Here is a 144,179-nt window from a genome sequence, read left to right as displayed (position 1 = left end):
AGTGGGAGAAATTAAGGCCAGCGGAGGGAACGCATAAAGCAGAGCATGTAGCCAGTTGTGAGCTAATGCGTCTACCCCTAGCGGAGCCTCCTGTCCCTCAGGGAGAAATACAGTGGACACTGAGCGTTCTCCCTCGAGGCAAACAGATCGACCTGTGGCTGGCCAAAGCAGGTCCAGATTTGGGTCACCACATGTGGGTGCAGGGTCCAGTCCCCGTACTGTGGGTTTCCCCTGGACATTAAGTCTGCTCCCAAGTTCAGAGCTCCTGGAATGTGAGTAGCTCTCAGTGACAACAGATTGATGCTGCTCCACATGATCTGCGAGCCAGCATGTGCAAAGGACGGGAATGTAACCCGCCCTATCTGTTGATGTATGCCACAACAGTGGTGTTGTCTGTTCTGATCAGAACATGGTGGTTTCTCAACAGGGGAAGGAAGTGTCTCAGTGCTAGAAATGTTGCTAGCAATTCTAGCCAATTTATGTGAGCACCCCTCTGTTGTGAGTCCCAGCTGCCACTCACTGCTCTGCCCTCGTGAGTGGCACCCCAGCCCGTGAGACTCGCATCCGTGGTCACCACCTTTCTGGCTGTGACAGCCCCCAGTGACACCCTCTGAGTGAGAAATGTGGGATTTCTCCAACAGTGGAGTGCTGCAGCGCAGTCTGCTGTCACTCTGATATAGCGGTGGGTATGGCGCTTTCGATTCAGTCTCAGTGATGCAACCCATCGCTGAAATTCCCTCATATGCAGTCTGCCTAGTGGAATGACTGCCAGTGAAGATGCCATTAATCCCAGCATCTGCAGGCATTTTCTGAATGGAAGATATCTTCCCAACTGAAAAATGCCGGCATTTGATAGCATTTTTTTTACTCTGTCCACAGAGAGACACGCTCTGTATGAGGCGGAGTTTAGAGCTATTCCTATGAAAGAGATGGCCTGAGCTGGCTGCAGGACACTCTTTTGGTAGTTTATGATGAAACCCAGAGCCATCAGATGATCCACTGTCAACCTGGTGTGCTCTCTTCCCATTATTTCGGACTCTGATAGCAGCAGCCAATCGTCTGTGTATGTTGCTATGCGGATGCCCCGCCTCTTCAGTGGGGCTATGGCTGCCTCTGTGCATTTCACAAATACCCGAGGGCTGAGTGAGAGACCAAACGGCAGGACCTGGTACTCGTACATTCTGCCCTGAAACGCAAAACGCAGGAATTTTCTGTGAGGCGGGTAAATAGGGATGTGAAAATATGCGTCCTTCAGGTCTATTGATGTAAACCAATCGCCTGGGCGCACTACATGCAGCAGAGTGGTGGTCGTCAACATCCTGAATTTGTATGACCTCAGATGCTGATTCAGAGCCCGTAGGTCCAGTATCGGACGCAGTCCCCCTCCCTTCTTGGGCACGAGAAAATACTTTGATTGGCCATACCATTGGCTCTGCTCCTGGGGTATTTCTCGTACTGCTCCCTTTGATAGCAAGGTAGTTATTTCTACCTGCAGGATCCTGGCTGATTCGCCTTTTGCAAGAGAGAAAATCACTTTGTGAAATCTGGGAGGGGTGGTTCGAATTGCAAACGATAGCCTCGCTCTAATGTCCTCACAACCCATTCTGGCACAGCGAGAGCTCGCCATCTCTCTATTCTTGCTGACAGCGGCCCCAAAGACAGGCGCTCCACAGTAGACGGAGCTCTGGCTCCCTCTTGTGGCAGAAACTGGTCCTTCGGGCCAGACCCGACTGCGCATGCGCGGGCGCTTGACCAGCGCTTATGGGGCCGGACACCACTGAGGGAATCAACCCCGGTGGTGTCTGGGTGCGTGGGGGCATTATGTTTTTCAACATACTTTCTGTGTTTTTCACACATTTTTCCCGTGCCCTTGGCAACATGCCTGGATGCAACGGGTGAGTTTTTAATAAACAGTGTGTTTTGTGAGACAGACATGCTTGATTCAGCTGAACAGTGTCTCGTCGTCTCTTTGTTGAAATGCGCTCTGTGGGATCCAACTCGAGACCCAGGCGCTGAAAGGTGGAGGCAGAACACACTTCTCCGAACAAGGTCCGGAACTGAGCCCTGGAGTGAACTCGGAGCCCGGGCTGGTCCAGCTCCGATCTCCCCGTGGGGGATGTTAGGCAGTCCGCTTCTTCTTGCGGTCCGACTGCTTGGCTGGTGGTGGGGCACCCTGAGCGGCAGCAGGCGGGACGTGTTTCCTGGGCCAGTGGGTCTTAGGGTTCTGCGATCTTAGGGGACCCTGGGCCGCGACCTGCGGGGCTGGGCGGCGAGGGATTTTAAACGTCAGCATGCCGGCTGGTGACCTGAGTGAACGTGCGGCGACTGGGTGGAGGCGCAGCCTTGGTCTTCCTAAGGAGACACAGCTGCAGGGCCTCTCCCTCTTTCTTTTTCTCCTCGCACCGTCTTTGCTTGGTGGCAACGGCGGTCCCGAAAAGCCCAGCAGGGTCGATGCTTTCGTCCAGAATGTCACGTTATTTTCTGTCCGAATGCCCCGACAAGTTCAGCCATCTTGCCCTCTCCTGTAGGACGATGATGCTGAGGGCTCTGCCCGCTGCTTGTACTGCTGCTCTAGTGAGGTGGAGACACTGGTCCGTAACTACGCCCAGCTCTTCCCACAGCTCGCTAGCATCCGGGTTCGCAGCAGCCTGGTCCTGGAGCTCCGCGGAGTAGGCTAGCAGGAGCGATGAGGCGTTCAATGCCCTCGCGGTGGTGGCAACCAATTTATACGCCTTGTCAGCCAGGGAGGACTGCAGGCGTTCGGCCTTGGAGGGCAGGGATGGACCAGATGACATGGAAAGTTTCTGGTTTGGGTGGAGATGAGAAGCCACCAGATTCTCCACTGTGGGAATTTGGTAGATGCCCTTCTCTTTCATTCCAGCGCAGTCAAACGCCGCCGCTCCCAGCACGGGGTTGGGTGACGAAAATGGCTTTGCCCAGCAGCGTGTGACCTCGTCCACACATTCGGGGAAAAGCGGCAGTACCTGCTTAGTAGTGCGCTTTGCTTTGGGGAGCCTTTCACCCTCGTATCGTGAGGTGGAGGTCTCCGTTGTCACTGCGGGCCATGGGATTGCCAGCTTTTCAGCTGCCCGTTTTGCAACGTCAAATAGCTCCATGCCGCGGGACTGTGTGCCGGGGTTATCACAATCGGCCCCGTGTGTCGCAGAATTCCGACCAGAGGGGGCAAAGAAAACGTCGTCATCCTCGTCCGAGACGAGATGTTCCGACGCTCCCTCAGAGGATTCGCTGAGTAGCTCGTCATTAGCCTCGAGGGAATCAAACAACATAGCTTCGCAGCTGACCTCGGCATCATCCACCAGCGGGAGGACAATATCCATCTCGTCGCCCCAGCTGGTGCCTGGTGTGGCGGACTCAGTGTGCTCCATCGGTGGGCCGATTGGAGACAGCATTGGGTCCTTCTTCGACAGGCTAGCCTGGCGGGCTAGCCTTCGGCGAAGGCTTTTTAGGGTGAAGCGAGCGCAGTGTTCGCATATACCCGGTGTGGAAATAGCCACTTGGGCGTGTTGCAGCCCGAGGCACATCACACGCGCGTCATGTGTATCTGAACCTGAGATTTTGCAACTGCAGGGGCAAATTCTGGGCAGCGGTTTGCAGTCTGCCATATTAAGGAAGCTTGGTGTAGCTAGCTTGGAATGGCTGGACGGCTAACGCTGATCTTTTTTCTTTTCTTCTCTCGGTCGGGTAGCTATGGTGAGCTAGTATGACCTAGCTAGTGTAGTGGCAAGCGCTTGTGCTACTTGGCTTGGTGACCGTGTGTAGCAAAGACAGTTAGCTTGGTCAGCTAACTGTTGTGCTAGATGCGTGGTGGCAGCTAACACACTCTCCGACCTGGCTCTGTGGTGAAGAGCAGGCGACTCGAAACGCGAGCCGTGCTAGCGCCCGGTGACCAAGGTGTTAGGTTGCTCATGTGGACAGTTAAGCTAGTACTCACGTTCACAGTCAGGAGAGATGAGGTTTCTAAGAAGCGAGAAGAGGAAATTGAATGACAGGTGACGCTGCGGTACACCCTTTTATAGGGAGGAGGGTGGCCCCTCCCTGACGCAAGCGTCACGACTGCCAGCCAATACTGGCTGGAGTAATGATATAGAGGCTTCTGAGGACAATGCTGAGAGAGCGTTCCCCATAGTGAGACACCGAAACGAATGTTTGAAAGAGAACTGCAGTTAATTTTGGTCAACATTTTGCAGGTTTAGTTTAGTTAACTTAAGTATAAAAAATATACTGTAACAGAGACTTTAGGAAGGATGAGATTACAAATTGTATTATATCAAATAGCGATTTCCGATGTAGGCACAATTTTGCATGCCTTTTACATCTTGTCAGAGCTGTCATGGTCTGTGGTGGGTGCTTCATTGCTCTGTGACTCCACACCATGACCATCCATTTGGTGTGGAGTCTTGTTATGTCGCGTGTTTCACCACCAGGCGTCCCCATTGCCTAAGTTTCACTGTGTGTCATTCACGTTATCACTTTTTATCCTTTTCTGAGTTATTCAAAGCAAACATCAGCAGTGTTAAATGACTGGACCGTTTTTAACAGTGTCACCAAGCTCAGTACACTAAACTACTATTCTGAGAATCTGGAAACATGAAAAATAATTTCCCAGGTGACCAACATTTCTTCGAGGTTGGCCCTTTCCCTATAATAGCTTCCCTAAAATGATTTATATATATATATATATATATATATATATATATATATATATATATGTACACATGTTTGCTTAAAAAACATCAACAACACATTAGATGTGTTGTTTGCTTTCGTTTATGCATTCATACCAATTTGCTACTATGTATTAAAAAGAAAATTTCTAGGTCTTCACATACACCAATTTACAAGTATCTCATCCTGCATCCTTTCTAATAGTCAACAGGGTGAATGTTCTCTGGCTGAAAAACTAAGCTGAATAGAAATCTGTGGGAAAATAGCCCTTTCTTCCTTGATTCATGCTCTGTATATGGTCTCCGTTGCTAGATTAAATCTCACTGAATACAGCATGGTGTTCAGGTTGTAAATCATGATACCCATTATAGTTAAAAATGAGCTGGGTGTGGTTTAGGGCTGGCCTGCAGTCAGTTGTCAAGTATCTATTGTATAACCATTCAGTGTCTAACAGTTTGTCAGCGAGATCCGTGTGCTTGTAACATCTTGTTTTAAAAAGCTACTATAGTCACAGCTAAGATGCTCGACTTAAGGTTTCAAATTGGAAGTCCTCAAACAAATAAGTGCCATCATGGAGGCCACATCCATCTTTTATATCCAGGTGTGGTCTCAGGTTTACATACACTCATCAGGGGCATTAATGTAGTGGTAATTTGGGGCTTTTAATGATTTCATTTAACTCTTTTCTTTTCAGAGTGGAATGATTTTACAGCTTGCATCTTTAATGACTTTATAAAACAAGAATTGGGCACAAAAGTTTGAAGCCATCAGCAAGCCTCTCGCACAATCCTGGCACAGTTAAACACATTTTTTTGGTAGATTGGTAGATTTAACGCTATGGTTTCCTGCCATGCTTACAGTTTTGGGAAGGCCATTCTAGGGACTTAATGTTAGCCTTCTTTATCCATTCCAAACCCAGTTTTGATGTGTATTTGGGACCATTAATCTGTTGAAACATTTAACTGTATCCAAGTTTCAAACATTTTGCTGATTTCAGGTGAAGTAAAAAAAGAAAAAAAAAAATTGGAGGCAGTCCAGCATCATTATTCCATCCACGTTGTGCAATGTACCTGTAGCAAAACAGCCCCAGAGTATGATGCTACCATCACCATGCTGGACAGTTGGTATAGCGTTTATAGATTTGAAAGACCTACCTTTACTCCCCCAAACATACGTTTTGTCATTGTGGCCAAATATCTCAGTCTTTGTCTCATCTGACCAAAAAACCTTTCTCCAGAACACATTTAGCTTGTCCACGTGGAATGCTGAAAATTTCAGTCGAGCTTGAAGGTGTTGGAGCTGCACTTCTTTATCAGCACCCTTTCAGTCCACGGTGATGTGAAACCCAATTCACTGTGCACAGTGATGCTGGCATTCCAGCACTTTCCAGTCCATGGCAGTCTTGAGAACTGGTGGCTACTTGGTTGTTCTTTCACATCCTAACCAATTCCCACTCATCTGACGGTGACAGTTCATTCCATAGTGGTGACACATATGAACAACTTGTACCTATGTACGGTTGTTTGAACTGATGATCTTGGAATCTACAATTGTTTAAAAAATGGCTCTAAGAGACCTTCCAAACTTGTAAACATGTAAATCTAGAGTCTTAGATCTTTAGATCTTCACTAAGTTATTTTTCAAGGAATCGGAAGCTGTGATCTTTTTTTTTTTTGTGGACTGCAACAGGTTACACTCGAGTATAGGTGCTTATGGCATCGACCATAACAGGGGCTTAGAACTCTTTATGCAGGTCTTTCTTTTAATTTATCCTTCAGCAGGGAGTTATTGCAGGTTATGTAAGAAGTGCTGGTAATGGAGATGAGCAGATGTTCCAAGAACCTATTCAAGTTCTCCTTTTATTCACTGTTTTTTTCCTATTCTTTGACTTTGATGGAAGACCAGGCTCTGATCCAAGTATGTCCATATTTACCAGCTAATTAAGCAGAGAAACGTGACATTCTGAATCACATCTCCATGGTAACAATTTGCGGTGGTAAAAAGTTTAATCATGAACTCAGTCAGCACATGCATGATCACACACACACAAACACACACACACACACACACACACACACACACACACACACACACACACACACACTCTTTCACTTGAGCACATGCACATAAACCACTATGTCAAGCACAGTTCAAGCTCGCTCCAAAAGTCTCTGTATTTTTATTCCCTAGCTCACGTTGCACCTCACACGTTTACAGAGACATGTGGTATCCATGACAACGTAGATGCTGAGACTAAGATTTGAGGAAAAACTAAAGTCAAGCCCAGTAAAAAAGTTAAATGTGTTAGATATTTGTGAAAGGAAGCAGCCTGAGCTCCTCTCCTTAAAAAATTTACTTTGTCAGTTGCACTAAAACACTCTAAAAATGTATTGTTTTTCTATACTGTTTGTTTTTGTAAAAAAAAAAAAAAAAAAAAATTCAGGTATGCTTATACTGCATTCACACTGTGTTTGGGATGATTACCATGTTGGAAATTGATACTGTTAATCAGATGCTTTCCAGGAGGTATCTCATGGTGTGTGATGGCATCAGCCACACAGGGGTAAATCAGTCCATTTGTTCACTTTATTAGTTTGTTTGCAGCTTTCTTTTCATTAATATAATTCATTAATCATTTGGTTAAACCTAACACTGATATTATGAGGCGCGCACATAGTAGCATTGTGTGGTTTTTCTAAAATGTTTTGTTATATTAATTATGTTTATCTTTCTTTGAGTTACCTGGGTTTGGGTGGTGCTTGTTTCCTGTCTGGGCAAAAGGCGTGGCTGTGGACTGAACAAAATGCCTGCTCAGCAGGACCAACCATGGGCTTACCAGGAGCAGGGGTGTTTTAGGTTTAGTTAGGTTATTCTGTGCTTAGTTAATATTAGTGTGTGTTTTTGTTTCCCCCCTATTGTGTGTAAATGGTTTGGCCAAATCATTATAAAAGCTACCCTCATGTGGTTTTTTTTTTTTTTGCCTGTCCCGTTTGGCTCTTTTGCCATCAGAATTATTGTCTAAAGGCGAAGAAAGATGCCCAACGGATTTTCTTTACCAAATTGACCATCCCAGCTTTGCCGTAATGGTCCATTTGATTCACCTTTTATTATTTATTTTATTTTCACTTGTTGAATACGGGACAGACTTGACTGGGGGAAAGAAAAGGGAGAAAGAAAGAGGGAAAGAAAAACAGTTGAGAAGAGGGACGGGGGAGAAGGGCAAAAAACAAAAACCAACAGAATAAGCAGGGAAAAAAAATGGATCACCTGTTGAGAAAGAAAAAAGAAAACAAGCAGAAGAAAACGAGAGTAATAGAATAAACATCACGATGATATATGGGAATATGACAGTAAATACTAAATATTAAACATTATTGTGCAGCAGGTAAGATCGACAGCACAGTGTGCTTTGAGGTAGGAGCCAAAAAGGGTGTAGTTTGTGTGTGTGATCACCAGTGTTGGGACTAACGCGTTAATAAGTAACGCGTTACAGTAACTACGTTATTATTGTGGTAACGAGCACGGTAACTAGTTATTATGCCAAAATCAGGAACGCGTTAGTCTTTACTGGGATTTAGATAGGGTCGTTACTCGTTACTTCGTGTGGTGGCTATCGCGGAGTTTCCACAGATTCAGTAACGTTAGCAAGTGGTGGAGGCCAGCAGGTGGATGAGGGAAAGAGGACGCAGAAGGAAAAGAGACCCAAGGCGGCCGCCGGTCCAAGTGTGAACTTCAGGTAAGAAGTTATGACCTGCAGTCGATCTGGGTCAGATATAAACCAAGTTTAGGTGGAGTTTATTTTCGTTATTCTGACTTTTTCCGTACTGCGTACTAGCTAGCATGACAGAGTTTCTATACAGCTGGGTGGGTGCTATGAAGCAGGCACGTGCAGAGGGGGGGGGCTAGAGGGGCTTGAGCACCCGCCCCTTTCCTGATGGGTGCCCAAAGTGCCCTTTTGTTGAGGCAACTTTTAAAAAAAAAAAAAAAAGTATTTATTTTTTTTAATGTATGTGTGCGTGCGGAGTCCTGTCTGTGCCCCTCAACAATAATATTTAACTATTAATCACAGTTTTGCTAAATAAAAGGATCTGGCTTGCATCAGTCACATGATCACATTTAACCAATGATCGCCCTTGATGGCAGAACGCGCTGGTTACGAGCCGGGAACGAGCTCACAAAGAGCACGCGCATTTTTAGCGGTCCGGAGCTGTAGGAGAAACAAGTTAACTCAGAGACACTAGTGATGGGATTTCCGGCTCTTTTTAGAGATCCGACTCATTCGGTTCGACTCACTAAAAAGAGCCAGCTATTTCGGCTCCGAACCGGCTCTTCAGGTTGTTTTGTTGCTTTAATTAATTTATTATTAACAATAATATAAAATTATGCACAAACGGAATTACTAACGTAAAAAAAGTGGTTTTATTTATATATGTTTATATATAAATATATGTGGTGGCCCCTAGAGACAAAACACGTACAAACTCCAAAACACATTTCTAGCATGAACTGAACTTCCAAAGCAGAGCTACTAGATCACTTAAATTACACAATTGAAAGCATGTGTGTATTGTTTGTGTATTTATACACAGGCACTCATATATATTCAAATAATTTAAAAACAATGTTCATTTACCTGTTACTACCACACACCAAATCCGGTTGTTGGTACTTGCTGGCTTGTGTAGCCACTAGGTAACAAAAGCTCAACACTGTGCCCTAACATCCTGGAGCACTTCTGTTGTCTTTTGTACGTGTTTTGAGTTTTTACGTGCTTCGGAGTTTGTACGTGTTTTTACGTGTTTTGGAGTTTTTACGTGTTTTGGAGTTTGTACGTGTTTTGGAGTTTGTATGTGCTTCAGGGTTTGTACGCGCTTCAGAGTTCGTACGTGATTTGAAGTTTGTATGTGCTTTGTCTCTAGGGGCCACCGTAAATATACTTTTATTTATTCACTCCACATAAAATGTAATAAATAAATCATATAATACAAAAATCAACTATTCACATTTCAACTTTTAACTATTTAAATTTTCAGCTTTTTCCTTTTACAAATTTAAAGTGAAACAACACAAAACACTGCAAACCAGAATACAATTAAATATAAATTAAAATATGAAAACAAAAGGAACATGCATATTCTCTGTCATATGGGCCTGCATGAATAAACTTTCTGAATCCTTTATCATCTGCAATTGAAAATAGTTGTGGATGATTACTATACCTTTCTAATGTGAAGTTGTTGTCCCTGGCTCTCTTTTTCTCTCTCTCCCTCTGGCTCTGTTCCTGTGCTACTGAGTGTACCTACCGCCCCTCCCCCCTCTTCCCAGTAAAGCACAAGGCTTGCGTGCTGAGTGAAGCAGAAAAAAAGTGCGAGAGAGAGGCTGAGAGAAAGAAAAAAAAAAAAAAACACGTGACGGCTCGCGATAAGGAGCCGGCTCGCGTCGTTCACTTTAAAGAGTCGGCTCTAAGAGCCATTTCGTTCGCGAACGACCCATCACTAAGAGACACAGACTGATGCGACAAAACCAGTAAGTCGGTGTACAGCGTACACTGTAGTGTATAGCACACAGGAGTATTAGCTTATTATGTACACGTTGGTATGTTGAAACAAACGAGCGTGCTGCGTGTGCAACAGCGCGACAAACATTACCTGTCCTTTTATTAACTGCACAAGTAGTGCTGGTCATAGCTGCTGGCTACCTGTGTATGGCTGTCATGGGTCTGTAGCTCTGTCCACCGTTTTAGGGAACATATTTAGTTTTAAAGTAAGTTTCCGGGCTTTTCCTGCCTTTCTGGAGGGATTATATTTCACTAAAAAACGATCTAATATGCATGTCCACATAATTATGCATTATTATAATTATAATATATTAAAAAACACACGCTGTATTTTAAAGAACATACATTAAGAAGCAGATTATATTAGATTTATATTTTAAATAAGACAAAATTTGGTTTTTACAGCAGTAAAATTATTGTATCTCTACAGTTTAAAAATGTAATAAGCTTTGCCCCTGCACAGAGTGGATAGTGAAACAAATGGAATCATCATAAATACATTACTTCATATTTATTACTTCTCCCTCTATGGAATCAGAACGATGCCACCTTGAAACGAAACCGAAAAAAATATTGAAACCGAAAAAAAATATTGTCATTGAAATAAATGTACTCAAAAATCTTGTATTGAAACCGAAAAAAAAAAATTGATAGTGAAAAACAATTAATTGAAACTGTAATTCTTTTGTTTTCGCTTACAATTTTTTTTTTTCGGTTTCAATCCATTTTTCGGTTTCAATCCATTTTTTTTCGGTTTCAAACCATTTTTCAGTTTCAATCTGCTGGCACTGTTTTGGCATCCGGGTGCGCGCTGGGAGGGGGGCGGGGATTCCGGCCCGCATATATTTGCAGACATTATAGGGCTTTGGAGCGTGATGTCACGGGGGTGGGCGTGGAAAGGATTTTGGCCCGATCCGCCATTTTGGGGGTCTAGCGCAAGTGAAAAGGGAGCGAAGGCACACACAACAGCCACGGTTCGTATTTGCTGTGTGGGCGGCTGCAATGTTCGATCGCACGACCGGCAAGAGAATAAGCTTGAAAATGGTTTATCTTTTCATTCTTTCCCAACCTGGAAGCAACATGAGGCAGATCATGTATCGGATGTTACCAAACGAAGGCGTCTAGCCTGGATAGCAGCTGTGAGACGAGCTGATATCCAGTTCTCTTCCATCTCCAAATATCTGTTGGTGCTCCAGACATTTTCATTCCGGTAAGTTCTAAATATGTTCATATCTCTCTTTATAGCCTATTAGTTTTATTTTCGATGCGCTCTGAGCTCATAGCAAATTAGAACAAACATCCTACTGAGTGATTTTGCAGAACTACCTTCTATTTATAGAGTTGCTAATTATTTGGCATTATTGCAGCAAACCAGCCTATGAAATGGATGAAACATCATGACTGAGTTCCAGCGCTACACAAGGGACCTGCTTCAAACAAACCACCCTGCCAATCAGATTACTTCTTCCATGTGAGGGCGAAGAGGTGACCCTTCTGGATAAGATGGTGAAGGTTTGCTGCGTTTGGTGAACAGTGTGATAATAAAACCAGGGAAAAATGAAACCTGCTCCTGTTAAACATTTCTAAGTCTTTTGCTGTATAAATAGCGGTATTTTTTCAAAAGATACAGTAAATAAAGTAATGTTAGTAGTGGGTGATATCATGTAAACACTGTCATGATTTTATGTAAACATTTTGTCACTTGTAAATTATAAATGACTGGATTCTACACTGTAACTGATGTGATGTTCTATAAAGTGGTTTTAATAATAATAAAAAAAGAGGAAAAAATTAGTAAATTTCTTTATTCAATTTTTGAACAGTGGGACTCAGTCAGTACATATTCAGTAAATGCAAATCATTTACACGGCAGTGCACTTCAGGCATAAATCTAGACCCCTAGATAAAACATTATGGCATTATAGCAGTGACAACTCCTCCACAGTAGCAGGTGGGATTTTTCTTTTTTGAGGACGGCTCCTTTTACCTTTCAATATAGATGGTCTGTTTATGTTTTGATCAAGAGCCACTAGTGCTGACCAAGCTGCCATCTTTCTCTCTTCCCGTCTTTCAATGGCTGCTTCAATTTCAGCTTAACCCTCCAAACCGCAAGTAAGTAATCATTTTTTGTCATCTTTCCTTGCTGTCCCACTGGACTGGACATTAGTTTAGTTTTTTTTAGCTACATCTGGTGAAGTTGTGGTAAAGTGCTGGTATTAGCCTATTTGTCGTAGCAAGCTAGCCTGAAGCTAATATTTGCTAAATTTAGGTACACCCGTGTCTCTTTAGGAGTTGGAGGCCGGTGTTTTAGGAATGGCACAAGATCTCATCAACAGGCAGTGTTGGGCAGTAACGTAATACATGCACCGGCGTTACGTATTTAAAATACAAAATATGAGTAAATGTATCCGTTACTGTTCAATAGGTGATATTGAGAACACAGTTAGTTTGTTGAAATAAATGGATTACATGGCGGTATTTTCCTTTTTCATATGTTAGGCTATGGTCTCTCTATTTTTGGTAATTCCACGCCGGTGGAAACCCAAACAAAACACGCAATAAGAGCCTCTAAAAATTATTATACAAAAATGATTTAATATGAAGGCAATAGCAGAGTGTTACAGGCATCGCCCTAAACAATGTAGCCTCATGGGCAGTGTAGTCCGTGCTGCAGGGAGAACGGACTGCCATACCCGTTATGTGTCTGTGAGCGAGGGAGGGAGAAAAAGGAAAAGTACGAGCTGTCACCGAGCAGAAACGGGAGCTGGAAGCATGTAAATATAATAATAACCACTGCAGCCAAAAAGAGTGCCTGATGAGCCCAGCTGTAAGAAAGCTATTAAGACTGGACTGTACACTGTGTTCCTGTTTTCCTCCGAAACAATAAGCAGCCTGTCAACGCCTCTCTCTGTCTCTCGCTAGCAAAGTTGACCCAGACAACAAAGTAAAGCTAGTTTTCAGCTACGAGCCCGACATGATGTATTAGCCAGAGGTCCCTTTACTACGGTTCGGAGCCGCTGACCTGTTTTATATATGCGCTGAATAGTTTTCTACACGAGATCGTTGCAAAAAGTGCAGCCTTACCTAATGTCCACCTACTGTTACTCATTTATATTAAGATTTTAACATCTAGTTGGTATTGGTATGGCGAGTAGCCTTCAGTAAGAGTAATAAATCACACAGCAATAGTACATTCATGTAGTTGTAAAGTATTCAGAATACATTACTTCTATAATCTTTGGTGGAATACATTTTAAAATTAACCTTCCCAACACTGTCAACAGGTTAGCACCTCATACCACAGTGCACCAAAAGCAGTCTCATGAGCGCTGGGAAGGACAAGCCCAGAGCCCAAAACAGACAGTGCAGGAGATGACAAGGTTAGTAATTGTATGGTGAAAATTATACTTCTAGTTATCTTGATTGGCAAAAGAAAAGTAAATACAAAATCTGCTTCTCACATATAGGGCATTTCCAAGATTTTCTTTTTCAAAACTAATTCAATTTCTTTCATTACAGCTGTCCTGTGCCAGATATTCTGTTGCCCCACAGTGAGAGGCATCATTTCAGAAACACCAGGAAGACTGAAACTCATCGCCGGGATCAAGCAGGGCTCGTGATCTTCACCAGCAGCTCCCTCACAAGAAGGATAAACCCAGCATTTCATGAACACTGATGGAGACCTTTGCTTTGTGTAATGTTAGAAGTACTCAGATAATCCTCAGAGGCTCTGGACTTTTACATAATATCATAGCTTTAAGTCCTGTAGAAAGTTAAATATATGTTGTGCTCTCTGGTTACTCTGGTATGAATGACTCTGAACTACTTTATGATAAATAACACACTATTGTCAAAAAACAGTGAAAGAATTCCAGATCAAGTTTTTAGTTCAAATACAAGTAACAACCTTTGACTTTAATCAGGTTTTATTTAATTGTGTCAGAGAAAACATCATGTGCCCTTCATGTAGCTGAGTACATTCAGTGTTTAAAAGAGAAGTTGTGCAGGTCTGAGATCAGCAGTTTTCTGAAACACCAAACTGAGGTCCTGTTAATGCTGATGTATAGTGACACAGTTACATGAGTGATTAATCCTTTTGACTTTTTGTCTTTAAATTTATCAATAAAACAGCTGCAGCTTTCACTGACAGCACATGTGGTACTTTAACCTTTGTACTGTTTTCTTCAGTTAATTTTGGAGTTACTACAAAGATTGAAGATATAAGATGATCTGTCTGCTGTCACTGGGTGGTGCTGAGGTCTGAATCTGAGGACGGCTCCTGTAATCACAAACAGAACAGAATCATCACAAACTGAAATATAAAGATTATCTCTCAAATCTGAAATAGAGCTGATCCTTCTGTCCTCACACACTCGGGATCTGAAGTTGTTCAGTCCTACAGTTCTGCCAACAGCTGTTTATTTTTTATTTGTTTTAAAGGCCTTATATACTAACACATTTTCTAATATCATGTTTACCTTTGAGTTGTTGATGCTTTATAAATGGACATCTGCAAAGATGAGACGATGGAGCAGGTTTCAGTCAAGGTTCAGTCTGCTGCTGCATCCTGGTCACAACATACAGAGGTGTTATCAGCTCAGTATTGAACAAGAAATATTAATGTTTCAAATTATTTGTCCTAAAGGATGCAAGCTGTACAGAGTACTGCACATGTGACTTTGTGAACATAATTCATTAAAAATAATTAGGACAGTTTTTTAACCTGAATATTTGTAACAAGCTGAGTAAAAAAAAAAATGCTAAAAAAATAATCAGAGGAAAAATGTAACATTTTAACTTAAGCTGACAAGCGGAAGTAGTTGGTTTCAGTACATAAGTATCGGGCTTTGCTATTTAATTCGTAGCTATTGACTAATGAGGGGTTACTGAAGTTCCAGGTTTTTAAAAGTTGGCATTAATGTCGTTCCACATGTGGAAAGCGACAGAAAACATGCTGCTGTTTGCACATATTTAATAATCAGCTCTGCACAGGAGCAGAAGCAGAGTCCAGCCTGTTGCTCTTACAGTATAATACTCATATAAAAGTACAGTAACCGTGGTTAGTCACTAAGCAGCCTGGTGCGTTTCTCTTGATTTCTTTAGTCAGGGTAAATTCATTCACCTGCACGGGTTAGCTAAACGAACTTTACAAAACAAGTTTCCCCAACAGCCGAGTGCTCATCTTAGCTAGCTAGGTCCTTAGCTAGCTAGCTAGGTAGCTAGCTAAGGACCTAAATTACGGATTAGTTTACAAACACATTTAACTTACCAAAAATAGTGCGGTGGGGTCTCAGGTCGTCCTGTACGGTAGTCCAATTTACTGAAGAAGAATTTACCTCAGGCTGTCACTTTAAAATAGTCGGTAATGTAAACGCTGGACCTCTCAGCATCTGCCATTCCCGAACAGACACGTGCAAGTTTGTCCGTGACCGCAGCCGCGTCGTCAGTGTTTTCTCCAGTCATTGGTCAGCATTATAATATATGCAAATACATGCGGGTCGGAATCCCCGCCCCCCCAGCGCGCCCCCGGACGCCAAAACAGTGCCAGCAGAGTGAAACTGAAAAATGGATTGAAACCGAAAAATGGTTTGAAACCGAAAAAAATGGATTGAAACCGAAAAAAAATGGATTGAAACCGAAAAATGGTTTGAAACCGAAAAAAAATGGATTGAAACTGAAAAAAAAAATTGTAAGCGAAAACAAAAAAATTACAGTTTCAATTAATTGGTTTTCACTATCAAATTTTTTTTTCGGTTTCAATACAAGATTTTTCAGTACATTTATTTCAGTTACAATATTTTTTTTCGGTTTCAATATTTTTTTCGGTTTCGTTTCAAGGTGGCATCGTTCTGATCCCATATCCCTCCTCATTGCTTTATTATTGTAGCTCTAGTAATAAATAATAATGTAAGGATTCTGGATCAGCACCATGATGCCCATAGTATATACAGTATTCTAAAGAAGGTCTAAAATGTCACTGTGTGTGCGTGCATGTGTGTGTTTTATTTAGATGGATTTTAAAAAAATATTACTCATGATATAACATTGTCCAGACATGCCTGGTAAGGACATGAGGAGGAAACAGTAGGAGCTGTGTGAGGCTACTAAAGGCAGTGCTATAACATTTTTCTGTCATCATTAAGTGCAAGAGTTGTTAGGTGTGGATAATTAAATTATAGTTTATTGCAATAGCAAGTTGTGCCTTGTTCTCAGATAGACAGCAAGTGGAGAGTGATATATGAAATGATGGGATGGAAGGAAGAAGAGAAGCAAAGAGTGATTCACAGGCAGAGCCTAAATTATTTCTCACAGTTTTTTGTTGCCTTATGGTTCCAAGCGCTGTCACCAATCTTTGCATTTTGTTATTATCTCATGACACTTGTTTAATCAGCTACCATCTCTCCTATGGACTTTTGAATGTCTACAGTCTAAGATCAGCACAGCCCTGCCCTCCAGCACTATCCACAGCAACCCCTCTACAGCAACATTGTACCCATCAGTTAAAACATCGGCTACGTTTGCTTTGCCTTGTTGCCCATATTAGATTCTTGATGAATGTGTGTTGTTGTTATTCAGCCTGGTTCAATGTGCCCCTTTTTAACTTTGAGCACCCGCCCCTTTAAACCTCTCTGCACGGCCCTGCTATGAAGTTAATGATGTTGAACTTTATTTTGTTCATAAGTTATTAGAGTTGCCAACCGTCCCGTCTGGTATTCAGAGAAAATATTATGCGTTTCTTATTGAGGTGAAAAGGAACAGTTTGTCCCGTAATTCAGCTACAATGAAAAAGGCACAAAGCTGGATTTATTCTGTGTTTGCTGCACAGCTGCCTCTTCTTCTTTCATTCTCCCCCCTCCCTCTCCTGTTTCTACTTCAATCATGAAAACTGATCAATGATCAGCTGATCGGCTCTCTTGTTTGTTTATCGCCCACTTCACGCCAGAAAGAGGAAACCAGCCGATGTCGCGTTATACAACAGCAGCACGTTTAACCTTGATCAGCTGTTGTTAGAATTTATTTAATATTAATTTCTAGTATCAGCTGATGTTTGCTGGAGCCACAGCTGCAAAAAAGCTGCTGGTCATGATGTCGGTTTGGTTATCTGGTGAGAGGGAAACATGAAGATGAAACCAGGAGATGTCCTTACTGAATCATCAGACCTGAACAGGTGATGGAGAAACAGGTTTACCTTTTAGTAAACTGTAAACTGTTTCTGAGAGACAAATAACACCAGGATCCTTTTCTAAGTAGCTGACAGCTGGTAACTGTGCAGGTGCGGATCTAGCAAAGTTTTGCCAGGAGGGCCAGGTAGGGCATTAACAGGGAGAGGTGGGCACAAGGAAATGCTTTTCTTTCGATCGTAGCTCAAGAGTTGGGAGTTCGCCTTGTAATCGGAAGGTTGCCGGTTCGAGCCCCGGCTCGGACAGTCTCAGTCGTTGTGTCCTTGGGCAAGACACTTCACCTACCGCCTACTGGTGTTGGCCAGAAGGGCCGATGGCGCGATATGGCAGCCTCGCTTCTGTCAGTCTGCCCCAGGGTAGCTGTGGCTACAACTGTAGCTTGCCTCCACCAGTGTGTGAATGTGTGTGTCAATGGGTGGATGACTGGGTGTGTAAAGCGCTTTGGGGTCCCTAGGGGGGACTAGTAAAAGCGCTATACAAATACAGGCCATTTACCATTTACTTTCTTATTCTCATTTAAAATGTCTGGCTTTTAAAAAATAATTATCTGAATCTTACAACAAACGATTGATAGATTGATGCATATATACCATCAAGACAGTGAACATCACTGTCACAACAGCGTTTGTTTTCATTCAAAGGCTTTATGAGTTTTCCTATAATGGTGGCCTGAGTCAAAATGCTCAGGCCAATTTTTTGTCCCAGTCCAGCCCTGTATGCAGCTCATCTGCAGTCTGGTGTTGCCTACATCTTCCTACTCAGAAGGCAGAATTTCAGAGCTCTGAGTACAATCGAAAGCATCATGACTGCAGTTTTTGTGTTGGATGTAAAAGGCGCACATGACGCTGTGATGTAGGCTAGAATCATGGCAGCAGTCAATGACGGTCCAGGCGTGGGATTTCTCTCGTGGAAATATGCACATTATTTTTTTTTCTATTGGTAGGTGGCACAGTGCACTTGTGGCAAGTAAACAAGCTAGAAGACTGGCAAAGTTATGGAAGCAACACATTAACAAGAGAATTCTGAGTAAAACTAAAGTTACTTTCCCTAGTAACTAGTTACTGTGAAAGTAACGAGTAACTTGAAGTAACTGAGTTACTTTTGATAGAAGTAACTAGTAATGTAACTAAGTTACTAATTTAAAGTAACTTACCCAACACTGGTGATCACCCGTGTGTACACCTGTGAGCATGGACGCGCTTGTTTTTTAAAAGGTTCCTTCAAGTAATGATCTGCTAGAGCAGGGGTGTCAAACTCAAATACACAGTGGGCCAAAATTCAAAACTGGAACAAAGTCGCGGGCTAACATTAATATTTATTGAAAAAAAAAAAATCTTCCTCCAGATATAAGAATGAATCTTTTCTTATGGACTCAAATAAGTTTTGCTGGAAAACTGAATATGGAACAAGCAAAGCTTAATACTAAACAATATATATATTAGCTGTATAATACCAGTAGGCCAGCTCTAATAGTAATTTGGCATGGCTTCGCGGGCCAAATGTAATTTGGCTGCGGGCCAAATGTGGCCCGCGGGCCAGAGTTTGACACCTATGTGCTAGAGGGTGTGGGGGGCCACTGCCCCGTCCTCCAGGGCATGAAGCAGGTATGGAGGAGATCACCCTCATGTGTCTTTGTAATTAGGTCAGTTTGTGAGTTAAGTTGTTTCCACTTTGTTTGTTTAAGTTTCTGGAAATTGCTTTTCGTAGAGTTATATTTAGTTGACCTCTTTTTTGGGCCTGCTAATTATGTTTTTGAATTTTGTCATTTTTGAAACTTTTTGAGGGTTAAAATAAAGAAACCCCCTTTTGAAGATATTTTTTGCCTGTGTCCTCTATGCCTTGGCTGCTTGGTCCCTCACATAGTGGATAAAAATCTGACGGTACTTTCTGGAATTCCTCAGTTTCGTCAGGATTCCCTAACACCACATCTCCGACATGTTTTACATATGGCTGTAGACACTCAGTTCTGACCTCCTCTGTACATATTGATAATAATTTGAGCCAAAAAATTCAAATTTGTGTTTAATTATTTATTGACAGCCATCCTTCCACTGAGATCATTTCCGATGAGGCTTCCCTGAACAGTAGATGGATCAACTGAAGGTCCAGATGCATCTGGACAAATTGTGATGTCTTTGGCATTTTCCATAGAGTGAGCTAAGAAAATGGGAACAAACTACATCTTTTGAGACAGGCTGCTAGTAACAAAGTGCCTAAAATTGGTTAAAGGCTAAAATTACTTCTTTGCTAAGTTAACAAAAAGTCCTCAGATAGCTGAAAATGGTCAGGTACAAAATGAGTGAAAAGCAGCCAATGTCTAAATAAGAACTGAAAGACCTTCAGAGAACCTGGAGAACTTTCCTCAAGACCCTTTTAAAAGATTACGAGAGAGTCTTGCTGATTGGAATCAAAATATAAAGAAATGAGGCATGGCTCACAACTTTTGCACAGCCCTTTAGGTGCACCAGTTTTTTTTTTAAATTCTTTATTATTATTTTATTGTTTTGCTTGCAAACAAAAAAAATTGCAGCATCTCCTTCATAGCTGATTTGTGTTGAGATCTAAATCAAATTACATCTTTTGATATAATCCCATATTTATACGGCATAGTGGGTTAACATAGCAAACATTTTCTTAAAAAGAGTTGCCACTAATTACTGAATCGTCTTTGTTTTATTTGTTATGTAAAAATAAAAACAAATTAGTAGAATAAATGTGTTTCCACCTGTTGAACATTAATACCAAAGTGAATGAGAAAGTAAATGTAGGCGCTAGGACCCCACAAACGCATCTATTTTCTGGTGGGATGAATGTGTATCAACCACGCTCATACCAAGGTGCCTTCATGCACTGTAGGAATTTTAAACCTTACACTTCTAAAGGTTTCCTGTCAAATTTAATTATTTTTAAAATTTTATTTATTTTCGGTTATGATGATTCTTTAATCTGTGCTTTGAGTTTGGAAATGTAAGAACCCGCTTTCTCACAGATACTTCAAACAATAAATGCAATGTGATATATGCATTTAAGCTTGAATAATTCATCTTTTTTATGGTGTATGAAGCAGGGGGCAGTTTTACGGGGTTCAATAGGGTCCTTTATGGTCTTTATGTAATGCAGTGGATTGAAGAATGCATAGTAATTATGAATAGGGATGGGTGCTTTATTTCGGTGCTTTTTTTTCCTGAGATGTCATACACTTTGGATTCTAGGCAATCATTTTACCTTTCTAAGGATAGTAGGCAGGCCCAGGTACGTACATTCTTTTAGAGCTACAGATTAAAAATGCCCAAGGTGAAGCGGTCAAAAGTCTGGCTGTACTTCACAGCAAAAGATGCAAACTCAGCAGCCTGCCACAAGTGCTTTAAGGTGACACTGTTCAAAGGAGGTAACACATCGAATCTGATGAAACACCTGGCGACGCATAGTGTTTTTTTTTAAAAGCCGAGAAATGCGCCATATTTGATAGCTTGCTGTGAGACCTCACACCGTGCACATCTACTGCGGGTGTGGTGCCTGTTATCGGACCCGGAGTTAGCAACATCCCCGAAGAACCCGAAGAGGAGAGTCGTGGCCCCTAGCCCTGCCAGTGTAGCAGAAATGATGACGGATGATGAGGCTGCAGCAGCCGTTCTTCTCTGTGTGAGTAGCTTAATGTTGTTCGTGTATAATTTACATTGAGTAGGCTAACCACGTTATTACACGTAAGGTGAACTAGCAAACACCGTTGTAGTTACATGCGGCTGTCTTCTTGTTTGATGGCAGATACTCCCTTCACCCTGGCCAAAAAGCCTAAAATGACCAAAGAAAAAGTGGAAAACAGTTAAACATGAGAGTTTTTTGGACAAAATTGGTGTTTTTTCCATTGATTAAGCACTGCTTCCAGCCAAGAGTGATACCATATATGCCCTATAGCTGCAGAAAAGGCTAACATTTTTATCTTTTTACAAAAAAACAGCTAAACATAAGAGGTTTTTGGACAAAGTGTGTGTTCTCCATTCTTTAAGCACCAGCACCGTTTCAAAAGTACCGGTTTGGTACTGGTATCGGATAAAACCTAAACGATACCCATCCCTAATCGTGAAACCTGGTTCTATTGTCAGATGACAGCATCTGCTACATTTCCTGATAAAGACGGTGGATTTTATGCAGAAGAGCTTCAAACATCAAGGGACAACAGAAAAGCTTAGGAACAGCAGAACTGGTAGATTAAAGAAAAAAAAACAACAACAACAACCAAACTTATGTTTCAAAAGCTTTTCTGTTCACATTATGAGCAGCAAATTGGCTTCCTATTACGGTGCCTCACACAAGTGGAACAATCTGGAGAAGCTTGTAAAATTAGATATGCTAATCCCTTTTAATCAATTGAAATCCCATGTGGGGCACCGAGCAGTGTGAACGCATGTGTTTTCTTTAAACGTCCCTTATGTTGATGTTTTCTTTTGATTTTGCTTTTTATGTTTTTGCTTTCATTGATTGATGTGTATTGTTATCATGGCATTCCTTTAAAGGTGAGCGTGGTCTTGGTGGCCTCTCTTGTTTAATTAAAGATCACATGACCCCCAAAAACATGTTTTATGATTCACTAATCAAACATCTGCAGGCTCTGCATCATCTCCTTCCTGTGTTTCTGTAAAGTAGGTTGATATTTATTCGCAGCAAGTTCAGCTTCACTTGTATTGACAGCACACTGGGAAGTTTTACAAATATTAAACCTCCGCAGGTGTTTTTTTAATGCTGTAAAGTTACGATTTTTAACATGGAAGTCTTTGGGAATTTACTTGCTTTTGGAATCATTCTCAAATGGAATTAAAGAAACTGCAATTTTTGCCATTTACAAACCCCCAAAACCTGGAATAAATACAAGTCAAGTCAAGTGGTTTTATTGTCATTCCAACCATGTGCAGTGGTACAGTACACAGTGAAACGAGACAGCCTTCCTCCAAGACCATTGTGCTACATATGACATATAACACACAATCAACGCAGAACTACATAAAATGCAATGTACAATGTACAATTACACTACAGTGCAATAGAAATGTGCAAAAGACGGAGAATTGTGCAAAAAGTCACTTGGTGTATAAAGGTGTGTGTGTGTGTGTGTGTGTGTGATTCTGCACATAAGTGCTTGGTAGTGACATGTATGAAGGTATGCGTGTGTGTGAGAAGGCACTGAATGTACGGTAAATGGACTGGTTTTTATGTAGTGCTTTTCTACTTTTACTGGAGCGCTCTTTGCCTTGTTCACCTATTTACACCCATTCATACAAGCATTTTTTTACACTTTAAGTATATTTTTTATATCAGCATTCTCAAGGTGGACTTTCGTAGCACAGTTCCAGAATTATTTGCCTAATATTTATTGTGTATTTATGCCTTTAAATTGGCATAAATGGCATTCCATATATTGAAACCAATATGTTGTATTTTTATTATTGAGTGCGCTACCAATAACGTGCTTGTTATATAGAACGTATCACATAATAATATCAACACAAAAACTTATTGATATTTAGTCACAGTATGGGCACATCGATGCACGTCTTAGCCAAAATGATGAAAAATCCGAGGTCACAGAGAGTCCCTGAAAGCAGCTCGATCGTCTATTCTCCACCCTAAAGGAAGCCGTGCGACATCCATCAGACTCGCAGGACTCTCAGAGGTACTCTCGAGGTGTCCCCAGCCTGTAGCTCCAACAAATAGCCCGCTGGGACATCACGCTGCGCTCCGGGCAGGCTGCTAATCTGTGCCCGGATTTACCCCTCGAACAGGACTGTGGGAGCGATGCGACGTCTCGGAGGAGGAGGAGGAGACGAACTGGCCAGGCAGAAGCAGACACCTGAGAGGAGGATCTGAGTTTGTTTCTGTAACGTCAAAGAAAGGTGAGTGGCAAAAAGAAAAGAGCGGAATGTTTCCTGCGGGCTCGGCTGGTGCCTGGCGCAGACGCGTGTTTGCTTGTTGGTGTTCGGTGCGTGTTACTTGTCGTGTCCAGCATCGGTAGCAGGCAGGCGGTATGAGTCATAGCCCCGGCGCAGGGCTGCTGGAGGATCTGCTGCGGAGCAAAGTGTCTGCAGCCTCCAGACCAACAGTCTGTTATCAGCCCACTGTACATGCAAAGCGCTGCACCTCTACGCCATTTACGCAAACGACTCTCGTGCATTTTCCTCTTTGGAGTCCGCGTGCACTGTGATCGTAGTTGGAGTCTGCGTGGGTGTTCACGCACGTGCATATAAGTGACGTGATAGCTGCTTCACCTGACAGTCAGGTGTGTGAGAGTGAAATTCAGAAATGCTGCGTTAAACTTCAGGTTTGAAGCTGTGCTTCCGGTAAATGCGAAAGATAAAGCGATGTCTTGCACAACGGTGCGGCTCCAACTTTATGGCAACAGTTTGCTTTGAACCTTTCATGTGTGGGGTTTGTTTTGGTTTTTCCACAAAGCAGTGGCCTTCTGAAGCCACCAGAAAGCGAACCACAGTTTAGTGCAGCCTGCAGAGAAGACTCGGTTTCCGAAAGTTTATTTTAATGAATTATTCTTGGCTCTGTGTGATGTCACTTTTGGCTGTAAGCACAGAAACCTCACCCACCTGCTGTTCAAACCTTCTGTTTGCCAGGGGCACTCAGTCAGAGGTAAGGGTGGCCTTAAATGAATATGAGCTAAAGTCAGAAAGCAGAAAGTATAAGATAACCTGGCATTATTTACCTATTAGAATCAACATGGAACAATAGACAGCCATTATTAACTGGAAGGTTATGTGTTTGCATCTCCTCTGTCTCCCTGAAATATTATTTAGAAATGTATTTCTTTAAATCTAATTGTACCATTGTAGCTGAAGAACAACAGTCTCAGCAGGAATCGGTATCAGAAACTTTTATGGGAATTATATCAGCGTGTGATCGACTGGCGACCTCAACTAAAGTGTACTCCTACCTTTGGCCTGCTGCACTGTAATCATGCATGTAGTAAGAAAGTGTCTCAAAGGGATCAAGAGTAGCAAGGTGATGTACAAGTACCAGTCCATTTACCTTTTATCTTCTGTGTAATAAATTTTCTCTTTTTCCATAATGGAATTTAAACATTAAAAGTTAACCTTTTATTATTAAATCCTGTATTTAAACAGGTAAGCTAACTAAGATTGAGATCTCTCTTTTTCAAGAGAGGACTGCATACAAACATACACATGCAACATTCAAAAACTGACACAAAGAGCTGCACAGTTAAGGGACAAATGCATTATACAGACAAATGAAGACCAACTCATACAAGAACAGTTGCAGATAGACAAACGTAAAACCCTACAGAGAATGCAGCTTAATAGCTCTTTGGAGCTTGTTCCATTTATAGGCAGCAATGAATCTGAATCCAGTTTTCCCAAGTTCAGTGTGAACACGAGCTACAGATGATGTTCAAATGTCCTGAAACCTGACATTGTAGGTACTTTATTTAAATTCAGTCAAGGAGTTGAGGTAATAATAATAATAATAATAATAATGGATTGCATTTATATAGCGCTTTTCGAGGCCCTCAAAGCGCTTTACAATTCCATTATTCATTCACTCTCACATTCACACACTGGTGGAGGCAAGCCACAGTTGTAGCCACAGCTGCCCTGGGGCAGACTGACAGAAGCGAGGCTGCTATATTGCGCCATCGGCCCCTCTGGTAAGCAGACAAGCATCCTCTCTTCAGTTTGCTAGGGAGCATCATCCCACTTCTTCATAAAAGATACAATGGTGAGTATGAAAAGAACCACCTGTGATGAATTGTAATGCATTGTGAAACAGACTCGAGGTCTCAATGTCGATATAGAAGCATGCATAGAAACAAGATCATCATAATCAAGCGCAGACAAACTGCGTTAAACGTCCCGGTGAGGTAATTAATATTCAGTTTTACTATAATTTAGAAGCCACTTTCAGTGGGTACTCTATTCACAAGGGGTCCCCACAGTGGGTGGCTCTGCGTTTTTGATTATGCAGACTTTTACACCCTCCGCCTTCCTGATGCAACCCCAAAAGATTCATTTCTCTTCCCAGGGCTCAAATGGAGATCTTCTTATTAAACAAAAATATGAAAATGACTTACCTACTCATTGTCAATGTGCATAATTTAAATAAGGTAAAGGGAATAGAAGTCTTGCTGACCTATGCAAACAATTACAATTTTTTTCATTTGCTTTAAATCCAGGTAAATTCACCTAATTTGAAAATGATATTTCATGTCCACACACAGATGAGGAGGTGTGACAGTAATGAGTATTTTCTTCTGTCCCATAGGTGGACTCGGAGTCTTTGTTGACTCATAAATCAGTTTGTAAACAAAGATGGAAAGAGCAGAGGTAATTAGTGGAAGCAGCCTTTATTGGATGGGTAATGCGGTCGCCATCCCCCGAGCTGCTGGCAGCTTTATTGTTTCTGCAGAGTGAATCCAAGCTGATTTCTTGCTGATAGGCTCATAATGGAAATTACAAATAACATCTGACTTGCCGGCCTGTTATCTGTGCTGGTGTTAGTGTGCACACTAAAGGCCTCGGCTTCCTTAGAGTTGCTATTCATTTGGTCAAATTTCATAAAAAGACAAATTAATAAAGACGAATGAGGCGAAGGGAAAAGTTGCTTTTTGCTTGTGCTGTCAGGTCTGCTGTGATGTGAACTACTGATACATAAAAACTGGTCAGTGAATTTTTAATCTTCAACAAAGCCAAGCAATGCCTGTGTATGTCTGTTAGCTAAAAATCCTTCTTAGATTTCAGTAATTCAGCTGAGGGGTAAAATGTGCAATGTAAATTACAACGTGTAGAATTTCACTGAATATTAATCCCTAAATGTGACCACAGATCAGCCGTGAATCACAGAAATGCCACAGTGTGACATGTGGGTGCATGAAATATACTTCCACAAAGGGAGGCTCTGAGATGGGACATGGTTAAATTCCATTTACTGGATATGAGTAAAACGGGGCTCTTTTACAGTTCATGGGAAGATGACATGACAGCCCATGCGTTACACTTTATGTTTGTGCAGCGATTCGTCTGTGACAGAAGCTAATGAGTTAAATATAAAGATTGATCATCTGGCACATCTGAGTTGTAAAAGCAAACTTGCATGCGTTTTAGAGGCATTTTGCTATTTCACGCTCCATTATCGAGTTGTGGCGTAACCTCTTGATCACAAGCAGCATCTATGACGATCATCCAGTTATAAAGATTTAAATGAACAATTCAGACTTTAAACATGAGGTCACAATAAAGGTAAGAGAGAGAATCTCATCACATTTCATTGTCTTAAAGAAGCTCACATGACATGAAATTTTGTCACGATGAGACTCAGTGCTAGGGTTGAACACTTTTTGGTGAAGCTATCTGCTGCTAGCAGCAGGCTTGGTTATTTTTTTTCCTATTGTATTTAATGGCCTGACCTTTTCAGAATTCAGCCTGCTAAATAAATAGCAGGTAACATGTAATGGAAAATGTGAGCGTTTCTGAAAAGTTCTCGTTTGAGAACAATTTTAGAAAACTGTGTGGTTGTACTTCCTCTCCATTTAAAAGCCTGTGCTGTTGCCACTTGATTATTTCGAGGTTGTAAGGCATCCTTCTTCTGAGTGCCTTTGGTTAGGTCCATGTATAATAATCCTAAACTGGTGACATTAGATATTTTTGTACCATAAAGTTTTTTCCGTGGTTGTCGTCTTTGAAAAATGGTCGTAATCTCTGGATATTTGGATCACAGCAGCTGACTGGAAAACTTGAACATATCAACCAGCCCGAATCCATTTGACACTCTCTGTGGACACACGCATAGTGTTATTTTTCTAAGTATAGTAATGCATCTGAAGCATAGAGGTCTGTAGATTTGTGTGCAGAAACCTTTAAATTCATCTTGTTGTCAGTGACCTGGTTGCTCACCTGTTAATCACAGTTTCTGGGTCAGTAACATGAGGAGAGTCCAGTGGGAATTTTTAAGGTGTCAATAAATCCTAATTTGGACAAATGATTTCTCTTACCTGGGCAAACTCACAGTGTCCCAACTGAATCTGAAGCAGAAATGCTTTTAAAGTGGGTTAAGTCATAAATAATCAGGTTTTTCATGTTTGTGTTTTGTGCTCTCCTTCATTAACTTCTCTTTATTTTAAAGTCTCATCTGAAATGTGCATTGCAAACTAGGCTGGGCTATAAATGCTGTTTTATGGTTCATGCAACATCAAACTATTCTCGTTCCCAGGGGCTCAAAATCTTTAGTTTTACCAAAAATGAGGTATCTGAAATCTGCAGGTTTCATGATCTGGATCTCTCACTCCTAACTCTACTTTAAGATTAAAGTAGCACAGTGCCAACCAGCAGTCAAGAGAGTCAATGAGGTTAAAGCAGTTTCCCTGTAGGCTTTAATAGCACCAGAAATCGCTTTCCAACCACAGGCATTGCCACCTGGTGTCAGTTAAAAACAGTGCTGGTTTAAGGCACTTAGATATTGGATCTTTCTTTCTATCTGTAGTGTTCTTGGTGCTTGGATGGGTTTTCTGTGGAAGCTTACAGTTTGTCCTGCTTTTGAAAAAACTTGAGGGCTAACAGTTTTCTCTGGTCCTCCATAATTTCTGTGTTGCTGGTCTGAGGTAACAATCATATGGAATCACAGTTGGATTAGACCGATTTCAAGATATACAGGCTTATGGAAGTTTCATGCCATTTCCCAAGTTGTATTGGCAGCTTCCGTTCTAAAGTCTGAAAATGCAGTTGGTACCTTTTGAGGTTTATCCAGGAAGAATAGGGGCGCTCACGTTAGGTGTTTTGCTGTGATGATTCACAGTGACCTTTTGCCTCCAAGACAGCCTCCCTAACCACTCTGCCCTTTCCTTCTGGCTCTCTGTCTCTGTCACTCCCTCCCTCTCCTCCTCTTCTCCCTCCTGCCACCCACCTGCAGTGTATCGACCAGAAACAGCAGGATTCAGCCTTCCTAAGATGATTAATGCATAGATAAGATTTCCACTTGATAGCAAGGGCCTTGCTGCAGAAACACTCCTCTTCAGGTCGAGCATGGTGTCTGCGTGTTGGCTTTCCTGAGAGTATGGTCTGTCAGGAGAATTAACTTTTAGTTATACAAATGTTTCCTGGCAGAAATAATCGAGTTGAGTTGAAGCTCAATTGCTGGCTGGATCCAAAGATCCCACGTTTATTTTACAGCGTTAAAGAGCTGACTGGCACACCAGACCTGTTATGAATAATTAAGTGTATCTCTGTGATTTATCACAAATTTATGTGCTTATGATGCGCAGAAGCACTTCAGTTTTATTTTTACTTTAGAATTCCAGTTCGTTCTCTGGACCTTCCTTTGCATAAGTCATCTGCTGCATATCAGAGACTAAATGACTCACACCGAAGGGCTGCAAGGCTTGAGGTGCAGATAGCACAGGGCTGAAAGTGATTACTGTTAAATATCCTTGGGATGCCGAACCTGCCTTCACTGTATACATTTTTATCTTTTAATTACTGACTCAAAAGGCATTTAAATCGTACAACAATAGTTCCCAAATGGAGTGTTATGGCACACTGGTCTGCCTTGACGCGAGTCCAGGTGTACCGTGGGATTTTGTAAGTCATACATTATTGCACAAAATGTTATGAAGGAACTTTTTATTTACTGTACTGTATTTTGCAGGCACTCGTTTGCTAATAGCCTGCAAGCTGTTAAAGAAAAAAAAAACCTTGTCATAAGGAACCCATGTTCTTTTGTGCAGTGACTCAAGAGGCGAAAATATTAAAGTGTGACACATCAAGACCCTGAGAGATGGTCACAAGGATAGAAAATGTATGAGTGGAGTGGAAAATGAAACTGTCAGTAAAAAACATTGTGAAGCTACTGGTCTATTGGAAGTCAAAAGCTCTCAGCCCAAGTGTATCATCTGCTGAGAGGAGCTGATGGTATCATGGTAGGAAGCAAACTGAAGAGGCACTAGGAACCCAAACATCCCTACTGAGTAAAACCCTAAAAGAGTGCTGAGGCAGCTTTATGTGAAAGTGTCTGATAAGGCTGATGCGGGCGATTTCGATACCAGTGAAGCGCAGATTTGAAAAAGTGTGCCTAAAAGCCATTTGGCTGTCCCTTTGGTGTGGCTTGGGCACAAAATGTGTAGAAAACCACTGAAGAAGATGCCACCAAAATGATCATTGAAATGATCAGCCAGCCTGAAAAATGTTCTATCTGGATCCATGAATCGGTGATGGCTCAAAGTTTCGAGCATTAAAGCAAAGCAAAATGGCAAATGTGGCAAGAAAGTTCTCAAGAGGTAACACACATGCACACACAAACAAATGCTTGTCTCCCATTAAACCTATCCAATGGTTGTCTGCTTAAAGCTTCATAAATTATTTTCAATTTTGTTTTTAATTGACTGATTTTTACTTCAGTTAATTTTTCAAGTTCACAAAATCATTTCAGTTTCACTTTTTTCTGTAACAATGTCTATTTTTCATTTAAAGTCTCTTATTTTAGTTGACTAAACTTGTGACTTGTGTTGTCACATCTAGTTTTAGTTTTTAGTTTAGCTTTACTTAACCTTGGTATAAACAGTTCTGTGTTTTCAGTGTCTCAAAAACACCAACTTCCTGTGTGTTGTGAAATCTAATTGATAGTAAAATACACTTGATTTACTTAATTGAATAGGAACCCGCTTATGCTAATATTGCTAATATTTAAGTTTCTTTTTTTTCTTTTTTTTTTTTTTTTAAATCATTAGCTCTTTAGCTTGATGTTTTAGTGGTGCTAATATTGGTTGGCATGACCATTATTTTAAATGCTGGTGAGTTTCAACACCGATCTGTGGTTTGAAACAGACTGAAAATGTTCACATATTAAACACAAATTAACATATTCAGAAATTGAAGTAATAGTTTGTTAAAGCCGTACACGCGATTAATCTTTCTGCTTGGGTGTTTTAATGACTGTATTCTAGGGCTGGGCGATATGGCCTAAAATCCATATCACGGTATAATTTGAAGCGTGTGCAGTAACGCTATATATCGCGATAGTCTTTTCTTCTGTATAACATATTTTACACTTATTTATTTATTTACTTTTTCCCCATTTTCTCAAAATCAACAGTGCCTTATGTATGAATTCTGGTTGTGCTTACTGTAGTACACAATGCGCAGAACTGCAGAATGTTTTGGCACGACTTTGGTAAGCTACGAAGCCGCACCGCTTGATGGATTGCCAGAGCATTACAGCTGCCGTAGTCAGGAGCCTTGTGGAGTAATCTGGGTCCAAAACTCCGTCTTCTTCAGGTCCCAAAGTCAAACGAACACTGAAGCATCACTGAGAGTTAAAAACTGTCTAAATTCTTTCATCTTTAATAAAATGATCAGTGTTGCTGCTTTACCAGGTGTAACAATTAAGTTTAATATCCACGCATCCATGAAAACAGAAGTTATTAAATTTAACAGAGTTAGAAGTTAACAGGAAGTTAGCTCGCTTGTTTCCACCTAAACATGATATGCCATGTTCTGACAGAGAGATTTCTGAAAAAAATTAAAAAGTACAGCTCTGCTATCACTTCCAACATTAATGAAGACAGGAAACTAAACAGCAGTGACTTTTGTAGGGTTATTGAAGTTGGACTAGCTGGTATATAATGATGTGCTACGTGATCGCTAGCAAAACAGCTACGTTAGCATAACATTAGCACAGTGCAACTGGAGGATGAACGCTAACTTTTTTCCACTCGATAAAAGTTAACGTGAGGGTTTCTGGTGGCAAATGCAATTGCATGGCAGGATGCTATAAACTGACCAAACCTCAGTCAGGAGAACAACTGAGATAATCCATCCACAATACAAGGTTAGTCATTAATATACTGCAACATGGGAATAGAGCAGCTGCGAGAGAATTCAGCTTTAATGAATCTATGGTACGTAAGTGGAGGAAGCGCAGTTTTTGGCTTTCCCCATATTCCAAAAGTGCTTCGTCTCTTTGCTATTACTGTCGCCCGGCATAATTTGCAGATGATGTTGTTTGCAGCCGCTGCAATGCTTTCGACCAAAACAGGTGCACCTTGATGACACCATCAACATGCGTTATCATGGTAGAATAGAATAGAATAGAATTCAAGTCAATCACAAGTACAAGACAACGAAATGCAGTTTGCATCCATCCAGAAGTGCTTTAGCCATGATATAGATATATTACAAAATATATATTAGCAATGATATAGGTATATAGATATATTACAGAAATGGGTCTGTTATAGGTATGTTACAATGTACAAGTGGCAGTAGATATGTTATGAAGGTATGTTATGAATATGCTATAAGTATGTACAGTGGGTATACAAGCAACAGGATATGAAACTATGCAGAAATATGCAAGTTATAAACACTTGTAAACAGTTGTAGAATTATAGTTATCGTATTGTACAGAATGATTGTTTATACAATAGTACAGTTATGATAAGTGAAATATGTGGGTACTTTGTACAGAGGCTATATAAAGTGCTAGTGGGTGTGTGTCTGTTCAGTCCAGGCAGAGTTCAGGAGTCTGACAGCTGTGGGGAAGAAGCTGTTCTGGTACCTGTCCGGAGGCTCCTGTAGCGCCTCCCAGAGGGCAGGAGGGTGAAGAGTCAATGTGATGGGTGACTGGGGTCTTTGATGATTTTCCCAGCCCTTTTCAGACACCGCTTCCTGTAGATGTCATTTATGGCAGGAAGTGGTGCTCCGGCGATGCGCTGGGCAGCTTTCACGACCCTCTGCTATGCCTTCCGGTCCGAGGCAGAGCAGTTCCCGTACCAGACTGTTATACAGTCACCAGGATGTCTGAGGACAGTAGAGGTGGGAATCACCATACATCCCACGATACGATATTATCACAATACTTAACGCACGATACGATATTATTGCAATTTTTAAAAAGATTAGATATTCAGATTCTGTACATAAAGGTAAACTTTATCAATATTCATTTTATCTAATATCAAAGTCTCACACTCAGTCTTTCTCTCATTTCAGTTTTATTGTTGACAAACTGAACGGTTTGTATTACAGTCTAGTCCAGCTTAACTGAATGCAACCATCTGGTACAATTATCGCTATTCTGAACTATGGAATTTATGAAAACTATGCAGCCCCTTCAGCAACTGAAGAATTTGAAAGTAAATTAAAACAAAATATAATTTTACATTAAATAAAAAAAGTTTTAAACTTAATTAAAATAAAACATGTCTTAAATTAAAATAAGTAAACTGTCACGTTTGGACAGTGAAGGAATGTCAGGATTCTTGCTCAGAAAAAGGATCAACATGAAGTCAGAGCACAAAAACCTTTTTTGTAACAAAATATCGATTTCTGCTGTCCCTGTATCGATACATTATTAGCAAACAAAATATCACGATACTACACAGTATCGATTTTTTTCCCCCACCCCTAGAGGACAGGTGGTTCTTCCTCAGAGTCCTCAGGAAGAAGAGGCGCTGGTGAGCCTTCTTGACCAGCTTGGAGCAGTTGGTCATCCAGATGAGATCCTCGGAGATGTGAACACCCAGGAACTTGAAACTCCTCACACACTTTACAGCCGTCCCTTTAATGTAGATGGGTGGATGTGGGTCAGCATTCCTCCTGTAGTCCACAATGAGCTCCTTGGTCTTCTCGATGTTGAGCAGCAGGTTGTTTGTGTCGCACCACTCAGCCAGACGATCCACCTCCTCCCTGTAGGCGGCCTCGTCGTTGTCATTGATGAGGCCAATCACCGTGGTGTCATCTGCAAACTTAATGATGGTGTTGGAACCATCGGCAGGTCTGCAGTCATGGGTAAATAGGGAGTAGAGGAAAGGGCTCATCACACAGCCTTGTGGTACACCGGTGTTCATTGTGATTGTAGATGAGCAGTGGTTATCCAGCCGGACATGTTGGGGCCGGTTACACATGAGGGAACTGATGCCCAGGTCTGTCGGTTTCCTGATGAGTTGTGAGGGGAGGATTGTATTGAATGCTGAACTGAAGTCTATAAACAGCATTCTGCCGTAGGTGTTGTTATTGTCCAGGTGTGAGAGGACAGAGTGCAGTGCGATGAAGACTGCATCCTCTGTGCTCCTGTTCTGACGGTATGCGAATTGGTGGGGGTCCAGGGTGGGGGGGAGACAGGATTTGAAGTGTGCTAGGACCAGCTGCTCTAAGCACTTAGTGATGATGGGGGTGAGGGCTACTGGGCGGTAGTCATTGAGGCAAGATGGGTTGGAATTTTTGGGTATCGGGACGATGGAGGTGGATTTGAAGCAGGCCGGTACCACAGCGTGGGCCAAGGACAGGTTGAATATGTCTGTCAGCATTCCTGCAAGCTCCCCAGAACACGCTCTGAGAACACGCCCAGGGATGCCATCAGGACCTACAGCCTTGTGGACATTAATCCTGCTCAGCACCACTCCTACATCAGTGGGGGAGAGAGTCAGTGGGTGGTGGTCCGGCGTCACGTCTGCTTTGGTTGTAGTTGTTGGAATTCCTTCGCTCAAAACAAGCATAAAAGTTGTTGAGCTCGTTGAGGAAGGAGACATCAGAGGATGCGGGGGAGGGTTTGGTGGTCCTGTAGTCTGTCATGGTCTGGAGTCCTTGGCAGATGTGTCGGGGGTTGGAGTTGGAGAAGTGTTCTTCTACCTTCTTTTTGTAATGGTGTTTGGCTTTTTTGATACCCCTCTTTAGCTTAGCCCTGGCTGTACTGTAGGCGTGTGCATCTCCTGACCTAAAGGTCTTGCGGGCTTTCAGGAGGAGACGAACATCCCGGTTCATCCAAGGCTTCTGGTAGAGCGGTATAGTCAAAATCTCTACCGTTGGCCAAATTTATATAGTTTCTACCATATACCGTTTATAGCGCCCACCCCTACTGTATTCATAGCTTGATCACAGAGAAATATTATAAGTAACTGAAGGCTGGTTTTTACTTTGGTGACGTATTAACAAATGTTTAATGTGTCTTCCATTAAGACGTGAGTTGGATGTGCTATACTTTAAAATTGGTTGCAGCTGTTGTATTGTGACTGATTAGCAGCTGTCAGGGACCCAAGTGAATGTAGACATCTGCTTTTTGGTTCAAAACATCCTCAAAACGTAACATTTTCTCATTTATTCTCTCTTGTGACTGACTGAGCTCACTTGATTAAATTCAAAACAGCGCTCCCTACAATGCCATATTTTACAATTATCAACACAGTTATTAGACTGTTAACTGATGCAGTTAGTTTAATAACTGGTAAATTGCCTTTACAAATGAAAGAGAAAACAGTAAATTGGTTAATAATGAAAACTAGTGCCAGCGACCAGTCAAAAACCTGTGTATAGTTAAACTCTCTGTAGTTTTTGGAGTTGTCTTTTGGTTTGAGGATAAAGATGCTGTGACACATTCAGGTTAACGATTTGATCTCAAGGGTCTCGCTCCGTTCAGCCAGTCAGTCTGTATAATTTACAGCTGGATAAACAGGAGGGTGGCTGAGAGAGAAGGGGGATTTCAAAGGCATGGGATGCCAAACATGGACTACCATACATACAAAGAATCTCATAATATCTGAACAATGCTATTTTAAAAACAATATTTTTTTACAATATTGTCCTCACCAGAAAAATTAAAGTAACTGCACAAACTGCTGCAAGGTTTATTTTCTTAAGTGTGGAACCTGTGAGTCTTTCTATTGAGATGAACAGCGATCCGATACAGATTCAACACTTAAAGGTTCCAGATGCGATTTTTATCTCCTTAATTTCCTCTAAATGAATAGAGAGCAGGCCACATCTGGCTTGTAACTAACTTATCAGTTAGTTTTCAGTTTACTTTTCAGGGTTATGACTTTTCTTCAGTCACATCTTAGTTGCTCCATTTTTATCCAGTTTTCACGGTGGTGTAAAGAGGTCAAAATCTGGAACTATTGCCATCGTCCAAATATATGGTCCTGACTGCAAAAGCTGAATTATTGGTGACAGTGTTTAGTGCCGGACTGACTTGCTGGTCAGCTCTCCTCCTAACACATTAAAATACAGCCCAAAAAAAGTTTTTCTCTGCTTTAGGCAGAGAGATGGAGGCTGTAAAGACTGAAAGGGTAAGAACAGGAAATCTTTGGCTGACTGCAGGATCTGAAAGCAAGGAAGAATCAATAATGAAGACTGTTCTTCTGGACAGTAAATCAGCTCGGCGGTACATTTTCTCCTTGCAGCTGCCACTTTTATCCTTGCTCATAAATACCAGGATTACAACTTCTCATGATGGGGAACTCCTTGCTGGGTACTGCCGTTTTTAATGATTGTGGCTAACATCGATTCTTATACTAAAGAGGCACTACGTTCTCTGAGGCTTACGCATGATATATAGGTGTTGTTTCTCTGAGCTTGCGTTGTGGCCTCCACCCATGAGACCAGGTAGCATCTCACTAATTTTGGCCGATTATTCAATTACTTGTAAAACAATTTTGCAGGTTAAACAATAATTAATACTTCTAGCATTAATTTAAAGACAAAGACATTCAGGGCTTAAGCATAACACCATGAAGCCATTGTAGCTGTGGCATTGTGACAGTACTGCAACCACATATGTAGGTAAAGCTTCAGTCCAAAATGAAAGTCATATCTTATTAAATAGAATGTGATATGAAACCATTGATAAAGATCATAAACCCAGCCCAAATGCTTCTGCTAAGGTCACAGATCACAAGAAAGGTCATTCCCCCCAAAGTTCATCTAAAAAACATCTCCAAAGCAACAGGTGGCAATATAAGGCTGTGTCCCAATTCAGGGTCTGCACGCTTGAAGTACGCATTTTAAGTGTGATTACATCACCGCCATGCGACGACGGCTGTCCCAATTCGAATTGTACTTCAAATGTGTACTCCAAATGCGCTGTCGATTTCCCCAAATATCAAGCGTGGTCCGGTGTACGCTTCGTGGTCCCATATATCCCACAATTCATAGTGCGGCGGTGGGTGTGGATAATTTTGCCGCAAAATACGGCAGAAGGGAGCCGCCAAGAGTGAACTGTCAAAAGTAAGTACTGAATATGACGTCACTTATTTATGTGTGGATGTTTAATAACGAAGAACATTAACATATATATATATATATATATATATATATATATATATATATATATATATATATATATATATATATATATATATATATATATATGAGTGTCCTTTATCCTTAAGATATCCTGAAGAGATCTTAAGGATAAAGGACACTCATATATATATATATATATATATATATATATATATATATATATATATATATATATATATATGAGTGTCCTTTATCCTTAAGATATCCTGAAGAGATCTTAAGGATAAAGGACACTCATATATATATATATATATATATATATATATATATATGAGTGTCCTTTATCCTTAAGATATCCTGAAGAGATCTTAAGGATAAAGGACACTCTTTCGAGGATGCCAATGTTCACATTTTGGACAGAGAGGACAGATGGTTTGAAAGAGGAGTGAAAGAAGCCATCTATGTCCACTGTGAGCGACCATCTTTGAACAGAGGCGGTGGTTTACGACACCAACTCTCTGCCATCTATAATCCAGTTTTGAGATCCCTTCCCAGACGCCTTAACGCCCACTCACACCCTGGGCCATCTGACCTCAGGAATTCGCATGATAAGGTGGGGCCAGGTTTCACAATGAACTCACCCGAAACTCTGGCTGATTGGGACCCACACCCAGTTCCACACCTTGGCTCAGGCGATTAGAGGATCATCAGGGGGTCCTTTTGTCCCTCTGTGGGGGGACACTCCCACTAGGGTTATATCTGGGACTCTCCACCATTTGACCTTAGAACTGAAGAAGCCTCTCGGATGAGAGGTGAAACGTCTTCAAGTAACTTAAAGAAGTCCAGACGCTTTTCTTTGCAAGCTCCTTTGACTACGATGACCTGGATGACTGAGAACCTTCACAGACATCTCGTACTTATAGTACGCACCGTACGTAGTATGCGTAGTGTGCGTACTTCAAGCGTGCAGACCCTGAAATTGGACACAGCCTAAGCCTAACCTTGAAGAAATGTAGTGCAACAAACAATTATATGGCACACAGTCTGACGTGAATTGAAGATAAAGATGAACACCCGTGACTTTTACTAGAACACCTTTGATGTTGTCTGCATGTAAATGCAAAAACATGTTTTTTTTCTAAAGTCTACACTTTTGAAGGAGTTCTTCCAGAAGCTCAGTTTTGAGTCATCCAAAAAGCTGTTTATGTGTGGACGAAAGCCAAAATGCATAGAAAAGGCTAGGTTTGCCAAAATACCTGTGCACCTAGGGATGTAGCCAAGGAGTCGCCTCCTGCTGGCCATTAGAGTGAATTTGCTCAGTCTTCAGAAAGAGCCTATGTCCATGTTTTATATTCAGAGCAGCTTTTTATGTTTCATAATAATCACTGTACATGTGAACATTATTTAATACTTATTAGAAGATGAAAGCTTCATAATCAACAAGGGAGCCAGAGATTTATTTATTTATTTTTTTCTTTTTTGTAGATCAACTGACCATGAATTAATAAACCATAAAGAAAGGAGAAATGTGGCACTGCCAAGGATGCTCATCTCCACTTTTCTTTGTCTCTTTCATTTGTTTTGCTTCTTTATGCCTTTCATGTGATAGACTGTGTTGATTTGCTGCTCGAAAGTCTGAGGCTAAATTATCCTTTGACAACCCTCCTCCGCCGTTCTCTTTTCTGTTCTTCTTCCTATACACGCCTGTCTGTCAAACAAGGGCTTCCTCCCCTTGTATTTGCAGGCTGGAAGTGTTCTTTTCCTTTTTCTTCCTATAGCATGCTTGACAGGTAGGGATTTTTTTTTCCTTTAGTCTTTGCACCAAACAGACTTTGACTCAGCGATGTGGGCACCTGGAAGCAGAAGGCCTAGAAAGCATTTTTAATGTTCTCTTGTTTTGGGGGAAACCTTGACATTTTGATTTTTCTGCACTTGTGTTTTTTAATATATTGCCTCCTTGCTCTCTCCACGTTGACAGGCAGAAGTTAGGCCTGCAGAGTGGTTCTTTATTAAACTCTACTGCCTTGACATTTTGTGATTGGGTGCCATCTTTTTTTTCTTTCATTTTTTTTCTTCTCTCTCTCCCTCTGTCTTTCCCCCCTTGTGACTGTGTGGGAGGAAAAGATGTCAGTTTTGGCACTTCAGTAGGACACTTCTGAAAATTTGGATTAATCTTTCTTTAATGACACAGCTAAATTGAGCCAGAAAATGATTAAAAATGAGTGTAGAATGTAAAATGTCTAAATCGCCCAAGAATTGCCTTGAAATTTTAACTGGAGCTGATTTTCCTTCTCATTAGTCAACAAACCAAGCTTATGAAGAAGAAATTAAATTCATTGCTACCTGTTGTTTTTGCTTCATGCATACTAGCACCAGAATAAATGATGTAGTTTTAAAAAAAAACTGAAAAAGGTGCTAGTTAAATCTTCACCTTTCACACTGTCACCTTGCCTATTACAGCCTACTTGTTAATGTCTTAAACACTAGCTGGAATTTATGAGACATTTTTCCAGAAAATTATTTGCTATAGGAGAGACTGTAAATATGGCCTGCTGAAGCTTCTGTTTTATGAAATCTGAATTTTTAGTCCTCATAAGTGACAACAACATTTGTACAATGTTAAATGTCCATCACGGCTCGGGCCATGAACACAAAAGCCACACATACCTTAGATTGTAATGTTTTGTTGCGAGTGGCATCCAATCAGAAGACAGTTGCATCAAAGCGAATCATCCAAAGAAACCACCAAGTTGGCTAATATGTTCATTTGTAACCTGCTGTTAGGCTAACATGTTTTACCAAAAAAAAAAAAAAAAAAGTCTCAAAATGGTTAGTTTGTAGCTAAAACATTCATTATTTTATGTGTACGTTATTAACCCTAATTCATGTCCCAGTGTGGCCTACGTCACATGCTTAATTCTGTTTGCACCTTTTGTTGGTGGATGTGCTGTTTGAACAGCAGCTCAGCTTTAGTTTCCTGTGATAAGGGATAACATCAATGCTGAAAGACAAACCCCTTGACATGAAGCATGCACATAAATATAGTTTGATTCAACTATCCACAAAAGCAAAATTTGGATGTTTGGCTAACCTACTGGCTAATAAACTAAAATAATTAATATACATTTAATTTAAGGCTACCTTAAACAGGACTTTTTTTCATACCAGTGCTAGTTTCAATTCTCTTTAGGTTTCTTTCTTTATCAGTTTCACTAGTGATTCCTATTCAGCTTTAAATGTAGAAAAAAAGTAGGTCTACACAAATTTTCAGCCTCAAGCCAACCATCTTTGAGTCAGAACAAAGTTCATAAATGGAGTAGAAAAAAGCATGTAGGTAACTCAGGTGTGCAAAAAACTTGTTAGAAAAACATACCAGCATTTATGAAAGGAACTGATAAGCTTGGAAGCAAGTCATCCTGATGGATCAGTGCAATGTGGTGCTGGTTCTAGATGGAAAATTGCTCTTGGTTTAGAATAAGAACAAAAACAAAACATCACTTTGTTTTTTGTGAACCTTTGGCAGACATGATATTCACATTCTGATACATCACAATGTTTTAAATGTTTTATGTTTAATTTTATTTATTCTTCAATGTTTTCGGAGTCTGTATTTGACAGCTAAGCAGCCTGAATCTTTGCTGGAAAAGGAAGAAGCAGATTACAAACTAATTGAAGCTTATTAATAATAAATGTAACCCGCAGCAGTGGATGTAGGGTATTCACAGAAATATCACACTGTGTGTGTGTGTGTGTGTGTGTGTGTGTGTGTGTGTGTGTGTGTGTGTGTGTGTGTGTGTGTGTGTGTGTGTGTGTGTGTGTGTGTGTGTGTGTGTGTGTGTGTGTGTGTGTGTGTGTGTGTTTGCTTGCTGGGACATCTGTGCTTACTGCAAGTTTGTATTCTCCCAAGCTTAAGTGCAAGCTGCTGTGGTTATGAATCACATGACCTCCCTGCAAGCTTGCAAGAAATAAATCTGTGAAGCATAATTGCTTACTGTGTTTCTTTCATGGTGCTATATATCAGAAAATTGTCTTTAAGATCATGGTAATGATTCAGTCATATCACTGAGTCTTAGCCATAATAAATAGTAGATATGTAGTTAAATATGAACAGCACACTTCACTTAGCCTTCTGCAATAATAATTATTTCACTCTAAGTGTAAACAACAATATATTAATCATAATCTAAGAAAAATTGAGGTTGTATGCAAATACAGCAATATCCTGCCACAGCAATTGGTTCTTATCAATAATTTAATGAATCTGGAGCCTGATGTAGCATTCCTGCTGTCAGGCGGCATGTAGCGTTCTTCATTTCAACTTGAGTAGTTCTGTTTCACCTTCTACTTCATCACTTTGTGGTTAAAATTGGGGCGCTATGACCTGCAAATTGCCAAACATTACTTTGCACCTCTGCAAAGACATAGAAGCCAGTTTAATAGTATATTTGTGCCAAGATTGAGTATTTTCCCACTAGAATTTGTTTTCTGTCAGGAAGAACAATGAGAAGTTTGTATTTGGAGTTGGAATGGCTAAGAATTTAAAAAATTTTTTTTTTCGAATAGTCACTATTTGGGGCAAATTTCAAGCAATGTTTCAGCTGATATAAATTATATATACCAATAAACTATAAGATTAAACCACTTGCCTAATACTGTGCAGCCACAGGAACGCTGAATGGTTAAAGGACAGAGGAGGGTAGGAGATGTCCTGTGGCGTCCAGGTTTTCTAAGTAGATCTTTTCCTGTGGAGTGGGTAGATGCTATTATATTTGGTTCTTGGGGGTTTAAATGCTTGTTCAACATCTTGCAATTGGGGATGTCACGTTACCATACATAGGCTCCTTTTTGTTAAGGTTTGAAAGTTATTAAAGTTGTTTTCAATCACTACCATGATGGTGGCAGACAGTTTATTTAAATTATTAACACTATATTTTCTTGAGAGGATGTGGACTGAAATATTAGGATGGGTAATGAGCAGTGTTGGGTAAGTTACTTTAAATTAGTAACTTAGTTACATTACTAGTTACTTCTATCAAAAGTAACTCAGTTACTTCAAGTTACTCGTTACTTTCAAAGTAACTAGTTACTAGGGAAAGTAACTTTAGTTTTACTCAGAATTCTCTTGTTAATGTGTTGCTTCCATAACTTTGCCAGTCTTCTAGCTTGTTTACTTGCCACAAGTGCACTGTGCCACCTACCAATAGAAAGGAAAAGATAATGTGCATATTTCCACGAGAGAAATTCCACGCCTGGACCGTCATTGACTGCTGCCATGATTCTAGCCTACATCACAGCGTCATGTGCGCCTTTTACATCCAACACAAAAACTGCAGTCGTGATGCTTTCGATTGTACTCAGAGCTCTGAAATTCTGCCTTCTGAGTAGGAAGATGTAGGCAACACCAGACTGCAGATGAGCTGCATACAGGGCTGGACTGGGACAAAAAATTGGCCTGAGCATTTTGACTAGAGACCGGCCCACCATTATAGGAAAACTCATAAAGCCTTTGAATGAAAACAAACGCTGTTGTGACAGTGATGTACACTGTCTTGATGGTATATATGTATCAATCTATCAATCGTTTGTTGTAAGATTCAGATAATTATTTTTTAAAAGCTAGACATTTTAAATGAGAATAAGAAAGTAAATGGCCTGTATTTGTATAGCGCTTTTACTAGTCCCCCCTAGGGACCCCAAAGTGCTTTACACACCCAGTCATCCACCCATTCACACACACATTCACACACTGGTGGAGGCAAGCTACAGTTGTAGCCACAGCTACCCTGGGGCAGACTGACAGAAGCGAGGCTGCCATATCGCGCCATCGGCCCTTCTGGCCAACACCAGTAGGCGGTAGGTGAAGTGTCTTGCCCAAGGACACAACGACCGAGACTGTCCGAGCCGGGGCTCGAACCGGCAACCTTCCGATTACAAGGCGAACTCCCAACTCTTAAACTACGATCGAAAGAAAAGCATTTCCTTGTGCCCACCTCTCCCTGTTAATGCCCTACCTGGCCCTCCTGGGAAAACTTTGCTAGATCCGCACCTGCACAGTTACCAGCTGTCAGCTACTTAGAAAAGGATCCTGGTGTTAATTGTCTCTCAGAAACAGTTTACAGTTTACTAAAAGATAAACCTGTTTCTCCGTCACCTGTTCAGCTCTGATGATTCAGTAAGGACATCTCCTGGTTTCATCTTCATGTTTCCCTCTCACCAGATAACCAAACCGATATCATGACCAGTAGCTTTTTTGCAGCTGTGGCTCCAGCAAACATCAGCTGATACTAGAAATTAATATTAAATAAATTCTAACAACAGCTGATCAAGCTTAAACGTGCTGCTGTTGTATAACGCGACATCGGCTGGTTTCCTCTTTCTGGCGCGAAGTGGGCGATAAACAAACAAGAGAGCCGATCAGCTGATCATTGATCAGTTTTCATGATTGAAGTAGAAACAGGAGAGGGAGGGGGAGAATGAAAGAAGAAGAGGCAGCTGTGCAGCAAAGACACAGAATAACTCCAGCTTTGTGTCTTTTTCATTGTAGCTGAATTACGGGACAAACTGTTCCTTTTCACCTCAATAAGAAACGCATAATATTTTCTCTGAATACCAGACGGGACGGTTGGCAACTCTAATAACTTATGAACAAAATAAAGTTCAACATCATTAACTTCATAGCACCCACCCAGCTGTATAGAAACTCCGTCATGCTAGCTAGTACGCAGTACGGAAAAAGTCAGAATAACGAAAATAAACTCCACCTAAACTTGGTTTATATCTGACCCAGATATACTGCAGGTCATAACTTCTTACCTGAAGTTCAGTTCACACTTGGACCGGCGGCCGCCTCGGGTCTCTTTTCCTTCTGCGTCCCCCTTTCCTTCATCCACCTGCTGGCCTCCACCACTTGCTAACGTTACTGAATCTGTGGAAACTCCGCGATAGCCACCATACGAAGTAACGAGTAACGACCCTATCTAAATCCCAGTAACGACTAACGCGTTCCTGATTTTGGCATAATAACTAGTTACCGTGCTCGTTACCACAATAATAACGTAGTTACTGTAACGCGTTACTTAATAACGCGTTAGTCCCAACACTGGTAATGAGTAGCTTGCCAACATCACTACATTATTTACTTATATGTGTATATGTATGTATATGTGTATATATGTATGTGTATATATATGTATGTATGTATATATGTGTTTCCCTTTTTTAAATTTATTGTGGTGGAAGCAAAACAGCAAAAGTAAGAGGGAATTCATGACGATGTTTATGTGAAGCGTAGTTTGCTGCTTCTTTTGCTGCTGGTTCAGTCAATATTGTTTGGAGAGAGATCAAACTAACAGCTTTAGAATCAGCGCAAAAAGGATGTAAACACAAAGCGCGGACCCGCCGAAACATCGGAATCAGCGAGCTGTCGGCTTTCAGCCTCGACTGTGTCCGTGCCGTCGGCTGAGAAAGGCGACATCTCACTGATTCTGATCCGTCGGCGGGTCCGTACTTTGTGTTTACGTCTTTGTGCAGAATCCGTGTACCTGCTCTCATTTACTGTTTTAGCTGTTTGGTGGTTGTTGAAATTTTGTGAGGTTTAACCTGAGATTCTGGCGTTTTGGGGAAAATAAATTTATATTAAAAACTTGATTCAGGATTTTAATGAATTGATATCGCGTTAACCAAGCTAGAATCGATTTTAATCGATAAATCGATAATCAAAACCCTCCCCTACCCCTCAACTACTTGTAAGTTATGTCACTATGTACTTTCAGGTTACTGCAGTACTTGTAAAATCCTTGCTGTGTCCTGCCTTACAGTTAAATAAAATGATAAGCTACTTGTAAAAGATTGCACGAGATATTAAGTTGACTCAATTCTAAGTAAAAGCCTGACTATGAAGAAGAACTTTCGAGTAAAGGTTATTTGAGATCAAGCATAGCCGATTTCTTATCCTTTTCAAAGTTGTAAGGGCTTTAAAAAAATGATTACTCCCTGCTATTCAGAGATGAGTTTGCTTGATGTGTTTGAAGGCTCTCCACAGCTCATTGTAGGGATGACTTCAAGAGAAAACAGTGTTTGTTTGGATACTGTGAAACCACAGAGACTTTGGGGGGGGACTTAGAGTGAATGTGGTTCAAAGACAAAAGAGGCGATGAAACGAATCGGGGCAGAAGGAGAGAGATGAGGTAGAAGAAATGAAGAGGGTGACGCATGAATTTGTTACGAGACAGTCAATATCAATATCAGTCAAATTACTTTTGACTGGTTACCTACATACAGTGGGGCAAAAAAGTATTTAGTCAGCCACCGATTGTGCAAGTTCCCCCACTTGATGACAGAGGTCAGTAATTTGCACCAGAGGTACACTTCAACTGTGAGAGACAGAATGTGAAAAAAAAATCCATGAATTCACATGGTAGGATTTGTAAAGAATTTATTCGTAAATCAGGGTGGAAAATAAGTATTTGGTCAATAACAAAAATACAACTCAACACTTTGTAACATAACCTTTGTTGGCAATAACAGAGGTCAAACGTTTACTATAGGTCTTTACCAGGTTTGCACACACAGTAGCTGGTATTTTGGCCCATTCCTCCATGCAGATCTTCTCAAGAGCAGTGATGTTTTGGGGCTGTCGCCGAGCAACACGGACTTTCAACTCCCGCCACAGATTTTCTATGGGGTTGAGGTCTGGAGACTGGCTAGGCCACTCCAGGACTTTCAAATGCTTCTTACGGAGCCACTCCTTTGTTGCCCGGGCGGTGTGTTTTGGATCATTGTCATGTTGGAAGACCCAGCCTCGTTTCATCTTCATAGTTCTCACTGATGGAAGGAGGTTTTGGCTCAAAATCTCACGATACTTGGCCCCATTCATTCTGTCCTTAACACGGATCAGTCGTCCTGTCCCCTTGGCAGAAAAACAGCCCCATAGCATGATGTTTCCACCCCCATGCTTCACAGTAGGTATGGTGTTCTTGGGATGCAACTCAGTATTCTTCTTCCTCCAAACACGACGAGTTGAGTTTATACCAAAAAGTTCTACTTTGGTTTCATCTGACCACATGACATTCTCCCAATCCTCTGCTGTATCATCCATGTGCTCTCTGGCAAACTTCAGACGGGCCTGGACATGCACTGGCTTCAGCAGCGGAACACGTCTGGCACTGCGGGATTTGATTCCCTGCCGTTGTAGTGTGTTACTGATGGTGACCTTTGTTACTTTGGTCCCAGCTCTCTGCAGGTCATTCACCAGGTCCCCCCGTGTGGTTCAGGGATCTTTGCTCACCGTTCTCATGATCATTTTGACCCCACGGGATGAGATCTTGCGTGGAGCCCCAGATCGAGGGAGATTATCAGTAGTCTTGTATGTCTTCCATTTTCTGATGATTGCTCCCACAGTTGATTTTTTCACACCAAGCTGCTTGCCTATTGTAGATTCACTCTTCCCAGTCTGGTGCAGGTCTACAATTCTTTTCCTGGTGTTCTTCGAAAGCTCTTTGGTCTTGGCCATGGCGGAGTTTGGAGTCTGACTGGTTGAGGCTGTGGACAGGTGTCTTTTATACAGATGATGAGGTCAAACAGGTGCCATTCATACAGGTAACGAGTGGGGGACAGAAAAGCTTCTTACAGAAGACGTTACAGGTCTGTGAGAGCCAGGGATTTTCCTTGTTTGAGGTGACCAAATACTTATTTTCCACCCTGATTTACGAATAAATTCTTTACAAATCCTACCATGTGAATTCATGGATTTTTTTTTTCACATTCTGTCTCTCACAGTTGAAGTGTACCTCTGGTGCAAATTACTGACCTCTGTCATCATTTTAAGTGGGGGAACTTGCACAATCGGTGGCTGACTAAATACTTTTTTGCCCCACTGTATATTATTGTCATAGTAGCAAACATAAAAAAAACAAAAAGTTGACAGAAAAATGTCAGAAAGGTTCGTGAAACATGATAATTTTCTTGGATTTTTCACTAATTTACGTCGTAACACCAATTTGCAACAAACTGCAGCAGCAATAGGCCTCTTTTCTCTGCAGGTGTCCCAGGTAAGCCATGGCGGGATCCTAGGAGCCAGAGAAATAAAGGACAGAAAGTCTTCTCCGTAGGTTGACTGCACTGTGGGGACAGCAACCCTAAATTCTAGTTTATTTCATTATTTTATACTCTGTTGTCAAAATATATCTTTTGTGAAAAGGGTCTCCAAAGCTAGAACAAAAAATAAACTGTAGAAAAATACTATGCATTTTTTGTCCGACACCACACGCCCTAACGGGGGTGAACAATTAATTTTGCAAAGGGGCTATATGAGAAAGTGGGACTGATGTTGAGGGCCCCAATCATAAATGGACTGGTCCTTATATTGCGCTTAGATTACATTTACTTATTCATAAAAACACTTTTTTTTCTTCTCAGTTTTCTATTTAACATTCACACTTGATGCATCAGAAAACAGCTTGGGGTTAGTATCTTCCCCAGTGATATTTGACATGCAGACTGGAGCAGCCAGGGATTAAACTAACAGCCCTCAGATTAGTAGATGACCTGCTCTACCTCCTGAGCTACAACCACCCAATTCTGCTGAGGACCATTTTGATCTCTTTAAAAGCGTGTTGATGCAGCCTTCCACAACGGCACCAGTTTCTCTGGGCCCCTCGGGGGAAAATGAATTGTCCACCCTGATCTCCTGACTGTTTACAAAGTTCAACCCATGTAAAGAAAGCTGGTTTAATTGGAGAAAAGCTAAAATGGCTTGTTTCAGATGGAGAATGAGTGGCTGCACAAAAAATCCACTATAAGATAAACAAGAATGATTTTGACCAGGTTCCCACTATCAGTAAAATCAATAAAAATCAATCAATCAATCAATCAATCAATCAATCTTCTGAGCTGAAAGTCTTTCAGCTCTTCATCACACCATATATACACCAAAATAGCTGGTGTAGCACACATAGCTGTGCTCTGCCGTCATTGTTCATCTGATATCATCACCATTAGAGGTGTAATAATCACCTAAATCTCTGGTACAATTTAATACTTTATAGTTTTTTAATTTAAAGAATAAACAAGTGAGTTAAAAAATTAATTAATTAAAAACATGGAAATTAAACACAATGGAGATATTTCCTGCTCATTTTATGCTCCATATTTTTAGTCTGGGCTCAGCTAGATTAGCTGATGCAGTGTTTACTGGTGGAAAAGTCACTTGATCTTTTTCCTTTGTTTATTTTTTCTTCAAAATATAGTGATCTACTAATGAACAGATGACAATGAGCTACACCCCTTGGACTGCTTCCTTCGTCTGAAAAGGGAAATTACTGATCTTTTACAGAAATAAATAAAATGATGGCATAAAAGAGATCCTCGGTATCCTTTTTTGTTTTGTGGAATCTTAATGAGCACAAACCAACAACCTGCTCTGAGTGTATATCGTACGTAGACTGTGTGGAGCATTACTCCACGGCATGGGGAGTGAAAACGATGAGCGAGAAAGACATAAAACCGAGGGAGGGAGAAAAGGCTAGTTGCCTGGTGACGGAGGCAGAAGGAGAGGAAGGAGAGAAAAGGTGAAGAAAGGAGAGAAAATGAGGAGGAGGAAGAGGAGGAGGAGAGGAGAGGAGTTGCTTCCAAGTGCAAAGAGTTACTGATCACGATGCTACATCTGTTGCTGCCATCCCTCCTACTGCGCTCTCTCTGGCTCACTCAGGATGAAGAAGAGGTTTCGGCCCTCTGTTTTTTCCATGTTGTATCTTTGGGAAGGATTTATGGTTTTTATTAGCCATAATTAGTGCTTCCAAATTATTTATTTATTTTCCTGCGTTCTTCTGACTGTAGTTGGATAGCGTTTACAAAGGCTGGCTTAGGATGTCCAGCTCCAAACGAATGGCTGCGTGTAGCAGCTAATGCTCATGTTCCTCTTCCAGGTTCCTATTTATTAACGTTCCACATTAACAAAGTACAAGAAAAAGAACAAGAAATCTGATAAATGCAGTCAGATTCATTCTCCTCTGTGGAATGTAGGAGCATTATATTTTTTGCTGAGGTCATATGGAGTGGATTCTAGTAGGAGTTTATTCATTCTCTAGTATGGACGGATCACCTTTTGTGAATATCAAAGTATATTTGTGCTTTTACTCTTTTTATCTGAGGCACACAGTAGCCCCACCCACCTGCCGTTCAAAACTTCTGCTTGCGTGGGGCAGCCAATCAGAATGGGTGGATGAACTTAATAGAAAAGTAGCTAAAATGGAATATTTTGGACTGAGGGTGAACCAAGACCCAGTGTAAAGCAAATGAGGATTATTTTGAACGGTAAGTCCTGAAAACCTAGTCTAGTATAGTTCATGAATTTAAATTTAAAAGGTCTATGTAAACATGGATCAGGCCTTTATTGGCTTTTGAGCCACCTTGAACTAGTTTCATTCTAATATCAGACTCTAGTAGGGCTGGGCGATATGGCCTAAAATTCACATCCTGATATTCTTTAGCTGGATGGCGATATACGATATATATCTCGATATTTTTTTTAAAGCCATAAAGTAAGAACAAAAAGAGAGTTCTTAGTCAAAGCTGTGTCCCAAATCTTGGGACTTTTGTGCATGAAAAAAATTACTCAGAAATAAATTATCAGTATTTATTAAATAATAATTCTCCATAAATAAAATAAAACAATGTTGTTTTTGTGTATAACAAAACGCTCACAATTGTGCAGTCAAAATGTAAATTAAAAGACGCTGAGCATAATAACAAAAACAGACAGATTTCGCAGCTGCTCTGTTCCGAAGTTTTACTGCGTGATTGACAGCCTGGAGTTTGAAATCTGCTTCGTAACCGTGTCTCTTACAGGTGCCATTTGTGGTCCTTATACGCACACAATATGGTAATATTATGTTGAAGCGCAGTATGTATTACTCCGCGAGGCTCCAGACTACGGTAGCCGTAATGCTCCAACAATCCATCAAGTGGTGCGGCTTCGTAGTATACCAAAGTCGTACTAAAGCATTTTTGACAGATTGCTGAGCGCTGTGCACCACATAAAAGCGGTTCGTGATCAGTAAGCACAACCAGAATTCATACAGAAGGCACACTGTCGATTTTTGAGAAAATGAAAGGATTTTAGTGTAAGGTTATAGTCCAAAAAATATGGTATATGACTTTTGTAAGGTAGTTTGTTTCGGGGCAGGAGGCTGGGAGACTTCGCTGTCTGGGATACAGCACACAGTTTCACACACTCTTCATTTTGCACTTTATGGTGCTGTTGTAAATGGTGAAAATACTAGTAGTAAAAAAAAGAAAAAAAAAGAAAATACTAGTAGTGCTAGCTGCACGGCGTCAACACGTTAACAAGGTAACCGCTAATGCTAACCTCAGCGCTAATGCGTTGACGTCGTGCAGCCCCACGCTTTGGGCGATCCGCGGTAACTCGTTAACGGAGATTTGCCGCGTTAATACAGTTATGGCATTAACGTCATTTTAATGAGAGTAACGCTGCAGCACTAAAATAGTAATCTCAAAATGTTTTCTTTTTACCGACCAGCGCCTCTTTGATAGCTGCCGTGTCCATCTTGTCAGTACCTGCAGGTGATGCGATGCGGGAGGGGGAGTTGTGATCAGGGAAGGAGAGAGGCCGTGTTGCCAACTCCTCAGTAAGGAAAATCGCTATTGGTTGTCCAAGAAGTCATTGATGATGTCATCGCCTAATTTGCATAATTGGTCATGCTAATGTAATTGTAATCTACGTTGTTGGAGAGAGAATTAACAACGTGGAAGAGACATAAAGTGAGTAAAAAAACGTCCTAAATACATTTAGAGTTTATTTAGAACTACAAATTAAATTTCTTTTAGCAATTATTGTTTTTCCTTTGTTGTTTTTTTTTTTTATGTCACAATTCCAACCCTGCTCCTTTACCTGGGCTTGGACTGGCAAAAGTGACCCGAAATAGGCACTCTGGTGGAGTTACTTTGTGTGTGTGTGTGTGTGTGTGTTTATAAGTAGTTTTAAACCTTGTGATCCACAAAACAGCATAAGAGTAAAAGAAGAACTGACTGCGTTACAGTCAGTGCAGGAGCAGTGGCTTCGCTCATGCGCGTTTCATTTGCAGTTTGGACGCATAGGTGTGAACATCAACATCTAGTCGCTTTTTAGAAAAATAAGTCGCTAAGGGGGAAAACTCGCTAAATATAGCGACAAAGTCGCTAAGTTGGCAACAGTGGAGAGAGGCGAGGCAGAGTAACGTTGCGTAGAGACAAAAGTGGATGAAAGAGAGACAAACTTGCGGTTCCACAAGTATAATTATAACGTAACATAGACTATATCGATATAAACGATTTTGTCACATCTCTTATCTCGTATAGAAATATATTGATATATTTAAAAACTCGATATATCGCCCAGTCCTAGACTCCAGTCTTGATTTATTGTGATGTCCACTGATGTAACTTTAGAATCGATTTTCAGAAGTAGACCGACTCTGGCCAGAAAAATGATTTCGATCTGATATTTAAAAATCTTCCATGTGATGCACTCAGGTATACTCAATCTCCTTCTATGGCAGCTGACTCCAGCCCCCAGGTGATTCTGAACTGGATAAGTGAATGAATTTGATTTGAAAGTGATATTTGACACAATACTGCTCATTCTGGTTTTGTCATTTTCTGTCCTTCACATCCCTCATCTTTTCTTTCACTTGTTTCTTTTGTACACTTCTTTGTCAATTTCAGTTTTGTGGCTCTCTTTCTACTCTTGAACTTTTCTTTCCTGTGCTGATTTTGTATTTTCTCTACCTCTCTCCTGTGAATCCCCTGTTCCCTCTTCATTCAGACAACCTATGCTTTGTCTCACTTTTTTCTATCTTTTTTTTAAACTTCTCTTCCTTTCCCTCGCCTTTTCCTCACCTGCCCTATTAGCACTCCTGTTACATCATCTGGTCTTTCCTCTCCCTCTCCTCTTTTTTCCCCCCTCCTATTTGTCTTGTCCTACTAATTCATCTCTTACGGAGCCCCGCAAGGGACATGGGAGAAAAAAAAAATTAAGACGGACTTTTGCGAGATCTCGCAAAACAAAGGCTTGACCTCCCGTTAGCTTCAAGATGGTGGGTGTCAGATCTCCGGAAACGTCGGAACACTTTTGCAAATGTGTAATGTCTTGTAAACCGAGCACATATTTGACGTTTACACAACTAAATTCAGGCCTCAAAATATCTTAAAAGTTTATTTTGTGACCCAGAAAGAGTAATATTACAACTAAGTAGCTGCCGCCATTGATGGAATTAAACTTTTGTGAGATCCCGAATTTGTTTTGTGAGATCTCGCAAAACAAACTCGGGATCTCGCAAAAGTTCATCGTAATTTTTTTTTCTCCCATGTCCCTTGTGGGGCTCCGTAATCTCTCTTTCCTCCTTGGCTGCATTTAAAAAAAAAAAAAAAAAAAAAAAATTCCTCCTCATTTGGGGCTCTTGACTTGCTGAAATTCAGCTGATGGGACTTTTAGTGTTATCGGGCAGACAGAAACACCTCTTCCTCTCATGTACATGCACGCCATTAGTAGAGAACTACTGGCAAATAACTTCATGACACACACAAGAGCAACAGCAGCTTAAGGCATTTCATAGTCCTCAAGAAATCAAATAAAACTCAAAGTAGACTGCAGCACTTAAGTTTATATAATCCTAAATTGTTCCTTCTGTATCTGTTCTTCATTCTGACTGCTAAATGCTAACACCACAGTGTTCAACACACACATACAAGCACTCTGCTTGAGGCTAGGCTCATACATTTTTAACTGCACTGCTTACTTTTTTGTTGTTCTTAACCACTTCCTTCTTAAGTAAAAGGTCATAGGGTTTTTTGGACTGATGAATTGATGCTAATTAATGCAGAAGAGGTTTTTTTTTTTTTTTCCAAAAACTGATACCATCAACTGGCTGTGAAATTGCCAGAAAAAGAGTCGAGACTGTGTGTCTAACCAGAACCTGTAGTGTTTTTCTGAATGACTCATGTCTGTCAGCAAATGTGGAAATAACCTGAAATCGAGAGAGTTTCAGAGTTTTGTACTGCATAATAAACTGTTCACTTTAAGCCCCAGTCAAGCAGGTCTACAGACTCATTTGTTTGCATTGTTTGTGTGAAAGATGCTGTTGCAACTGCAGACACTTGCTAACTAAACATCAAGCCAAATGCTAATTTCCTTCGGGATAAATAAAGTATTCTGATTCTGAATACTGCAACCTAATCAGCTTCAAAGTAATGTTTTAAAATTCTTTGGTTTCAGTGCTAAGACACAAACTTTATGGTCTCTGTTTCTGGTTTGCATTGCGCAAATTTTTGTAACCAAGATCACCTACTTGACATCAAGCAACCTCCTGCAACCAGTCACAGAATACTCATTTTTCTCTAGTGACTTGTGGTTGCTGCTTAATAAATATGTAAAAAAGCAAACGTATAGAAAAGAAGATGGGTTTACAAACTGATGTTTCACGCTGGTTTGTGAATGTTTCCTTTTGGACCTTTTGAATTGAGTATTTTGGTCGTTGTAAACCTGACAAGTCAAAGGATTGATTGGACTGAGAAACTGAGTGACAGTCATTTAGAAGGTAACCATGCCAATAATCATATCTTGTCTGTTTCACTCTCAATGGAACCATAATTTACAAAAGGAGCTCATGCTGTATTTAATAAGATGTAAGACTAGCATTTGAGACAAACTTACCAGCAAAGTATTCATAGAGTTAATCGATGGAGTGAGTATTAGGCTAATTTTCTTATACACTTCTATAGAATCTGACTTCTCTTTAACTTTAAGTTTTAAGGCACTTACACACTGACACAACTTTTCACAACCAGAAGCAGTGCTCGTTCTCTTAAAATCAAATCATGTTTGAAGTGACGGGTAAGAAGTCTGTTAAATAGCCCCTTTACAACCTCAAAGCCTCCTCGGGGGAGCATGCCATTCAAACAGTGGGAGAATGTGGGAAGAAAATTTGCTGGTGTGAGTGGCTCATTAAAATCCCGGCTTTAGTCTGTGGAGACACTGCGGAGTATAAATCGTAAAACTCAGACACCTGTCAGTGCCCTCTTGCCTCATAAACTTGAGATGGTTTATCATGATTTTATGATAACCACTAGATGACTAGAAAATAATACTTTAGCTATTTTGACCTAAAAAATCATCAGCAAGGTGTTATTGAGGTATTAAAATCAGAATTTTACTACCTGACTTCAGATGAGTTTCCACCTGCTGGCCATTAGAAGGAATGCAGGTTTAAGACAAATTTGCTCTGCCTTCACCTTTGACATCCAGAAAAAGACATCTGTTGTATACAGTCGGTTTCCATTTGACACCGCACTTCTCAAGCTTTTTCTCTCCAGCTCCACCCTCAAAGCCAAAAAATGTTTGCACCCAATGTAATGCTATTTGCTATTATTATCAATCTCATGCCATTAATGATTAAGAATTTGTGGTGAATTTTAGTGAAATAAAGGTTAGCATAATAACATTACGCATCACTTGTTTTTGTTCCCTTTAAAAATCAGTTCACCTGAAATCAAATGTATATTTGCCCCGATCATCTACGGCCCATTTACAGAGACTATGCCCAACCAATGGGAGCCTATAGTTTGACATTTGTAACATTGGATTATTTTAGATTAGATTAAATTCAACAACCACATCTGGTCAGACTCTAAGCCTTGTGATGTACATGTGCTGCCATCTAAGTTTGATAAAATTACCAAATAACATGACTGACTGTTAGCTGCTTCTTATATTCTGAGCTAGAGTCACACAGATTAATGAAATGTCACATCTAAAAAGCATACAATTAAAATAGTTTATTTTTCCATTCATCTTTCTTTAACACAAACTTTATTTTCCTATTTATAGTTTTGTTTTTTTCATGAAAACTTTGATAAACCTTAAATAGTTTTGTCAGGATTATGACTGGCATATGCAGAATATTTAATGATTTAGATATCCAGTCTTTTTATTGAATTATCAATGTGCACATGTATTATCTATTTAACTGGGGAACTTTTGGATCCATCAAAATGGCTTTTGCCTTGTTTTGGAATGAAACTCTGCAAAACACTGTTAATATAAAGAGTTTGAATTGATAAAGTGTAAATGGACCATCGATTGCTGATGTTATCATCACAGAAAACCGTTAAACTAAACTTTTCCATTAATTTATTGGCAGTTCACTGCAGCGTTAAAGTAAGAAGGAGCAAGGTATTCTCGTTACATTAGTGATTGCTATTTCTGCTGACTCTACAAGAGCCTGACATTACGTCAAGATGTTTAGCAGTCACGTTACAATGGTGTCCTTTGTGCTGGCAAAACAACCGTGTGAGTTCTACCAGCGTGTCTGAACAAATAATGCCTGTTGTGCATAGTTCGGGAGAAAGTGTTGTGTTCAGACTTGGCATGTTGGTCTCATGTAAAACATCTCATGGTAGATGCAAGATGAGTGTCTTTCCCCATTCTTAAATATATGTCAAAATGAGGGTGGGTGGGGGGCAATTTTGTCTTGCAAAAGTTCTTGCGACTTTTGAATAATTTTCTAACAGCTGTGTTGATTTTTTTTTTCTTCAACTTTCTTAAAGACTGTCAAAAACAAACTGCAAAGAGGAGTACATTCAGAGATCCAGCTCTTCTGGTCTGTGGTGCAATCATAGATCTGGCTGTAAGATAGGGAGGTGGTTTCAAGATTTAAAATACACTAAGTAATATTTACATGAACTAAATGGGTTGAGATGTTTGTCCAAGCCAAATTTTCAGAATCTGGAAAACATCACAAGACCACTATTTCTACGTCATGCAAATTATTTGCAATTATTCAAAGGGCTGTTAGTCTGACTTAAAGTAGAGAGAACTTGCAAACCAACATTGTCCTACCTAGAACCAACCCGCTAGCATGGCAGAACCCCAAGAACATATCACTCTCCATGTTGAAAAATAACACATAGTGGTACACAGTTAATTTCATGTAATACCAAAATGTCTTGCCAAAGTGTCTACACATATCCAATAAGTTGTACTACTAACAGGTTACACTACTAACTTTGCCATTTTGGGTTTTTTTTGTTTATTGTTTTTTTAGCAAGAGGGCAAAATTTGTGTTTTTAACAGGTCACCCTTCGCCCGCAAGCTGTCAGATTGGTTCAGTTTGTAATAATGACTTGGTTGTTGTGTTTTGCTGAGTGTCTGTTCCTTGATTTCACATCTTTAAATAGGAGAGGACATCCCTGCAGTGTTTTAATGTGACTGTAATAGAGACTGCATGACTGACCCATTGTTTTCCCCTTTCCATCTACTTACCAGTTGGTCAACAGAGATTTCAGTATAGTAATATTCAATTCAATTCAGTTTTATTTATACAGTGCCAAATTACAACAACAGTCGCCTCAAGGTGCTTTATATTGTAAAGTAGACTCTACAATAATACATACAGAGAAAAACCCAACAATCATACAACGACCTATGAATAAGCACCTTTGCAACAGTGGGAAATAAAAAAACCCTTTTAAATGGAAGAAACCTCCAGCAGAAGCAGTCTCAGGGAGGGGCGGCCATCTGCCGCGACCGGTTGGGGTGAGAGAAGGAAGACAGGATAACAGACATGCTGTGGAAGAGAGACGGAGATTAATAACAAGTGTGATTCAATGCAGAGAGGTCGATTAACACATTGTGAGTGAGAAAGGTGACTGAAAAGGAAATACTCAGTGCATCATGGGAATCCCCCAGCAGCCTACACCTATTGCAGCATAACTGGTCCTGGTCACCTGGTCCAGCCCTAACTATATGCTTTAACAAAAAGGAAAGTTTTAAGCCTAATCTTAAAAGTAGAGATAGTGTCTGTCTCCCGAATCCAAACTGGAAGCTGGTTCCATAGTAAAGATGACCTTCTTAAATGTTTGTCATTAAAAGCCTTGTTAATATTAATAAATGGATATATGCATTTTTTTTTATTAATAAAGTTGACTTAATAGTTTATATGACAATCCTATATTATTTGTGGTGTAACATCTTTAACTAGCTCGATATCAGATATTAGCTCATACAGCTATTTTTTTTTTTTTTTAAATATTCACCTTGTTACAATTTTACATTAATGTAAAATATATTTTTATGCCACATTTTCAGTAATTATTGATATTGTGATTTTATTTTACCTTTATGTCCATGTCATGAAAATTAAATTGGGACATTTGTGCACTGGTGAAAATGCTGCTGTCATATAATGAGAAAATTTCCTTAAATCATAAACATATGCAACTAACCATATAGGTGGAACTTGGAGTGGGGGGGGGGGGTTTCTTGTTTCAGTATTGTAGTGTAGACCTATGACATGTTCTAGGTTGACATCATGTCTCCTAGCAACACCATCCGAGTTTTCAGTCATCTGTTTTACAGGGAAGCTCCCCACCCAGAGGCTCTGCACATGCTGTTTCTACAAACGGGCTCAAAATCCTTTTTTAAAAAAAAAAAACAAAAAAAAACTAAAAACCTGCTGTTGGACGAGCATATTTTATATTTTCTCATGAAAATGTGAGGGCAGAGTCAAACTTTGGTTTTGGTTGGTGACATAAAGAGGGTCTGCTGCACGCCTGACAGAGATGTTTGAGGTAGATTTGATTGGACAGATAAAGACCTGGGGAACGGTTTCTGCTGCAGGTTGCAGTAATATTTGAGACAGTGTCTGTTCTGTGCCAGACTTTTATGGAATATAGTTACACACATGTACACAGACTCACAGTATCCTCACCGTTCTGTTGTCAGAATTGATAGTTGTAATTACTGCTCTGTGACCAGTGGACCCTGTTAAACCGATGCTAGCTGTTTGTGCGCCTTTTCTGTGAGCTTTGATGTGTACTGTGAACCCATTTCCATCTCGGTGAAAGCTGTGTGTCATTATTCCGTACCACTGAGAGCCATCCAGTACATTGACAATTAATTTTTAAGAGCTACTTTCTGGTCCACTGGGAATTGTGGGAATTGCTGTCCTCGACTTGGAGCCTTTTTATGCTTCATGTCAAAGTCTTAGCAGATTGGTTTTGACCTGGTTCCCTGGTTTGACCTTTTCACATTTAGCGGAAGGATATGGGTTTATTCCCCATCGTGTCTGTAGACAGAATTTAATACCACAGATTAAATCTGGAACCATCCAATTAATTTTTAAAATCCTCTGTAAGAGCGTTTGTTGCTGTTTTTGGCCAAAGTTAAATTCTGACATTGATCCACGAGTAAATATTCTTAAAAACATGTTGTATACATAACCTGTAAGAAACAGCTGTTGTAGCACAGGGCATTCTGTAAAGTAATTTGTTATTCTTGATAAATGCATTTTTCTTTAATACTGTAGGCATTAATCCATTTTATACATTAAATATAAACAAAAAGCTGCTCTACATATTTATAGTATGCTACAGTATTTTTCTATTAGTCTCCTTTTGAGCATTATTTCTAACAACGTTCAATTGTAAAGATCTAAAAATCCAGTAAAATGCACTGACCACAACTGCTATATTTGGCTATAGATGGCTATACTTTGACGCCAATCTAACACATAGAGACAGGCAAACCGCCATACTCACATTCACACGTACGACCAAATTAGAATCACCAATTGCGTGGGAAGAAGCTGGGGTATCTGTAGAGAACCCACACAGGCTCATAGAGGACATGCAAACTCCATACAGGAAGCCCCTAGCCCAGTTTGGATTCAAACCCAGGATCTTCTTGCCGCATTATGCTCTGTTAAAAAGACTCTGCATCTCTCAACCAATATATCGGACTCTGAGCTTTAGAATCAGAATTAAGTAAAACTGGTGCTCCAGTAATCAGATTCAGTGATGTGAGAGTTTGTCTCGGAGGCTCTGTTGTTTGGTGCAGTGGCCTTTTATGTGTCAGTCTGGCTTCAGTGCATTTTCTTATTAAACAAATCATGTGGAGAAGAATAAAAAGGCTGAACTATACATGACATAAAGTGATGTCACCCCTGCTACTTCTGCCATATTGACTTCCAATATGAGTGACACTACTTTTTGAGTGCCTTGTAATGTAATTGTTAGTCACTGTTCATACAGCACTCATATCAGCATGAAATATGAAAAAAAAAAAAAGCAAAGCAGGCTATTGATAATAAGGCCATTGTTCTGCCAGTTGGAGCGGAGGCAGCATCTACCTTATTAAATAATACAAAATCCATCCATGCATTCATCTGTGCATCATTTTCACCATTTTCATGGGGCACACAGAGATGTGTGGAACCCCCTCTCCTTGGACTTCCAGGGAGACACTAAAGCATTCTGAGATATGTAGCATCTTGTATGTGCAACCCTCTTTTAGTCACTACTGACAGTTTAGAATAGAAGATGTTGGAAATGCTTCACACTAAGCTCTGTTTTTATCAAAACACAGCGGTACAGCATGTGCATCACTGTAGATGCTTGCTGGGTCTCTGAAGCTTTTTGCCAGAAGTCATGGCCTTTCTCTGTAGATGGAGTCTGCTCAGTTGTTGTGGAGATGAATTAGTTTACTATGAAAGTGAAGCACAGAATTTCACAATAACAGTAGACTGTCCTTGGTGTAATTTATCAAAACAAAAAGAAGTTTCTTGAAGTATTGTGGGCAGATGAGACAAAGATGAGTCAGCCTGCAAACCAAAAGTGTGTAAATGCCCAACAAATATTTTGATGCTGAATAACCATCATGTATTCTAGGCTTAGTTGAAAAATAGATGTAAAAGGAAAATTGTGACGTCTTTGCAAATGAGCATCCCTTCTGAACACCCCTGGATGTTTGTGTATGGCAATAGGGTTGTTGTTTTTTGTTTTTGTGTGTATTTTACTGCTTAGACCAGCGGTCCCCAACCAGCGGTCCCCAACCCCCGGTCTGCAAGAGTTGAGGCTCGGGTGTGAAATTTATGGCTTTCTGGGTTTATATCAGTAACTTGGTTTCCCCGGGTCTTTTCCGGTGTTGTAGTTGTGTGTCTTATTTTGAAAAAAATATTTACGCGTTACCATAGCGACCAGAGAGCATTAAGGGGCAGAGAGGAGGATGTTACTCTCAATGTTGTTGGTGCATTTAAGGAGGACGCTGCTAATAAAGTTACATAATTACACAGTGAATTAGTGTTTATTATTATATTTACAAAATCCCACAGTTTTTGTCTTGGTCGTATCATTTTATTTTGTTGTATTTATCCGCAACACCTTGAAGGCCGGTCCATGAAAATGTTGTCTGACATTAAACCGGTCCATGGCTCAAAAAAGGTTGGGGACTGCTGTTTTAGAGGGGAAAAATACAAGAAGTAAGCACTGAGGAAGCTGTGAGGGAAAGGTGAACTGATGTTGTGCATAGTGAAACAGACTTTATACAGATAAACAAAAATAACATGAATTTATTTTGTATATATTTGCCTTAAATGTCTATCATAAAGAAAGCAATTTATTTATTTTTTTTTTTTAACACACTGCCTGACCAGACCACTGCGCAAATGTGACAATGGACACATCGGTCACGTTGACCATGTTACAGTTTTGCATCGATGTTTGTTCAAACTGTTATTGCTGAGTTGCCGAGTCCCCGCTTAATTTAAAATCATGGATTCTGTTCCTGCGTCCCAGTGTTTTCAAGTATTTACTGCATTTGAAGGACTGAATCCTAAAAGTCGTGAGCAAGAAGCTGATAATCAGAAGTGAATAGGATTTCATAACAGATTATGACTTTTGACGATTAGATTGAAATGATCTACAGGGTGGGCCATTTATATGGATACATCATAATAACATGGGAATGGTTGGTGATATTAAAGTCCTGTTTGTGGCACATTAGTATATGTGAGGGGGCAAACTCCTCAAGATGGGTGGAGACCATGGTGGCCATTTAGAAGTCGGCCATCTTGGATACAACTTTTGTTTTTTCAATAGGAAGAGGGCCATGTGACACATCAAACTTATTGGTAATGTCACAAGAAAAACAATGGTGTGCTTGGTTTCAACGTAACTTTATTCTTTCATGAGTTATTTACAAGTTTCTGACCACTTATAAAATGTGTTCAATGTGCTGCCCATTGTGTTGGATTGTCAATGCAATCCTCTTCTCCCACTCTTCACACACTGATAGCAACACCACAGGAGAAATGCCAGCACAGGCATCCAGTATCCGTAGTTTCAGGTGCTGCACATCTCGTCTCTTCACACCATAGACAATTGCCTTCAGATGACCCCAAAGATGAAAGTCTAAGGGGGTCAGATCGTGAGACCTTGGGGGCCATTCAACTGGCCCACGACGACCAATCCACTTTCCAGGAAACCGTTCATCTAGGAATGCTCGGACCTGGCACCCATAATGTGGTGGTGCACCATCTTGCTGGAAAAACTCAGAGAACGTGCCAGCCTTAGTGCATAAAGAGGGAAACACATCATCATGTAGCAATTTCAAATATCCAGTGGCCTTGAGGTTTCCATTGATGAAGAATGGACCCACTATCGTTGTACCCCATATACCACACCAAACCATCCCTTTTGTTGTTCCAACAGTCTTGGAGGGATCCATCCAATGTGGGTTAGTGTCAGACCAATAGCGGTGGTTTTGTTTGTTAACTTCACCATTCACATGAAAGTTTGCCTCATCACTGAACAAAATCTTCTGCGTGAACTGAGGGTCCTGTTCCAATTTTTGTTTTGCCCATTCTGCAAATTCTGTGCGCCGATCTGGGTCATCCTCGTTGAGATGCTGCAGTAGCTGGAGTTTGTAAGGGTGCCATTTGTGAGTAGCTAATATCCGCCGAAGGGATGTTTGACTAATGCCACTCTCCAGTGACACACGGCGAGTGCTACGCTGTGGGCTCTTGCTGAATGAAGCTAGGACAGCCACTGATGTTTCTTCATTAGTGACAGTTTTCTTGTGTCCACATTTTGGCAAATCCAACACTGAACCAGTTTCACGAAACTTAGCAAGTAGTTTGCTCACTGTAGCATGGGAGATGGGTGGTCTCGTAGAGTGTCTTGCATTGAAATCTGCTGCAATGACCTGGTTACTGCGTTCACCAGATATCAACACGATTTCGATCCGCTCCTCACGTGTTAACCTCTTTGACGTGTCAATGGCTGTGAACAAAGAGAAACTTGTAAATAACTCATGAAAGAATAAAGTTACGTTGAAACCAAGCACACCATTGTTTTTCTTGTGACATTACCAATAAGTTTGATGTGTCACATGGCCCTCTTCCTATTGAAAAAACAAAAGTTGTATCCAAGATGGCCGACTTCTAAATGGCCACAATGGTCACCACCCATCTTGAGGAGTTTGCCCCCCCACATATACTAATGTGCCACAAACAGGACTTTAATATCACCAACCATTCCCATGTTATTACGGTGTATTCATTATAAATGGCCCACCCTGTATAACAAGTGGAACATTAAAACCAGAGTTTAATGGTTTAATGCAACACAGCATTGTCCCACGCTCTGTGTTCCCTCCCAGAGTGTATGATAGATCTTGTTTTGTCATGGTAACTGTCGGTGTTGTGGGTAGCTGGCCTTTAACGTCGCCTAAAGGTCACCAACATGAGCTGCATGACTCCTCAGGGTCTGGACACAAGAAAACGCTAGACCAGCTCAGAGCCAAGAAGATCACATTTTCTCTGTTCAGCCTTTATCGCTCAGTCTCTTTGGTCAAACATGTTTAAAGTTTGTCATCAGGTGCAGAGAAGGTACAAATGACAGCATATTGCTGTTTTTATTCTAAAAAGGGAATTTTAAGAAGGTTACTCAGTTATCCACACTTTCTATACATCAAAGCTTCAGTGGATTCGGCTGTTAATTTCTTTCTTACAGTTGTGATGCTGTTATTGACTGAATTGTATTTCGTTTATTTTATTTTTAATGAAAATTTAGAAAAACATGTCTCTTATAGTTCTGTTTCTTTTCTTGATGGTCTGTTTTTCTATATGAACATTTGGATGATGAAGGGTAAAATGTGAATGAAGGTATTTCCCACGCAAACTGGAAACCAAAAGACTGTTAAGCAGAAGGGTTTCTGTGCCCTGGTCCACGGATCTTTTATAATTTTCTGCATCTGTTAGTTTACAGGTTTTTTTCCCTAATGTTTGTGATGGCAGTAAAATTAAAGTGGGTCAGTTGTGCTTGATTAACAGTTCAAAAATAATCCTTGTTTATTTTGAGAGCGCTTTTTTTTTTCTTCTTCTTTGAGTCATAAAATAAGGTGCACACAAAGAAATGACAAGGCTTTATCCATGGACATGCAGCACCCAAAAAAGTCATTGCGTTGTATCACTGGGGATGGATGAATGACCATCTTGCTTAGGAGAAAACAAATCCTCTTATCCTTTTTTAGAAAGCAGCCAAGCTCTGATGTCCAGCTTCTGAGGTCAGTGGAATGCCAGAAAAGGTTCAGACCAACATTTATACCTTGATATTAATGGAATCAGTTTGTCATGTTAAAATGTAAGTGTTCACACTTACATGGAGGAAATGGAGGAAGCTACTGTGGTGCATTGGTTGTGTTCCTAATGTTAGATAGGAAAAAGAATGCACAGTGCAAGACCAGGTTGTATCCAATGTTTCTGTATGTGTTTTCCATCTGCTTCTCTCATGTCTCTCATGGTTGCTGAGAGATCCCTAAGCCTGTGTGCCTGGGACTCAGAGAAATGAGGAAGTCCACATCTATTCAGAAGATGCTGTCTCTCATGCAAAGTGGAGTATGTTGTTTCATTCAGGCGTTGGGTGAGTTTTAAAGGTGAGAGAGAAAATAAAGAATGCATTTCCTCCATTCCAGTATAGTTTGTATGTATTTTTACCTGCTTCCTGCTTTGCCACACACACACACACACACACACACACCAGGGTTTCCCTGACTTGAGGCTGCTCTGCTCTTGTTCTTTTCCATAATAACGATACATGCAGTCGTTTATCTTACAATGGAAAGTGCCCCGGGATTGCAGGTATTTCGATTCAGACTGCTTAAATAAAATAGACTTAATCTGATAAGGTGTGTGTGTTTCCGTCTGTCTCCTGAGCTATCTTATTTAGCCCCACCCTGTCATTACACAGAGAAACTGGGAGAGTCTGAGGCACAGAAAGTAGCAAGAAAAACAAGGGAAAGTTCAAAATCTGCACCTCATTCTCAGCAGGAAACCAGTCAGTTGGTCAGGCTTACATTTATAGTTGGGAGATTTTTGTCAGTTTCTGTAAGTCATTCATTCGGTTGGTCTCTCTGTCAGATGGTTTAGTTAGCTGGTCCATCAGTTACAGAAGCAGAAATCTGGTCTGCAATTTAACACTAAACACATTAAGACAGAACCAATAAACTACTCCCTATGTCCCTGCAGCCAGTCAGCTGCTTAGTGAAGGGAGTGGCTTTCTGCTCTGCTGCCTGCAGCTGTATTGCAGTCATTCACCAGGTCATCCAGTGATCCAGCCTCCTAGCCAGCCAGCCAGTAAGTCAGTGGTTGTAAATGCAGGGCTGCTGTTCAGCTGCTCTGAACTCCTTGTATCTCCCCTCAGGATCTTACACCATTGAATCAGCTGAGGAGCTGCTGAGAGGTAAGAAGTTGTGACTTTCCCAGAAGTTTGGCAACATTTTGGAGCAGCTGTCTGACTTTTTGTGGGCATGTGATAGGCTGCAGGGTTTGTGTGCAGAAAGGAAAAATGTATTTTAAAAAAAGTCAGTTTTGAACAAGGAAATGTAGTCGCTGCATCTGTGGAATGCGATCACACCCTTTTCTACAAGTTGAATTGTGTTAGCATGTTGTTGCGCTCGGCTGCATCATCCAGGCTGCTCATTATCCGGGCTCTGAATTTTCTCACATTCTCAGTCTCATGACAGTGGTGATGCTCTGAAGGCAAGTATTAGGCTGGTTTATTAAAGACTGACTTCAGTGTCTATATCAGAAAACACCACCAGTTTGACTCCCACTTGTCTGTTATTTATAACTTTTTTTTGGAGAACTTTAAGTTAATTGTGAAAGAAAAAGATCAAAAAGCATAAAGAAAATAAAAGAGCTAGTATGAGAACAAACTGATCCTGCTTATTGACTTGTGGTAAGCTCCAGAAGTTAAGGGGCTTTTAGACTTTCTCAAATGATTTTTCTTCTTTCGGGGTATATGTCATTTCTTAGTGGAAGGTTTGAGATCATTTGCCTATCCAGTGTGTAACATTTCCTCAAAAGTCATTCTGACACCTTCACAAATGTTTTAATCTTAATGCCATAAAGACTGACCCAGTCTTCCTCGGTCATCTGTGGATTCAGTATGTATGTATAGTGAATTTGCTAGAGTTGCATATGTTCACCAGTGTTGACCAATTATATACACTTATCTGGGTATGAGCTTTAGTACAGGCTCTATTCCAATCCTCTGCTAAGTTTTTAGTTTCCAAATCTTCAATTTATGCACTTAGTGTATAATATAAGATCTTTAATCAACAGGCTAAAACGGTGTATAAGATTCTGATATGAAGCTCTTTGTTAAACAGTCATTATTTTAGAATGTGTTTGAGAAGATCTTCCGGCTTAATTATGTTGTTGTGCTTTTACAAACTTCTCAACTGTAGACATATTTTTTTTAAATTACAAATTATTTGTAATTACAATAATACCAATTATGATACCTGTGCAAACCTTAAATTTTATATCCAGAAACATACTGCCTTTTTTCTCAGGAGATGTAGTAGCATTGCAGGATATTGCATTGCCAAGATATTCAAGGTGCCCTTTGGCAGATGTGGCGATATTGGTCGTCAACAGAAAATAGTCATATGTTTATCAGCGTTTTTATTGAGGTTGTCCATGGAAGCTTGCGATTTGTGTCCTGCTTTTGCGCTTTCCCGTTCACTCGGTGGTTATGATTCAGTTACCACCAGGTTAAAACTGGGTGACATCTCTTTTACACCTAGAAACTCAGTGGCTGCTAGGCAATTTTTACATTCAGTGACCAATTGAAAGCAGCTGGGACAACCAGTTTGTTTCCCCAAGGCTGTGTGCAAATACCCTTAACCTCTGGTCAATTGCACAGGTCACTTGTTGGGAGGGAGCCTGTCTTCAAACAGTTGCAGTCCAGCTCAGACTGACTGTAACCACAATGACAGATTCGGAAAGGTTTGCAACTCGTGTGTGACAAGACTCTTTACAGTAGTGCACTCGACTCAGCTGGCCGCCAGCTGGTTGTATTCTGGTTATATTTTTATATAAAAGGTTCCAGAGCACCAATGCCAATTTGCAGTTGAGTTGACTTCATGCAGCAACTATGTCACAATTTATGGAAGAATTTCTGTTTTAAATATACACAGTTTTGGCTGGACTCTGAATGTAGGTAGTTATTTGAATTTCTGTATGGAGATGAGATGGCAGAATGATTTTGTCTTATTGCTGTTTGTTTGCTTGGTTGTTTTTTTTCACCGTCTTGATGCACCAAAGCTTTTCTTTGAAGACGGCATCTGACTGTCAGTGGTTGCAAACTGGTCCCAATCTTCTATTTCAAAGGAAAGAAATCGCAAGTTGATTGCACACGGTCACAATAAAAATAATTTTGTTAAGGCTGCTGTCTCCAACCACTGTTTTCAGTGGGAGGGAAAAAAATGAATTCTTGAGGCTTACTTTTTTATTCTTCACCTTCATTTCAGTAGGAAGCCGTGGGATTAGGTATGAGAGCAAGGCTTTTGGAGTGTCAGAGATGGGCAGATGGTTGGTTTTGTTTTCTCCCCCATATATAAATATACAGTATTTAAAAAAAGAGAGCAGCTGTATCCTTAAGTAAATTTGTATTTAACTGATATCACGAGAAATTAATTTGCTGTTAAAATAATAATGATGATGATGATGATGATGATAATAGTAATAATAAAAATAATAAAAACATTGAATATTTTTGACAGGAATTGTTCGCAGAGAAGGTCAGGTGTCTTTGATGTATTTAATTACCATTCAGAACCCACATGTTGGTGCCACTGAATTATTCTTTTTTTGATGATTTGTGTAAAGTGTGTATATGTGTGTGACAAAAAGCCTCTTCCACTGCGTAGGACTAAAGCACATTTGCTGTGTTTAAACAGTATTATCTCAGAACTGGTTTGACTGCAGAGGGGGGAATGGTGTCATTTGAAGCCTGCAATATGTTGTAATAATTTGCAGAGTTCACTTGATGTGACTGAAAATGTTGGTAATAAATGCTGCTTCCTCCTACTCGTATGTGACAGGCATTTCCTCTTTTGTGATTTATATTGGAGGCGATACTAAAGTCAATATTTGACTCTGGTTTCTGTGAAAAGAAAGAAGCAGTTTTTAAAAAAACATAAAAAGGCCCGTGAAACCTTGAACTCTTTTAGTCATTATTAAAACATTGCTCTCCGCCGAACCTTGAGGAACTGAAAGAAAACCACATCAGAAAAATTCATTTTGTTTCTTTTACAGCTTCACTTTCCGGGCTTTGCTGACACTTTGGAAGTAAACATGAATATGAATTTGTCTTTTATTTTGTATTCTCATGTGAGAAACACAGTTGAAAAGAAACCAAAATATTGACTTAATTACATTTAAGTATAGTTCATTTGTTATCTTTTTTTAAATAGTCAACTGTTAACCTTTAAAAGGCAGTTTTATGTTTTTGTATGTTGTCTGTATAATTACTTGCTTAAGGCTTGTAAAATCATCAATTAGGCTTAAAAACAAAACTTGCACAATAAGCTTATAGAAGATACTTTTCCCTATTTCATCATATTCATCATGGGAAAAAATGACACTTAAATTTAAGCAAATGGAACAAGAAAAGGTCACAAAGTACCTAAATTAGATTGAGGACCTACAGACCAGAAGATCTTGATTGAATTAAAGTGTTAATAGGATTTTGCAGACAGTGTATGCTGATTAGATCTGCAGAGTTCAGGTATTGTCTGCTATTTACTACACTGTCCCTATATTTAAAAAAACAAAAAAAAACAAAAAAAAAACAGTATTTGCTTGTTCTACCCACTATTGCTTTGCATAAATATGATGTTAGAACATTTAAATGTGAAAAGTAGTTACTTAGTGAAATGTAAGATGAGCTAATAAATGCTGTGTAATTACCAAATCACTTGGCTTTAGGACCCTGGAGTGTAGGGCAGACATGCCATCTGATAATGATGCTGTGTGCTTTTTTTGTTTGTTACTCTCCTGGGGCTTATGGCAGAACCACACATCCAATCAGCTGACTAATCATGACTGTCAACTCAATAAGCAATGAAGGAGGCCAGAGTTTTAATGAAAATGATAAAGAAGTCAAACACAGTTAGTTATACAGAGCAAAATGGACCAGTGTTTGATTGTTTCAAAGCTGAGTGTAGATCAGAGGATGGTGGGGCTCCTCAGGGCTGGATTTTGTAGCATTCGAGTTTATGTAGTGTTTTAGCTCTGCGAGTTCCAGATCCTTGATGGTTAATGTATCAGGACGGCTTGAATGGAAATGTACTGTTCTTTGTTAGGTCTGTGCTCTCTATGAGTTGTGGCTATGTTGTTATGCTATTGTCAGTCCCAGTTCGGGGTCATTGCCTGCATAAATTACAGCGTTGCAATCATTGATTTGTTGAATACAACATTTACTGTAAATAACATTGTTACCCTTTGCTGTCATTGATCACTTGCTCTCATTGGTGCTACAATTAACATTAATATTTATACCCATACTGTGATTAATGTTTTAGGCTAGTTATGCTAACAGTATCATATCAGGTCTGTTGGTGTAGGCAAGTTCGCTGCTGTAAAGCTGTAGTGAGAGCATTGCTGGGAATAAATCCCGTTGGATTTATTACCCACCGGCTGTGGGTGCCGTTTGTCACTGATTCTCTTTATAATTGTTATGGACAGAATTTGTAGGTGCAGCAAAGGGGTGTGACGTGTAGGATTTGGTGATCTTGGGATCTCATTTCTGTTTTTTGCAAATGATATGGTTTTGTTGCCTCCACTGAGCAATGACCTGCAGCTTACACTGGGGTGGGGGTATAGCAGAGTGTCTCAGCTTGGATGAGAATTAGCATCTCCAAGTGTGAGGACATGGTTGGTGGTCAGAATGGGTGACATGCCACCGCTGGGTTGGTCAGGAGTCGCCAAGAGCAGGAGTTCTGGTATCTCAGGTGCTACTTCATGCGCGAGGGAACTGGTCTGTTGTGGTGAAGAGAGAGATGAGTTTGAAAGTGAAGCTGATGATTTTACTCTGCTTACTATGACCAGAAGCTGTAGGTAGTGACTGATGGAATGAGAGCTGCTATTGTGTAACTATTGTCAGGTTAATGTTTAATTTGACTGAGTAAACATTTGGGTTGCAGTCTGGCTGCGTAATGTCTAGAAAAGTTTATTGCCAATGACAATGTATGACATAGTGGTAAGTAGTAAATTAAAGCGACATGTGTGTTTTTAGCTCGATCGTGGCTCAAGAGTTGGTAGTTCGCCTTGTAATCAGAAGGTTGCCAGTTCGAGCCCCGGCTTGGACAGTCTCGGTCGTTGTGTCCTTGGGCGTTGCCTACTGGTGGTGGTCAGAGGGTCCGGTGGCGCCAGTGTCCGGCAGCCTCGCCTCTGTCAGTGCTCCCCAGGGTGGCTACAATGTAGCCTCACCAGTGTGTGAATGTGTCTGTGAATGGGTGGATGACTGGACGTGTAAAGCGAATACAGAAATACAGCTCATGTACCATTTACCATTTGGTTAGTAAGCATTCATCATACAATGGTTGCAACACTCAAATATGCTGGAAAAACAGCAGATTCTCCATATTTAACAAATATGCTTTGTGTAAAGCTCCATACACAGCAGTCTCAGCGGTATTCTGTTTACAAGTCTAGAGCTGTTGGACATAACCAAGTTAAACACATCACAACTATTAGAGTCATGAGACCACAATGTTCAATTGTGTCTCTGCACATTAGTCTAAATTCCAGCATTCTGGTCTGATTTGTATTTGATCAGGTTTCATGTGGATGGATGTAATAGAATTTCTTTCTATCACAGCAGGGCACGAAGAGCTCTGCAAATGGAATTTGATGATTGCTGGTTTCTTGACAGACTCTCTTGTTATAGTGGTACTTGTTAGTCGCTCATTGCTGTGGGGTTGTTTTTCACTGCGCTTGCAAATAATTCCTTGTCAAATTCTCCTCAGTCTTCTCCTCCTTTGAATTTTCTGTTTTGAAGTTTATCCATCATTACTGCAAAGATATGTGGCTGCAAGGATGTGCCAGACTGTGAGCAGGTGGAAATGCTTTCATGAATTGGATGTACTGTTGTGTATTACAAGCTGAGTACAGCCAAACATATTGATGTTGATGAAAATGTCACAGGTTTTTACTGCGTTACTATAAACACAATCTGTCTGATCACTAGTCCTTATGTGTGGATATTCAAATAGGAGATTGGCCATATTATTGGCTTTTTAAAGGTTTTTATCTCATCTGCTATTTCAGAATTCAAAGTGGAACTTTATTCCTCCAGTTATACGCTGATCTGCTGCCGTGGTTCAGATTTAATTATCTCAATAACTGTTGAGTTTATTTTTTGTTCCCTGAGGGGTTTATTTTCCTTCCTTAAACTGAAATAAATTTGTAAAGCACTTCTCTGATTTCGAAACCCACCTACTGCCACTGCTGTCAATATGTTGCCAACAGAGGCCTCAGTGGGACATAGAGGACATTAGTGACATATTATTAAGTTAAGTACAGCAACTCGGTATGCAAGCAGAGACACAAGAGGACATGTGACAGGCATAGGGTAGAAACCACGGGATGCTATGTCTGTGTAGCTAAATACAAAAACAGATGGGTAGTGTGAAATACACAATACATGAATATTATTATTTAAAGTGCATTATAATGTTGATGGGGATTAACCATGTCCTTGTATTGCTGACACCTAAATGATTGCATTGTAGTCTGGTGAAAGTTATTTTTGCTGTAACCCGTTAGCCCGCCACTAAGTTAGTTAATGGAAGTTGGAAATTGATCACAAAGAGGGTGCTCCAACAAAAAGCCCCTTGTGGCTGAGCTGGTTACTAACAGATTATTGCAATTGCCCAAAGTTTGCATTCTCCTTTGCTCTCTTTCTTCCTCCAAGAGCTGTGGTGAAACTTTAAAAAAACCACATTCGTGTATAGAACCTGATCAGTGCTCTGCATACGGCTTATTTAGTGAGTCAGAAAATGCACAAAAGTGGCACATCAAACTAAGTTTAGTTTTACTACTGTTTACATTCAGTACCACCATCTTGGATTAATAACTCAAGGTTGCTGGGGCTGCTCTAAGTTTTCGAGCTGAAGGGGTGTTGTAGATTTAAATTGGGGATGGTAACTCTGAAATTCCAACTTTCAGTTTATTCATGAACGCACCATGAAGCCTAAGTTATCATTAGGGATTAAAGTGTTATGGAGAAAGTTAGGACTGTCTGATCAACAGGCATAAAAAATATTCAGAAAGTTTCTTCTTGTTGGTAGGGATGTTGAAGAACAAAATAAAATGAGATATTCTAATTCCATAAGGTTAGCATTAGGATTAAAGATTAAGGAAGGTGTAATGTAGATAAGGAGTGTAGTGGAAATGCACTAGAATATTGGTGTTTACATATGTATGAAGTATATGTAGTGTCTACTTTACTCTTTGTTAGTTTTTTTTTTCCCTCTTAAAAGATAAGAACTGACGACTACCATCCCATATGGAAAAGAAATAGTAAAAACTTATATGATTTACTCATGAAAGTGGCCACTTTCTCATTACTTTCATATATTGTTTTAGTAAGTATCCAAAACATACAAGTTTCATTATATAATTTTTCAAGGAATCTTATATCCGTTTTCACTCTTGTATGCTTTTCATACAAGTTTCACACAAGACAGATACAAACTTTATAAGATTTATATATATCTTTTCCATATGGGATATCTCTGAGCATTATTGGTTAAACTAGTGGTACTGTTAAAATCAGTATTATCGTTATATGCACTTCTCCCAATGTTGTTTGTGCAGTTCACTCCTGTAGACATAATTTAGAGTGTTCTTTTTTTGTGATGAAAGCAGCACTCTTTAGACCTCTTGGCTACATTCATGCTTTTGATCTTTCTGCTCCACCGTGCCAGATGTGCCTCACTGTTTTGCTAAGTGGGTCTGATTTGCTGAAAGGTTTGGAACAATGCAAGACATAAACCAGGAGGATGCCTGAGCAAATTGAATAATCAAGGGTCAATCTTCACCCATGTTAGCGGTTATTGATCGCTCGGCTCCACAGAATAGATTGCTAATGACAGCACAGGTTTTCAACAGAGTCCACAGCAGAGATGGGAAACAAATTAGTCAGATCTGGTTAAAGTGATTTAGAGGCCACAACAGTCAAATGCAAAGGTCTCTGACAAATGTCTGCTGCTTCTAATAATAAAGGCTTACTGAGAAACAAACATTGGTACATTAGCTTGAGAGGACAAAAGTAAAATGCATGACTTTCTTTCCACCAATGTTAATGCTTTGTTTTCACAGTGAGTGTCTTCATCATTGTTTCTCTGTCAAGTACGGACAGCTGGCGTAAATAAGCCAATTCTCAGCTGTTGTACATGGTTTTTAAAGCAACACTTTCTGTTTTACTTTCATTTTGCTTCTGTGGTGTCTCCTTTTGTTTGTTTCTTCTTTTTTTTTGGTTGTTGCTTTGGTTTTATTTGATTCAGGTTGCTTTAAATTGCATAAAGGATTCACAGGAAACATTTTATGGGTGTACTTAATAGTTATATTAAACGAGCTAAATGAGTTTTCTCCTGCGGTCACCATGCAGTCAGTATGGTTTCTAATGCAAACTGGACATTAAAATACATAAAATATATAGATTTTTATTTTTTTAATACAGTAGTTGCTCATGGCTGTTCTCAGTGATTAATGTAATGAACAAATTGCACATAACAATGCTACTAATGGGCACAGATGCAATTAAAGTAAACAAGACTAAATTTGCCCGATTGTTTCTAAAGAAACAAGCACTGTATTTCTTTGGTATTACAGATTAAAGATTTAAAAACTGGCAACCTCATAATGAATAAAGATGTCATATTTCAATTCTCATTTATCCATATATCCATACATACATACATTATCTACTGCTTAGCTGAGGTCGGGTAACAGTAGCAATAGGGCAAGTGGGGTCTTCCAGACATCACTCTCTTTAGTAACACTATCCAGGTCCTCCAGGGGGAATCCAAGGGGTTGCCCGTCCAGATGAGCTACATAATCTCTCCAGCAGGTTTTGAATCTCCCCTGGAGTCTCCTTCCAGTTAGGCATGCTAAGAAAACCCCTAAAGGGGGAGAGTGCCCAGGAGGCATTCAGACCATATGGCCAATGTCCTCAACTGGCGCCTAGGCAAGTCCAGTTCACAACGTTCCAATCTACAAATTAGTACTAAAAATTTAGATTTCCCCAGAAGTTTTTTTTTTTGCTCAGTTACTATAACAAATTTCGATTGATTCCATATTTAGATTTAGATTGACCTCCTGTGCAACTGGTAAATATGATGTTACCATTTGGGAATTTAAATTGTGAAATTTAAATGTCTGACATTAAAATTCAAAATGCCTATCCTAGGCAGCGGTGGGTGTTTTCTGTAGGGCTTTTTTGTCCCTTCTGATCATGTTAATGCTATCATTTGGGCAACTTTGGGCATATGATGAAGAAGCCTCTCAAACTTCTTCAATAGCAGGTTTATTAGAGAGCCACCTCGACAGGACAAGACTCGGATGTCTATCTGCATCTAAAGGACAAAGGTCACTCTTTCGAGGACCCCAATGTTCACATTTTGGACAGAGAGGACAGATGGTTCAAAAGAGTAGTGAAAGAAGCCATCTATGTCCACTGTGAACGACCATCTTTAAACAGAGGTGGTGGCCTATGACACCAACTGTCAGCCATCTATAATCCAGTTTTCAGATCCCTTCCCAGATGCCTTAACGCCCACTCACATCCTGGGCCTTTTGACCTCAGTAAATCACATAATAGGGTGGGGGTAGGGTTCACAATGAGTTCACCCGAAACCTTTGCTGATTGTGACCTACACCCGTTTTCACACCTTGGCTCGTGTGATTAGGTTGACGATCAATAAGGGGTCCAGGACCCTCTTAGGGACACTCCTAGGGTCTTATAATCTGGGGCTCTCCACCAGTTGCTCTTAGAACTGAAGAAGCTTCTTGGATGAGAGGTGAAACGTCTTCAAGGAAAGTCCAGACGCGTTTCCTTCCGAGCTCCTAAGAGGAAGAGATATTTATACTTCTGCCTCTGTCTGTTCTATGAAGCATTTAATCAGAGGGTGAGGTTACATGAACCTAACATAGCTAATAAGCTACAAATACTTCTCCAGAGGCTTGCTATTTTTAATGCTTAAAGTTTAGTTGTAAAGGTTAAACTGCAGCGAGGAGATACAGATGAACCCAGTGAATGTGGATAAATAATTAACCCAGGATAGGCAGTCATCAGTGTCCTGCTGCCTTTTTGTAGTACAATGGAAATTTTTACACATCCTTTTGTTGGGATGTGTCTCTGTAAAAACCGGTGTTGTTGGATCTAAAAAATGTATTGTGATACATTATGCTAGAACCTTTAACTGATGATTTTTTTTTTTGCTTTGTTTTTGTTTCACTGCTTTTCATCTCGTCATGTAAACTGTGAACACTCACATGCTGCTAGGTAGCTCTAAACTTGACACAAAAATCGGATGTTTTGCTCAGAGCCATCTGGTCCTGTGAGAGTAAATCTAATTTGGAAATCCAACTTGGGTTTGGTTGAAAATGTATTAAACTGAAATTAATTATTTATTGATTTAATTTGAAATTAATTAGGCTCAAGGTTGCATTATGTATAAAGATCTAATGAACCCCAAAGATGAAACGCTTTTTTTTTCTTCCCCCCCATCTGAGGATAATGAGTTTTAGTGTTCGACATAAACTACAGGCTGATGTTTCTGTCTACATTTCTATATGAATCTGTTAAACCTGGATTAACAAGCATACTTTTTCTTGAAAAATAGCATTTGATCTCCTCCTCTTTACCTCTTTCACATCTTATCAACATGTTCGGGTAATTTATAATCATGGTAATGGTTTTAATTATTAAACAGGAATTATGAACAAGACGAGACAGATGGCAGGCACAGTAGTAAATTGGCTACATGGGTAAAAAGTAGCAAATAATTTTGCAGTAACAAAGGCCAGTTCGTGGTCAATGTTCGGTTGCATCAAGCCAACAGGTCAATTTAATTGTGAGGTGTTGATGCTGATTAGAGTCACTGAAGGAATCCTAACATTTAGCCTAGCTTTAAACATGCATGAAGGCTGGAAAGAAGCTAAAAGCTTCTTCTTATCTTATTGAGTTTGGCTAAATCCACAGAAAGCAGTGAATGTTGGAGTTGCACAGTTTAACTGATCACAGGCCTTGATAATTCTGCTTTCGGCTGCTCCCTTGTCACAAGGGGTGACCACAGTGGGAAGCACCGCATGTTTGATTTGGCAGTTTTACACTTTCTGACACACCCCCAAAGGGAATTTGTGTCCCCGGCTAGAATTGAACCAGCACATGTGTTAATCACTACAAAATGGAGCCAGTAACTGATCATAGCCTATAAACAAAAGTTTTCTGGAAATCACAAAACAAATGATTATTAAGGGTTCCCTTACCTCCCAAATTCAATTACCATTATCATTATTATTATTATTATTATTATTATTATAGATCCCTTTATTCTGTTTGTGCCCCTCTCTAAAACTTAATTTAGTGGGACTAAATTTAGTCCCACCAGGCTATGGAAGGGTTCCTTCAGTTGATATTTAATTATTTTATTCATGAATTGTAATTAAAGTTCAAGGAAATGCCCCATAATTTAAAACACGAGTTTCATCTTTTTTTTTTTTCTTTTTAAGAGTTCAGTGAATTTCTTTTTCTAAATTCTTCCTGTAATCATATTAAATTATTATCTCTCTCTGACTATGATTTTTGCCATCATCAAACAGGCCTACAAGACCTAAATCACCGCCATGTAAACTCCAAAACATTAGTTTGTGTGACGTCGATCAGGGTTGATTTGTCTGTCCAATCCAGGTTGAGTGACGTAGACTGCATACAACAAGAGCTTGACTAGCCTGTATGAAGGGAAACCCGAGACAGGAAAGACTGGAGCATGTTGGTTAGCGGCAACTTTCAAAATAAGAGTGAGAAAACTTTCCAGTGGTAAATAGATTATGTTGTCTAGGACAGATTAAAAAATAAATAAATAAATAAAATGCTCAGTGTATCTGGACTGCCTATCCACCTATGTGTTAGAAACACTTGAATGATGTGAAATGTGGTTTCAATAAGCTATTTGGTAATCTCATCCAGGACCTCCAAAGGACTCACTGCCTGCAATTAAGAATATACTTGTTTTCTGGACTTGTACTGAAATGAATTGTCAGAAAGATTTGCGGTCACTGTAGTAAGGTCAAAATTTAGCTGTGACCTGAAACCTCTATAGCTCATGATGAGTAAAGTAATCTTAATTTGCAAGACTCAGGGAATGCTTATAAGGCATTGCAATGCATTGTAAGGATAAAGAGGTATACATTTAATCACTCCAACATTACCATTTATAATCACTTAATAAGTGATTATAAATGGTAATGTTGGAGCTGTTCCACAGGAAACTCTGGCTAACTCCACCAAACTGAATATGTACATACTGCTATAGGCTCAGGACCTGATCAAAAGAACATGCAGGATTTTATGCAAGTAGGCCAAAGAGCAAAGCAGAGCCTTTGTCTTACATTATGTCATTTATGGGAGATTTACATGTTTTTATGCAGTGATGCTACCTTATTAAGGTCGGCAGGTTTGAAATCTCACCTCCAAATGTTGTTTTAATACATGCTGTTGTATTATGCACAGTCTAGACTTCACCACCTTCTTTTTCTGTCCTTCACATTAAATGTACAGTGTAATAATTCAGCGAGTGTCAAGAGCAGCACAGCAGTGAATGGTGAAAATTACACCCCGGGTCTGCCAGAGGGATTTATGTCTCACTGTACTGTAAGTGTAGATTCCCCTGAATGTATAAGCAGCATTGTGACAATAGATGGATATGATACTTTGTTAGGCCACATTGTGAATCCATTACATACTTAATTACAGTGATGGGGAGCCAAGAGGCTAAATAATGCATTTAATCATTACTACTATGTAATATTTGATTACTGAGCCCATCTCTATGGGAATGCTCTTCAGTATTGTCTTTGTGATTGGTGTTGCCTTTCAAAGTGAATCTGATGTGATATGCAATCTTATATGCAAGGGTATCCACAGGTTATGTTTAGGACATAGTGTACTTGGTAAAAGTTACCGTTGCCGTGATGGAGGCAGTGCAGAACGCAGTGGTTGCACCACCTACTATATGACCCTGTATCTGAAACCACCTACAACTAATTTCTTGAATGTCTTTTTAAAGGTTAAGAAAATCCCCTGTTCAAAGGCATGTTTTAAAGCTCAGTAAATGCACGATGTTCCTACAGTTAACGAGAAACTGTAGTAAATAATCAATATTCAAAACATTTGGTTTGCTGTTTTTATACATCCAAATCAACATATAAGTCACATGGCACAGGTTCCTGGTAGTTTTTTCCCTGATGATAAGGAAACATTTAGCTCTGCAGATTTTGACTTGTTTGCCTGGCTGGCGTTATTCAGGAAAGAAAGTTAGAAGAGAAAATAAGTCAGTGTGACTTTTCTTCATACATTTATCAGATTGTCAGAAATGCTGGCTGTTTATTCCAGAACAGGAAGTCAGTGTTCTGATGTGTTCCTCCTCAGTGATCTGAAGGCAGATCACATGTCGTAAAGATCAACTTATGAAGCAAGACTCTTTAGCTTCAGATTGATAAAGTTTCATTTCTCACCGTTTAAACAACATGGAGGATGTCTTCTGATAATTATAAATGCAAAAAGTATGCTGTTACATTAGGAACGGTATGGAGCAGTGCTTCATGTTAGGAGCTTAAAATATTCAGCATAGAGTATATGTTAATGTGGTCTTAAGACTACCCGTAACCACAAACTAAAGAGCTCTTAGTTTATGCAGCTGCGTGTGTTTGTGCATCAGAGTCAGAATGAAAGCAGTCTGTTATCAGTAAGATATGAACGATAACAGAGGGGGAGGAGCAAAGCACTACTTCCTGATGGACCTTTTGATAGTAACACTGACGACGTGTCCTCATACAAACACATGTCATCTCTTCTCTTTGCAGAAGCTCTCATTTCTCCTCTCTTTATAGCCATTTCTATTCTGTGCGATGATTTTTTTTTTTTTTTTTTTGTTCATGCATTTCTAATGTCTCTGTCTTTTATGGTTTTGCTTGTTATGAAGATGGAATGTTCTCCGGTGCCAGAATGTGAACAGCAGGAAACCAGTATCTCTTGTTGTTGGTATATATATTTCTGTTCTTTGGTGAGCAGAGCAATTTCATCGAATTAGTTTCACCTAACTGAAAATACAAAAAATAATAAGTAAATCGTATTTACATCAATAATAAAAAAGCAAATGGAGTGGGAGATTTACAGATGGATTGGTGTGATTTCTCCAGTGATGTGAGATACAGATCTGTTGTAGTAAAGAAAGCTGAGTCAAGTTCCTACCCTCATCCTCGGTCATAAGTTCTGGATACAGGCTGACAGTTAGAAATTGTGGACACAGCCAGTGAAAATGAGCTGCTTCTGAGGGATGTGTGGAGTCTTGGAGATGAGGTGAGGAGGGAGTTGGAGGAGAGCTGCTATTTCTCTATATTGATTTGAAGGTTTAGGGTGGTTCAGGGATCTGCCCAGGACCCCTTCCTGGGCACTGCCTTTGGTCTTGTCCTACCAGGAGGTGGTCCTGGGGCAGACCTAAGAAAAACTAGGGAGATTATCTCTCGGATGACATGTCTGTGTCCTCTGGAAAAGCTGGAGGAAGTGGCCAGAGAGAAGTTTAGAAGATAATATTTACTGTGTAGACTGAGTTTTCAGCTATTGACATATCAATGAACTTCTCTCATCACCACTGTATGAGAAGGAATATAAAATGCATTTGAATGAATGTTAAATGTAAAGAAATATTGTACAGCTTTACAAAGATTTACACCCGCACCTTTTTATTGTAACTGGCTGGAAATGGCTAACTGTCTCGATGCATACTCACTGAAAACGCTAAATCCAGATGAACAGAGTCAACTTTTTGGAAAGCACTAACTGTGATTAGGTTAAAGAAGGAAGTGGATGCTCGTTAAATCCACTATCCAGGTTAAGTGGCAGTGTACCAGCTTTAGTCTGTTATAAATATGTTACTCTTGATTCTCATTGTACTGTCTCTCTGAGGTACAGTGAGGTTATTGTGAGGAGATTTGACCTCCTGGCAAATCACTGCCCTCACTATAATAAAGCAGAATTTTTCCCATGCTTCTTCTCAGCTGACTAAAGTCTTAGTCTTATGATCTTCTCTCTAAATATGCCACATTTAGCCATGAGGCAGACAGACACTAGACTACAATACACTATGTACCTGAATGATTTACACAATTAGGAATTTCACATGAAAAACACATTTATTGAGTGTTCAGTAGTTCACAGGTAGTCGTAATAATATGAAATAGATGAAGGCTTTTGGTATAGGATTGTGAAATTGTTTTTTTTTTTTAATTGTTTTTTGTAGGACATATTGCTATGCAAGCTAAATTCACAAGTGTTTATGATGCTGGATGACCAGACCAAACTGGAACTTTGGAAATATTGAAGTTCCTGGTTTATGGTGGGGCTTCAAAGTGGCTTTTGAGCAGATAAAAACAAAAAAAACAAAACATTACAGTCCACTTGGAAAATAAATATTTATGTTCACTGTACAAAGTAGTTGGTCGGATATCATCCTTGAGGGATGCCCTTATCAATGTCCTGGGAACATAATTTGAAACCAACAACAATTGGTTTAAAAAAACAAAACCACAGAAAGCAACTCATTTAACATGTTATGGCTAAAGCTTCAGAAGCCTTGAGTCAAGTGAGGTAACAATAGCAGTCACTGTGCCAACAGCCAATCTAAAAGCTTGACTGCTGTGGCTAAAGTACAGTATTATCCTCCAGGAAGCCATGTAGTGGTGAATTGGCCAGGCATTTAATTAGTGTAGATTTTGACATTACTTAAATTTTTATGTTACTAAAAGACAAAAGTGTGATGGGTGCAAACTAAAGGACAGAAACTAATCACTGCTGCCAGTATGACATTGGCTATTTGCAAACATCTGCATAGACAGTGAAGGTTCAATAAGCAATTGGTCTGTCAAACCCAAACAAGCAGCCAGAGCCTGCACCGTCGCAGCAATTGTTTCTAACCATTCCAGTTTCTGCATTTTTCTACTTTTACTGTTGTTGTTAATGGAGGCACTGCAAAAATACGAGACAAATATGAGGTACAGTCAGTCTGTGGGCTCTCTGTGCTGTTGTTGGTCAGGCAGCCTCGAAGAAATGTGAAGTTATAAAAAGAGCTGAATTGCAACAGAGTTGAACACTGTAGTGTCCACTGCAGGTTTTTAGAACCTTTATGAACCAAAAGGAAGTCTCGTCACCTTCTTTTCAAGCACTCAGGTTTATATTGTCTACTGATAATCATGTGACGATGCATGTGAGGTAATTTATGAAGTAATAAAAAAGCCAAATAACGAATGGTATGACTAATTACTTTCACCAGGGGATAAATAAGTATTGCATAGTGCATTAAATTCTTTAAAAAAAACAAATAATTAAAAAATAACAATTAATTTGTAGTGTTTTTATTTATTTATGACGCCAACACTGGTCAAAGCTTGTCCAATATAGAGTTTTGTTCACTTACCATTTTGGGTAAGTAAACAAAACTTTGTTTTACTTGGTCTTTGTGACTGGTTTGGTTTAGAAAAGGTTAATTATGTCCCTCCTTAAAATTAAGCCTGTATGTTGAACGATGGATCTTATTGTCTTCTTTTGCCTGGTTCCTTTAGGGTTTGCCACACTCGACCATCTGCATCCATGTCACTATCGCAGCAGCATCCTCTGTCACACCAACTCTCTGCATGTCGTCCTTTACTATATGTCCATGATTTTTTCTTTGTCATCTGCCTCCTGCCTGTCAGCAGCATCTTCAAAATCCTTATTTAAATTATGTAAATGCGACGCCAAAGGGTTCCTTACAAGGGTTTGTATTGTGGTGCCACTGGTTTTGACATGCTTAACTCCCGTTTAATTGACAGCAAACTCATTGACTGTTTTTAGCTAAAACTGCATTAAATGAAAATAGTCTGTAAAATATATAAAGTGTGTGCTTGCCTTTTTTTTTTCTTTCTTTTTTCTTTTTTGCACTCTTACACCATTTCTTCTTTTCTTAAATATTTTCCCACTTAGCTATGTTCTCACACAAAGTTACTATTTTCCCAGAAAGCCTGGTCTGGACAGTCCCATGATCCCCACCACCATAATTCAACATGACAGTTGGTGTTTGCATGTGTGTGTGGTTGTACTGCCATCTCCTTGTTCTGTTCCTCAGCTTATTTGTTGGCTTCCTTGTTTCTCGCTTATTTCCTTTTTTCTGGCTTGGTTTTTATCACAGACAAACTGAATACCCATGGAAGCTGAAACCTTGGGATTTGGTGTGTGGGTCTGTGCGTGATCGTGTGACTCTGTCTGTTTTCTGCAGGTTTATTGCGGTCATCACTATGACTGATGGGGATTATGACTTCCTTATAAAGCTCCTTGCCCTGGGGGACTCCGGTGTGGGGAAGACCACGTTCCTGTACAGATATACAGACAACAAGTTCAACCCCAAGTTCATCACCACAGTCGGCATCGACTTCAGGGAAAAGAGAGTGGTGAGTTCTTACCTTTTATTATTCTTACGAACAAATGTGCACCCTGTGTGTAGCTTGTAGAAGTTTCTTTTTGATTGTGTAGTTTTACACAACATTTAATCCATCTTCATCTCAAGTTAGCAGCCACTTTGGTTACCATAGTTACAGTTTCATTTGTCCAGAGCTTTTAGTTATCAAAGAACAAACAGCGGATCAGGTCAAGCCCAGGTTTTCTGCTGCTTTTCTCCCACAGTGGCTGCTGAGCTGAGTCACTCTACAGTCATGTTATTTTAACTTATGCAAGGAAAACAAACTTGGGTCAGATTCAGCCGGGAATAGATGACCCGGAATAAATTACCCGTGAAAAGATGGTCGTTAACTAGTTAGCGTCTAACATAATTGCTGTGGTATTTATAAATGAAGGCTTTCCAAATAAAGCATTTAGCTCTCAGAGTGGGGGCTTACTTGTGCTTGCTAGTTTCCAAAGATTGAGCCCAAGTTTGGGGAGATGTCCTCTTTACTTTTAAAACTAAGCTTCCTTTTTGATAGTTATGTGAGTGCTGGATCAAGTGACCCTGAAGCACCTGCTGGAGGCTCAGGTGGCTTGGGGACTTTCTAGGATGCGCTGGGCAGGGTGTTTGGGTGATGCACTCATCTGATAGCTATAAAACATATGCTGCCAGATAACAAAGGGCACTATGAGAGATTATCAGCTGTCAGCAGACAAAGGTTCAGGAGCTAATTGGGTAGGGATGGTTATGTTATCATATACGTTTTTTTTTCTTTTTCTTTTTACTCTACCATGTGCCAAGTTGCAGTAGTGGTTTCTAATAGAAGTTCATTCAGGCAGACATGAAAAATGTAGCCAGTGTGCTTTAAAACCTGCATTCCTTCTGATAACCACCAGATGAGTCATCTGGTTGAACAAATAAGTCTGGTTGTATATGGTGTTAAGTTTATGGTGTTAATCGATCAATCGATTTCGGGTCTTATTGAACATAATATAATGATCATTTAGACTGAAAACCTGGGGTTATACATGGTGTGCTTTAGCATTGGCCTACCTCGTGATTGACAAACAGCCCTTCTTTGAGTTTGTGGTGTGAGGGTTTTTCACAGTCAGATACAGTCCTTGCTCTGGTCTTCAAAACAACAAGAATGCAAAAATGCACAGCTTAAAAACAGATTCACAGTTTGACTTCTCAAACCAGTGGGTAACCAATGATCTATCGTTAAACGTGAGCAAACTTTTAAATAATGCGAATGCAGAAAAAAAAGTATCTTTCAGTTTTTTGTCCACCACAGAGGACATAATGAATAGGCTGGGTCTAAGGATCCTTAACAGTGACGGGAACACTCTCTGGTTGTAAGCATAGATGCCCAACCTACTTCCTGTTCTGGCAGCCAATAAGAAAAAAAGCTGGCTTAAAGTTAGGGAAAAATGGCTAAAACAGTTTGTTTCATACATAAAACTTCTGAGGCTGTATAGCAAAGGATTAGTTTGAACAGAAAATTATGCAAAGCGTAATAGATCTTCTTTAAGGTCTTTCATAGATATGGCACTAAGAATAGCAATATTTGCTTAATACGACATATCACAATTAACATATTGTAATATTTAAATACTACTTTATACTTTAAATACTGTTATTTATTAGCACATAATTAGTATAGTTAAACCCTTAAGTGAGGAGGTTCATTGTAAACAGCTGTTAATCATTAGCATCATTAGCATTAGCATTCATTAAGGCTGGTGTTTAGTTTAAATCATCACTATGTTCAACTACAGCCTCAGAGAGCTGCTAACACGGCTGCGGACTATCCGTTTAATTTCCGGACCACCTAATTCCCCAATCTAATTTGCAAAATTATATTATTTTAATCCACTAAATAGCTGCCTTGTAAAACTGTTGTTAGAAAAAAGCCCTCTTTCTGATCACTTTCTGCTAATGTTAAGAGCTAGTTTACTTCTGCACTTAAAGTACTTTGTACAAGTTGATCCTTACACCACACACACTGACAGAACCAGTAACGTTATAGTGACAGAACATGGTGACAGTTCTAAATAAGATGCTTTTCTCCAGAGCTGACACTCATGGACCCCAAGAAATATGACGGTGACATGTCTTGACAAGTTGACAGTCTTTTAAAAATTGTTTTAGGCTTGAAAGATGGCTGATGAGACAGAAGCAATTTATTGCCATGTTTGGACAGACAGTGAAGGAGATGTTGTTTTGGGTAAATGATGAATGACAGGTTGCAGAGCTCCTTGTTGCTCTAGAGGCAGAAGACTTTTTTTTTATTTTTATGAGTTTATTCCTGTGTTGCTGTTGTTTCTCTTTTAATGCCGCAGGACCAATCACTCATGCTATATTCCAGAAATGTGTTGTATTAAAATCCTTTTATAAACTTGATCATATAATATAAGCTTCAAACTTGATTCTGTGTAGAGTTCCACTTTAAACTTCACCTGAGACTTGATAAAAGTTTCTATACTTGACCATCGAAATGAGTACGTGCAAATATCTCACTGTGAATGCTCTTATCTGAATCAAAGAGTGGGCGAAGCTTGGTTTGGTCACTTTGGTGCCCTGCTGCCTTTGCAGGTCTGAAATACAGACAATGCAAACATCAAAACAAAACTAGCAGGGTACTAGTCATTATGAAACTCACATTACCGACTGTTTTAGTGCTCGATTATTATCTCAGAAATCTGACTTGTAACCATAGTAGCCACTGTTCAGCGCATCTTTCATAGGCCTTAAATTAAACAAACAAATGAAGACTAGAAACTGTTGATGTAAGGAGGAATTTGGCTTTGGGGTAGTATAATTGCACATCTTTCAGCCCAAAGACATAAGGTTGACCCCTGTTTGGTATGGCTATTTATAGACTTTAGCCTCATTTCGACTTGTCTGGTGTGAGATGATATGAAAAATGAAATGTCACAGCAGAAATTGAGATTCATCACACCAGGCAAATATGACTTGTATTGAGTGCTCAGAGATGCTCTTCTGTGTACTTTGTTTGTAACTAGTTATTATTTGAGTTACTGTTGTCTTCCAGTGAACTTGGAGCAGTCTGGCCATTCTTATCCATCCTCTGAATGGTTAGGGCATGTTGTAAAATCGTGCCAATGGGATACCTAGTGAGCTAAAATGTGCTGCTCATGCGTCAGCATGTGACAAGTTGAATGAGAACTACAACTGAATCTGGCACTATGTGTTCTTGACTATGGCTAGATGGATTTAAGCCATGTAATTAAAAAAAAACACACACACACACAACAAAGCGGTCATCATTCTTTCATTTCAATGCATCTATTGGAGCAGGCTAGTCGGTATGACAGCAAAGCAACACTATGCTGTTAAACAAAGGTACAGCACCATGCATGTTTCTGGTGTTTAGCTCACGACTTTATAAGAAGTAGGTTCAATAAATAGTACCTTGATAACTTTCCACAGTGTAAAGAAAACAGAAACTTTGACGTGTCTGTTATCCAAATTGACTTCCTCGATCAGAGTGCATGTCACCCCATCTGAGCTGAAGGTCAGTTATCACCTTGAAAAATGAAAGAACACCATAAAGTCAAATATAACAGTTTCAAACATGATCTGTATAAACTCAGTCTAAAAAGGGTGTCAGAAAATGTGACAGTGTGTCACATTAGGGAGAATCAGAGGTGTGAATGATGCCTGAAGCTTCCTGTGGTGACAGGAACATAACCAGCCAGCTGCTGCAAACAAGTTTTCATCATTACCCAGTCAGGATCACTGTCCACATGAGTTTTCATCATACCTGATGAAATATTCACTGAAGCAGGAGTGAGGTGAATAAATGGAGGCGGGGTATGTAAGGTGGTGAATAGTTCTTCAAATACAAATGAAAAGATCCCAAAGTTAAACTAATGTTTTTTTTATTTCATTGTATTTATATTATGTATTTTGTAACATAAACTAACTGTGGTGTATCACATCTTTGGAAAGCTGAGTTTAATTTCTCTAGCCACACCCAGGCCTGATTACTGCCACACTTGTTCTCAATCAATAAATCCCTTAAACTTGACAAAGTGGACCATCAAAATCCTCAAGATCCTCAAAAGACAGATGTCACGCCGCGTTTCAAAGAAATTCAGGAACAAATGAACAACAAAGTAATTGAGATCTCTCAGTCTGGAAAAGGTTAAAGCCATTTCTAAAGCTGTGGGACTCCAGCAAACCGCAGTGAGAGCCATTATCCACAAATCGTGAAAACATGAAACGGTAGCACACCTTTGCAGGAGTGGGGCCGACCAAAATTACTCCAAGACAGCAGCGACAACTCATCCAAAAGGTCACAAAAGACCCCAGAACAACATCCAAAAAATAAAGGCTCTTCTCAGATTTGCCAGAAAACATCCTGATGATCCCCAAAACCTTTGGAAAAAATAAAAAAACTCTGTGGAAAGTCAGTAAGACAGTAAAATATGGTGGTAGTGTGATGGGGGCATTTTGCTGCCTCAGGTCCTAGAAGACTTGCTGCAGTAAATGGAACCATGAATTCTGATGTCTACCAAACATCCCGAAGGAGAATATCAGTTTTGCAAAATAGTAATAAAAAAACAAGAAATCAGGAAGGGGGCAAAGACTTTTTCACACCACTGTAGATTAGTAACTTTGACTGATCTAACTCTACACAGTATCACGAGGAAGAAGTTTACAGTTATCAAGTGAACAATCTTACTCTATGGCTGTTTTCCTAGCCCAAAACAAAGGTGTACCAATCACCTTATAGAGATACTTACTTTTCAAGGTTGAGGAAGGTTGACAGTTGTAATGGTCAGTTTTGGGTCGACTGATTTAAATGTCATTGTTTTTGTTTGTTTGTTTGTTTGTTTTTAATTGAAAGTCTTGTAATATACACCAGGTATAAATGATTGTTCTTTCATAAACGGTCATCTCATTTAAAATTGTGCGGTTTCTTTCTCCTCAGGTCTACACAGCGTCTAACCCCAATGGGACGACCACGGGTAAAACCTTCAAGGTTCACCTTCAGCTCTGGGACACAGCTGGACAGGAAAGGTAGGCCCCTTATCCCATTAGGGCAAAATCTTTTTCCTAACAGTTAGTCGGTTCACACATCACTGATGGCATCGTGGATTGTGGGCTTAAGACTCTCCGTGATTCTACAGGTCATAAATGCCAGGTGGGGCTGATGGATGGCATCAAGGCTTTAAATATGTGTTAAAGTATGGTAGACAAAAAAAGTAATAAAAAAAACCGCCCTTTTTCTAAATCCGTCTCACCAGTGCTTAAAGTTTTTGTCTTAAAGTCCTCTGCCTGTTACTCTGTAACACAAAAAACATGCCTACCCAAGCTTTAATCATGAAGCAGTAGTAACAAGCATTGATGAAACTGATGCAGTCATACAGCTGACCTTTAGGGCCAGGGTTAGATGGTGTGTAGACTTGAGGTGCAACAAACTACAGTTTTAGCTGTCATTGCACAATTGACCCAAGGAATTGACTTCCAATTGATTGGTCAGTCATTACTGATTGGTTGAAGCTAACCAAAAGAAAATGCAATGATGCCAAAATGAAATCACCAGGGACGATATCAAAACAGATAAATGGTACAATGAAAAACGTTTTAAAAAAGTTTATAATTGTAGAGTAGTAAAGTTTATTTCTGAAATCTAGATAGAGAAACAACAGACCAGTATTTATGGCTGCATGTGTCAGTCATGCGTGTGTGGTCTTTAATTGGTCCTGACCTCGATCTGTTGAATCTGTTTATAAAAGCCCGATGACTCACCGCAGGATGAGTCAGTGTTAGTTACATAATTTTAATTGCATTTGTTCTGCCCAGTGCAACGAAACAGATTCCGCATGATCATTTATTTAAGCGGTTAAAGTTATTATTCCACCTGTAAGCAGGCTGCGGTGGAGACACCTCTGATATCTGCTGCTTCATGCCGATTGTTTGCATATTAAATATTGCTCATAAGTAATGTTTACACACTCGCTGTTGTCACACCCAGAAGCACAAGCATGTCTCAGAATATGCACTTCAACTGGGAGAGTCCCATTACTAACTAGTGCGGGTAGAAACGGACATGGCACACATCTATTGTTTTTCTGTATTTAGTGCTTAAACACAGGTGAAATTACACCTCATATATTTTTCTTATAACAAAATTATAAGCTGATATTGATCAAATTGAAATCAATGTTTCTGTTTTGTGCAAGAAGGTTTCATACAATTATCCATCGGAATAACAGATTTTTGGAAATGTTTGGCGACTACAGATTTTCAGCTAAAACACTGATATTGCAAAATGTTAGAATGTCATGTTTAGACCCCCAGAGAACAATCCATGACCATGTGGCAACCGGCCATTACCAGGGAAGAAAAATGTGTATTCCCCAACCGGTTGTAAGTGTTTACCCTTCAAAGTAAAAGTTGCACCTTTTCGAAATGTGTGTTTGGTATGAAATGGGGCTTCTGATTTGTGTCACACTTTAAATAAAAAAAACAAACACTACAGCTTGCAGTGGAAAATGGAAGCATTGGTGTCCTCCGTGCAAACTACGGGTGACTAAGGCAATCTCCTAGTAGTGTGCAAGGTTTTCAGTGCAGCACTGTCTTTGTGACCAGTTTCACCTGGTGACAGCCAGCAATCTCCAGATGTAGAGCAGCAAAGGTCTATTTTTGAAAATCTTTTGACAGACATCAGTAAAATATCTATTCTGAGAGTTTAATTTGGGCAAATGTGACTTCCTGTGCTGGAAAATAAAGCATGGAAGTGCAACAAACTGCATTTCTAATAGCCCTAAGTTCAAACAGACATGTTAAAATGCCCAGCTCATCATTAAACTGAAGGCATGTTTACAGCCTGGTATGAAAAATGAGTAGTTTGATTTGTGGCCAAAGATCTGAAATGTTGCTATACAGTGATACAATGCCAAACACTAAAAGGAGCTGGTAAAGACCCAGAACACAGCTGACACAATGTGAATATTTGATATTTATCAGCTGGCCTAAAAGAAGGCTACAAATCAAAAAAACAGAAGAATACAGTGTTGCTCTGTGACTGCTTTCAGGCATTTGCTCTCAATTAAAAACGTGATGTGCCCAAACATTTTTAAATCAATCAATTCAGGTTTCACACGCTGTTTTGGGTTTAGGTAGTTATTGTAGGATTGTCTATTTTTTTTTCTGCAGCACCTTCTTGTGGCTGTTAAAAGAACTGCATCTGTGGACACATCAATTCTAGCCTCGTCTGTTCATAAGGCTAGCAGTTAATGTGATTGGGTGGCTTGCTCATTCGGGATGTTGTGCAGTATAATACAATTAAGTCGTTTTTAGAAACCCTTTAAAAAAAAATACACACTGTCATATCTGTACTCTTTAAAACTGTTTGTGTTTCAGGTTCCGCAGCTTGACCACGGCCTTCTTCAGGGATGCTATGGGGTTCCTGCTGATGTTCGATCTCACCAGCCAGCAGAGCTTTCTCAACGTCAGAAACTGGATGAGTATGTTTACTAGAATCTGCTATCAAAACATTTCAGTCCAACAATGTTCAACTCACTGTTAAAATATGTAAAAGGCTGATGACTAATGTATTGTGAAAGCATGAAATAGCAGTATAACAAAACATTTCTGTTTGTTTGAAGTTCCTCTGATACATCACATTTTTTATTTATTTATTTACTTTTTAATCTGTATTCATTTTCAGGCCAGCTACAGGCGAATGCTTACTGTGAGAACCCAGATATTGTTTTGGTAGGGAACAAGGCGGATCTGGCCGACCAGCGGGAGGTTCAGGAGAGACAGGCCAAGGAGCTGGCCGAAAAATACGGGCAAGTTTATTTGTCATGTACATTAACCGTATGTATTAGTAGATATTAAGACCACTTCAGGTGTTGAACAGTGATATTTTATTTATTTATTTATTTTTTGTTACTGTTTATCTGAGAGCACACGGTGGCAACTTCTTGTCTGACTTTCACAAAAGAGCTTCTGGCCTCAGCATTACCCTAAAAACATGATGGCTATAATTTAAAAACAAAAGTTGTTTCCTTAGCGTCTTGTAGAAACTAAGCAGCTGTTTTTATATCAATGGACACTTAAGGTATTTACAATTACAACTATATCTTGCACTTATACTTAAAACTGCATTAACTTAAATTTCAATTGACACTGTTTTCATGCTTGACCTTGTACAGTTGGATCCTTACCCCTTCACGTGTCCTCAAGCTACTAATACCGTAAACACTTTTTCCTACGTTACGGGTATAGCTGCAGGTATTTATAAAAGTAAAAGGAAGGTATGCATCTCTCAGCCACGTGCAGGCAAGAAGCAATTTGCACAATTAAAATCTGACACTTAAATTAACATACTGTAATGTTCAGAAATTATTCCGATGTGCTTCAGATCTCTGATCCACATTAATATTTGACAGGCTTTAGAACACATTATGTAAATATAATGTGATAGAGAATAAGAAAAGCAAATACGTAATAGTGATTTTTGATGTTGCATAACTCCATATCTCATATATATCTTGTTTTAACCACCTGTTTTACGCCTCTGTTCTGCTGTATTGCATTACAATAACATTAATGTGGATCAGAAACATGTGGGGCTTTGTCCGAAAACAACACTCACTTTTGTACATCATGTATGATTGATATAAATACTTTATTTTGTTAGCATTGATAATTTTATTTTATAGAAAATTATTGTTAGGATTATTGCGATCATCAACATTGCATGTTTATGAATAGATGGTACATGGTTTTTCTGTAACAGACGACTTCCTGTTAGATGAGGTAAAAACCCACAAAGTTTTGCTCACGGAAGTAATATAAGTAAGTTCTGACATAAACGAGTAAACCAAAAAAGCTTTGTTGATGCAAGTATAGCAAAAATTGCAGATCCTAAATGTGCTCGTATAGATGGTTAAACTAACCACTTCAAGCCTTCAAGTGTTTTCCAGCTTTGGTTAACCACCTGAAACATACTTAGGAATACAGTAACACATGACATCTCCCGCAGATGCCCATAATAAACTGACAATAAGCCAAACATTATCATATGTAAAGCACACAATTCAAGTTTTTTAATGCATATCACAGTTAGCAGATATCAAGAATTGTCTTTCTGCAGTTCTGTTGTCCAGTGTAGAATTTATTCCTGTAAAGTTCTGTTGATCAGATGCTTCTGAACGACAGTCTCTCTGGACTTGGTCCTGTTTCAGGCATTTAGCAGACTGATGGGTCTTTAAAGTTGTTTCGGTCTTCACACCTGCACTTTTCTACCATATGGTTACAAGTACAAGAACTTATTTTAGCTCATTAATTTACTCAATGCAAAATGCATAGTCCAAATCTTCCTCAGCCTTTCGACCAGTTTAAAAAAATCTTTTTTAAAATTCATGATAGTTGAAAATAACACAAATACAAAGTAAGGGAAAGTGAGCAAGTGAGGTGCATTTGGAAAAACATTGGTTTAAGTTGCAGATTTGTTCTTTGCAGGATCCCGTACTTTGAGACGAGTGCAGCAACAGGAGCAGATGTGGACAAGGCGGTTCTAACGCTGTTAGACCTGGTCATGAAGAGGATGGAGCAGTGCGTCGACAAACCCCCTGCCGAGCCTGCCAATGGGAACGGGGCCACAAAGCTTGGTGATGCACAGCCGATTGCTAAGAAATGTGCATGTTAGATGAAGAGGCGATACAGGACAACAACCAGTCAGTGCTGCTCTGTCGTCTGTCCTTCTTCTCACCACATTCCTTCCTCTGTTTACTTTATCCTTGTCATTTTTGATAGCATGTCTCTTCATCGTTTCATCACCCCTGTGCTCTTTAAAGCTAACATTTAGCCATGTTCTCCTATTTTGGTTCTTTTCCTCCCTTTATGCTTACTTGTCCTCCCTAATGTCATTCTGACAATGAAATAACTCTATCCCCCTCTAATGGACTCTTACGGTAATACAGTTTCTGTTGGTCTGCCTTTAGGAGGACATTAAAACAGGAGGGGACAGTTTCATCACTGTCAGACGCATAATGTGCCTAGTTAAAAACATGCACCCTGGGAATAGGCTCTGCACGCTCCCAATTTAACTGCTCACAAGTGCTTTGAATGATTTAACGGACCTAAACAGTCAAAAAGACACATTTAAAAGTTTAATTTGGACTCTTTATATGTTGATCTATCTATTTATGACTGCAAAATGAGGGGGATTTAACTTTGTTTTTAATCAGTATTGGTCCTCTCCTAAAGTGTTTGCTCCTGGATCACAGTGAGAAATTGTGTGACTGATATGGTTTAATTCCTCTGTTATTTATAATTGTTTTTTCTCCCCGTTTCACAAAGTGTCCTATGCTGTACCCATATGAGCCACATTTAGTAACTTTTTGATTTTTACTTTTTTTTTGTCAGGTTTAGACATTTGCTAAAAAATGCAAAATGCTTTTTCTTTTTGTTAATAAAATAAAAATTTATAGTGCAGCATAACATAAAATAAAATCACCCACTGCTAGCTTCTTTTGTTTCTTTCTCTAGGTAACATCAGATAGTACCCTCTCATGCAGTATGGTATCAGAAACATGTACTTTTTTCCATTGTCACTAATTTTGTTTACAGGTAGTATTGTCCTATATAGATTATAGAAAGTTGCACACTTAATAAAGGGTATAGCATTTGACCTCAGTTGTTTGTGACCATATATTATATTTCATTCTTTTACAATGAAGACACAAATTTACCACACAAAAACAACCAAACAGCATACAGCATGTGACATCAATAATATTTTAAAAATGATGCCGTCTGCTAGCTTGGTAGTGAGCACCATCCAAGCACATGATGTATCATGTTCCTACTGGCTCCTACTTGGTTGGTGATTCTTAACGTTTACTTTCTGACCAAAATCAGAAAAAATCTATTTAAACACTCCTACATTGTCAGGTTTTTTGTTTTGTTTTGTTTGTTTGTTTTTTCAGTGTTCTACCAACTTTAATGTTTTCCATTTAAAGTTTTTTTTTTGTGGGGTGGGCGGGGGTTTATTTATTTATTTTTTTAAGCCACATCACCTGGTTTTACATGTCAAACTTGAGGTTTTCACTGAAGTAGAAGACCACAAATACTGGCATTTCCACCTTCTCATGTCAAATATTAGCATTTGATAAGTTTAGATATATCCTAGTCTGCTAAGGATTCCTAATATCATTAGAAAAGTATTTTTGGCTAGATTTTATATATTTGTTTCCATTTCCAAAGTATTAATTAAGAGACAGTTTTTTCAGATGGCTGATGCCATCAACACTATAAAAGATGGGCATAGCTACTTGTTTTGAAGGCTCAAAATGAGTGATTTTGGCATTGTGAAACCAAATGTAGTGGAGCCATAGTGAGCATATCCTGGATAATCCTCCTTTCTGACATACAGATTGACCAGAATATACAAAATAAACTTAACGTTTTAGACGGTGTGACACGAAATGAGCAACTGACCCGATAAACTCGGTAGCAAAATGTTGACAGACATGCAGACAGAGGGCTGTTTTCTTCTACAGAAACAGAAATCTCAGCCCATTGTTGGCCTTTGGAAAGAATGCCATCTTTATTATAGGACTTGTATGGGTATAGCATGACACATGTGCAATAAAGGAAAAAAAAAAATGCATATTGATCATTTTAATAGTGTTTATCAGCATAGATGTATTGTTCCAAAGTGACCTACTGCCTTGACCTTTGAAGCATTATTCCACTGTAGTCAGGCAGACCTTGTTGGAGACGGTCCAGCTGTGCTGTTAGATGTTCGGGAGGCACATTGTCATTGTAACTTTCTACCATTTACTTAAAAAGCTCAAAATAAAGTTGTTTTTCCAGAGAGCAAAACACGTCCTAAACAAAAAAACGGCAACAATTCAACATCCAAGCTCTCTGAATAAATCCTTTCTAATCACAAAAATAATAATAACAGGATAGAATGGGAGTAAAATGCAGAATTAGCTTTATCAGGTGACATGAGATCTTCAGTGCAGCTGATTTTTGATTTTGACTTTTTCACATCTTTACATCAGATAATCAGAGAAACTCCAATATGGCTCTGGGCTCCAATTCTGTCCATGACTAATGTTAGATTATATGTTGACCAGTTATTTATTTTACAGTACATGTGAGACATATGTAGTTATTTCTGTTGTCCTGTTTTTGTTCTGTTCTTTAAATCCCACGTTCCTGTGTTACTTCATCTAGTTTAATTTAATTTAAGAAGCTGCTTTCATATTGATTTACTTTTTCATTGTTTTAGTATTTTTGTGCTCAAAGCATAAAAACAAAAAAATCCAGAAACTTTGGTTTTACTAATTTCAGCTTTGAGTTGTCTTGGTTAAATCTCTTCAACCTGGATTTGGGTGGTTTATCCAATTCATCCGAGCTAATCTGCATCTTCAAGCGTCACCAGATTGGATGGGAAGTGTCTTCTTTGTGCCTCTCAAAAGATGTTCTGATGGATTAAAATTTTGGCTTGGCCACTTAAGAACCAACAGTGACTTGCCCTGAAGCTTTTCCAGCATTGTAATGGCTCTGTTCTTTAGTTCATTGATTCATGCTATGCTGAAAGATGACTGGATGTCTCAGCCTGTGGTAGAAGCACTCAGTAGATGGGTTTTCTTCCAAAACTTTTTTTTTATTGGGCAAAAACATGTTGTCACTGTGTTATTAACTTTAGATTAATCAGGAAATGTATAAATATAATCCAACAAAAGTGTGTAAAAAGTGAAGTATTTTTGAAGCCTCGACAGTTTTGCATTTATTTTTTATTTTATGGCTTAGTTTTGTTTGTTTTTTGTTTTGTTTTTTTTAAAACTTGATCACAACCTTTTAACTCACTGAGGACAGGAAAAGCCACCAGGACCTAACACCTGAAACACGACAACAGTGGCATGTATTTAGATGGTAATTACAAAATCCACTATATTAAAATGTCAATTTCATCTTTGAGTCAGTGATTTTTTTTTGTGTGTGTGTGTGTTTAAAGTGCAGCTCACAGTTTTCCATAAATCAAATAACACCTTATGTGATCAAAGAATATTGAGGAAAAAACGATTAGATTGGCTGCTGATAAATGTTGATTTTTGTGCATCAGTGAATCAGCTGAGAAAGTTCAAAGCTGTTCCAACTTGTGGAGGAGTATAGCTGTAGCGTGCTGGGTTTACTGTAGGCTGTCATTCAAAGCAAATCAAAGACCAGGGCTTAACAAATGGGTCATTAGGAAGAAGTATATTTATTATTATTTTCCTTTATTCATTTAGGTAAACATCTCATTAAGATTAAAATCTCTTTCATGAGAGACCTGGCCAACAGGGCAGCAGAAGTTACAATAAATACATACACATAACACGAAAACAAGCAAAGAAACAAGTGCATATAGCTTAAAATTTTAACCACAAATTCAATCTGACAGTGTGTTAAATAACATTTTTTTCAAATAAATATTTGTTACTGTAGTTTTCTTGACAGCTGAACACACTGAGCGGATTAGAGGCTGCGTAGGGACGTAACAATATTCATTTGCCAACATCTGATTTCAGTGCCATGTTGAAGTGCTACTTACAGTATATTTGAATTTTAGATGTTCAACAATAATTTGCTGATAGTATGAAGCGTTGACTCTGATGTCTCCCAGTTACTTGGCAGAAAATTCTGTCTTTCTGTAGGCTGGTTTGCAGCATTGTGTATGTTTTCTTTTATTTTGGTTGTAAATTATGCAGACGTTGTTTGTATGGGTAAAATAGTTATAATGTACAAGCCACTTATGTCTAAAAGTATAGTTGGAAGAGAAACCTCAGTAAAACGGACCAAGTAAATGTGTGGTTATTAGTTTACTCTGGCCCACCTTTTATTCATAAAGCAGTGATGTTTTAGCAGAAATCTATCGTTTAGCCACTAGAGGGCAGAAGATCGAGTGGCAGTCCTTGCATGTTAGCAGTCAGTAGCCAGATTACACACCTAGCGCATGTAGACAGGAGTTGTAATTCTTTACTCCATTGTTCACCTTCCTCTCAGCTCTGGTTGAGTCTCCTCCATAAATGAAACTGGATTTGTGGCTGTTTAATGTTTGTGTCTTTGTTTTTTGCCTGTCTGCCGTTTGGTGAAATTGTTTGGGCTAGCCAGAGCAGCAAGACCAAACCGGGTAGTAAACGTGCCGTAAAACCAAAACTAAAGCTGAAAGAGGCTAAAAAAGCTCCGTACCATGCTGCATAATTGTGAGTTCTCTGTGAGTGTCAATTTTTAACATAGTCATGTCACGTTTTTGTTGAAAGAAATTGATGAAAATGAATTATGAGGCAAAACATGACCTGCAGTTGCTTAACTACTTTAACTAAATGACATGCAACTTATTAGGACTAATAAAGTTGGGGAAATTGCTTCAATATTGATTAACTTTACAATGTCAAAATCGCAGCTGGGGTCAAACAGATTAACACTAAAAGTCTTTGTATTTGAGATCTGAACAAATGGGCAAGAATTTTCCTCAACCAATGCCTTTAATTGTGACAATCTTCTAGGACAAATTGTCGGTTTTCACCTGAACCCTTCTTCCAATATTGCTCATCATGTCTTCATTTCATCCCCCCCCTCCCCCCCACACACACTTTTTTTTTTTTTTAAATCTTTCATCCATCTCTTGCTGTTTTTGACCGTCATTTTCTCCATGAACCTATTGTGTCTTAAGTGTTGTTTTTGAATTCACTTTGAAAGTTTACACTGTTTGCGGTCATGTTGTGCCTGTTATAATAGCTCTTCTGTCTGATCCTCTGTAAAGTTTGTGAGCTACTGAATATTTTAATGCATTATTGATTATAGATTATAAATCAGAGGCAAAAGAGAACAGAAGTCAGATGTTTTGGGGTTTTTTGTGTATGTCAGATTTATCAAAACAACAAATCAATCTAAGTACCTCTAAGAGCTTTTATTTTTGGATCTCCTGTGTGTGAATTCTCTCTGATGCCTGCGGTTTGTACTCGTTCGTTCAGTTTTCAATGTGTGTATCGATGCCTGTGTGTTTGTTGCACTGTCAGCATGTTTGACAGTATGAGAATGGATTGACCTGTTCAGTGTTTCTGATGCAGGAGCTGCAAAACATTTGTTGGTTTTATCCAGTTTTTTTGTTTTTTATTTTGTTTTGTTTTGTTTGTTTGCTTTTGTTTTGCTTCTTTTCTTTTTCTTTTTTCCCGACATGTCAGCTGCGACTTGATACAGATGGCCACTGCCGTCTTATAGTCAGCTAAGATGCATTATAAAGGTATCTGATACCAACCACGGCGTGGTGTTTCTGTCTGGAGGAGGTAGTTGCAAATACATTTATCATTGCACATTTATGTTAATATTTTAGTTTCCTTGATAAATTGCTCACGAATTAAACTTATGCTGCATTTTTATCTTGTGGAAGCAGACGTGATTGGCCGCACCTATTATATACACTTCTCTGAATTTTGCCTGTGGGAATGTGACTGTCTTGACTACAGCCATTGTTGAGTACTTATTCTACTAAGTTTACATTTTCTGCCTTTTGTTTTTTTTCAACACATCTCTTTCCCCATGAAAAAGAAAAAAAAACACCTTTCAGAAGTGCTCCAAAGCTTGATAAATTATAACAGTGTGTGATGCAGCATAATCCAGCTAAAGTTTAAAATGTTCCTCCAAGTTGATGTTTGAAAATAGACTTCATGTATCAATCTTTTCATGTAGTTTGTATTACTTTGATGGATATATACTCTTTCAGAAATCATTAACCTGAATTCAAAAACTCCACTAGGTTCACAAGAAACTGTTCTCACCACACTCGCCAGAGCAGTGTCACCACAGGCCAGGTACAGAAAAGCTGTCAGCATCATTAAGGTGGCACATTTCATTCACTCCCTGGGTTAGGTTACATACCCAAAGAGTGCATGGCTAAAATGAGCAGGGGTCTGCTGGACGAGGATTTTCAGCAAGTAGTGCATTGTTTATTTGCTGCTTATTCATCAGAAACTGTTCAGTAAATGACTTTTTCCCCAACATAGTTTTCAGAGATAGTTGCAGACGGTCAAGTTAAGATAGCAAACGTGAAATATTGGAAAGTCTTGCTGTTCCTGATTGCTTTGTTTGTTTGTTTCGTGTGCTGTGTCACATATTGTTATAATATCTAAAGACCATAATGCGCCCAGTGATCTTTAACCTTGTCTGTTGTGCATTGTCTTTTTTGGCAAATTGCCTACATGAGTTCAATTCAATTCAATTCAATTCAATTCAATTTTATTTATATAGCGCCAAATCACAACAAATGTCGCCTCAAGGCGCTTCATAGATACAGAGAAAAGCCCAACAATCATATGACCCCCTATGAGCAAGCACTTTGGCGACAGTGGGAAGGAAAAACTCCCTTTTAACAGGAAGAAACCTCCGGCAGAACCAGGCTCAGGGAGGGGCGGCCATCTGCTGCGACCGGTTGGGGTGAGAGAAGGAAGACAGGATAAAGACATGCTGTGGAAGAGAGACAGAGGTTAATAACAGATATGATTCAATACAGAGAGGTCTGTTAACACATAGTGAGTGAGAAAGGTGACTGGAAAGGAAAAACTCAATGCATCATGGGAATCCCCCGGCAGCCTACATCTATTGCAGCATAACTAAGGGAGGATTCAGGGTCACCTGGTCCAGCCCTAACTATATGCTTTAGCAAAAAGGAAAGTTTTAAGCCTAATCTTAAAAGTAGAGATAGTGTCTGTCTCCCGAATCCAAACTGGAAGCTGGTTCCACAGAAGAGGGGCCTGAAAACTGAAGGCTCTCCCTCCCATTCTACTTTTAAATACTCTAGGAACAACAAGTAGGCCTGCAGAGCGAGAGCGAAGTGCTCTAATAGGGTGATATGGTACTACAAGGTCATTAAGATAAGATGGGGCCTGATTATTTAAGACCTTGTATGTGAGGAGCAGGATTTTGAATTCAATTCTGGATTTAACAGGAAGCCAATGAAGGGAAGCCAAAACAGGAGAAATATGCTCTCTCTTTCTAGTCCCTGTCAGTACTCTTGCTGCAGCATTTTGGATTAACTGAAGGCTTTTCAGTGAGTTTTTTGGACATCCTGATAATAATGAATTGCAGTAGTCCAGCCTGGAAGTAATAAATGCATGAACTAGTTTTTCAGCGTCACTCTGAGACAGGATATTTCTAATTTTAGAGATGTTGCGCAAATGGAAGAACGCAGTCTTACATATTTGTTTAATATGTGCGTTGAAGGACATATCCTGGTCAAAAATGACTCCAAGGTTCCTCACAGTGTTACTGGAGGCCAAGGTAATGCCATCCAGAGTAAGAATCTGGTTAGATACCAAATTTCTAAGCTTTTCAGCGCCGAGTACAATGACCTCAGTTTTATCTGAGTTGAGAAGCAGAAAGTTAGTGGCCATCCAAGTCTTTATGTCTTTACCAGTTTGTTTAGTGAACAAAAGCATACAAAAAGAACAATTACACAATTTCCTGTATTGTGTTCTCATAAACAGACAATTTATTTGTCACAAAGTTAGTTTTAAATGCAACCCCTATGTGACTGTGGCGCAAAGTAGGTCCTGTTCTGAGTCAGTAGTAATCACAAAAAGCAAAAAATATAATGTGATAACTCTTTGACTTAGGAAAATAGTTGTGTTATTCTTATGCAATACTCAATGCTGCTTCCATTTCAGGAAAACCTTGTTCCTCACAACAACAAACAAAACAAAACCCAAAGTCAGTCCAGTCATTGAATCTTCTAGACAGGAATGCCCTGCCGTGGTGTTAACTATCAGACCAAAATCAAGATTTTATGGTGAAATAACCAAACCTGCCTGAACATTTGACCAAAACGTTGAGAAATTTTTTTTTTGTGATTCATTTTCTTTTGTCTTGATTTTAATACTTGTGTTGCCTTTGACACCGATGCTAGTTTTGTTTGTAACAGTTATAAAATGTAAAAAGGAACAAAGAAAAAAAAAAAAAAAGCAAAAAGGTTTTGAGAGTGTAATAAGCCGGAACTGAACGTGTATGTATTGATGAGTATCTTTGTCAGTTGTTTGCATTTTATCTAGCCGAAGCATTTGTTATAGATTGATTGACTTTGCAACTTGAGAGCTGATTAAAAATGAACTTAGTACTATAATAACTTTCTGATGTTTTGTCTTTGTTTTGTACTTCTGCTTGTGTGTAGTCATGCTAGGTTAATTGATACAAATAGGAGTTTGTTAATGCTTTGTGAATCGCGTCCTCATCGATATCACTGAGCTCCTTTCAGAGGGAGAAGCTGGAAGTCCCCAGTTTGGTGAACTTGTTTATATTTCCTTGAAGTAAAGACTACTTTTTTCTTTCTTTCCTCACTTATAAGCATAGAAATGTCTAGCCTATAAAGAAAAGGTTACAAGACTTACAAGATTTCTAAAAGTGCAAAATTTCTAAAACTGTACCAGCAATCTTGCAATCTGTAGCTTCATAATGGTAAATCATGCAATGGCAGAACCTACCATTCAGGGGGTTTTTTTGTTTTGTTTTGTTTTTCAACATTACATGGGTAATGCTCTCGTAATTCAGTGCTAATAAATGTGTAATTAATATTTAACTGTTTAAAAACATTGGCCACTTTACTTATTACCTACACAAAATAGAAAATGTGACAAAGCACATTTGAAGTCAGCTACATGAAAATAAAATGTTGGTTAGTAGCAGGCTAATAGGGTTTTTTTTTCTATGTATTTTATATTTGAAAAGCATGTTGACAAAAGTATCGTTTTTTGTATTTCATTGACTAATGCAGAACAACATCACATCAAATTTAATCCTGAGCTCTGTTATTGTGCAGTTGGTTATATTTTTAGTAACTTCTCCCCAGAAAAGGCCATAAAGTCGTTTAGTTCTCAAAAACAGCGCAAAAAAAGAACAATTCAAATTCACAGTGCAGAAGAATTTATTTTATCTTGTAGTAAGAAACTTCTCACCAAAAGAGAAAATGTGGAAAAATAAATACCCAAGAATAGTGGAACCATGTGAAGTATAGTTACAAAAATAAGTCAGCATATTTAGTTTCTTTTTACATTTCTGTAGATACCCTCATTTTCTTTTGCTACGAGGGAAAAAAATCCAGTAGTGTAGTTATTATAGCTGAGATACAGCAACCTAGACAAAACTTGTGATTTAAACTCCTCTTTCCAAACAAGCTAAAAACATAAAAAATGTAAACATAGCAAGGAATTAAAACTGTGTGAATATTAGCTTTTAATATATTTCTAACAGACATCCTTCAAACTACTTTTTGCATATTACCGATATCTAAGAATGACTGTCAAATATGCTTAATATTCCACTCTTGATTTTAATTCAACAATCTAGTTTGCTTATGTCTGAATGCTTAAAAAACAAAACAACTATCCTCCAAATTAAATTATGCAGAATATTAAACTAAAATCAGAATACATACATGAATTAAGATTGCATTCACAAAAGAAAAAAATGCATTACTATAAAATTACAAAGGTAAGTTACGAGATCAGAATGTTGTAATTTTTCAGCGAGTGTGCAAAAGAAACATTGGGTTAAAGTTCTGATTTCCTGTCTCATAACAGAATCTTGACTTTTTATATAAATTAGAAAGTAGTTGAGGTAATCCTAGGAAAAAAGGATTTTCTTTTGTGAATCCAACTCATTTCTGCATACGTAATCTTTGTTCCCTCCTCAATACGACACATTTTTACATGTTTAAAAATGACCAGAGTAAACGCCTCATTCGTTTTGTCCTCTTTTTGAAATAAATCTTAGCCTTGAAACCTATCTCATGTACAGGTACAACATGCAGGAGGCGCAATAGGTCATATCTATACAGCAGCAAACCACCCAAACTACCCAAAACTCAACTCTGAAGTCCTCCTGTATTTTTTTTCTATAAAATAAAAACTTTCCCCACTAAGAAATTATTAAAAAAAGAAAATCTCAAACATAATACACACACACACACATACACACACTTCATATAAATAATTGCTTAATGGGCTTTGATTTGAATTACACAGTTACTTAAAGATCCCCCACATGTACCAGATTTATCTTGCTATTTCTTCTAATATGTCAAAATCCAAATACTGCATGTATGAATGTAGAAAAAACCCTCTTTAGGAAAGAACTGCCATTAAAGAGCCATCAAATAATACAAAAGCTGAGAGATTGGAGAGCTCTGATTCTTTGAATCATTATTTGCGTTCTGGGATCTGAAAAAGTCCTCTTTCCCATCATCACCAGTCTTTAGAACATTTGTGCACCTGGATAATTTAGAACATTTACTGGTTTAAAGCTCATTCTAAAAGACTTGGGTGGAACAACTGGATTCAAAACTACACCTTAATCAAATCCCTATTATGTCAGCACTCTAAACAATAATATTTCCGTAATATGGGTTGATATCAAGCAGCAACCTCAACTGCAGTTCCTTAAATGGCCATTTGGGACTGGCTTTCCCTCAGAAATGAGTTTAAAACTTTTTTTTGCATAACTTGCAACTTGCATAACTTATTAAAATTTAAAGCAAGTTTGTTTAAGGGTGTGACTGCTCTGAATGATAGGTGGGTGATGTCACAGCAGTTACATCTTTTGCAGTATAAGTGTCAACATGTCTCTGCAGCAAACTCCTGTAGGTTTATTTTCTTTGGCAAACAAGCAGATTGTGGCTTTAAGGAGAACAGGGAGGCAGAAAGTCCACCAGGTGATTCTGTCGTTCACTTTAGACGGTTGAATTTCTTCCTGATAAACAGAAGAGGGCGATCAAGTCCACAAGCTTTTTAGGAGACGCTTGAGAAATGGTTTTCACTGGGCCACTCCCAGGTAAGACAAACAACAGTTACTACCCTTTGAATTAACATTTAAAATGTGGGCAGAGAATCACACTTTAGCACACACGGCATGTAAAGGGAAAAAATTGCTTTTCAGCTTTTAGCACAACAGCGCTAACACAGTAAAGTACAGGACTTGTGGTGCATTTACATGCAGGATTGTTTTGTCCTTTCAGATTTTCAGAAATGTAATTTTCCTGATGGTATTAAAGAGTGACTATCCTGTAGACATTTCGTGTTTAAAAACAAACAAACAATAAAGCCTGGAAGGAAAAAGAAATCTTCTCATTTGGTTATACACTGTTCCCGCTGAGGGAATTTAGAGTGAGGGGTTTTTAGACTTTGGTGACATTTGTACTATGTTCCAGTGTCAGATCATCGTCGTCGTCACTGAGGTCCAACCTCAGGTTATCCAGAGTCTGACGGATTGTCATGGTCTCCTTACGCCTGAGGGATACAGATGAAGCTTTATTAGTTTGCCATCAAAATTATGAGAGGGTACGTAAACATATGTAAGGAGGTTAAAAAAACAAAATCTGCAAGGTGAGAAATCATGAAAGAAAATACAAGTGTCAAGTAGCTGTTATGCATTATGAGCTATCAACAGTCCATATGCATGCATGCAGTACAGTTCATACTTGGTCTGCAGGTGTTGGTCAAGCAGCTGCTTCTGTAGGCGGCTGGTTGTTTCCCTCTCCTCAGTCAGCTCTCTCTGGGTGTGCCGGTACTGTGCCTCCTTCCTGCTTGCCTCCTCCTCGGCCTCATTCAGCTGGCGCTTCAGAGAGCGGATCCTCTGGGTCATCTGGAGAACAAATCACAGATTATCAGATCATCTGGTTAGTGTACATCTGGTTAGCATTCGACAGTGATCTTCCAAGTACATTTAGATAATCCTAAAACACTTTTTAAAAAAAATAAAAAAAACCTTTACTTTCTTGCATTACTCTACCGCCCCTGTGTGGAGAACATGTGCAAGATGATAAAATAAGAAGGCAAATATAACTAATAACTTTTTTCTGTACTGTATATAAGTTAAGTTAAGTTATAACTTAAAATACAATATAAGGTTAGTAAAAATAAAGTAGTGGAAGGATGGAAATTACTGCAGATGATGATGATGATGATAATAATAATAATAATAATAATAATCATAATCATAATCATAATCATAATAATCGGTGATTTAAGAATCAGTAGTATTGAAGCTTTGGATATTTCAGCTAACACGCACTTTCCACTTGGGGGTGTCTGAGACAGAAATGCTGTTTTATAGGTTTGTACAAATGTGTGTCTGTTTCTGTATTACCAGGTCTTTCTGTTCAGTAGCTATCCGGTGCTCCTCCTCCATCTGATCACTCAGCTCGTTGATCTTCCTCTCCAGCTTACTGTTGGTGTTTGCCAGAGTTGCTTTGTTCCTGCACAGAAACACACACTTGTAGTGTAGCAGCAAAAAGCCGTTTAACACATGCAGGTACTCCTGCAAAGTCTGCAGGCTGTCCTCGGTCACAGAGAAGATCTTTAACTGACCTCTCCTCAACCCTCAGTGAGTTCTCCAGTTCCTTGACTCTGATCTCCGTCTTAGAGATGACATCCTCCTGTACTCTGTTGCTCCGCAGTTCCTCCACCTCCAGACGAAGCTGACGCAGCTACACAAACACACTTTATTAGTACTCAAAACACAGAAAAAAAGTATCCTTTTATTTACATTGTTTTGTGTATAAAAATGTCTAAATACAAGGAAATCATGGCAGCTATAAGTGTTTCTTTTAGAAATGACACTAATAAGATCTGATTCGTCTTTTTGTCCACAAAGTGATGGCAAGTTTTTGTTTTATCTATGAAATGTTCTGCTTAATTTTCACAAAATGGCAAATGAGAATGGTGCACAGAAAAAGTAAATATATTCTATTCAAATGCATATAATATAATATTGGCTTCTGAATTTAAGGCCCAAACACTTATTACATGCATAAAAAGACTAGAAATAAGCCCACACAGATTACCTGTCTTTCCATTGACACTTTCTCAACTTCCAGCTGCTCGTTCAAATCTTTCTCCTGAATCAGCTTCAGCTGCAGCTGCTCGGTCTGGAGGTCAAAACACAAAAAGAGAGTCAATAACCAATCAAATCAGTTCTATACGAATAGTTTTCAGTTGATACACTTCCTGTTCCCAGCGCATCTACCTGATCGATGGCTCTCTTTTGCTTGGCGGCCCATCTCTGCTCGCTGTCATGCAGCTCCTCCAGATCGCTCTCCAGGTCGATTAGCTTCTCCTGAAAGTTTAAAAATAAGTAAACTTCTGATCTGAATCCCTCTCAAACACCCTGTGAGGTCACTCTTTAAAATGTCTGACACTCGGGTTATTTTTGAAAACGGAACAGATTAAGCATCTTCAGAAATGGTGACGTGACGTATATACAGGATTATGGAATCACTGTAGCATGCTGACTGCTAAACGGGATTTGCATAATTAATACCCCATTAACCCCAAACTCTGATGGTTTGCATGAATGATTAACTCAAGTGGACATCTCTGTTTGACTCATTAGGTCATGCACACAAAGACACTTTGGATGTCACATGATCCAAATATGGTAAAATGTTCAGGAATTTGGTGATAGCAAAATCACAAGAAAGGACTAAAACCAACAATGGATGTAACCTTAACATGTGTGTATAAAAGCCTGACATGCTGTATATAAAACACACATATAGTAGTTTATCTGGAATCAAACAAACCAAATGTGTATTAATCTGCTGCTGAAAATCAGACTTTTCTTCCTGTTGATTATTAACTACAATCACTACGATTAGCAGCTGTTTTTATTGAAGCTTTAAATGTGGGCACCACATGCAAAGTAAGGGTATTAGGGAAAAATATCAAATTTCCCTACACATTTCTTCCTCTTTCAGTGTTGAAAATAAATAATTTTATGTGAAGCAGTTTGACAGCTTGAAAAAAAGTGTGCTGCTGTTGAGCAGGTAATTAGCTTTCTACCCTTGAAATGATGAATGTTTGTTGACTCATTCAGCAAATTAAGGTGAAGGGCAAGACATGATGATTAGATAATGAGTCAATGAGGCTAATGTGGGCTGTCGTCTGGCCCACACAGATAGCTGTCTATGACACGGCCAATCTAAAAGCAGCAACGGCAGGGGGTGACATTCTCTGAATATGAGTTGGGATTTTTTTTTCCAAATCTGAAATTAGACAGAAACCCTCAGCTAGAGTTGTGTAGGCCACATTTCTCTTGCAAGGATTGACAACATCCCGCCAAAGAGCATGTCACAGGCGAACGTTAATAAGGAGGCACAGTAGCGATGCCTAAAAGCTGTCGCCCCAAATTCAAGACAATTTCCCTCCAATGACCAAATGTTTTTGACATCGATGGTAAATCAAAGCTGAAATCAAGATTATTCCTTTATGATGCTGAAGGCTGAATTTTTCAAACTTAAATTTGTGAGCCTAACAATCCATGGCAGCTAGGTGGTCCCTATGGTTTTGCTGAGGTTGTGAATATCATCTTATACAAAAACCTAGAAATGTTTCTGTCTGTTTCTTTGATCACATTCAATAAAGTATCTGGTGTAAAGATGCAGTGTAACCCTCTTGCCTCGCCTCAGACTATTTACTGTACCTGAGCCAGTTTGAGCTGTTTGGCCAGGTCGTCTCTGGTTTGGTTCGTACTGTGCAGCTCCATGGTGAGGTCGTCCACAGTCCTTTCTGCCTGCTTACATTGCAGCTGAAGCCTCTCTCTCAGCTGAATCTCCTCCTCCAGCGAACGCTCTCTATCGAACAGCTTACCAGAGACCTACACACACATACAGAAAACACACAAGTCCTGAGGCTGTGGGTACTCCAAAGGTTTCCACAGCTGTTATTCTCTATTAGGCCACTATGTCTCAAAGTACAGCTGAAGCTTAAACTCAAACATACCTCTCCCTGCAGTTTGGTCACGAGGGTCTGCAGTTTCTGCACTTCCTGCTCCTTCTCCAGCAGGGACTCCTCCAGCTCGTCCAACCTCATCTGGGCATCCTCACGCAGCTTTTGCTGCAGGTTCATCTCTGCATTAGCCTGAGTGGATGCCGCCATGGCCTCACCCAGCTGGAAATGGATATAAACTTATTACAGTTTAATACAGTTTATATTTGTAGTAATAAAAAGAAACACATTCTCACTACAAACATTTCTTAAAGATCTAATTGGTTAACACATTTAAATGTTTTTGCTTTAATTTAAGAGTCCTTTTCCACATGGAGGCACAAGAAAGATTTTACTACTATCATAGTGCTGGAGAAATGAAGAATAATATGCTTTGTACTGCTTTTTTAATTTGATTGAAAAATCTGACGGCAATTTCAAACTCCATTTAAAAAGGAAAAGAAAATTAAAAGCCTTTTCTGCACATACTTTATGTTACTGTAAATGATGCTGCACCAGCGGGTGCAGTTTATGCTTTGGAATTGCTGCTTTGGGTTGTCAGGTTTTTCAGTGATGACAATTTATGTGGTTCTTTTGAGAAAATTTCTAAATTCTGAGGTGATGGCTGCTCATCGCCTCAGTGCAAGGAATGAACCCTGTTTGTCTCCACTTGTCTACTATGTCCGTACCTCTGTCTCCAGCCTGAGGATGGTGTTGCTGAGGTCAGACAGCTTCTTGTCTTTGCTTTCTTTGTCACTCTCCACGTCTTCCAGCTGCCTCTCTGCCAGCCACAACTTCTCAGCCAGAGTCTGAGCGTGTTGCGTCTGCTTGTCCAGATTTTCCTGAAAACAAAAAACATGCATATAGTTCAGCTTCTTTGTAAAAGAGAAAAATGTGTCTCTTACTGGTCTGAATGTGCAGTAACATAGATGATCTAGTCCCTCACTGACAAATAAAACCAAGCTGGATACTGAATAAACTGGATTATCACTGAATGTCATTAAGGATTCTTGGTATTCTGTGTGCTGTGTTATACTAAAGAGTAACACAGGGGTGTACCCCGAGTCCCACCTCCCTGCTCTGTGACCATAGTTAGGGAAAGTGGTTAAAAAAATACAAAGAAATTGTAAATTACATCTTTGGATATCTGGATGAGTGGAAATCACTTTAAAGATATGGTACATAATCCAGTTTTCCTTTGCCTTTTTATCTATCTAGATTATTTTGGTGCGAGTTCCTCCTCAGGTTTTAATGTGATCTTTTTTCTTTTTTTTTTTAAATGTATTTTAGCTCCTTCCATCTAACTTTGCATACCTCAGCATCCTGGATCCGATTTTTGAGCGACTGCTCAAGGAAGTTGAAGGCGTACTCCTGAGTGTTGGCCTCCACCATCACCTCTCTGGCTTGCTTCACCTCAATCTGCGTAGCACAACACAAGTGTCACCCATCCAAGGATTTATACTACTACAAATCACTTCTAAGCATCCTTTTATCTTAAAAAAAAAAAAAATCACACCTCCATCTCTCTGAACCGCTCCCCCACGGACTGATTTTCTCTCTCCATCTCTATCATCTGCTCCCTCAGCCGCTTCAGCTCGTTGTTCAGCTGTGTGTTTGTTCTCAGCAGGTCCTCGTTGTTCACCAGCAGGCCGCGCATCTCAAACCTTCACAGACAGACAGTAAGTACTGTTATGGATTTAGACAAGAACAAATTGAAATGGACTTAATACACTTAAAACAAAAAAAGAAAAGAAAGAAATAACATGTGGCTAAAAGCTTAATTCATTAAAGTCATAAGTACACGGCCCTCGGTTAGCTAACAGTGTGCTGACTTCGAGTACAACTACAAAAAAACAACACATGCCCGACCTGATCTGGTTCCTCTCCTTCTCCATCTCCACACTCTCTGCCTCCAGGAACTGGTTGCGCTGGAAGAGACAACACACCACATCAAAAATCCAGTTTTCTACAAACCGCCAGAAGCTAAATGCTCCTCACACAGTAGATTGTTTTGTGTCCTGTTTGGTGCTCTCTGATTCATTAATCTGATAAATCTGGTGAATCTGGTCCAAATCAGACTCGTGCTGAACAGTATTCAACAGATTTGTGACATCATGAAGAGGGGATTCATGGACTCCCACCTACTCCTCAAACCTTCTGTTTAAGAGGGGCAGCCAATCAGGAAAAAAGCCACTTAAGGGGGAAAGGAAGGGAGGAAAAGTGGCTTGCTTCAAACAGAGGATAAAGGGCTGCACAAAAGGCCCATAACAAGATAAATAAAAGTTAAATGAGCCTAACTGGCACTCTTTGAGAGTTTTTTGGTCAGGTACACATGCTATAAGTCTGCATTTCTCAGACATTTGTTTAATGTTAATTTGTTTTAATTTGAATCTATACTCCTTTTTTTTTTCCCAGGCGACTGAATCCACAAGAAGTGAAACGGGGCTTACTCTCTGTATGGTTTCCAGCTGTTTGGTCAGTTCTGCTATGTAGTCTTTTTTATTGGGTGCTCCCAGAGTGGAAGAGCGCATGCTGTAGTGTGTGGGCACCACCTGTGGCAAGAAAAATGTACAGAAACCCATTACAAAGTGTGGAAGTCAGAGTATGTGCTACACGTGTGTGTTTCAGTAAACACGTACCATGTTGTTGACCTCCGTCCTCCTCCTCAGAGTGTCGTAGGTGGAGAAACGGGGGCGGGGGGAGATGAGGGTCGGCGTCTGTATGCCCACCGGACTCGTGCTGCGACTGTTATAGGTGTACAGGTTCATCTCAGAGGTGGCAGGAGACAGTTTACCCTGAACATGGAGAAAAGAGGGGAGGCGAACAGAGGAGGGTCAGTAGCCTGCTGTGACTCCACATCCTGGTCAAAACATTAATTATGCAGAAACAAATGCAAACTATTTCCTGCAAAAGTTTAAAAGAAACATTTGGTTTATTGGCACTCTTTAAAAGCTTTTTGTCAAGTACACATGCTGTGAATCTGCTGTATTTTAGAAAAGAAATGCAGCTTTAGTACATTTCAAGACACTGTATAAATAAAGTGGTTTCAAAATTAAAGTGGGGTCAACTTACAAACCTTTTCAGACATTCGATAAGGGGGGTTGTAATCCAAAGAGGTGGCTTGAGAGTATGGACTGTTAAACACTCTGGGGGGGCTGTCAACAACACCCATCTGTAAAAAAAAAAAAAAAAAAGTCAAAAATGTAGAGACTTAAAGAAGACAAATAAAGCTCAAGGATCTCAGAGAAAATGTGAATTCAGAAGTGCAGATACAGCCACAATTGCCTTCCTCACATCAACATAAAATGAACAAAGGTGGGCGTGTGCTGTAAAGCAGCTGCGTTTATTAGACGTGTGCAGCAATCCTGTTAAAGTAACAAACGTGAAGACTGAAACAAGTTTTCTATACTGGTATTCACATTCATACCAGTAACAGATGCTACAAAAACATCCATTATTGCTACAGTACCTACAGTACTTTAACAGGATGGTAATGTTCCGGGCTGTAAAATTACAAATCATTGTGTCCTTAATTATTATGCATTCGATAAACAATGGTATCATTTCACATCAAAAAGAGAGGGTTAGCTTTGCATTAAGCCTCTCTTTTTGATATTTTTGCTTTTCGAGTCATACAAACGAGGTGATTAGATTTGATTTGGTGCAGAGAGGACATGCAAGGCTGCTTCCATTGAATTCTGTGATAAACAGAACAGCCTGTGTTAGACCTGTTTTTTGAGATTCATCCAGGACTGGGCACGTGTCAACGGCTGCAAAGGAAAAGATTTATTTTATTAATGCTACATAAAGGATCAAATATTAAAAATGGCAATACTGTGTGAACCTCACTCGCTTAAATGTGCACTTATTTAAATTTAAAACAATTCAGTTTGAAACATTCAATGAGGAATCTTGACATGATCGGAATCTACTAACGGATTATAAAACTAGTTTTCTGTAAGATATTTGGATATAAATAATATGTAATAATGTAAATGTTACCTTTTTGAATTACTTTGGCTCTAAATGACTCAAACACTAAACTTTAAATGTTTTCTAGAAGTGTCTGTGTTTTCATTTTTCTCAGTGAAATGATCATGTCTGCTGTGAACTGGAATTAAGAATCTAGAAGCTGAGTTCTTCCAGGAGAGGGCACTGTTTAATAACTGGTGCTTTTATTCTGGAAGTAAGGCGCCATCTAATTTTTCTAAAAGCGATCTTGAATCATGCACATATAAACAGACAGAACACATGGTCTGAATCACCCACCCTGTCAGACATAGTGTCCCAATCTCGTGAGGCCAAACACTCCAGGGACCCTTTGTAATGGTTGGCCCCAATCCGGGTGCTCTCCCATCGGGACATCCTGGGGCCATTCTCCCCGATTGATCCTCCGCCGCTTCCTGGACCATCTACATCTCTGCCACTGAACCCGTTGGTCTTCAGATCGTTGTTGAGGTACAGCTGATATTTCGGGTTCTGGCTGATTATCGTTGCTTTGGGCATGGAGGGTCCCTCCTCTGATGGGCTGTCCAGCTGCTTGTGTGAATCCAGTTCTGACTCCTGGAGGGACAGAAGGTGAAAAATGAGGAATGAAAAACCTGGATGAATCAGTCGGAGGGGGCGAAATCAGTCAGCATATAAACACGAATGCACCCAGTTAGAAAACATAAAAAACTGATGGATGAAGGATGAATTAACAGAGCATGTGATGATGTTGTCACCAATTGACAGCAGAGAGAAAATAAATATATGGCACGGGAAGGTAAAATGACAGAAGAGATGGCAAAATGTATCATTTTGAAAGACACTATGGCAAACTGATTTGACTTCTGGGAAAAATGTGCATAAATAGAAACAAACTTGGCTCACTGTATTAATTTTATGCAAGTAACACCAAGATACTATCTTTTCTGCTATTTCATCCCGGTTCTAACTGACATTTCTTTAAAGGGAGACTTGTGGTTTTCTGAGCACTAGAGGGCAAAAAGAACACAGTGCTGATATATTATTATAATGTTCCCAAACAGCTTTAGGTTTTGAATCTTTTTTTAAACTCTGCTTTGCCTCCACCAACTAAAGAAAGACTTCACTATGCTCAGCAGCTCATTGTGTGTTCCCTCTGTCTGCTGTTTGGTATCAAAGATGGAGTTTACTGTACTTAACAACATACAGCCTGAAACACAATTCTATCAAATAAATTGTTAATTACTACGTTATTATATGTTGAAATTACTATAAAGAACATACTTGTTTTTTGATTTCTATGGTCGGCGTTGGCTTAAACACTGGCCCAGGGGTTCATTTAGATTTACTGCTATTTACCTGAAAGCTTTCCCATTTCCAAATACACATGATCAAAAGCACCTAGCTAAAAGGTAAATTTGGGCAAAAGTGAAAATATGAATACAAGAGAAGTGCAAGCAAACTGAATGTAAACATTTAATGGGTTTTAATAGGTTTTCATGCACAAAAAAGGAAGACAATTGAAGACAAGGTTTGTTAGATCCGTCAGTGAGTTTTAGGCGATTTTGATTAGTATGCTTAAAACGTTGCTGTTTTCATGCGTTCAAGTTCGTCATGCAGTTTGAGGATGCAGATTTTTTCATGCAAGAAATGCGTTTAAGTAAACCTGCAATGCCATGCAGTCATGCCATCTTCACGCAGTGTAGCTGCAGAGCTTTTTGTTCATGCAAGGACATCGGTCTCTTACCGATCCCATTCCAGAGTCAGCCACTGAGTCTCTACCAGTGTTTGTTTGGCTTCTGGACTCAGCACCGTCCCCTGGTGGAAAATTGATTCTTGATGTTATCTGAGTAGTTCTGGAACCTTTCTGAACTGGTCCAACTCCATTCTGAATGGTTTCCTTGAAGGGTGGAGTCACATTGATGCTGGGAATAGAACTTCCATCTTGACTGGCACTGATTGGTGTGGATGGACTTGACTTTGAAGATTCCAGAGCCTCCATCGAAGCCGACTTTTGGACTCGTTCAGCTCCCATAATAGGGCTCTGTGGAGAACCGGAAGGTGAGACCTGGTGATCCGGACCTGAGAACCTAGTAATCAGGTCTTTGATGCTGCCCGCTCGTTGCACTGAATTGCGAGTCAGGCCTACTGGTCTCTTATAACTGGCTCTCCTGGATTGCTGTGACTCTTCTTTGGTGGTAGTCTGCTGAGGACTAAGTGGTGATTGTACGGAAGATGACTCGGGTGTGTGCTGAAAGAGGTGAACACAATAACAGATCCCTAAAAAAACTGTTACAGAAGTGTCTGAACACCCAGTTGATGGTGGCTTAAATGACTGGCAATATAAATTTAACACAGGTTAGACCATGTAAACCATCACTATTTCAAGCGAGGGGTGTGGCTCTGACTGAGAACAAGAACAAGAACAACTTGTTGCTTGACATCGATAAGGATAAATATAACCTGCTTGGATGATGTTTACTCAATTTATGGGTCCACATTTTACAAAATGAAAATTATGTTGTGTTAAATGGGGCTTGAAGCTACTGACTGTAACTATGAACTCAGTAGGAAAGTGTTTACCAAGGTCATATGTCAGGGGAACAGTAGACTCATTTTGTCATAGACTTGTATATAATCAGATTTATTCCCTTTTGCCCCCTGCCGGTTACTGGAAAGAATGCAGGTTTAAAGCATCATTTTTGAGACTTTAATGCTATGTTCATATAAGCAGCTGTAACAAAGTGTCTAGAAAGTTACAAGAAGTAGGAGAAAAACCCTCCAAAGAATGGTTAGCATCAAATACATACCATCACTTTAAGTTTATTTTTAAAGCATTATTTTAATAATGTGTTTTTCTCTCTCTGGCCCATGTCTTTACAGTGCATCGATGTTGTTGACTGATGAAATGCATACATAATGACATGAATCCCAGCATGTGTGAACGTATGTTTGTGTGTCATTGTGTGTGTGTGTGTGTGTGGGAAAGTGTGTTCCTATCCTGACATAAATCCCACTTGAGAAACTGAAACATCTGCTCGCTCATCTGAACAACAACAACAAAAAAAACCCCTACCCTACACCCCCACCTCATATCACAACATCTGACTTTCTCACACAGAAATGTAACGGTAGATAGGAAAATAAACAAAGGGACAGCAACAGGGACTTAAATTCAAAAATCTGCTCAGCTCTTGCTTTTAAAAAAAAGGAGAAGAAGAACAGAAAATGTCAGGATTTTTCCTTTTATGCCAAAAAGCCACTTGAATAAATCCAACTTTAATTAACAATCATAACAAGAAGGATGGTGCCACTTAGAGAAATGAAGTGGCAAGCATCCAGGGGTTTAACTTTCAAGGTTCAAGGGTCCAAAGCACCGAGTGGCCTTAATCCAGGGACTCGCCTGCCCGCCTCCCCCGAGGACTGTGAGCGGAAGCTGGGGTGGGAGAGAAGCCCTGGCCTGAGAAGGAGGGAGGGTGGATGGGTGTCTGTCTAGGGTTTAGGATCACTGCTAATCACTGTGGTATTAAAATGTTTACAGGCCGTGGAGGGATTAGCTCTGAGCTGATGATTTTTAATGTTATTATTTTTGCCCTGTGAGGTGAGCGTGCTCAGTGTGGACTTGCGGTGTGAGAAGACAGTGAATGCAGTGAATGTGAGAACATGTATGCATTGCTGTGCTCGTGTCTTTATGTCCTGTACATAACATTACTATGGTGATGGCAATAATCCAGAGCTTGACAACTTTTTATGAGCCCAATTGAGGGCATCACAAGACACGTCTGTTCAATAAATACATTTGAATTACATTTTTAGATATACTCATAATTTACTTTCATGCTGCATATTAATTTTAAATGTTTATAACTGTTGGGGTCATTTTGCTAAGAATATATAGTGAGTTAAGAAAGTATTTGAATAGAATTTCAGCATAAAATATAAAACACAACAGAAGAAATCCCAAACATGTGCGTGAACTGCAACTTAAAGTAGACCTTGTAATGCAAGTTCCAGTTTCACAGCTTTGGTTCACAGTTCATAATATTCTTTATCTCATACTGAGCTTTGATCAAGACCCTCAGTTCATCTGCTGTCTGAAACAAGCTGTTTTATTTGCAGTAGAAAAAAAGGCTATTATATTTATTGCACATTGTGCGGAATACGTCTGTATATTTTTGGCAGATACTGAACAAATTTTAGGCATCAAAGGTTGTTTCCCAGGGGCATCAACCCATACGAGTGCTTAATGAGCTGGTCCCTCACAAAGGCACAATGCAGTGCTTTTACTTTAGATTACCCAACCAAATCTATTTGGTTCATTTCAATATGGAAAACCATGAAGCTGCACACACGTCCAGCTGTCCCTGGCGCACTCTTTACCAGTGGCCAGGTTTTCAGTCAGTTGTAACAATGGGGAAAAAAAAAAAAATTATTGCAGCTGAACCTGAGGTTTATTTGAGTCATAAATTTTTGTGATAAGCTGGCACCTACATGTAAAACCTACAGTATGTAAAATCAACACGGGAACTGGAAGCTGAATTGTGCTCATGTTAGAAGACAGAGGAAAAACAAAGACCGGCAGACAGAGCTTCATTCAGGAAAACCACAAATTCCCTAAAGTCCCGGACACACACACACACACGGGTCTTCCATTCCCTGTGGCCTCACTACAGTACAGACATATGGCGCAGAGCTGTGCACTATCTGACCCAGATATAAGGCAGCAATGCACTCTGGGAAATACAGTGAATACCTTGCCGATGAGGCTTGATGTAGCAGAAGTGATCGGCGCTTTTCTCCAGAATTCAAAGTTCAGCGGACACAGGAGCTTTTCTGCTCAAGTGTATCATCAAAAAGCAGGTGCTGTGCTTTTGTGACAACGAGAGACCCTGATTACAGTAGGAGGGCTTTTGTAGTTTATTTTCAGTAAGTGGATGACTTTGAATGGATAAACAGTTTCATTTATGTAGCACCAAATCACAATAGTAGTGCCATTAAGGTGCTTTACATTGTAAGGTAAAGACTGTACAATAATATAGAGAAAACCCCAGCAATCAAACAGACCCTATGAGCGAGCACTTGGCGAGAGTGGGAAGGAAAAATCCCTTTTAACAGGAAGAAACCTCTTGTAAAACCAGGCTCAGGGAGGAGCAGCCATCTGTCGATGGCTTATAATAAATGGGTTCAGGCTATAACTGAATGGGTTCAAGTCCTCAAACCTACACTGATCAGCCACAACATTAAAACCACTGATCATCTCAATTCAGTGATTTTTTGTTTTGTTTTGTTTTGGGGTTTTTTCTTTTTTTTTGGGGGGGCGGGGGGGGGGGGGGGGGGGTCCTAATATTGATCCGGATGTTTCTTTGGGATGTATCACCCAGACACTGCTGCAGACTAATAACTTCTTCTCCAGCAGGGCAATTCTCACACTGCAGGAAACACATGTGAACAGCTCTACAAAGAGCCCAAGGTGACGACCTGGGCTCCAAACTCATCAGATCCCGCTCCACTCATGGAGGGTACAATACAATCCACAGAGATCCTAAGCATCCACTGGACTATTAGACACCACAGGGCACCTAAACGAGTCCTGTGTCTCTGCTCTGAAAGCATCACTTCTAGTTTGAAACATGCACTTTCAGTTAAATTTATTTTGGAAGCGAAGCTGAAACTACATGAGAAATTTCTCTGGGATCAATGTCTTAGACTGGAAACACAAAGGCAGGACATTATATAACAAGTGCTCCTCTGGCCTATTACATAATCTACTGTCTAAACTTGTGGGGTGGAATCCTTTAACTTTTTCCAAGGTGTTATAAGAAGAACAATCTAATCTGGGGCTGGAAATGTTTGTGAGAGTCTACATGGATTTGTGTGATAGACAGGCCTGTTTGCTCAGAGATCACACAGAGATTCAGCTTGTGGCCATCTGCACGCCAGACAATAGAACATACAACAACTATTCAAGTTAGAAACAATAAATTTGATCAACTGTAAGGACCAAACCTGCTTCATCCTTTAAGCCTAGAGCATTTCAAACACTTCATTATTTCTGCCGGCGCCTGACAGCTTCGAGGACGAGGACGGAGATGAAGATCAACAGTGACATCGAAAACTGGGGCAAAACAAGTGGTTTGGATGAAAAGAGAGAACACTTTAAAGCTTCTCTTCTACTTTGTGTTTGTGGTGCTTTTCTACCTTCTTCCATTTTCTTTACTGGATTCTTTTGCCCTTTTTAAGTTGTGTTTTTACCCTTTTTTGTTTGGCTTTTCCTTTTTGATTTCAGTGTTGTTTTCTAACAGCTTTATAATGCATTTTAGTTTCTTTGGGTTCTTTAAACAATATTCTATATTTTCATGGTTCTAGGCTCCATATTTTGAGTTGAATTCTTTGGATTGTCTTCTGTTTTCGTTTGATCTTTTAAGGCTTCGTTTGGTTGTTTTCTAGGGTTTTAGATTTTTAAGGTTGTTTGCTAATTTTTGTAGTTTTATTCAGGTTTTTTTGTTTTTTAAGTTGGTCACTTTTGCTCTTTAGCTTCTTGTGGTCATCCCAAGCCTGGGTTACTGCTGATCCTGGGTTTTGATTGTTTCCCAGCATTTTGTGGATGTTGTGTAGCATTTTTTAGGTTGTTGGGTTTTGATTTCTTCAGGTTGTTTTGTAGTTTAAATAGTTTTCTAATTTTCTAACTGGTATTGGTAGTTTCTTTTTCTAAGTAAAGCAGAATATCATCTCTAGTTTCTGCTCTAACGCGTCTTCTCTTCTTCTTATTACAAATCTGCTTCATTTTTATGTAATACAGTTTTTTTGAGTGGCTTTGCTGGTTTTCTAACGTCTTTTACATTTTTGGCTTACAGTATATTGATTGTTTCATCTTTTTTGGTTGATTTTTTTAATGTAAGTACTTTTCTTTGTTCTTTTATGGGTTATATCTTAATATGAAATTTTTCACTGTATATAATTCCACTTCTCACCTTTTTCAGCACAAATGTGACTTTTACCCTCAGTGTTTGTCAAGGCTCATAACTTTCCTCAATCCCCTCCACTTTCTCCAAAGCAAGTTAAGAATACAGAGTAAAAACAAGAACGTTAGAAGAAATAAGATAAATAAATAAATAAATAACCAATTAGTGGCTGCAGTGCTGTGTTGAACATGTACGTGTCTCGCAGAGAGCAAAACGTCAAGCTACGTTTGGCCCGAGGCAATCTGCTTAGCAATATGTTCCTCTGTTGTTGTTGTTGTTGTTGTTGTTGTTGTTGTCGTCCCCCCCCACACACACACACACACTCCTCCCATCTCCATGGCTGCAAATAAAAGAGATTAATCAACCAACCCGTCGCCCTGTCCTCAAGGCCTGCCTGTTTTTGCACTTTGTTTAGCCGACAATTATCCTTTCAACAGCAAGATTTGCTACAAACCAGGCTGGAATCTGGTTGAACTAATCCTGGATGTCTCTTTCTTTAATGTGGGAATAGCAAACAGGAGCTCAGACATATGATCGCCGGATTTATTTACATGTTTTGAAATTGTATTATTTAGCTGAATTCTACACTGTAGGGAAAATGTACTAAAAGCCAGCATGGAGGTAAAATGCGGAATAGATTTCAGTGAGTAGACTTCCAAATAATGTTTGCATGGACTAAAAGTTATAATATAATGGAACCAAGGTATAGTATTGTATAGCAAATACAATCATTTCACCCTAGATTGAACTTCACAACATATGTTTCCACAACATTTTCCCACGAGGTTAAACTGCTGCAGAGCTTTTATCTGTTTCACACCCCAGATGCCCTCGACCGATGACTAATTGCACCTGTGTCCAGTTTTTACAGACTTTTTATTATTTATTTTGTAGTTTGTGTGTTTTTTATAATCACTCAGAGGGGTTTTCTCTCTTTGAGTGCAGTTTGATGGAAGGGGGACACCTTCGGCTCCATCCAGCTGCTCCACAAACAAATCGTGTCTGAGCAGTCTGACAGGACTTGGACTATAATTTATACACATTAATGCTTTTAGCATCTGTCTTTGTGGGGACTTTTAAAAGCTGAAACCTCCTTTATATCTGCACCTGCAGCTTTATGTGACACAACTACTGGTATCTCATATAGCAGAAAAAATACACACATGCACACAGTGATTCCCACAGTGAAAAGTGGTCTAATACAAAAATTCCAGATGGATCACTGTATCTATAAAACCTTATTTATGCTAAATCTATTAGATTTATATCTAATCAAAATTATGTGTGATTATTCAAATCCATTTTCTGACAGATTAACTACAGCTAATCTGATAAAAAGGTTCTCGGGTCACCGTGGCTCGCCTACATTAGCGGGGCTGAAGACGCCAGCCGTTTCAATCCCCACTGCCCTGCCGGTCCACTGAGACCTCCAGCACAAAACAGAAACTGCAGAGTCGTTCACTTCCCACTGTATTAGCAAATTATTTTGGGCATCAGGGTTAAAAAATAAATAAATAAATAAATAAATAAATAAATAAATAAAATGCCACAAGCCAAATTCTGTGACATCTGTCAGCTGTAAAGATCAGTGTTACAACAAGCTGACCTATTTCCTTTTAAAGCCACATTACTAGGGACTTCAGCTGTCAGAAACCAAACTCAGTCAGAAGGTGACAGGAGCATATTTCTGTTAAACTGCAGATCACAATTTGGCACAAATAACCATAGTTTCATAAAGCGGAAGGAATGGAGCCTCTCTAACCAACCAGAATGAGAAATGACTGTAGAGTCCCAATTATAAAGTTTAAAGTGTTTTAATTAGCAAATGAGCAGCTTTGAAAATGAAAACTAGCTAAAGGAGTTGGGATGAACTCGGGACAGACTGCAATAAGCAAAGTTCAATCATTAACACCAAGAGTGCACAAATAAGTGAAGGGCCATGTGTTTTTTCTAATTCATGCTACAATACCGCATCGATTGGTTGATCGAACTGCTAAATATGAGCTACATTTAAATTTAAAATCAATGGAGGAAGCAGTGTAGAGCTGTGTATTAGCATTAATACTAATGATATTAGTATGGGCCTAATGTGAGGCGCAAGATTTCAAAAAGATCCCACCAGGTTACCTCTTAGGTGAGGTGTTTCGGGAATATCTTTCAAGCCCGGACAGATCCAGGACACCTCAAAATACGGCTTAGAAAAGCTTCAATGTCACCCAGAAGCGAGGTCTGGTCTCTGTCCAGTGAACCAGAATAAGTTGCAGAAAATGGATGCATAGGTTTGAAACTGAACTACCAAGTTTCCAGTCCATTCTAACTCCTGAAAAACCCAAACATTGCTGTTTTGCTAAATGTGCCCCGTGTTCTTTGGGATGATTTTAGAAATGCCAGTCCATCACATGCAGATGCTTCTTCACATTTAAATACACTGGGCACTGTTTAGCATCATCTTTCAACAAGTAGGTTTACTGTAAATTGTGAATTGCTGCTTTCCTAAAGCTAACCAATGAGCGAAAGCAAAAGTAAAGCCAGACAAAGAGAGTCCCCTGGCTAACAAAACAGTCATTCTGTCTCCCCACAGACCTCCTCCTGCTGCACCATGACACCAATGCCCACAGACACCTTGTGAAAAAGGCAACACTCAATACTCTGGTGGCCTAAGCTCTGAACTAAAATACTTCTTTTTCCAACTCTAAAGAAGTTTAATTAAAAAAAGAAAATCGTCTTTGCAGTTTGGAAGGTGACAAGTGATGGTATCCTGCTGCCTGGGTGTTTAAAAAAAAACATGGGTGTCAAAAAATGCAAATATAAACAATAATTAAATCTAATTTGCAGTAAATGTAAACCTGCTTTAAAGTGTCAGCAAGTGTTGCTTAACCCCCAGGTTTTAACGCATTATTTGCAGCTAGTGTGTAAACATAAACTTTTTCTTGAACCATTTCTTCTTGATCACTAAAGTGTCACCTAGCAGACCCTAGTGGATCATATACTTATTCTTAGGTGACAGACTGATTTCTGGTTCCTTTTTATTTCCTGCAATGCACCTGTCCTTGAGACTTGTGCTACAGCACAGAATAATAACATACTGATGTTTGAAAAAAATAGAATGTTTGTATTTCTTCAGTGAAATCTGTACAGACTGCAGACAATGAGCGTGATTCATGTTGTATTTCTGTGCGGGAGTAGCAGCATGTTGGCAGCCGGCCTGTCTCCAGTTTGTGTTTAAGCTTCATGAGTTAAACTGTGGTGACACTTTGACAGGTTTCCTGTTATAATAAGACTCCAAACCAGGTTTCTTCCCTCATCGTTTCCTGTCACAACTGTGTCAGTTTATTATGGCTTGTTTTTTAGGGAAAGATGCTAACAGTGTGTGTGTGTGTGTGTGTGTGTGTGTGTGTGTGTGTGTGTGTGTGTGTGTGTGTGTGTGTGTGTGTGGGTGACAGACAGAGCCAGATGAGCAGGCAGATGTTTCCTCTGTCTCTACTCTGTCTGAGAAAGACTGACAACAGCTGGACCAGTGCCAGACACACACACACACACACACACACACACACACACACACACACAATAACCGAGACACTGTGATGCCGTTCTACCTGCACCAGGCTGTATCTCTTTGTGTGTTTTTCTGTTTAAATTTTTTGTTCATTGCACTATTAGCCTTTATCAACACACCCATTTCAACTACAAGTGATGGATGATTTTTACATTATAATGCTAGAAAAGTATTATAATAAACTACCTAAGGTGAGAAACAGAATTTTTAATGATACCAGAATACAGAATACTGAATTTTCAGTCATCAAAGACTATTTAAATAAAACAATTTGAGCTTTTTCTCCCAGGTGTAGCACACAATGTGAGACTTCACGCATCAACCTTCTTTTAGGAATGATAAGTTCTTGTGTAAAATAATTCAGAATAAAACATAAAATTTACCATAATGCACGTCTACATATTTGTTTCTTTGTCCACCAACTCCTCCCATACAATCAGCAACTGAGCAACCAAACTTGGTACACAGGTACATCTTAGGCCCCTGAAGGTTCTTATCTATAGATATTATGACCTTGTCGTGTTGCCTAGCAACCAGATACCAACTGGCAAAAATAACCCATTTATGCACCTATACACCTTATAAAACCATTATGTCATGCTTATAGTGTCAACATTACACTATACCATTCTGACACATCAACTTATCGTGGCTATTAAAACTTACATAATACTAATAACTGTCTAAATGTACTTGAAGCAATAGGATTTAAAGTCACGTAAATTAATCCAGGCTAAAAATCACCTTTTTTTCCCCTGAATGCCATTGCGTTGGTTTTTGTCGGTGTGTAAATAATTAAGTAAAAAAAATAAATGTTAAAAAAAATCAAATCAGGATTGTAATAAAACTGTTACAGTTGTGTTTAAATCTGTGACCAGAAGCCTAGAAAGTGAATCATATTTGGACACTTTGAGCCACAATGTGTGAAATAACTGCTGGCAATGTGAACTGGGTAGGAACTGTGATTCCCTGTGATTTCAGACTACCAATAAGTGTGAAGAATACCATTTATTGACATATGACCTGTTAGTAAATACATCAGAGGGTCACCAAGACAACCCGAGCCTGAAATGTACGTAAACCATGAGCTGGTGTGCACAAAGAAAATGGAATTTGAGTATTTTGTGGGTCTCCCAAAAACCACCTCAGACCTTCTTTAAAAACTTCCCTGTCCCCAGTGAGCCTAAAAAACCACTAACTAACAAAATGTAAATAATAAGACTCTAAAAACACCCTACAGAGAAGAGTCAGAGCTGATAACAGCGTTGTGGATGCTGTGAGGGAAGTTTAAATGCTAGTTAACCATACCATGTTGTTTTCTGTCTCGTTCTTTCCCTGCATGCTGGTTTCGCTCTGCCTGTTGGTAAAGGTTTCCTCTCTGTCTGCCCTGCAAGAGAAAAAAAAAGGTGAATCTTAAAAGATATTAATGTAAGAAAACCACCTGATCTTTACTACTTTGTCAGGTACGTACACTAAATAATCATTTCTGTGTTGCTGGGTACCTGTGGGGTTTTCCGAGTATTTTCTGTGTGAAATGGGTCAGTTTCACTATCTCTTCCTGGTACCTTTGCAAGTCTTGGGTCAGTAATTTATGGAGCGTGCTCAGTGCCTCCTCCTGGAACACCAGCCTCTCAGACTGGACCAAATGCTCAGTGATCGTGGCCTGAAGCTCCCGACAAGCAGACAACTGAAGCTACGATGCAAAGGAATGGAAAATGTTTTTAACATAAGGCTCAGGAGGAGCAGCTCTGAGTAAAGACAGTGAGATTTATGACTTATTTGCTTCAATATTCGGATTCCTCAACACTGGCACAGTTTGTTGGTTTTATCTCTGGCCTTGTGTGTGTTAACTTCTGAGCCACTTTCATCATCAGTCTTGTTTCAAAACGCTGCATGCCCGAACACAGACGCTGATTCATGACCTCGGGATCGGCACCATCTAAGAGAGGATCCCACCCACTTCTCGTGTTTGCAATGTTCAGTTAGTCAGAAGAAAGTTGGCTTAAAGGGAGAGGAAAGAGCTAAATTTGCTTGTTTCAGACAGTGGAGATGAAGTTTAAAAAGTATTATTTTAACCTGTGATTCATGCAAAGCTACTCTAGTACAGCCCAAGAATAACACAGTGGAGCTGGAAAACAATCAGACCTCTACAAGACACGGACTCCTGCTGTGCTCACTTACTGTGGATGTCTGAAGGCAGGAGTTTCTCTTCAGCTCTTGTTCCGCCTGTTTCTTCCTCTTCTGAAGATCAGACAGCTCAGTGGTCAGCAGCTGCTGGCGGCCTTCAATCTGAAAGAGTCTGACGACACAAACAGAAAAATTTAGTTTGCAAATTGAATGTCAAACTCCCGTCTGATCTGGAAAAACTAGAACTCAAACTGTGGCAGATAGCATATATTGTGATTTCTCATAATAACATTTTCACTATGAATTACTTAAAAAAATAGCACAGTAACATGCTGATTTTTACTAAAGGGACACTGGCAGAAATACGAGCTATATGCATACATTTGGACAAAATCTGGTTCAATAACATAGACAAACGGGAAGACGTGGACAGAAATGAAGCTAACATGCTTAGAAGAAAATGCACAAACAATGAACAAACTTCAATGCAAAACTAGTAAAAACATGGATGAGAGTCAGATATTTCTGGGGAGGAAAGCATGCAATAGAAGCTTAAGCTCTGCTGTTCTTTGTTCCTGAGCTGCTTCTGAACTCAGTGAGAAGGACGAGGCAGTGCAAACTTTAATCCTCTCTGTTTGTTTTATAGCAGCTGAGAGATTTGCCTGAGAAAACACGGCCGACAGGTACAGCATCACAGCTCAAGAACTTTAAATGACTGAATAACTTGTGATACTTTAAACACTCAACCCTCCAGTCCTGTGCTTTTCTCTTTTCACTATTTTCCTCAAAACACTCCACATAATAAAGCCTTGACAGCTATTTTGTAACCACATCAAGTGTTGCTGACTAACCTGTGGGGTCCCATTTAACTTGAAACTGTCCCTCCCTTGAACAAACACAGCGTTTTCCTAGTTACACACAGAGCTGAACAGCTGATGCAGATTTAGTGATTGTTGCTCCCGGTTTAAGTCAACATACTCAAAAACCACACTCTGACTCACAATAACATGGACTGTAGGTGCTGTTGTCTCTTGCACAGCTACATTCTGATATTAACTACTGTTATCTGTTATGAGCTGGTACAGTCACAGCAGCAGAATTTGATTAGAAAAAGCAAAAAGATAGTGGTAGTAGTGCCTATGGCTACTTACTTAGCCCCGAGTACAAACAGGGGAAATAATAAAGGCCCTATATAGCTACATAATAAGATGCACTGCCTCTTCAAGGTACTGTACATGCACTGTCATTAAGCATACGTCCACTGGGAGGCACTAAACCTCTGCACGAGTGTCAGAAGAGCAGGTGATGAGAGGCCGAGAAGTGTTTTGTTTGCAAGGACGAAGAGGAGGCTCATCTGAGAAGCCTTTGATGAACTAACTGAAGAATCGACATGTAGAGAAAGACAAATTAGCAGGAACGATACAAACAACCAAAACAAAAAACACAAAGGCACTCTGGGAAATATATTAACATTGTGTTAATGAGGTTTTCAAGAGGGCCCACTGACTCGGCTGTGTGTCATGAGAGCTGTTGTGAGACGGACAGAAAGTGGAGGTAAAGCTCAAAGAGGACTACAATCTTTGATTTACATTCACTTCGAGCGGCTGGAAGAAAGAGAAAGGATATTGTTTGGAAGTTGTGCAAATGTCTCAGTTTAAGAGAGAAAAACCTAAACTGCAGCCCATAAAGTGAGGAGAGCTCTGTTATACCAATATTTGAATATTTCTGTCCTGGTGGAAAATGACGAGGCCTCCACAGTCACATAAGCTCAACCCAGCTGAACAATTTTTTGGGGATTTTGGAGCAACGTCTTAAGACAGAGCTCTCCTCCACCATCATCAGACCATCATGTGATCCTCATGTTTCAAAGACATTTATGCTGGATTATGTCATCTACTTTAAAGCAGGAAACTTTATTAAGAAACTTCATGCTCTAAAATATATATGAATATAGTGGTTTTCAAAAATTAACAACATATATATAGCAAAGTCTTAACAGATCAGAACCAAGGTCTTCAAGTGCTCCAACAACCATGAAGTATGTACATTAAGCGAGGTGGTATCAGGTTACACAGTCATATGTCAAGTTTTGTTTTCCTGTGGTTTTTAAACTTGTTCTCTTTTACCCATATAACACAGCTGAGGCAATATAAATAAAGATTCCAGATGCAATACTTGGCTTTGGTGGACAAACCTTTAGTCGAGTATTCTGAATTTTGTTAGATTTTTCTAAAGGTGCCTGGACATCGGAGAGATGAAGACAGATTGCATTTGCTAGCATTTGTTTTTGTGGGGTTTTTTGGGATCGGAGTGAATTTCACATGAGCCTCATGTTTCTCCCATTTTCTCTGTGTAACTTTTTTTAAAAGTTAAGAACCAACAACAGTTTAGTGTGATTTCGGCTGAAATCAGAGACAGCGGTATCACTGCAAACTGTGCGGTGTAGCTCTGCCCTGCTGGACTGTGGATGAAGTTCCAATTTTTTTTTTCCAACTTCTTCAGAAATCTACATTTTTCAGTTCATTGTTTAGAAGAAATTAACATTGTGAGGGAATAAAAATTCTGAAGTTTATGCAAATTAACTCATCAGTCACCTGTCAATCAAACCTGATCTTAACCAATCAAAAGACTTCATTAAAACACTGCGATGAGGAACATCACCCATCCCGGTGAAAAGACATTAATTACCAATGAGCCTGTGTGTGAGTGTGTGTGTATGTGAGAGAGAGAGAGAGAGAGAGAGAGAGAGAGAGAGAGAGAGAGAGAGAGAGAGAGAGAGAGAGAGAGAGAGAGAGAGAGAGCGAGAGCGAGAGAGAGCGAGAGAGAGCGAGAGAGAGAGAGAACGCACATTCACGTGAACATGTAAACAGACGCACATCTCACCACATGGTAACAATGTGTCAAATCCTGCTTTCTGTGAAACACACACACACACACACACACACACACGCACACAGCCAGCTGTCAGTGTGCTCTGATTAGGGGCTTATGTACAGAAAAGCGTGAATAGGGTTCCATAATTATGTGAATGTATGTGACAAACACATTTTACTCCATAATTGCAGGTGAAAAACGTGTGGGTGTCATTTTATTTATTTTAAAAAAAAAATTATATTAATGTATCTCACTGCTTGCAGCTTGTCACATATATAATTTTCCTTGCATCTGGTTTACACAGAATCTATACACTGTGGCGTATAGAATTTATTCTCAGGTATAAAATCTGTTCCAGAACACATTTCCATCATGGACAAAGGTGACGCTATACAGCTTTATGTAAATGATCATGCATGTTAATGCCAAGCTCCACTTTTACTCCAATCTCTGCTGAAATCATACATTTAGAGCCGAAACTAAAGCTGTTTGCAGGTGCATTCACAAGTTACAGATTCAACACTCTGACTATGTCATTGGATCGCCAGATAATTAGCCACAGCAAAAGTTCTCATAACAGATTTGAAGAGCAGCTAAGACCGTCATTATCACCACTGAAGTAAATATCTTATGGAGGCTTTGCTGGACTGATATATTACAAAGAAAGGGAGAAGGAAAGGGAGAAGGAGGAGGGCATGACAGAAACTGATTTCAACAAAGAAAGGAGAGGAGAGAAGAAATCTTGTTGAGTCTTGTTTAATCAAACATCCTTGATATGCTGAAAGACGGGAAGAAAGCCATGAAAGAAAAAAAAGTGTAAGGCAAGAAAGAAAGAGAAATCAAGAAAGGTTAAATAAAAGAGATGGAATACAAAAAGAAATACCTGATTTTGCGTATATAAGAGCGAAACTAATAAATACAAATTTTAAAAGGATCAGACCTGGATATTTAAGAATAAACCCGGGGGGAAAAAAAGGTCCACTTTTAAGTTTCAAAAAAAGGCAGGTGGACTTTGCACTGTACTTGTGCAACTTCCTATTATCATACCTCAGTCTCATAGCCAAATATAAAATATTCACAAAAATTTAAGCTCATGCACAAAAGCTGTAGTGCTTTCAGGCTGAAAGCATGACAAAGAGAAGAGAAGGTGGCTATCATTCATTTTTACATTTTAGTGGAAACAAAGTTTCATTTTCATGTTTTATTAGATTTAGGAATCATGACTGGTTAAATTTAGCAAAACATAGCTGCTAGTATGAAGCCTGGATGCTGGTAGAGCAGTTTAAAAAAAACATACAGTTCATCTATGAAACAAACTTCTTTTTGAAATACATCTGTCCAACGTCATGTGAACTTTCAAAAAAGGTAAAACCTTTGTACATGTGCAGAAACAGATCATAGATTTATATAATTTCATTACTAGTCAAAGTTGCATCTTCTGGGTATTAAAAAAAAACTAAGTCAACTCATGAATGCCGCGGTTCTTTCAGTGGCTCCAAAAGCTGTCCAGCGCCCACAGACCTCCACATTAAAACATTCAACTCTAAAGTTTGTATGTTTTTGAAGTGGAAATATTTGACAAATAACATAATAAACACTGTGGTACAGCACATCCAAGACATTTTTGCTTCAGTTTCAGTGAGGGGGAAATCCAGTATTTTCTTGTTTTGTAAGAGCTAGCATTAGCTATCATCATACTGTCGATGCAAATATCCATGAGATTAGGCTTGTTAACAAGTAAGTGAAATTCCTGAAGACAGTGAACTATTAATCCCCATGTTCAAACTAAAAAACAGAACCAGGAAAGAAAATTTGATTTAATAGGATAAATCAGAGAAGCATCAGAGCTTGTCTGCCTTCTTGGTCAATTTTATGGGCAACACCAGAAGATTTTGGAAGTTATGAAGTAGAAACTGAATGAACAGAAGAAGAACATGAAGACGAGAAGAGGAGTTGACAGAGTTCAGCTGGGTAGTTTCCAAACTGCCAGTCTGCCTGTTGGTCTTGGCAAAAAGCTGATTTCTCCTTGCGTAACCAGACTGAAGACTAATTTTCAGTCTGTCTATGGGAAAATACAGCTCAAAGCAACACATATAATCCATCACAATCACTCTTTATTTTTTCATCCAAGTCTGAGTTTTTGTACAGATTTTGTGAGAGTTTTTGGTCCATAATGCACTGCTGCAGATCTTTCAAATAAAAAGTCCATCTTGTTATTTTTAAATGAGACAGATCAGGAGCTGAGGTTTGTTTTGAGATACTTAAAACACACTCAAACCGCTCCAGCGCTCTCTTCTCATAAATGCGATATCCCATTTTCTTTGTTCAAGTTTCAAGATGTGAGATTTCTGATTGGTGCAAAGAGAATTTACCCTTTAGAACATTTATATCATTTGTGCATTTACATAGAATGTGTTAATTAGTTAACAATTTTCCCACTATCAAGTCACAATTAAGTTGTGTAATAACAGAAAAAAGGCTTTCTTCCACAGATACATTTAGCACCAACACAGCAATACTGATGATAGCTACAATATTTCAAATTGTGATGTTGTGTTTATAATGCAGATATAATAAAACTTGAAATATTTGTGTAATTGTTATTTTTGTAAACGGTTTGTAAGTTAAAGTGACAGTAAATTTATCCATTGTACAAATTAATTATAGGGAAAAAAGATGTTCTCAGTTTGTTTTTTGTTTCTTTGTTTTGTTTTTCTATTGTTTTTTAACACTGAATAAACATGAATAAATAAAAACAGCATGTTTGGACTATTGGTCTCAAAATCAGTTTTTTAATTTTTTTTTTAAATTTTTTTAATCTTTTTTTTTTCATTTCAAGCATCAGTCGGGGTCTAGGAAACTGTTCAATAAAAAAAAAAAAATGGAAGAAGTTGGCCTTTTCTCTCCAGTCCAACAATCCAAAGAATATTGGAACTTTTTATCCTTGTTTTAGAAAAACTGAAGGAAAGAGAATTCTTCATGCTGACTAATTTCTAAAGAAAATTTCTAAATACATTTATATTTTCTTTGCATTTTCACTGGTCCACCTCTACTTTATTTCCTTAGGCCAAAAGCACTTGAATAAGATATTTCACACAGTTAATAAAAAAAAACAAAAACATCATCACAGGGTTTGCCATCTGCACCCATCTATCTATCTATCTATCTATCTATATACAGTGGGGCAAAAAAGTATTTAGTCAGCCACCGATTGTGCAAGTTCCCCCACTTAAAATGATGACAGAGGTCAGTAATTTGCACCAGAGGTACACTTCAACTGTGAGAGACAGAATGTGAAAAAAAAATCCATGAATTCACATGGTAGGATTTGTAAAGAATTTATTCGTAAATCAGGGTGGAAAATAAGTATTTGGTCAATAACAAAAATACAACTCAATACTTTGTAACATAACCTTTGTTGGCAATAACAGAGGTCAAACGTTTACTATAGGTCTTTACCAGGTTTGCACACACAGTAGCTGGTATTTTGGCCCATTCCTCCATGCAGATCTTCTCAAGAGCAGTGATGTTTTGGGGCTGTCGCCGAGCAACACGGACTTTCAACTCCCGCCACAGATTTTCTATGGGGTTGAGGTCTGGAGACTGGCTAGGCCACTCCAGGACTTTCAAATGCTTCTTACGGAGCCACTCCTTTGTTGCCCGGGCGGTGTGTTTTGGATCATTGTCATGTTGGAAGACCCAGCCTCGTTTCATCTTCAAAGTTCTCACTGATGGAAGGAGGTTTTGGCTCAAAATCTCACGATACTTGGCCCCATTCATTCTGTCCTTAACACGGATCAGTCATCCTGTCCCCTTGGCAGAAAAACAGCCCCATAGCATGATGTTTCCACCCCCATGCTTCACAGTAGGTATGGTGTTCTTGGGATGCAACTCAGTATTCTTCTTCCTCCAAACACGACGAGTTGAGTTTATACCAAAAAGTTCTACTTTGGTTTCATCTGACCACATGACATTCTCCCAATCCTCTGCTGTATCATCCATGTGCTCTCTGGCAAACTTCAGACGGGCCTGGACATGCACTGGCTTCAGCAGCGGAACACGTCTGGCACTGCAGGATTTGATTCCCTGCCGTTGTAGTGTGTTACTGATGGTGACCTTTGTTACTTTGGTCCCAGCTCTCTGCAGGTCATTCACCAGGTCCCCCCGTGTGGTTCTGGGATCTTTGCTCACCGTTCTCATGATCATTTTGACCCCACGGGATGAGATCTTGCGTGGAGCCCCAGATCGAGGGAGATTATCAGTGGTCTTGTATGTCTTCCATTTTCTGATGATTGCTCCCACAGTTGATTTTTTCACACCAAGCTGCTTGCCTATTGTAGATTCACTCTTCCCAGTCTGGTGCAGGTCTACAATTCTTTTCCTGGTGTCCTTCGAAAGCTCTTTGGTCTTGGCCATGGCGGAGTTTGGAGTCTGACTGGTTGAGGCTGTGGACAGGTGTCTTTTATACAGATGATGAGGTCAAACAGGTGCCATTCATACAGGTAACGAGTGGGGGACAGAAAAGCTTCTTACAGAAGACGTTACAGGTCTGTGAGAGCCAGGGATTTTCCTTGTTTGAGGTGACCAAATACTTATTTTCCACCCTGATTTACGAATAAATTCTTTACAAATCCTACCATGTGAATTCATGGATTTTTTTTTCACATTCTGTCTCTCACAGTTGAAGTGTACCTCTGGTGCAAATTACTGACCTCTGTCATCATTTTAAGTGGGGGAACTTGCACAATCGGTGGCTGACTAAATACTTTTTTGCCCCACTGTATCTATCTATATATGTGTGCGTGTATGTGTGTGTGTGTGCGTGTGTGTGTCTGTGTGTGTATATATATATATATATATATATATATATATATATATATATATATATATATATATATATATATATACATACACACACACGCACACACACACACACACACGCACACACACACACATATACATATACATATACATATACAGACAGATAGATAGACAGATAGACAAATAGACAGATATGCACTTGCAAGCTGAATGGAAAACATTCAAGGTTATGCACAGGAAGGTCTTTATTTAACCCCCCTGTTATGTTGGTTTCCAGGAACACCAGTTATGCTCCTGGGTTAATTTGACCTGGGGCAAATTTACTCATCCAAAAGTGTCAGAAACACTGGCATTGATTATTTTACAATTTTCTTTTATAATTTTGATTTTTTTTTTCATTTTCTGTAGTGATGCAGATGACATGTGACATCTCTTCTGTTCTGGGTCAATCTGACCCGCAACATAACAGGAGGGTTAAATTGGAAAACAAACTAATGCTCTTCCAGGCTTTGAAGTCAAAATTTACCAAAAACAAACCTCCACTATGGAGGATTTGTCCAACAGAATTCTGGCATTGACAGGATCTGCTTCTAATGATGGCACCAACGTCACTGTGGTGAAACACAGCTTAATTTTGGAGTTATGCAACATCATACTGTCTGAACCTATTAGGCGTTTTCTATATGAAATTCTGGAAACCACGGTTCTGCACCCTCTCTTTTTGGGTCTATAGAACCCGGTGAGGGGTGAGGTGAATATGGGTACACTTACTTAATTACCAGAAAATGTCAGTAAGCTAATTATTTAATTTCAAATATATTATGAAAATACAGATATATGTTAAAGTATTAAAAGAATATTACTATTGTATCGTATTGATGTAGCCTGTAGTATGTAAGTTAGTTGAATTATAGGACAGTCACACTGCGTATAGTACTGTTCATTATTTCAGGTTAGGAACAGAGTGTGTGAAGGACAACTGAAACCAGGGTTAGTGATCAGTTGGGATTAAGGTTTTACTCTCAGAACAGCGGCTCAGTTGTCTTGTCAGAGGACTGAGACTAACTTATGTTGGAGGAGTTTATTTAACAAAGAAGCTAAGCTATAAAAGTTCAAAGTTTTGCTGTGTGCTTGTTATGAAAACTGTTTGTTAAGCACTACTCAGGTAGAATGTTGAGTCTTAGATTCACCTTGCTCAAAACCAAACCCAGCATTGGCTCCAACATTATTAGGTAAGCCTCCTTTAGAGCCAAAGAAAACCCCAATAAATTTAATGTAGGATGACGTCTTCTTCCAGTAAGCTTAGTGGATACAATAAGTTGGTAGCACTGGGCAGGGCAACATGATGAAAACATGTAACTGTTTCACTGGGAAATTATTCATCTCTGCTCATAAAGCTTTTGATCCAAGCTGTGACAAGAGACGATCAGCGTTGGCACTGAGGACCAACAGGGTTGAGAAATTAGGAGGTTTCCAGGAATATGCTCACAATAATGTGTGTGTGTGTATGTGGGTGGGTGTGTGTATGCTGCCACACCTTCAATCCTAAGATGTGTTTCAGCTCGTCTTGTCTGCCAAAAGACGGGTTGATGGCAGGAGTACAGAGAGGAAGACAGAACAGGGCGGTGACCAAGACTTGTTACCATCTGATTTACTGTGATTTGCTAACAGTTCACAAGCTCACTTAAATGACATTTTTTTAATGTAGTGCCAATTCACAGCAGCAATTATCTCCTACCTTACAACGTACAGAGAAACTCAATGACATGGAGCAACTTATTTTACTTTTTCATGCATAACATAACATAAAACAAATAACATCAGTATTGTGTTTTTTCATATATATAATTCAACTGTTTTACCCGCCAACTTCAGCACAGTCAGAACAAAGCTCATATAAGGAATTTCCTTTTTGGTTTACTGGTGTAAACGTTTTTGACTTCACCCTATTTAATCTGATAAAATTCTTATTTAAAAGTCTCTGTTTTACAGATGTTGCCAAAAGCTCTTCAGGTTTGGACAGATCCAGATATTCAACTATAGGGGCTGAAATTTTGTTCACAGTGAAGTGAGCTATCGGGAGAAAACTCCATATAGCAAGGGGTTGAGGATCCAGCATGCACATATCTTACTGCAATCAGCATACATCCACACTTCTGTTGATCTGGCCAACTGTTACATAACGTGGATGTGCTTGTTATTTGTCTGCCTGAGATGTAGAGGGACGGGTTGCAGATGCTGCTCCAAACAGTTTTTCTAAGTCTATTCATGCTTCACTGAAGATGACAATCACATTCAATCACGTTAAAATCATAACTTTGCACAGTAAAACTCAACAAAAGCCCAGAAAAGACCAATAAATGACTCCACACAGCACTGGCAACTTTACACCAGGAATTGTTTACGTTATGTGTATTAAGGTTATGAGGTTAATGGCTTTTAATAATTTCTTATATTTTTCATTAGAATAAGAATGAGTCAAAAAGTATGCTAGTGTATGGATGTCTCCACTGATGGTAATTAAATTACACAGATCACCATGTCCACAAACACATAAATATACCTAATTCATTAGAAGAGCCATTAAGTTTCACTTTCTCTCCATGTCCCTCCACTCCCTCTTTTGGGAAATCCAAATATAAAGGCAGGCAGGATCCTGTTCAGCAAAGCCTGCTCCTGTTATGAAATACAGCAAAACTCCCACAATTATGTTTCGGGTGTGTGACAAAACACCACAAACCAACAGAGGTGTTTTCCACCCTCACTCATGTGGTGAAGTACCACATAGCAGTAGATTTCAATCAAAGAAACTGGTGGGAACCTAAACTCTAAGATTACTGATACTAGTCAACATGTAAAGAATAAATTGTGAATTTTATCTATTCTGTCATATAATTTCCTGCACCAATCCTTCAGTAAACACCGACTTTAATGTTACCAGATTCATTTTTTTTTTAGAATATTAGGTTTGAAAGTGGGTGCTTTCAGTTTGTTTAAGTATGTCGCTCTAAAATGTTTAACGTGCAAAAGGACTTTTTTGTTTTCACTAAGCAAACAAAACAAAACAATGAAAAAAACTCATCATCTCCAGATGTCCTTACTGCAGAACTGAACCAGAGAGAAAATCTGTCAACAACTAACCTGTCATAGCGTGATACAGTTTCAACAGAAATAAAAAAACAAACTACTCTTGAGAAAACTGGCCTGTCAAGATGACTGTTGAAATCTTTATCATGCATTAATATGTAGGAGGGTAATCAGGATAAGCCAGTGTTCAGGCCAGTAGTCAGACTACAGCCCCATGTGTAGGGGTGTAGAGCCTTACTTCTTAAATAGGTTGCTAATGTTTTATCTTTATGATAACGTAAAGATACACGCTTTGACAGGTTAGTTTCTTCTTTTAAGACGTTTGAAGAAGCATCATTTGTAGAAGTAAACTACCATGATATAAATACCTCCAGTGCCAAGATGATGAGAACCATTGTTTCATTTCAGAAAATGGGAAAAGTTCTGACAAGAATGTAATCACTCTACGTACTGTCATATAAACCTACACAGTGTTATTGCATGAACATTAACTAATGCTTCCTGTAAGAGATTAGAGGTGCAGGGATACCGGTGATACTTTGGACAGCCAAAGTCACCAGTGTGGAGGAAGAAGAAATTCTCACTACCATCAGGACAATAAACTAGAAGTACTTTGATCATATGATGCAACAAACACCATCTATTGAAAATATTTCCGGAGTAATTTAAGACATAACCCAGATTGCAGAAGAATATCCTGATTCAAGAACTTAAGCCAGTGTCTTGGACTGAACATACTAACATTGTTCAGAAAGGTTATGAACAAAAAACAGATAATGGTGTTGCTCACCAGTGTTCTTGAAGTTACAAGGTGCTTGAAGATACAAGAAAACAACTCAACCTTCATCAACTATCCATTCCTCTCAAGTCCAAGAAACAAAAAACTAAAAGTATGCTCTTTGAAAGGAAACACACTTTCACAACTCCTAATACCATACCACAATAACTATTTTGACTCACTGTGTTGGTATGTTGCTGAGCTCTTGCTCTGTCTGTCTCTGCAGCTGCTGGAGGTGAAAGGTCAATTCTTGGCTCAGAAAAGCAAATCCCAGCAGTCCCTCTTTTCCTGTCGTGTCCTCACACACCAAACCCTGAGATGGAACAGTCATTAGAGCTTTCAGGTGCCACTCACTAGTGCTAGTAAATTTTTCTCAATGGCCACCAGCAATATCACAAAAAAAGACAAGAAAACCTCCAGTTTCTGCTCAATCTAGGAATAATATTTGTAAGATTTCCTCAGAATCTATTTGTATGATGTAAACTCTGGGAACAAAAGATAATATGCAACAATTTAATACAACATTTATGCAAAAATACTAGTCAACACAACTTTAATGCGAACAGAGGAAAACATGTCAAACCCACCATGCTAATCAGATTGATAAAGATTATGTAGTGATAAATAACTTTTCATCTGGGACAATCAGGAAGTTGTAATATTGAACAAAATGTCTCAACTGTTACTGAACAATATATTTCATGGTGATATTCAAATCAAACTATATATACAATGAAATGAAAGAATGCTGATATAAATGACTGTCTCAAAGCCAGCCTCGGGCAGCATAAATAAGTGTACTCCATTGTTAGTCCCAAACTTGGATGGTTGTATGAGGAAGAGGATCTAGCAAAAAAAAAGTCCTGCCAAATTAAACTTGCAAATCCAACCATTATGCCCCCCCCCCCTTGGGAAATGAGGGAGCAGCCAAAAGTACTTTTACTTTGGTTTGTGGCCAAACAGCTTTAAAAAGCTAATAACCCTATTACCCTTTAGCTATAATTTTACCCTAACGCTAACATGCTAACAAGGCTGCTAAACTACAGCTCAGTTTCCCAGCCACTAATTAAGCCTACTCCGAGATTAACATTTTCTTTTAGTCTAAGACTAGGCTTAATTCAACTCTGGGAACCAAGCAGTATAACCTGCTGATACCTTACAATGAGCATTTCATTCAAGGCACCATAGTGGTGATGCTCAGAGCTACTACAGCAGACAACAGAGTCTTAGTTTTGTTAGATTACAGTGGAAACCTGTTTACCATTTAATTAGGCGGAAGTCTACTAGGACATAATCTTTCCACCAGTTGATACTAGCAGCACACAATGGACAGATCATACAGACAGAAAAAGCAGTCAAGGTAATGAAGTTGGTACTGACAAATCCTGGTCCATTTGTGACTATTTTTATTCAATTATTGTCTCGGATCCACACACCCAGCGTATGAAGCGTATGAATTGTTTTATTTAGTATAAGGTGAGGTAAGAAAAATTCTTAACAACTGAATCTCAGAGAAACTGTTGACAATTAAAAAAGACAAAGCACAGCTAAGCCACCTTATAAGTCATCCTATATATTTAGTCTGCAGAGTACTACGCAACAGATCTCAGAAGTCTCACTTTGTCAAACAGAAGAAGGATGAATCACCAGGAATGAGAAATACAGACAGACGAGAGGAGGTGAAAAGAAATGGACTGAGACCCTATGAGTACATAACAAGTTGGAAGATAAAGTTCTGGTTGTGAGTCTGAACTTGTCAAGGTGACAGAGTCCTTCAGTGAGCGGCTGTAGGCTGAAAGACAACAGACCGACTGAGTCATCCTGGCAGAACATGACGATCACCCTCATCCTCCCCTTCGTCTGTGTGTCTATGTGTCCATGTGACTCAGTCTGAGAGACAAACTGGCACTATGTTCACTCAGCAGCCAAATCTGATTTGTTTTTCCCAGATATGATCTTTAGTCCTCACTGTCCACAGTGAAAGTGACTACATTTCTGAATCAGAGTTCTTCAGCTGAACAGAAAATTAAACTAACTTGTGTTACTTTTTGACTATGAATATCATATATGTGGTAATCTCTAACAGTGCTCTCTACCATGTCATGTCATTGGGTAATACGCTCCATCAATCAGTTTTATGTAAGAGCACAGGGTGGAGGTGATAAAAAGTTAAGATCTTCGAAATTCCCGGTAGGACTGGCTGGTTGCACATCTGCATTTATGAAACTATGATCATAAAAAACTTCAGAGTGTGACATTAAAACCAACTGACTAGCTTTTCAAAAGCGGGTTTATCTCGATTGTTCTTTTTTTATTATTTTACTTTCTGCAATTAAGGCCTCAGAGTAGGGGAATAAATCGGATTTGAGCTGCCTGTCTGAACATGGCCTCAGGAGACATCCACAAAGAGGGAAAGGAAGGGAGGAGAGACAGACAGAGAGAAGCGGGCCCAGATTCCCGCAAAGAAATGAAGGGAAGAATCAAGCCAATGGCATAAAGAGAGTGGAAATAAGAAAAACAAACCCCCATATAGACTGTTGGGAGGAATGCAGTTAAGGCAGTGTTGTGCAATTAGCCCCATACCCTCTAGCAAAGACTCATGTTTAACAGACATTACGTTAAAATCGAAACTGCCAACTCCAGCCAACATCAAGCATAAAATACTTGATGCCTCAATAATACAGGTGATAACGATCTGACTGGGCTTTTTTCAGTGGTGGTTTTATGTTTCAGATCCTACTGCTGCTGTTCTACTGACCTTCAGACAAATTTATAATGACTTCACTCATGAAAGATGAGTTGTGCATTTCATCATATCTTATACTTGCATTGTAATTTTTGTTATATTATAACGTTAACCCTTGTTTTACACTTGTATAATTCATATATTATTGTTTTATTGCTTATATTTTATAACAGGAACCTTTTCATTTTTATATTTATATTCTTCTATACAAGTTTTACTTGTCAAAAAATTAATTGGAGGCAGGTTTTCTCTTGTTTTTGCCATTTACCTGATCAACAATGGATGATTCTAGGATGTGAACCTCTTCTTCTATTAGCTGCCGGAGTTTCTCCAACGAAGCAGGAAACTCCTCTTTCTTTCGCTGGAAGTTTGGAGACTGTAGAGAGAAGCAGAGCATTTAATTATCTTTCATCTCAGCAAATGTCACACATTAAATCTGCTGTATCCTTAACAAACTACAGCTTTTGCAGCAACCAAATACCACTTTGAGTCTGAATGCTAATAGCTGCTATTACAGAGAAAGACATTCTGCAACTAAAGTGGGCATTTAGAGTAGAAATTGAGATTAACTGAAGGACAAACTGTTCTGCCTGGAAGACAAAATGACATTGTGAACTGAAATTAGAACAACACCCAATTAGCAAGGCACGCTCCTGTGATTTTTTTAACCACAGGAGCTCATTTTCATTTGTGTGGAATGAAGAGGAGCAATGGGAGAGAGGAAGGCTGAAATTTATCAAATCCTGCCCTCCACACTGAACGCTGAACCTCTAAATTCAATTTTGACTTCAAAGTTATGCACTTTTGAAGCAAAGACCAGATATCCTAGATGCCAGCACACAACTGTTTTCCATCTGTAACACAGAGCACGTAAGCAGATGATCAAATAAAATCAGACAGAATAAAAAGATCAAAGCGCTAAAAAATAAATGTCCCATTGTGCTGCTTTAGATAATTTGACTCAACATAACTGAAAACAAAAGATGAAGATAAAATTATCAACTCCATATGAAAGATGAACACCAGACAGTTCAGAAGTGCATTCTTTCTAATGGCCACCAGGGGATGAATCCTCTGGTTGCAAATACAAATCTTATTATACTGGAGTCTATGAGAAAAGGGCCCACTTCTCACTTTATTAATGGTCGTAGTAAATGCTTTCTTGATGAGATTATGGCTTCAAATGCTCGTTTCAAGTGTTCTTTATTGTGACATGATGCTCATTTTGTTAAATATGTTCCTATTTAGAGCAAAAAAGACACAACCCAGTGGTTTGCTTTAAGGTGAGGCAAGTAATATAAGGTTACAACTTTTCATTATATAGCTAAAATTTTATTTGGTCTTGTCAACAGTCTCAGATCTAGAAAGTAATAAAGTTTGGCTTAAATAGAAAGTCTAATAGTTCCAGTTCTAAATACTGCATAAAATAAAAAATTAGCCCTTGCCTCAACTGAGCTGTTGTGCTGACTAGCAGACCTCCAAATAAGTACACATGATAAAGCAAATTGTCAGATGACATGCTCTGTAGAGCTCCTGTCCTGGAGGAGAGGTCACATCTCTGTGTGTCAGCATGTCAGCTACACGACTCACTTTTTGGCTTCACTTTGATGGATTACCCTACAAACCTACAGCAAAATGATTGGCAGTACATCAGCAACACAAACTTGAAAATTCCCCAGTGGAAAAGCTGAGCTGGTACAAAACATTTAAAGTGAAACAAATAAGCTATTTGTAATAGCAAAAGTGCAGAACCTCTTAAAATTGTCTAAGTTGGTTTCAGTCTTTAAATGTCAAAGTGCTCTGTAACATAAACTCAGAAATATTCAATGTTGTTCTGAAGGAGAGACATATAATGGAGGTGTTGGTAACAACACAACTTTGCCTGTTGAGTAGACTCTCACCCACCCACCAGCTTCAAAACCCACCACAGAGAGCCATTGTCAGACTGAGCTGAAGCAGCGAACCTTGGTGACTCATATGTACATTTTTAACTTAAATGAGAAAATCAATCTTCATACATATATAAAAACTACAGATGGACAGCGGCAATTAATTCCCTTCCTCGCCATACGAGTGGATGCATTCATAACATGAGTGGGCTGGTTGTTCATGACACCGAGTCTGTGTTGTCTGATTAAAAGCAATCAAAACAAGTCCATTGTATTTTAATCCCTCCAAGAAAGATTATATGCACTGACAGGAGCTTGGGAGAGCAGAGAGACATTTTTAGTTGTTAAAAGACGACAGAAATAGGAAAAACAGTCTTGGTTTACAGTATTTAAATGGTGTGTGACATTCAGTGGACCCAACAAAGTCCTATTCTTTTCAGAAAAAGTAATTAGAAAGTAAAATATAATGGCTGATGAATGTGGGACGCTATAATTCTCTCCTCATTACTGTACAACCCTTACTCCTAGAAATTATGTTTATATACTGCTAATTTGTTTTTCCAATTATGCTTCCCGACAAAACCTAATTGGCGAAACAAATTAGTCATATATAAATGCTGCAACTGTAAGAATAATATAACCTCACACTGTCTATGGTCTTAAAGAAATGTTTAAATACATATTTGAGTAAAAACACAAATGGTGTTAATACATAACTACATTTTAAAAATATGATGGCTAGCCTCAAAGGCCTTGAGACCACTGGATAACCTGCTGGCAACCAAAAATTACTAGAGAAAAAATTGTATTCCTGAACCAAAATGCCAAACACTCACCATATATTGGCCAAGCAATTTAAAATTGTAAAAAGTGCAAAACAAACAAAGCTGAAATGAAAGTAAAATTTGTAACACTTTGCAAACGTTACATTTGCAAAGTGTTACAAGCTCCAATTTCACTGCTGGAAAGCAATTTCAGTCATTCTTCGTTGATAGGAAAGGTACACTGTGAACAGGTCACCGGTTTGTTGCAGGGCTAACACATAGAGACAAACAATGGTAGGACTGAACTAAGGACCTTGTTTAGTTTTCTAACCACTGCGCCACCGTCCTGAATAAATCAAAATAAATAAAAGCTTAGTTTTTAGCTTTGAGGCTTTATAATACTGAATTTAAAAGCTATTTCTAAGCTAGCTAAATAGCTAATTTGACAATCACAATTTATTTTCACTTTCAATACTAACAGGGGCAGCATCGTGGTGAAAAAAAGACCACTGAAAAGTAATGTCATTTACAACCTCAAGGAGAAATATCCACTGGCAACATAAAGTGGGCAGGTCCAAGTAAATCTTTCTCAACTCGGAAACAAGCAATCACAGAGACTTTTAATGTGAATTAAAGAGACAGCTGATTGACATATGACACGGTACTAAAAAGGCTAGAGGGTTACGTAAGCAACCAAAGCCCAAAATGTCTGCTTGCAAGAAACAGCGAGCAAAGCGTGAAGAGCAAATTGCTTCCTTTGCGGGCACCCCTTGGTAACTGACCAAGTGAGCAAACATACACAACTGTCACTTGTGAAATGTTTTTTGTAGCTAAAGAAAAAACAAAACATTTTCTGAAATGTCTCACTCTGAGGTATCTCATCAAATATTTATCACTGCAAAAGATTCCGTAAGGTAAAATCTTCATTGATCAAGCCTTACATTTCAACAAACAGCTTCAAACGAGCTGCTACCAAACTTGTAAAACTGAACTCTCTTAATTATCTCACACTTTAGCCTTCAGCTGTGAAACATTTCATAAGTACTCACTGCAGGACGTGGAGAGAGAGAAGTGCTCATGATGACAGACGGGCTCAAAACTCATTTCCTGACTGAGCTCAGACCACAGGGGGGTTCTGTGTTTGCATGTGTATGTGTTAGTGGGTGGGCTGCACTACTGTGTACATGGAGATGACCCTAACTACAACCTCTGAGACAGAGAGGATGAGAGAGTGTTAGAGAGACTGGTGGAGAGAGAATGTGAGCTGGTCAGTTAATCTCCAGCCAAGGTTTGTCACGGATTGTGGGCTTGATTGATTAGCTCACTCAGCCTCTTGTGTGTGTGTGTGTTTGAGGGAGATACAGAGGGAGGAAAAAGCTCTAGACTTGGAATTTTGTTACAAAACTTCAGCTAAACCAGTATTTAAATTGTAATACATGTTTGGTCCAATTTGTAAGACAATGCAAGCTTTAGTATCATGGATTAGGCATTTCAGGCCTTGTATTTCATATGCAGATCAGTTTTAAAGGTATTATTTAGATATCCTAAAGAGTACAAGAACCCATGTCACAAATACCAGTTCCTGCCCTGACCCCTCAAAGTCAGGGGGAGTCCCCAGGGTGTGTCTAGGTGGGGTCTGATGACTGTGGCAGGTTAAGTAGACACACCTTTATAAGTATGCAGGTATGAGGAAGGTGAGGCATTCTTACCAATACCTCTGCAGGCCTCCCCCTCCTTTTTTCAAGACTCTTTAATCATATGCACACAATACGATTTAAGCAGCAAGATTAAAAGTCCAGACCTTTCCAGATTTTGCAGTTGGACTGAAATTATAAAGTCCAGGTTCATCCTTCAGAGACAGTAATAAAACTGGCTAATGTCAGGGCAAAGCCACTTAATGCGTTTCTGTTCCTTGTGTAAATGTGTGTAGATTTTATCATAGAGGTGGATCTAAAGGAACAGTCTGCTTACCTTATATCACTCCTCAAGAAAACATGAATTTTTACACTTCATCAATGCCAGCTCCAAATTCACTCTCGTTGTACGTCTCTGTGTATCAGGTGGCATTTCTTATTTTGTCTCTTTAAGGTTGTCGGTCATGCTTCTTTGGCTTTTTGCATCCCTCTGTAGTCATATCAAAGCCCTCTGTGCTGATTTTGCTTAAGGTCACTTTCTATGTCTTTGTGATCGTTTTGCTTCTCCATGTTGTCAGTCTCCCTTTGTGTTTGTAGTCATGTGATTAAGTTTACAAAAAAAATACAAGCAGCCACTTCACGCATGGCCCCCTTGACCCCTTCATGCACTCGACTGCTTTTAAAAGCTTGTTTCCTGAAAACAGCTGCTGCTGGAGGAAATTACAATTTATGGTTTAATGTCCTAAAGTCAAACACAAATGTGCTATTAACCAAACCTATATGAGCTAAAATAGGCTAAAAGCCTGCTGAAGCTTTACTCTGACTGGGATTTAGTCTTGGATGATTCTGTTAAAAAAAAAAAATTCAGAAAACTTTTACTCATAAATGAGTTAGCTCGAATTCAACTAAACTGGAGTCCAGTGTAGAGTTGAAATCATAAAACCTTCAACCTAGTCAAGAGTTGTCCCTGCTCCAGGAGCTAATGAAACGCTGTCATTAGTGAAAGTAAGATTTTCCTGATAAGAGTGTTACTTTCCCTCTTTTCAGATCGCTTCTAAGATATTTTTTTTAAGATCTCCTTGTTTAAACCAATAATATTATGTTATGTAATCAGGTGAGACACTCTACCACCCACAGGAAGTTATGAATCACGCATCATCACCTTTGTCATTGACACTGGCTCTCTTAATATTGAATATCATGGTGAATGGTTGCTTATTCAGAATTAATTTTCTTTTTTTCTTTTTTTTACAATTTTCTTTTTAGGAAAAAAACCTCTTAAAATCTGTAAGTGAGGCATTTTATCAGATAAAAGAGTCAGAGGTCTATGGGCATGCACTGTCACGATAACTGCAGATATTTGTTGCTCAGCAAGCAACTATGTCTGTACACAAGGAAACCTCTCCTACCCAGCACGCCTTATTCATGACTCACAGCTCTGGTATGTCACCTTGTGCACTGATGCACTTTGAGCCACCAGAAGCTTTAAACTGGGAGTGACCAGCAGGCGATGCCTTGCAGTAACATTTACTGACGAGGAATGTTTCATTATGGAAACAACTTTTAGTGACAAAGTTCATTAACAGTGTAACGATTATGTTAATTTACACAAATGCCAAGTCATGTGTATTTCCTTTAAATATAGTCTGGTTAACTCCTAATGCTAAAAATGTCATTCTAATTTTTCAAAATAAAGACCTCTGTCAGATAAAACTACATCTATGTTTTTAAGTTTAAGGCTTGTCTCATAATTGTTAATAAAATTTACCAAATTTCCCCCTGTGGGACAATTAAAAAATTATTCTATTCTAAAATTGTAGTTCTGTCAAAACAAAACTGTGAAGATGTTTTCAGAAACCTAACACCGCATCTGAAAATGAAGAAGCTAAGTGGTGAAATTCTTGTTTCTGGATCTTTCCTGCTGGCTGCTAGCACATTAAATGGCCTATTATGTTTAATGTAAGTCCACCAGATAGAACTTGTTACTTCCCACGCTCTGTCAAAAACATTGTTTTTACTAGACACAGTGAAAATAGAAAGTTAAATTCCTGACTGTCATCCATTATGTATTAAAAACAACAAAAAACATACGTGTTTCAGTTGTGCTGAATTTAACACTTCTGCCAACTTGATTTTTAGGGGAAACGCCTAAAAACGGTACTGATCTACACCACAACAGACATTTCTACTGCATTTTTGACTGCGAACTGGAACAACTGAGATCAAACAATGAAGGAGCAGAAATGCAGAAAATACACAGTGGAGGACAAGGAGGTCAACATAATTTTGACCAAACAGAGTGTTTAGTCTCTTTGGAAACTTTCAGAACTTATTTAGAAATTCAAGTTCGCAACCAACCCAGTACTGAGGATTGTAGTTGATTAAATAATCACAGCTAAACCTTACTGGACATGCAGCTCTTTCAATTCAATTCAATTCAATTCAATTTTAGTTATATAGCGCCAAATCACAACAAAAGTCGCCTCTTCCTCTCTCTATATAAAAACACCAGCAGTATAAAACAGCAGAACCAGTTTGTCTGTACCCAATGAGGCGAGTAAACAAAATACCACCTCTCCTGTATTTGCCCTCTTCCTGTCACCTCCCCTTTTAATTGAAGCATAGGTGGGCCTGTCCCTCTGTAGTTAACAATTACACAAGTTCAGGTTCAGATCTCTTGTCACCCTGACGTTAACCATGTCAAACACAACAAAACCACTATGCCCCCCATTTCTTAAAAAGTGCTCACACACAAAGTTTACTAGGTGATGTTCAGGAAGCACTTTCTAAACTGAGGGAAAAGGAAAACTTTGTACATTTATCAAGTGATGATGTGAAAATAAAATGTATTTGGCAGCTA

At 39.4% G+C, this 144,179-nt stretch overlaps 2 protein-coding genes across 4 annotated transcripts; one reads left to right on the top strand and one right to left on the bottom strand.

The window, feature by feature from the left end:
• The first annotated feature begins 23,044 nt into the window (after positions 1-23,044).
• Positions 23,045-97,565, top strand: rab27b (RAB27B, member RAS oncogene family). 2 transcript variants are annotated; one of them, XM_006782078.3, is made up of 6 exons: positions 23,045-23,312; positions 81,163-81,334; positions 86,285-86,373; positions 88,723-88,826; positions 89,030-89,153; positions 90,832-97,565. In XM_006782078.3, exons 2-6 carry the CDS (start codon positions 81,182-81,184, stop codon positions 91,016-91,018), a joined length of 657 nt encoding a protein of 218 aa, XP_006782141.1. In that variant the 5' UTR covers positions 23,045-23,312; positions 81,163-81,181; the 3' UTR covers positions 91,019-97,565. The 2 variants fall into 2 exon arrangements, with proteins under 2 accessions (XP_006782141.1, XP_087699617.1); XM_087843491.1 differs by lacking the exon at positions 23,045-23,312 and adding an exon at positions 63,881-64,016.
• Positions 97,566-100,261: 2,696 nt separating this feature from the next.
• On the bottom strand, positions 100,262-137,406 carry LOC102782687 (uncharacterized). Of its 2 annotated transcripts, XM_087843489.1 has the most exons (22): positions 137,301-137,406; positions 134,469-134,599; positions 122,781-122,898; positions 122,102-122,292; positions 121,908-121,986; positions 111,829-112,332; positions 110,385-110,678; positions 109,192-109,287; positions 108,755-108,910; positions 108,566-108,667; positions 107,985-108,043; positions 107,632-107,779; positions 107,430-107,534; positions 106,805-106,957; positions 106,131-106,298; positions 105,832-106,005; positions 104,377-104,466; positions 104,195-104,278; positions 103,719-103,837; positions 103,498-103,606; positions 102,830-102,993; positions 100,262-102,638 (listed from the first exon to the last, which is right to left on the bottom strand). In XM_087843489.1, the coding sequence occupies exons 5-22, from the start codon at positions 121,938-121,940 to the stop codon at positions 102,527-102,529; spliced, it is 2,670 nt and encodes an 889-aa protein (XP_087699615.1). In that variant the 5' UTR covers positions 121,941-121,986; positions 122,102-122,292; positions 122,781-122,898; positions 134,469-134,599; positions 137,301-137,406; the 3' UTR covers positions 100,262-102,526. The 2 variants fall into 2 exon arrangements, with proteins under 2 accessions (XP_087699615.1, XP_035769061.1); XM_035913168.2 differs by lacking the exons at positions 122,781-122,898; positions 134,469-134,599; positions 137,301-137,406 and having other exon boundaries at positions 111,829-112,125; positions 122,102-122,233.
• Between the last annotated feature and the right edge of the window lie 6,773 nt (positions 137,407-144,179).

Source organism: Neolamprologus brichardi, chromosome 7 (genome assembly GCF_056152115.1).
Source record: "Neolamprologus brichardi isolate AB-2024 chromosome 7, ASM5615211v1, whole genome shotgun sequence".
In the NCBI taxonomy this organism is placed as follows: Eukaryota; Metazoa; Chordata; class Actinopteri; order Cichliformes; family Cichlidae; genus Neolamprologus; species Neolamprologus brichardi.
The sequence above is the reverse complement of the archived record's forward strand: the minus strand, read 5'-3'. Positions and strand labels throughout refer to the sequence as shown.

Excerpts from the sequence above, each read along its gene's own strand:
- rab27b (XM_006782078.3), top strand. The coding sequence starts at position 81,182 with ATGACTGATGGGGATTATGACTTCCTTATAAAGCTCCTTGCCCTGGGG. Across the intron at positions 81,335-86,284 it reads ACTTCAGGGAAAAGAGAGTG|GTCTACACAGCGTCTAACCC; the intron begins GTGAGTTCTTAC and ends CTTTCTCCTCAG. Across the intron at positions 86,374-88,722 it reads GACACAGCTGGACAGGAAAG|GTTCCGCAGCTTGACCACGG; the intron begins GTAGGCCCCTTA and ends TTTGTGTTTCAG.
- LOC102782687 (XM_087843489.1), bottom strand. The coding sequence starts at position 121,940 with ATGCAGGGAAAGAACGAGACAGAAAACAACATG. Across the intron at positions 112,333-121,907 it reads ACGAGACAGAAAACAACATG|CACACACCCGAGTCATCTTC; the intron begins GTATGGTTAACT and ends CACCTCTTTCAG. Across the intron at positions 108,911-109,191 it reads CTTATCGAATGTCTGAAAAG|GGTAAACTGTCTCCTGCCAC; the intron begins GTTTGTAAGTTG and ends CTCCATGTTCAG.